This window comes from Vicia villosa, unplaced genomic scaffold (assembly GCF_029867415.1).
Source record: "Vicia villosa cultivar HV-30 ecotype Madison, WI unplaced genomic scaffold, Vvil1.0 ctg.002788F_1_1, whole genome shotgun sequence".
NCBI lineage: Eukaryota > Viridiplantae > Streptophyta > Magnoliopsida > Fabales > Fabaceae > Vicia > Vicia villosa.
The window spans coordinates 57,575-192,488 of NW_026706032.1; the positions used below are offsets into that span (position 1 = coordinate 57,575).

The 134,914-nt window shown below is 36.2% G+C and overlaps 1 non-coding gene and 3 pseudogenes across 1 annotated transcript; 3 read left to right on the top strand and 1 right to left on the bottom strand.

The window, feature by feature from the left end:
- Nucleotides 1–60,693: 60,693 nt before the first annotated feature.
- On the top strand, nucleotides 60,694–95,774 carry LOC131639809 (receptor-like protein 33; annotated as a pseudogene).
- Nucleotides 67,627–67,733, bottom strand: LOC131639811 (small nucleolar RNA R71). Its single transcript, XR_009295054.1, has one exon. It is a non-coding gene; the product is annotated as a small nucleolar RNA R71 (small nucleolar RNA).
- A 6,642-nt stretch (nucleotides 95,775–102,416) lies between the features above and the next one.
- LOC131639807 (receptor-like protein 7) lies at nucleotides 102,417–106,401 on the top strand (annotated as a pseudogene).
- Nucleotides 106,402–106,860: 459 nt separating this feature from the next.
- Nucleotides 106,861–109,789, top strand: LOC131639810 (receptor-like protein 7; annotated as a pseudogene).
- Nucleotides 109,790–134,914: the final 25,125 nt, after the last annotated feature.

A 134,914-nucleotide genomic window follows, 5' to 3' on the forward strand; every position in this document is an offset into this window, starting at 1 on the left:
ACTTAAACATACTTAAAAACAACGATAAATATATGTGTGAAAACCACTGATCAAGGAGCTATGATACTCACTACTATGGATGGAGAAGACTTTCCACACCCTGTGAATGCAGACATAGTCAAAAAATACTACGCATAAACAAGACCCGCTAGGTCAACGTACCTAGGCAAAAGTAAGGGAATCCCGCCGAACCAAAAGGGTTCGGGCAAAAGTTAGGGATATATATATATATATATATATATATATATATAAATGTACACCCGGCAAGTTGAAAACCCGAAAGGGCGACTTGGGCAAAAAAGGGTATCCTAGTAGGCTGAAAACCTGAAAAGGCGACCTAGGCAAAAGTTAAGGATTAAAGCGAACGACTATGTCTCATTCAGATCACTCAGTCTTATTGGCAATGTCAAGTTCAAAGGGCACAGACCGGTTCAATCATCTTTCTCCAACAAGCAAGGGATGAGATGCTCGAAGACATAATGGCAATAGCAGAGTTGAAACTCAATAGGATTGTTTCCACATAGCTATTTTTCTTTTGTTTTACTTGTATCTTTTCAAAAAACACACAAATGTTCTCCTATTATTTTGCCTATTCATGGCTCTTTCTTGATACAAGTCATTTTCCTTTTCTACTCTCCCGAGTTTTTCTTATTTTCGAATGCGCAAACGTCCAATGATAATCTTGAATGAACATATGCATATGAACATGATTAACATTTATCTTTTCCTTCGCAAAATATATGTATGTTTGTAAAAAACAGGAAAGGTAATTAGACAACGTCTAAGTAACCCAGAGGTTCTCCCTCTCAGAGTCAATAGTCAGAAGGGATCCCCACAGAGTAATCATTAAAAAGCTCCCTTCCCAACAGAGATTCAGTTCCCCAACGAAAGTTTTACATCTTCGACACTGCCGGTTCAACGATACTCCTTTTTCTCTCCAACCGGATTTATGCATATCTCTTATCCCCCAGTCAGGGTACATCAATATCAATCATTCAAATGGCTCTCATCCCCAAGAAGAAATCATAAATCCCCAGCTGAGCATCTCCAAGACAAGATCAAACATCAAAATCACAATAATATAGAGATTTATTTTCTCAAAACACTCCAAACGGCATCATTCATACATCATATACATCACATACATATTCATACATTGCATACATTACTTCATGATAAATATACGAGTTTCTCATTTATTTTGAGAGACTCGTCATATGATACATGCACCATGACATTGCATAAAAATTAACTTCAGTTTTTCAGGACACAGGTACAAGCAGATAAACAACATCTCTGATCTAATTCAGTTACTACGAACGGTGCTGACACGGTCGACCTTCAAAGATCTAATTCTATCATCACGAACGGTGTAGACACGATCAACTTTTTCAAATTCTAATTCAGTTACTACGAACGGTGCTGACACGACAAACCTTCAAAGATCTAATTCTACCATCACGAACAGTAGACGCGATCATCTTTCCAAGATCTAATTCAATTACTACGAACGGTACTGACACGATCGATCTTCAAAGATCTAATTCCACCATCACGAACGGTGTGGACACGATCAACCTTCCAAAGTCTAACTCAGTTACTACGAACGGTGCTGACACGACAAAAGATCTAATTCTATCATCACGAACGGTGTAGACACGACCATATTTTCGAGATCTAATTCAGTTACTACGAACGGTGCTGACACGATCAACCTTCAAAGATCTAATTCTATCATCACGAACGATGTAGACACGATCGTCTTTCCAAGATCTAATTCAGTTACTACAAGCGGTGCTGACACGATCGACTTTCAAAGATCTAATTCTATCATCACGAACGGTGTAGACACGATCAACTTTTCCAAAGTCTAATTCAGTTACTACGAACGGTGCTGACAAGACTAGCATTCAACAACTACTTCCCAACACTTCAAGTTCAGTTATAGTCTAACGTACGATTTATTCTGAATTTCAAGACAGGTGGCATCTTAAAGCCCACATCATATCCCCAACATCCGGATGGCATCTCTAAGCCCATCCCCCGATGGTACAAATTTCTGAGTATTCTAGTGTTCAATCCTCTTCCACCTTCAGATACCAACTGACATACAAACCACTCTACATCTTCAGGTTTAAGAAGATTGAACAGGGGCAGCTGTCATACCCCAAAATTTTCCCATCTCATTTCTCCTATTCAAGCTCATACTAGAGTTCAAGGCTCAAAGATACACCCTCCTAAACAATGGCTCAATGAACTAGGGTTTTGGCTTCTTTAAAGAAAGTCAATGAATCAAGGTTTCCAATGGATTTCATATGGCTTATGATGTTTCAAACTATCTTTATGGAAAAGTACAAGCTTCAATTCCAAAGATTGCCCAGTCAATTGCTCAGAAAATCAACAGTCGACTAGTTTGACCTAAAAGTCATCTGTGGTCAAAGTACAGTCAAAATTCATGATTTTTGGTCAACATATTTATTTTAAAGTGTCATTCATAATTTGATCAAAGATTGATCATGATTCATCAAGGAAAAGTTCAGAAATCAACAAAACCTAAAAGTTTCTAAATCAGGGATTCATAGGAGAAAGTCAACTGATCTTTGACTAGCCATAACTTTCACATAGAACATCATAAATTTCCCATCCAAAGCTCATTTTGAAGGAAATTGAATTCTCTACAACTTTGTCTCTCACATGCCAAGTCTAAAAATGCTTCATTTGAGAGATATGGATCAAAAGATTATAGGTCCTTTTTGAAAGTCAACAAAAAGCAGTTTTTGGCATAGCCTATATCATCAAGATAAATTCTTCAAATGAAAAAAAAAGCTTCCAAAGTGGCTTGTAGAGGACATCTTGAGGTATCCAAAAAGTCCTAGAACTCCTCCATATCTTAAAAATTGAGGGAGATATGCCTTGTCAAAGTTGGACAATTTTGAGAAAGAAAATGTGAAATAAAAGGCTTCAAATTGAGTTTTCTTGTAAAGGGACCCAATCTTTTTTGGCCCAATCTTATTCTACAAGTAATCCAAGATTCAAAATCCAATTGCCACGAAATTATGTGATTTATTATGAATTTTTATTCATTTTAAAGATGATTAAAAATTAAGTAAATCAAAGGAAAATCAAATATTTTGTTAGAGATGTTATAAGGATCTAATTCAATCATCTTTAAAGTGATATTATCAATATAATTTTGTGCAAGAGGGGATTGGGAGAAAAAAATTGAGATTTGGCCATATTTAGGAACTTTTAAAATCAATTTCCAATCAAATTTGCAAAGATTGATTCATCAAGATTTTCCTCACAATTGTTGACCTAAAACCTTCCACTATAAGTAGACAATTGAATCAAACCTAGAAGACACGTTGCTGCAGCCTTAAGAACCCTAATTGAGTTCTTAAAAATCCAAAGGAAAAATCAAATTCTGTCTTCACGTTGCAGTTTGCTTAAAGCCATTTGAAGTATTCCAACATATTCTCTAAAGGTTCCTGAAGCTCTACCAATCCTTACATCCAATCAACAAGCCAAGAATCACGTTGTAGAACTCACGGTTTGCATATTCAAACTCGTTCTTTTTTCCTTTGATTCATGATCCATAAACATGTATTGAATGCATACATGTGTTTGTTATAATGTTATGAATCTTTCTGGTTGATTAATTTAAGGTTTTCGTGTTCATGTTGCGATATGCCATAGTTGAATTTTAGGGTTACGAAATAGGGTTTTTCGATTCAGGAAGAATTGATGTTAATTACAGGTATGGTTAAATTCGTAATGATGAGACGAACTCGTCTATGGCTCCACCTTTTATTTTGGTTGCGCGTATAGTTTTTGTAGAATACAGGATCTATGGCGACGAAGGCTCAAACCGTTGGTAAAAGCCCAACTAATACGACGACCAGAGGTTAGGGATGATGTTGTGTCGTCCGGCCAGTGGTCAATTCAAACCTCGCGCGTTTTTCTTTTCCAGTTATTATTGTAATTTTATATAAAACTTATTTGAAGCATATGGTAAACAAAGGTGTTGCGTGGTTGGAGTGGTAAGAGCCTAGTTTGAGTTGGGGGGTGCAAGTTCGATCCCCCACTCCGTCATTTTTTTAATAAGAAGCAAAGCTTCTTGATCCAGTGCGTGGTGTCCATGGAACCTCACAATGCAACCTCAAGTCAGCACTGTAGGATATCATCCTTCCCAGATCCCACGCTCCGTGTCTCACAGGCCTACCATGAACCTTCATGGACGCGCAGCACAGGATCCAGCTAAGTTTCTTTTCCTTTTTTATTTTTTTAATTTAGTTTTAACTATTTATTTTTATTACTATGTGTATTTATTTTTTACCTAAATTCTTTTCTTTTTTCTTTTAAAAATCATTTTTACATAATAATAAAAATAGTTTTCCTACTTAATAAAAATTAAGTTTTTATTTTTATATTATTATACAATCAACCTAAATTAGAGTAATTAGGTGATTAACTTAATTATTTAATTAGGTTAATATTTTTATTAATTGATTAAATTAATTATTAGGGTTAGATAATTTAATCGAAAACATATTTTTGTCGATTTAATGAATTAGGTTGAAAACCAATAATTAATTAACTTAGGTTTTTTATTATATTAACCATGGTTAACTTATGCCCTAATCAGGGTTGCGAGGTTTGTCATTAGATCACCAATACACTAACGTTTCTCTTCTTTATGCCTAATTTTCAGGGTTAACCAAGATCCTTCAGCCACGCGCCATACCAGATGGAAAAGCTAAGTTTCTTTTTTTTATTTAATTTAACATCATTTTATTTTTTTTATTTTTTTATTTTGCCTTTTGAATTGAAATAGGATTTGCTTCAATCGCCAATGAATTTGTAATGCACTCACCCTTTTTATTTTTCCTTCATTAATTTTCAGGGTTGGCCAACCGATTAATGCTCAAACCTTCGGTAACCCTAAACTTATTCTCATTTAATTTCTAACTCAGATATTATTACTCGTGGTTAACCTATTGGTTTTCTAGTTTATCTTATAAATTGCTTTTTCCCCCTCCCCATGATGATATATTTTGTAACTGCTTCTAGTTTGTATTGTTTGGCCTTGAAGGCACTTAAACTGTGATGCTATTACATTATTATTGATTATTACTGCGTGGTTAGTAATTCTAGGGAGTGCAACTCTGAACAGAATTAGAATAACTAATTTACAAGATAATATATCTGAAGCAATCACGTGATTGTGCACTCACACACCTTTTATGGTAATCTCTCTTGTTGCCTGTTGCCTGTTGCCTTGTTGCTTTTTCATTACAGAATAGTCAAGTCCCTCGGATTCCGAGGATGCCTCAGCAAATGTTGCCCTCAGTTCATTCTCATCACAAAAGATCATAAGTCCCTTCGATGCTGCCTTCGGTTGTATGATCTTGTCCCTCGAAGTTGCCTACGATATGATGTGATAGTCCCTTTCGATTGCTGAGGCGTCCTCTTTGGTTGCCTAAAATGACTGTTCTATCCTTCCCTTAGACTACCCGGCCTCTTTATGGCAGGGACAGTCTTATGGCGAACGATAATTTCGACGACCCTTCAACCTCCAATAAAAGAACTTCTTACCCTCTTATGGTATGGATAGCCCTGAAAGGCTAAAAGAACTCTTTAACTTTAATGGTAATTACCTCCTAATTGCTTGCTCTGGTTTAAATCTTTTTCTTACCCTTTATCAAAAACCTTCAGAAAGGCTACGCTTATTTACAAGCTAAAGTCTTTATTTCAAATCTTTTTCTTTATTCATTGCAAACATTTTCAAACATTTCAAAGTGAGCTAAGCAATTAAGAGCCCATGGAAAACCATGGATGCAAAGGGTGCCTTAAACCTTCCCTTTGTATAAATTACCCCACGAACTCAAAATTTCTTTTAAAGTTTTTTTTCTATTCTTTTAGCCTTTCTTTAAATTGGATAAAATAAAAGTCGGTGGCGACTCTTGCTATCCGCAACATTTCTAAAAGTCAGTTCTCCCACCGTATTACAGTTAGCTTCACCTACTAAAATCTCTCAAGTATTTAATGGAAACTCTCAAGATCAATTCTTGAGGAGAGAAGTAGGTCTTTTTAATTTGACTGAACCTCTATAATTCTCGGTGTTTTTCTTCTTCCCTTAAATTCTTTAATTTCCGCACTTTACTTTAATATTTATTTTGTGCTTCTTAGATGTTGAATTTTTTTCAAACTCTGATTTTAATCATGAAAAGTTTTCAAAACCATGTTTTTCTAAGCCGCACAATTCACCCCCCTCTTGTGTGTGAAGTATTAAGTCCAACATAAACCACTGATGATTATAAACCCTAAGTCTTCATTTGAGAGTCATTGGTATGAAATGTTGATATTAAACAAATGTATAGCTTGGTTTGGGAGGATAGCTTGATCAATCATCTTGTGCTTATTTGATTGCTTGAGCTATCTTTAGTAGTTGCTTGACTGCAAGAGTTGTAATCATAAAAACCATGTCTTTAATTGAGACTAAGCATCAAACCAATGTCACCATCAACATTAAGCATCTAGTGATTGGCGTGTATCTTATTATCCATAAGCTTCACCATCTTCGATCACTTTTTTATTATACATGTAGGCACATAGATCCACATAAGTAAGGTCATAATTTCCTGGATGTGATAACGATCACCCCGGTGAGTCGTTCTACCTTCTAGTAAGGCATTTCACCCCCTTAAAGACACTACTAATGAAGTTGAATGACTTATTCCCCATGTCTTACTCTTGGACTAGAAACAAACTCACTACACTATTAGTGGCAGACTATTATAGATATAGGGGGGGTCCCGTTTTGGGCTAGTCAATAGGGGAGAATCTACCAGGAAATTCTTTAGATCTTAAACACTCTTTCAGATTCCTCTATCCATTGAAAACTTTCTAAATTCTTCAACATTTTGAAAAAATAAATAAATTTATAGCTCGAGCATGATAGGAGCCGATAGTGCATTAATCCTCCTAGTTAATTTTTGAACCTCTTTTATAGAAGTCGGGCTTTTCATATTGATAATCAATTGGTATTTATCGGGATTGGCCTCAATTACTATCATAGTTGGCACGATTCTTTGAAACTTCTCTGTATGTACTCCAAACGAGCATTTATTAGGGTTCAGGCGCATATTATGTCTTCTCATAGATGCTAGAGTTTCCCTTAGGTTCGTACCATTCTTACATTAATTTGAGGTATTGCCTATTATGTCATTAATATAGACTTCTAGATTCTGACTGATATGCTTAGAGAAAACACTATCCATTAGCCTATGGAGAATTATCCCTAATTGGTGCTAGCCTATCTTCTAGAGAATTATCCCTACAGTTCAAATCAACATAGTTAACCATATGAATGTTAGATGAAGGGTTCACCTCTGCCACCTCCTTATTTTTAGCCTTAGACTATATCGGTAACATCTTCTTGCCAATTCTTGATCTCCTTTAACCACACATATCTGTCTGTTTTCTAAGGGATACTTAATCGTTAAATAGAGGGTTAAGAGGATAACTCTTAAGGAATTGAAAGTTAGTCTATCAATGATGACATTATATAAGGAAGGGGCGTTCACCACTAGGTATCTCACCTTTATGACCTTGGCGTTCCCTCCCTTCCCAAATGTTTTAAACACCGTGACATATCCTCAAACATTCACCTTCTCCCCCAATGCATAACAACAATCCTTTAGAAGTCTGCAAAAGACTAAGATCTAACTTTAAATCCTCAAACGCATCCAAGTATAGGAGATCAGCCAAACTGCTGTGATCTACCAAAGCCCTTTTGACATTCCAGTTATGCATTTTCAAGCTAATAACCATGGAGTCGTTTTTGTCAGGCATGACCCCTTTATCATCTTTGTTGGAGAAGTTAATCTCTATCAAGACAGTTGCTCTTTCCATGGGGTGCTGCAAATATGTATTAATTGATGGGCATATCTCTTTATTGATGAACCCGACTCTGCATCTCGTGTGTAGCTCCCCATAATCATATTCAATATGTGATTTTATTGCACTACTACAAATGATACATTTTATGACAATGATTTCACCTCATGTATCAAAAAGTCGAGGTATAATTCATGGACGCACCATGTTTTTTTCTTTTAAAAATATACAATCTATTATGCCAGTTTTATTTGAAAACCGAGGGATAGACTAATTCAAGGTACATGCTTCGAATCCCAGCAACTTCATTTTATGTTTTTATTTCATTAAAAGTAGCGCATTCATGCATATTTTATTTTTAATAAAAAACTAAGCCACTTTTCACCTCGATTATGTTATCCACCCGAGGTGAAATATTTTACTCTGATATATATATATATATATATATATATATATATATATATATATAGAGAGAGAGAGAGAGAGAGAGAGAGAGAGTTTATCTTGTAGCTTTCAGTTTCACTTGCCTAAACTAAAACAACACATACAGAACACTGATGAAGAGCCTTAAACAACAAGATCCCTAAACATATATCATCCTAAATACGAATATGATATGTATTTAGGTATCTCTTTCAATACTTACCAGAATGAAAGACTCGAACAATTTCTTTCACTTTTTCTTCACAGATATGGTATGTCAAACATCACTACCTATATTATATTAATATTGTTTTTGTTTTTGTTGTTGGTTGTTGGTTGTTGTTATTGTTGTCGTTGTTGTTGTTGTTATTGAGACCCAAAACACTAGAGTTTTAATCTTGTTGTTGTTTAAAATGAGATTGATGTTATAGATTTATTGTTGATTTTGTTGTATTTTTGTTGAGAGATTTTTTTGATTTGTTGTTTAATGTAAGTTGTTGTTTTTGATTTGTTGATGTTATTGTTGTTATTTAGTTGTTTTACTTCCTAAAGTTACGTAAAGTTATATGTTGTAGTTTATTTATTATTATTGAGTTTGATTTTGAGATTGATAATGAGATTATGTTTTTGTGATTCTTTGTACAACTATCATCTTGTTTTGTCAAACATGTCAAAAGCACATTATAGTGACATAAAATACAGTCCAGTTAATTATATCTAATGTCGATTGTTTGTTTCACTAACCCCTATTTGAACATATAATCTATTAAATTAAATAATAATATTTAAAATTATGTTGTATTTGAAATATATCTTACATTAGTTAATGTTTTTCTAGCATTCTACAACTCATCATTCATCTCATGTTCTTTTATGGTAAAAATTTCTCAAATACTTCTAGTTTTCGTTCAACTTTCTTTCATACTTGTTCATTTTCAAAGCATCAAATTTTATGCTTTCAAGAATGAATTCAGTAGAAAAGGAAGTGTTGAATAAAGAACTTGAAACATTGAAGAGATTCTAACCATTAAAGAATGTGAGATATATGATGAGTTACAAGATGCTAGAAAAATCACTGATTAGTGTAAGTTGTTTTTCAAATATAACATAATTGTTCATATAATTATTTTCGTAACCAATTTAAGAAGTTATGTGTTTAGTTAGGGCTTAGTGAAATAAGCAATTCTTATTAGATATAATAAACTCAATTGTGTTTAACTCATCGGTTAAATGTCCAAATGGTGGGGAAAAGTGATTTCGCCATTTAAAAATTTCAAAAAGGGTCTCCATTGGGAATAAACCCATGACCTTTATACATTATCCATTGGTGGAACAAAAATCGAGAGGTAAAGTGTTTTAATTTTAATGACGCCCTTCATTATCTCTCATTTGAAACTAAGGTAACATCTCATATCCAATAGAGGTTAAATGTGTTTTTTATAGTAGTATTGGTTGGGATCATGCCTTTATTTAAGGCTTCGGCCCTTTCTGGGTTGGGGTGTTCTCTAATGGCTTGCTTGTGATAATCTCCTTTATGAATTATGAGAATCGCCCCACACATATCTCTATAGGCCCTCCTTAATTATCCTTTCAATCTCCCGCTTTAGGTGGTGAAAATCATTAGTATGATGGCCTCATATCTTGTAATTCTTGCACCACTTATTTGAATCACCCCCATTAACTTTCCTTTAGGGGAAAAGGTTTGAGAATGACCTTGGTGTAGTGTAAATCTTGGAGGATTTGTTCCTTCTTATGTTCAGCAGGGTGAAATGATCCAATTTCCTATTGGCGGGCTTGAACGCAACCTTCTCCCAAAATGGTATTATGTTTTGATTCCTTCTTTGGCCAGATGCTTCAAATTTTTCCGCCACCCCGCTCTCTTGCATCCCAAGTTCTCTTTTCTGGATTATTTTCTTTTTCTTTGATATAACATTCATTGAAGTGCTCGAACTTGAGGATGTTCTGAAAATCCCCGACAAATATTTTCTAGTTTGGGTTGGTTACCTTGATGGTATCTTCGTTAAAACTAGCCAAATACTCACGCAAGGACTCAAAATAGCCTTGGCAAACAATGAATAGGCTTGACATGGAAACCTTTTTGTGCTTGTTGGTCGAGAAATGATGGATCATAAATTGTCAAATATTGGTAACTTAGACATCGAGAACCTTGGAAGGCTCGTATACCACTAGAGGTCTGCTTCCTTCAAAGTCCCGACCATCAAGTTGCACTTCAGTGACTTAGCTACCCCAATAATAGTCATCCGAATGTTGATATTATATGATATCGGGCTTTCTCTTGTTGTCCCAAATTTTGGTAGTGAGTAATTAGGGATCTGCGAGCTCTTCTTTCTTAACCACATTCGCATATGCTTATTGCTGTTGCAAGTCATAAACATTGTCCTGTAGCATTTAGTTTTGGCGACACAATTCTTCCATAGCAGCCAGCATCTTCGTTATAGAAACTTAACCATTGTTGCTATAACTAGTGAGAACCCACACCATTATGAGATGAGATCAAACTATCGTTATAAGTTATTTGTGTTGCTTAAGTCAAATTATCGGGCTCTATAGTGGATTCTAGATGTACTTGTAAAAGTACACCAATGTAACTTTACTATCGAGGGTTAGTAAGGTCTCAGTCATTTATCTACTAATCCAGTATATCTCTTCCTTTGGCGACTGTTGGCTTATATAGTACTTTTATATTCTCCATACTTAAAGACTATTGAGGACCATTAAGGTTATCCATAATTAGTGTGAGCTTTTAATAGTGATTGAAATAGACTCTCTATCGGATCCTAAGTTATAATGTTTGGAAATTAGTCATAAATGCATTATCTTGTGCATTTAAGTCTCTTTATTCACCGACTTCATTTACGCTAGTCTTAGATCGAATGGGATGACTCGATCCTTTGGTATAAACTTACCTCATTTATCGTGGACGCCCTTGTTTACTCAGGCGAGCTCATCTGACTTTAATCTATAACCGGTCTTAGAGTGCACACTCATCATAGTTATATCTCCTAGGACCAAGAGGTCAGACATACGTAATATCCCAAGCATGAATGGTGTAGGGGATAAATGATTTTCGGAGACCCGCCAAGAGGCCAGACATTTACACAGTACCCCAACATGAGCGAGTCATGTAGGGACGAAATACTTTTTGAGATAGAACGTTGAACATTAACATAATAGTAATAAGAGTTAATTTAATAATAATTTTTTGTACATGTATAACACATGCTAACACAATTGTCTCACATGATGTCAAGAGAGATGTTACGACATCTGAAAATAGACCAGACACATCAGACTAAAATTGATACTTAATTAAAATTGCACAATGATAAATAACATATAGAAATTTTAACCCAGTTCAGTGCAACAACACCTAATTTGGGGGCTACCAAGCTAGGAAGGAAATCCATTATTAACAGTATAAGTTCAAAGCTAAACAACCCCAATTTACAACTTCTCGCCTAATCACTTCCCAGTGCAACTTCTACCAAGAAATTGACATTTAGACAATGGAAATCGCCATCCCACGTCGTAAATCACCTCAATGATATCTAACAGCCACAATCCCAGTGACTGTATCAAGAACAACTCAATTTAGAAGATTACACTTCAAATACAAATTACTTTGTATTGTTTAAAAGCTTCAACCAAGAACAATACTCAACTCAATGCTTAAAAACTTTAAGAGTGAGAACAAACAACTTGACAAATAGTCAAGCAACATACAGTCTGCCACTCAATATCAAAAGATACGTGGGTGACCTTATACACAAGAGACTCTCAAAACCTAAAACCAGGGCCGTCTTGAATAATTCGGAGGCCCTGTTCTAAAAAAATTATACATGTATTTAAAAAATATAAAAAACTATTTTAAAAGTTTTATTTATTTAAATTTTAAATAATACAACAATCTAACCATTATAATTTTTTTTAAATTTTTTTGAATAGAATATAACTTTATAAATAATTTTATAATTTTCTTTTATAAAATTAACTAAATTTTTAACTTAAATCATATAGTAAAAACATAGTATAATATAAAATTAGGGGAGTATTTCATAACTTATTATAATATATTTAAGGAAATATTATAAATTTATTAATTATATAATTGAATTTTTTATCGATGTATATTTAACTTATTGGTGTCAAAGAGAATCCTAATGTTATTTAAAATAAACATTTAAATTCAGCATATTCAAAAACAATAATCAATTGTAAAATAATATACAAAAGTAACTTTTTGTAAACAGTAGCAAAATAATAGTCGGTAATGTTACTTTTTAGTATCCCATTTCCTAGTTTTCATTTATGAAATTAATAAACAATACTTTCTCCGTCTCATAATAAGTGTCTCGTTTGCATTTTTTTCTTGTCTCAAATTAATTGTCCATTTACAATTTCAATGCATCAATCATTATTATTTTTCCACTATTATACCCCTATTTATTAACTTTCACCTTATTCAACTACTATTAATAGGGGTATTCTAGTAAATGATATTAATTTTTTTAGTAAAATCAACACATCCAATCATTTTCTTAAAAATCGCGCATTGCTCAAATAAGACATTTATTATGAGACGGAAGGAGTAGTAAAGTAGTAAAATATGAGCCCTTTTAATTAGGAGGCCCTGTGCAATTGCACTGTTTGCACAACTTATTCACCGGCCCTGCCTAAAACTTATAACCTCCCCTGATTTTACAATTGTGTGAAGTTGGTTACATTAGGTCTAGGGATATCTTTAAATAGTCTTTGACACTAAATAGTCTTTGACACTTTACTTGATCCATAAGTTGAGAGTTGCAATAAATTTGCAGAGAAATCTTTTTGAATATTGAAAACAAATAATGTCTCAATCATCTAATTTTAGAAACTTTAAATCTGGTGGAGATTTGATTCCTTTGTTCCAAATAAAATCTTCTTGACTTATTTTTAATGTAAACTTATACTCAGTTGTATCAAAAGATGAATATATTATGGCATCTTGCTTAACATCTTCCAAACACCATGTTTCAGCAAAATTTTGTCAATCCCAAAATCATGGAGCTAACAAATAACATTAACTAAAATTGGTGATGGAAGCTAGTAGAAACTAAAAGTTATCTTTTTATGAAAATTAAAAGAGAAATTTATAAATGTATGTAAGATTTCACTTGTGGAAGAGGTAAAAATGATTACAAATATATAAGGTTAATTTTGATATGTTTGGTTCACATATATTAAAATTAATTCCGTCTAATTAAATTTACTTGAAATTTAAAATATGTAGCTTTTAAGCTTCGACATAATTTTTATCGAAAAATTTAACATTCAACTCATCTTTTAAAAAAATGTATTTAAATATAAATTATTTTATTTTTACTTTATTTTTGATTTAAATTAATTTATTGAACACATACTAAAAGTTAAAATTATATTTGATCCTTTAAAAATGTATACAAGAAATAAAGTATTCTATAATCATTAATAAAAACGAAAAGAAAATGCAAAGAAGTTAGTACATCAATTCCAAACAACATTTTCATATTTATTTCATGAATAACATGTTGGCATTTGATAAGCAAAAGTTCCCTTACTTACACGAGAGGAACTTAGATTAAAAAGACAAGTAGATATCAAAAAGGTTTGGAAGATATAAGATCTAGCGTTTTTGGGATTAATTAGGAGTACAACCTTACTTAATTAGCACAAAGTGTGTGATTTTTGAAGCTGTTTCTGTCTCCATTGATTGGTCAGTATTGAAAAACGACTCATACGTTACTTCACTAGTTGCAATGCCTATTACAACACGCAATTGAAAAATGACTTAAAAAAAGTCCTACATTGGATAGAGGATTTGGAGTTGGACTCTCTCTTGATTTTTGTATCTCTTTATTGTCTTTCTATTTTTTTAAGTTGATTCTCCCCACTGACCCCACTTCTAAAAAGGTTATGTTTAGATTAAATAAAAAGTAAGAGGAAAGAAAGATAAAAGACTATTTAAAGATAACCTTTGTAGAAGTGGGGTCAGTGGAGAGAATCGACTTAAAAAAATAGAAAGACAATAAAGAGATACAAAAATTAAGAGAGAGTCAGTGGAGAGTAGTTTGGGTTTTTCACCAGAGGTGAACTAGAAGGTTGGGAGGTAGCCAAAGAAATTTTCAAAGAAAATCAATATAACTTTTAATTGTTTGATATTAATGAAAGAGAAAAGAAGGTGAGAGAGAAAAATATATATATAATTATGAAGTTGACCGATGGCCGGTGTTTGGAGACGAGAAAATCAAGGGATCAGATTGCATTCCTGATACGAAACTCGAGAGGGTAGGTAGAAGATTCAAACTCTAGAACATCGGCGTGCAGGCAACAGGACGACCGCATTCCGAAGGAAGGGCGCGACACGTAGTTTTAGAAACAACTTCTAAAGATGAGAAATAAATTGAAGCCAAACACCCCGATCGATTATGGGTAGAGAGAGATCGGGTCGGTGAAGATTTTTACGACATCTGGAGTGAATGAACAAGCCGAGATGCATCATCCCTAGTCTTCCAAATTAGTCGAGCACGTTCATGGAAGCAAAACCAAACACGTCCATCAGAGGTCGACCATCTTCCAAACTGAGGAAACAGTCCTCCAGATCAACCGGCAGTTAAACCACCCTGACAACACTTTTGAGAGAGAGCGGTCGGTATACACTTGCAGTCGACCGCAAGATTTAATTAATGTATTTGTAAATATATTTCCTAGATGCAAGTCTTGATATAAATGTGAAATGAAAACTATATACGTATATGTATTACTATTATATTCTCGTTAATCTGCTTTCTATCTTGTCCCCTCTTTAGGGCACTAAAGCGTTCTCAGGCGAAAGATGAAAATGGGAAGGTGGAAAGTGAAAATGGAAATCTGTTGATTATTTTTGTATGGAAAGTGATGGCGTAGAAAATAGTGAATACGAATGAATTAATTCCAAAACATGCATGACTATTTTATTAGAATTACTAATCCAAAGATACAAGTTTACACCAAATACAACTTAGCAACAACGAAATTACAATTTGAAATTGATAAAGTCTAAAGATCATAGGGACGAGCTTCGTTGTTGATACGCCAATATTGTGAGACACCTTTTTTGTTCTTGGACTTTGTCAAAGTAAAGGGCAAACTTTGTCTTTCTTTGTATAAGGCATACCAATTATGTCGACAAGGCAATTGATGTTGATATTATTGCTTTTTATATGGGGAACCACCCATCGTAGTGGCATCTAAGGTGTTGTGTAGGCCTATAGTTCTCATGGTGAAGGGCTGCCTCCTCTCTCCAATAGGACTTGTACTCCTTTGAATTCCTCTCTAGCTTTTTTGAGTTCGTCATTGAGTATCGGGAAATCAGCTAGCTGGATTAATGTTGGACAAAGGCAAAGGTAAAAATGCGTATGTAATGGAAATGTAATGCAACACGGGTGTAGGATAAAGATAAGCATAAATATTCCCTACATGAGTTGAAGGATGAATCTTAGTTTCAGGGATTATGACAAACCTAAGGAAACCTAAATGGGTTTTAGAAACTTCGTTGGACCTAATGAAATTCTTACAGGCTAAGGACAGGCAGACGGAAATTCCTACAGACTAGGAATTGCGATAGACAACTGAAAGTCCTGCAGGCTAGGAATTACGATAGACCAAGGGAAATCCAACAGGCTAGGGATACCCTTATGGGCTAAGGATTGATGAAACTAAGGAAACTTAAATGGAAAGTAGAACGCCCTATATTAACTTAGGGATTGTGACAGACACAATGGAAACTCCTTAAAGACTATGGATAATGAAAGACAAAAGGAGTCCCTACAGGCAAGGGATTGTAACAGACAAAAGGAAATACCTATGGGTTAAGGATTATGAAATACTTAAGGGAATCCCTATGGGTCTAAGTATTGTAATTTATATACCGAAACACCTATGGGTTTAGGGAATGAAACCCAAACAAATTCATGGATACTGATTATATGAAAGGAAGGTTTCCTATAAGGGGAATATTAACAAAGTAACCTATAGGAGGGTTCCTACATAAGGTTCTAAGTTCATTCTACCCGTCCCAAGGGTGGTTTATAATAGGTTATCATGGATGACGCAAAAGGGAAGAGGCACAAGGGCCTCCCTTAAGTTGAGCCTCTTTGTAGACCAAAAATTTCGTCTTGTAGTTCGTACAAGGTCTAACCATGAGATTTTGTTTTGGGTTTATTCAAATATTCATAGGTCAAATCCAAAGTCCTATCTCCGAAAGAGTCTAGCTCTTTCTAAAGATATTTATAGGGATTATACCGACTCTAGATGAAGTAGTCGCAACAATGTACGGGGATTGTTAACACCCTCGTGGCCAATTGACACTTCTTTCTAAGGTTCCTTTCATTTCTCCACACCAAAAGTCCCACTAATAAACATGATATATAAATGAAACAATAAATAAAAGAAATAAATAACAATAATAAAAAAATATAGCACGAATATGAAAATAATACCAAAATATAATAAAACCCAAAAACCTAGACCTAAAGGTAAGGTTGACTCTAATTTAGGGGTATTTCCTATTAGAACAAGATTTAATTCTGCAATACGTCTCTGAGTTTTGATGATAACAAATATGTATGAACAATTTTGTTATACTAACGTTTGTTATTGTTGAGTACTTAACAAATAGATTTGATTCTGATGAGAAGGAGTGGCCAAAACATCACAAGCCATCAGGTTATATTTCCGCGCTACAAGCTTCTGCTGAACAGTAGCAACAACTTCATAAGCATAAACATCTGAAGTAATCACTCTGATAGAAGTTCTGAAGAAACCTGATCTGAATACCAAGTGCTGAAAGACTCTAAAAACGTGGTTCTAAAGGCTATGAAGACTTGAGATCTGAAGACTCAAGTTTCTGAAGACAAAAGGATTATGAAGGCCAAGTGTTGAAGAATCTGAAGACGTGGTTATGAAGACTCTGAAGACTTGAAGTTCTGAAGAATTCAAAGATCATTCTTTTTCTTCCAACTCATGCTGAGAGCCTCTGAAGTAAGAAGAAAAGTTAACGTTATACGGTAGTATAGAGTACAAGGTACAGGCGAATGCTTCGCTCCATTCCAAGAAAAATGACGGACGTTGCGTACTATCCTGTCTCCCACTACAAGCAAGCCGTCAACATTCTGCAAGATTCAGAATGTTCCCTCCAACGATTATATTATTTTATTGGCTATAAAAAGGGCTTGATGACTCAAAGAAGAAGTTGAACCTCAAGAAACAAACTCACTATGTATAGATTGTTAATAGCTTCATTTTTTCTTTAGTCTTAGATTTGAAAAAGAAAGTTTACATTCTGCTTATGTAGAAGCATTTATACTGTAAACAAACAGTGATCAAAGGTTGTTTGATCGTTCCTTGAGAGACCAAGTGAAGGTCAGCTGTCTCAAGAAGTCTAGGACTAGAGAGTCTTAGAGGTTGTTAGTCACAAGTTGTTGCTTGTGCAGGTTCTTAGTCACATTGGTTGCCTGTGCAGGTTGTTAGTCATAGGGGTTGTCTGCGCAAACGTTAGTCACCGACTGTTGCGCGTGCGATGGTAATCGGTTCAGTTATAGTGAATTAAGTCCTCGATTGAGAGAGGAAAAATCACCTCAGAAGGGTGGACTAGACTAGCTTGAGGGTTTCTCAGGTGAACCAGTATAAAAGTAACTTATTCTTTTCTTTCCGCATCTTCAGTTATTATCAATAGCAAATAACTTGGTGTTTCAAGGAAAGGGGAAATGTTTTTATAAAAATCCTTGTGTTTTAAAAACCCTATTCAAACCCCCCCTTTCTAGTGTTTTTCACACCTTCATTTCACAACAGAGTTGCCAGCTGTAGCAACCGGTTTACAATTTCTTAAGATTTGCCACCACTAATTTTTATCCTTAGGGAAGTGAATTTAATGGATTACCCTAAGTTTAGAGATTCTAAGTTCGTAATTCATTTAGACGGAGGAAATGTGTTAGACACCCTTCACCTCCCTTGTATTCAATGGGGACCCCTTTAGATTTAACTTTTTTATGAGTTTAAATATTTGAAGATACAGTAAATATAAATTCACCTATATCTAGATTTTTGTAGAAAAATTAGTGATTTATTGATATTTTAATTTTCAGGATCCACCTTGGTTTTTAAGTCATGTGCCTACGTATCTCCTTACGAAGAATCATAATCCAATCATAGTTCATAATTGTTTGGTTAGTTCTTTTTTATGAATTGTGTAAATGCTTTAGAAATTTCCTTTGAATTTTTGTCTAAATGTAAAAGTAGCAGAGTAGTAGACGCAATTCATAGTTGACTTAAAAAATAGATCAACAATCATTTTTGAAATTAAATTGAATTTGCAATTAGGTTAGTAAATAAAAGTATTTAAATTGGTTAGCTATTTTAATGTATGATGTAATTATAAAAAAAATTGAATGATATTACTAAAAGCATTTAGAAAATAAAATTAGAAGTTTTAGAAATAAAAAAAATTATTGTAAATATAATATTTATTTAATTACTATAAATCTATTATTTACAACAATTATAAGTATATTATATACAAATATATCATTTATTCACAAAAATAGTTTTTATGTAAGATGGACAGAATGAGAGTAAGGATTAGTGAATATATAAAATAATTTAAATAAATAAATAACTTTATCCACTAAATTAAATAAATAAATTATTTATTTTAATTATATGGGCGGTATATTTTAATCAAGGATTAGTAAAGCTGGGGGTGTTAAAAGTAAGGATTCTGGCCCAAATATAAATTTGGGGTCCAATTGGACACAAGGGCGTACAGATTGAATTCAGATAGTAAAATAAAATTGGGCTAGGGGTGCTAATAGAAGTGGGCTTTAGAGGTTTTGATTTGTATAATCTACTATTTGTAAAATGTTGAATTAATTTAATTTGAAAAAAGTTTGATTATGGACAAGTTAACAAACCTAATAACCTAAAGAAAATTTAAAAACATATTTTTTTATAAATATTTTTAATAGTTAAATCACCTAAATTAGATTAAAGACTACTGAGTAGTTAATCTACGTAGAAATAACTAATAATAAATAATTCGAATTATATTATTTGCTTGAATTTTAATAAAATAATTTACTAATTTGTAACCAAAAGAAAGAAACCATGAGAATAAAAAAGAAAAACGAGCAGGTTAGTTACTGTGTCACCTTACCGGTTAACAGTAATGTAAAATAGATAAAATAAAGAACTAATATTGATATAATAGTGATAGCCCACCTAATATTAAATCAAATCTAGAGAACATTAACAAGATAATATCACAACCACACAAATTCATATTTAAAACAACAGTATAAAGAGAGAGTAAAACACACAGAAAAAATGGAAAAAAAAATGAACTTTGCCGGAAATTGATAGGATTTTTCTGTAAAAGACGTGACAAAGGGAGAGGGTGTATGTAAATTACTATTTTTATTTGGGAGAATGTGTATAAGAGAATTATTAGTTAATTATTGGTTGTTTTTTTTTTTTTGACAAAAGTTAATTATTGGTTGTTAAAGTATGAAACAAAATAAATATTAAACTAAAGAGTTTAAAGGTAGTGTACTGATTGTATAAATTAATTTTATACATATAATCAATCAAAATCATTATATTTGTTATATCATATCAGTTTTTTTAAATTAAAATTATATTTTAATTGGATACATGATTGTGATTGATTGACGGTGTAAAAAAAATATACAAATATACAAATATACAAAATAAATATTAAACTAAAGAGTTTAAAGGTAGTGTACCGATGGTATCTCTTTTTCTCTTAACTAAAAAACTAATAAGATTTAATCTAAAATTTAGTGATAATTTTAAAACTGAGTAACAAATAATAAACGTAAATATATAAATCTAAAGGTTAGGGAAATTTTAACAAAATCTCTCCTCTCTTTTTTGTTCATTTTCTAGTTTTTACTGTTTATTTATTTTTCTTTATAATAGCGAAAAAGGTAATTATTGATATTAATATTAATTAATCTTAATAAATTGTAATTTAATATCTAATACTAATTAATAAAATAACTATATCCTAATAAATAAAAAAACTAATTTCTAAACACCAACAATCTAATGTCTTAGAGTATTAAAACTCTAAATTACTAGTAAAAAGGTGACAACAAAAAAACATGTCATAAAAGAGGTGGTGAGATTCAAACTCAAGTCTTTTTACGTATTTAATTTCTTATATTCACTTCACTATCTAGTATCCGTTAGATCATTGCACTTATTTAAAATAAAATGGTGTTTGAAGATAAATGTAGGTCAAACAAATATTTGTTATTTTAAAATACAAATAATTTAAAGTGAATTATTATATATTTTTAAATAAGCAAAAATAAAATACCGTTAAAATGTTAATAAAGTTGAACAAAAAATCTTATAAAACCAAAGTTAGAATAATTTGAATGTCAGAAATAAGGTGGAAAAATTTGGGGTATGACAAGATGATGTTGAAACCTCAGATCTTCGAGAATCCAAAAAGAAAAAAAATTGTTGTTGAGTCCTCAAAACTTTGACGAGTCAAATAGAAATAGATTCAAGCCCCTAAGGCCAGTCCATCAAAGAAATCAAGAAGGAGACTTACTATCAATATTGATGAAGAAGAAAGTACCCAGCTAACCAGAAATAAATCAAGTTGTCAAAGACAGCCCACTTCTAATGAAAGTTCAGAGAGTGCAGATTCAAGCCTTGGCCATAAGACATCCAAGGTACTTTATGTTTCATTTATATATTCTTTTCGATCTATATCACACAATTTTATAATATCGTTCAACTTCTATCTTCTTATAGGAGATTCCTATTCTTGTCAGTTCCCCTCCAAGAACCAATGCCTCAGATATTTTTTAGGCTCTGCCATCTAACCAACAACCAACAGCTGACAATCTAGTCGGGGAAACATTTGTTGAGATATTGAAGGAGATATTCAAAGGTCAATATCCTGCACGAAAATCAACTAGTCCAGAATACCAAGATCTTGAACAACAATAAACTAATCTAGAAAACCAAGATCCTTAACAACAATAATTTGTCCAGAAACCTAGATCCTGAACAACAATCGACTAGCTCAAATAACAATGTTTAAACATCATAGAGCCAAGAGCATGTTAATCAAACACCAAAGAACCAAGATGTCGGTCGAACAAAAGAGGATCAAGATAGAAGGGAATGTCAACCTGCTATGATTGGAAAACAAAAACCACAAGTTGTTCCAACTTCACGGACTTCACCAGCAACCATTGAGCATCATTTTTTGATAAAAGCTACTACAATTCATTTTTGCAATGAGCCTTCTGGTATCTTTATTTCTTTGCTAGTTCAACAACTAAAAGCAAAGGTTTTCGATGCAGATCTATTCTAGACCATTGAAGAAAACCCTTTTGTCGTCTCTAATATCAAGACCTTGCTGGAACAACTTAATGGTCCTGACTTACCTGATTTTACTATCGGTTTTATCCCTGAGTTTGAATAGTTCCTTGATCAAACTGCTTAAAATATAAAAATGAAGAAAGAGTCTTCCAGTAAACTTAGACGAAAGAATGATGATATGTCCCAGCAATGGACCCTTGTTGCTCAATCTCAAGGTCGAATTAGTGAAATGGAGGCACATGCTAAAGAGAATAAGGATCCGGTAGTAGCTTACACTGAAGACATTTTAAGTTGGACGAAAAAGGTGGAGGAGCTACAACGAAAAATTAAGGAAGCGCAATAAAAAAACTGAAATCGAAAGCTCAAGACTAGTTTCTGTTGAAGAAAAGCTGATTAAGGAAGCCAACATTGATCTTCAATATGGAGATAATGCTTATGTGTTGGATGAGGAAGTTCAAACCTTGAAGTTTGAAGATTCCATGAATGACACAAAGATCAGACCCGCAAAGAAACATTTTGAAAAGATTAAAGCTGATTTTCCATTTTAAATTTTCTATTTCTTGGTTGTTGTTTGTGTAACTGTATTAATGACAATGTGTAATTTTGGCACTTTTTAAATTCTCAATGCCATTTTGACATCTTGTTTACGGTGATTTCCGGTAAACAACCGCTAGTCTTCCAAACTATAATATATATGATTTGGTTACTCGCAGGATCGACTAGATTGATCCTAGGACACATAGTCAAGAAGATTGTTATCAATGTTTATTCGAACCATATTCATGATTTGTCTTCTTCAATAAGCGTTGTTCGATTAAAGAACGAATAGTCTTGATAATCACTTTGTTATATATAAATGTGACTTCAACAAAAAGATAAGTAATACAACATATGAAATTAAAAGGGCTGTTAAAACGTAAAGAATCTTAAACTGCAGAAATGTTAAAGACTTTGAAAGTAAATAACATGAAAGTAATTCGAAAGTAAAAGGCATTAAAGTAAAGATACAGAAATGTAAATGGCAAGAAGTAAACGAAATGCAGTAATTCTGGAAGATAAAAGATAATACACATGTATTAAAGTGGTGGTGTCATACGTACATTTTCTCAGTGAACTCTTTCTCTTAACGCTTGATACTTGAGTAAATATGTGAGTGATTTGTACAAAATGAACACACAGAATCCTAATATTAAGACTCCTATTTATACTAGTTTCGACCTTAACGGTCCTACACTAATCTGCTGCAACGTTTCTCATAAGAACTTCTAGCGATGCCATCTGTTATTGGACAGTTACGAAACCGTCTTCGAATTTCAAATCTTCCCGCCTGAGTTCGTCTTCGACGCGTGGCAGTGTATTAAAAACACTACGAAAACACGCTAAGTAGTAAATACTTAAATATTTATAAATTTTGTCTAAGTCCCGAAGACACATATTTTCACTAGCTTTCAGTATTCACTATCTTCATCGAACTTAGAAGTCTTTATTCTCGAAGCATGACCATCAGTAGCCTTTCTTTCTTCCTTAAGGGATGGCCATCAGTAACCATCTTTCCTTCGATTTTCTTCTTCTTCGAAGGACAAACACTACAAAACGAAATCTTCAGCTAACAAATTGCCCCCAATAAATGCCTGTTTCGAGAGTCAACAGAAATAGGCGTTTCTTGTCATTATAAGATTTCGTTCTTTATTGATCTTTGAGAGTTCCAAGACTGCTGACTAACGTCATAATCATTGATGACACCATTTCCAAAACGTCTTGTCATTTTCAAAGATGTCTTCTCATAACTTACATTCCCACGTTTTAACCTTACTTCTTGATCATTACTCCTACATACTAGTAGTAAAGCTAACTTTATTCGACCGCCGTTGGATTAAATCACCAGCCGCCACGTGTTCTTTGGATTTTACCCAAAAGATTTAAAAAGGGTTTCCGTTAAACCTTTAAATACTTGGTCTTGCACTTCTACACAACCTTTCATTCCTATTTCTTCATCTTCTTCAACAAAAACCAAACATCTTCAATCTCTTCAAAATTTCGCTCCCTTAATCAAAAATTTCTCTATGGCTTCATCTTCAAATGTTCTTCAACCTGCTCTGAAGCTCCAATCAACAACGCGGTCTGGGGAACAAGAGCACGTTCAAAACCCTAACACTGAAGAAATACACGTTATTTACGCTTCCCAGGTAATCATTCCCTTTGAACTTTCTGGAAAATCTCTCGCTTTTATGGGTCCATTACCAGGTGAAAATATCCCATCTCTGAATAAATTCTTTCCTGCTTATTACAAGACTAGACCATTAGTTAGCAAAATTAGGATAGATGAAGATGGCTGTTCTCCCTTAGGCAAATCTGCTAACATTGAAGAAACTTCAACTGCAACTCCTTTATCTTTAACAAAAATTAAGTTAAACTATATGACCAACTCTGTAAAAGTGTTTAGGTCAATCCCTTTAGCCAAAGATCCTGACTTGTACTATGCCTGGTTAGAAAAAGTAGAAAAACAAAAAGAATCCTTCTGGAAATCGTTAGGAATATACGATTTGATTCAACTGTCAAAGACAGGTTTAGAATACAACCAACCCATGTTAGTAGCAGCGGTTCACTTTTGGGATGCTTCTCACAACACTTTCCATCTCCCATGTGGAATGGTTACCCCTACGCTTTTCGATGTGGCTGCTATTACAGGACTTCGACCAACTGGCGAAACCTTTGATCCCAATGAAATGGATAATGACACTATTGGTTTTAATGACTCGCAAGTCACTTATACTGCATTCATCCAGAAGCACCATATCACCACTGAAACGTCAGTATCTGATGAAGAGCATATTGCTTTCCTGGCATTGTGGCTTTCACGATGTGCCTTCTGCTCAAGATCTATCCAAGTTGCAAAGAGGTACCTTTGTATGGCTAATCAGTTGCATGCTGGGAAAAAACTCAACCTCAGCCAACTGCTTTTAGGGTCTCTTTATGAAAACCTCAGTGAAGCTGCAAACCTTACCAAGAATTTCAAATCTGGTAGTTTACTTTACGCTGGTCCTTTCTGGCTATTGCAACTGTGGCTTAATGCTACATTCGAAACTCATCTTCCCTTTCGAGGAGACGTCAATGAGGAGGATAGCAAAATCAAAAATCGAACTATAGAGGGGACCAGGTTAGCTTACCTAACTCCAAAAGAAGAAATGGGAAAGCTTCATGAACACTTTCTGGCGTTTTTAATGATGTTTGCCCGACGTAGCCAGTTCGATCCTTCTATGGCCCCATTTGTACACAGAACAATAGGTCCTGAATGGTTTACTCGAAAATTTCCACCAACATCTCAGGATCAACAAACTGAATCTATGGAAATTTGGGAAGCCTTTCTGACTCCAAGGTTATTCTCCCATCGTCTCCGACCATCAAAAGGCCAATGTATTCTCATGTGCTATCAACCGAATTTGGTCTCGAGACAGTTTGGGTTAGCTCAAATAAAACCCAAGTGTTTATATGAGAAAAGAAACCATATGTGTTTCCATACCTTGTACTTGACTGAAGAAGAATGTAAAACAAAAATCAACAAATACGTTGGCATCACCAATCTTTCTCCTGTCCCTTTCGAACCTGCTTTTTACTCTACACCAGATTTTCATCAATGGTGGACGGAGTATTATAGCTCTCAAATCTTTGATGCTGATAGCCTTGCTCAGGAACTAACTGCAGCTTTTACTGATGTGCAGGAGAATTTTCAAAAAGGTACTTCAACTCATATTAAAGAAATCCAAGCTTTTCAAAAATTCTTTGAAACTATCTATAGGCCTGATGATCTTAGTCGGACCGTTCGTAAGGCTGCAGTCACTTTACGCGAAAAGTTTTCCGCCAAACTGGATAAGTTGAAATTGCCCTCGTATGTTCGACCAGAACTACGCTATGAAGTGGCTTTCAAACTTAATCCTCCAAAATTCCCTCCACTACCAAGTGCTGATTTTGGTGTGGCTCTAAGTCCCCCTTTCCCAGAATGGTTCGTGTGTGGGAATGCTCTCAAAATTCTTCGAGAGAGTACCAAAAAACGCGCTGAACGAGTGGTTCCGACTAAGCATACCTTGGATACCTTCAAAGGACATCTTCATATAGATCTTAAACATGTTCGTGTCCTGACTCCAATACCTGAAGGTTTGGATTAAGACAATCTTTTCGACTGACTTTTCTTTTCTTTGTTGATATACTGATTTCAGTTTCAACTACAGCTGTTGCACGAAGGAGGAAGATCAAGGAAGCTTCTGCCCAAAAAGATTCTGGGACATCTAAGAGCAACAAGCCAAGTGAAAGTGATTCCATCGTCACTGGCAAGAAGCCCACGGTACATACTCATCTCATATTCTTGATTTTGTACAATCTGTGAGTAGTATTCATCTTTCTTATCTTCTATTTGCCAGAGCTCGAAACCCCCAACAGGTTCGAAGCGTAAAGCTTCTTCGACAGTTGCCTCAGATGGCGAAGATAAATCCCCTCCTCAAACTAGACAAGGACACAAGAAGAAACACAAAGCTGTTACCCCTTCAAGAAAAGGGAAAAGGGCAAGTCCCTCTAAAGCTGCTTCTCCTGGTGATAAGGCGTCCTCTGAAGAGTCTCCTTTGAAAACTGCTAGTAATGCTTTCGTTGTGGAAAGTCATAATTCAAGTCCAGACAATATCCCAACCAAGGTATTTGGGTTTCTCCTACGTATTATCTTGTGATTTTAACTAAATAATTGCACTGACATTTTACCTTGTTTTTGCAGGATGACGCTGGCACTGCCACTTCAGGTTTTAAAGATCATGGCCTTACCATTAATATTGACAAACTTCACGGTAATTGTCAAACTTTAACTTTCGTCAATTAAACCCCTCAAAGGCTTATCTTTACGACTAAATTTGCTCCGTTTAACATAGGTATCTCTCATAATCAAACTCACGTTCTCTCGCCAGTCTTCGAAGATGTTAGGCCAATTGCTACCATATTGCCTAATGAACCAATCGAAGAAAGCCAATCTACTGACGAATCTCCACCTACTCATCAAGACAAAAATTTGGAAGAAGATCATCCATTCTCAGGCAGCGACAATGTGAACCCACAATCACATGACAATGAAGATACTGCGTCAGAGAAAGATGCCATGGAAGAGACTTCTCGACCAGAAAAACAAGATCCTCAAGGAACTTCGACTCTTGATGCAAAAACCGTTCCTGAGACAACTTCGACGCTTGCCCCTGCAAAGCCTACTCCTTCGGAGCTGGAACAACTTAAGCAAACTGATCCTCTTGGTTTCTTAAAGGCTATCATGAATGTGAATACTTCTTCGCCGTCGGAACTTAATGTCTCTCCAGCTGTAACTGTAGAATCTAGTGACAAGGAAGATATTCCTAGCCTCCTTCGACAAATAAAAGAGAGATTCTTTGGGGTCAATCTTGTAGACGTTCTCAACCGGGAACCTATTAAGAGTCACAACTTAAATCAACTTCTAAAGAAAGTAGATTTGCTTCAAGTTTCCACAGAAGTTTCAGAGGTAATTGTTCTGCTAGGCTCTCTTCTTGAGCAACTCCAGGCCAACATTCTTCGAAAACAAAATGTCGAAAAAGAGCTATCTGAGACAATGGCCTCTCATGACTCTTCATGGAATTCTGCTGTGGACGCCACGAAACAAGGTGAGGCCCTCAAGCTTAAACATTCAGAAAATCAGAAGGTCTTTGATGATTATGAGAAGAACATCAACTCCTGGAGACAAGAGATAAAGGCGCTCGAGGATAAGATAAAGGAAGCTGAACGTTGTCAAGCAGCCATACAAAAATCCAACCAACAAGATTTGCTCGAAGTGGTGCAGTCGGGAATTAAACATTTCGAGACTGCACAGAAATTAGTGCCAGAGATCGAAAGATTGAAGAAACAACGGGCACTAATTGAGCTTCGTATGTCTTCGTGGGAAACTCAATACTTGAAGATCAAAATGGATCTCCCTAAGGATTTTAACTAGATGTTTTCAATCTTGTTACTTGTTGCACCTTTGTTTTGTAATCGAAACTATTGTAGACATATAATATTTGTATGCTTGACTCCCATTTATATTTATAATGTTTGCCAGCATTACTTTTAGCGAATCTAAATCATTTCTGCCAAAAAATATATCTTTAGATTTTCTACAGTGCTTTTATTAAATGCAACATGTAGAACCTGAACATCTTTCGCAGCATCCTTGCCTCTAGACTTGACGTTTCCACTTCTCTTAGCCATAATCATTATTAAAAAGTGACGTCACTTTCTCCAAAACATCAAATTAAGACGTGTGTGCATCAGTTTCATGATTACTTCTCAACTTCCAAGGGCGGGAAACGGCGGAAGCCATAACTTCTCACTTTGGAAAACCAACCGCAGTCCAATCACTCATTAACAATTTAAAACCACCCTTCAGTATTCCGAGTCTATATAAAGGGTCTAACATTACCTTCATTTCTTCATTCATGCGCTTTCTCTCCAACCCAAACACAGAAAAAGAAAACACACACCTTTTCTCAAAACACCACTTTTTCTTGCAATGGCTGGAACTCTCTCCTTTAATGACATCAAAGCCCTCATCAAGAGTGAGTTCAGACTCTCTGAGGATGAACTTGTTCGTAACTTCATTAATATTGAAACCCTCTTTGCTAAACAAGAACTGAACTTCTACTTTGAAGAAGTCCTGGAGGGTGCTATCTACCCCAACATGGTGGCAGAGTTCTGGATGAATGCGTCTTTACGCATAGATCCTGAAGGTAGGGCCACCATTGATTCATCAATTCGACATGCTCACCTTAGCATTACTCCCACTACTATTGCCAATCTAATAAGATGCAATAACTCTGGGGCAACTTTTGATGATAACAGTTTCAGCATGACTACTCATCTCATGTTGAGAACTCTTATGGACAATGATCGCTTCAGTGCCAAAACCATCAGGATCTGGCACCAGATGCTCGTAGGAAACTTCCAACCTCGGCGGATCGATGAGAACAACATCATGGTTGAAGACTTGGAGTTTATCCTCTGTGGTCTTCGAGGGAGGAAGATTAACATTCCTTTGATGATCTTCAAAGGACTTGTTAAAGCTGTCTCTATCGGTGTTGACCGTCGAGAGAGTGTGACCTGTCTTCCATACGGGAGACTCCTCAGTTACATTTTTCTTAAGAAAGGTGTAGTGAGGAGGATGCGTGATTCTGGAGCCAGGGATATGTTCGAGGCTGAACCCTCGCCTGTGCTGTCCTTGGAAGGCTTGGACCAAAGGATCAACTAGCTAGTTTTTCCTTAGGTTTTTTTTTTATTATGCCTTTTTTCTCTTTTTTTTTTTTCTTTTGTAATCTTGGATCCTATTCTTTGGATCCTTTGTAATGCATGCAGTTCTCTGCTTTTAAATGAAAAATATTTTTGGTGTCTCCTTAGACTCTTTTCCTTTCATTTAAAATTTATTCTGATCGCAAAGCCATTTTGATCAACGTAGCGTATATATTTTGACACATGCCTGACCATTTTGGCTTTTCGTAGTACCCTGAGTATCTACGTTTTTGCAATCTTTACTTCGTACATACTTGGTTTATATCTCTTCAAATATTTCCCGTTTACTCTTAAGATCCTCCGATCTTCTGCTAGTTCTTCAATTTCATAAGCATTGTTCGAGAATACTTTCAAGATTCGAAAGGGTCCTTCCCAATGTGGGGACCATTTACCAAGTGCCTGATTCTTTCGATCTACAGGTAAAATAACTTTCCAAACTAAATCATTATTAACAAAAGTTTTACCTTTCACCTTTTTATTATATGCTCTGGACACTCTTTCCTTTTGCCTTTTTATCATTTCCAGTGCTCGAAGTCTGTCTTCGTCCAAATCTACTAACTCATTCATCATTAACTCCCAGTATATGTTAGGAGGAATGTCTGCTTGTCTTTGTATTCTCACCGATTGCAAACATATCTCAATTGGGAGTACTGCATCATGCCCAAATGTTAACTGGAAAGGGGTTGTATTTGTAGCTTCTTTTGGAGATGTTCGACAAGCCCAGAGTGCTTGATCTAAAGTCTTATGCCAATTCTTGGGTTTCTTTCCCACATGTTTCTTAATAAGGCCAATTATTACTTTGTTTGCTGCTTCAACCTGTCCATTTGCTTGAGCATAATAAGGTGTAGAAGTAAATAACTTGAAACCTATTTCTCTGGCAAAGTCTTGCATTTTCCGTCCAGTAAAGACTGATCCCTGATCAGTTGTTATACTTTCTGGGATTCCAAACCTATATATAATGTGTTTTTGAATAAACTCGATCACAGCCTCTTGATCCACATTTGCCAGTGGTATTGCTTCGACCCATTTCGTGAAATAGTCTATTCCTACCAAAATGTACCTTTGACCTTTAGATGACTTGGGGTGAATTTCCCCAATCAAATCTAATGCCCATCCCCTGAAAGGCCATGGTTTTACTATCGTACTTAGTTCGTTTGCTGGAGCGTGTTGGATACCTGCATGTTCCTGACACTCTTGGCACCCTTTCGCAAATTCTATGCAATCTTTTAACATCGAAGGCCAATACATCCCATAACGAAACAAGAGCCATTTCATTTTGTGCCCTGCTTGATGTGCACCACATGCCCCACTATGTACGTTCGACAGAGCCAAATATGCTTCTGCTTCACCCAAGCATTTCAACAATACCCCTTCAGGAGTTTTCTTGAACAATTCATTTCCCATCAGAAAATATGACAAGGCTCTATACTTGATTTTCCTGTCTGTATCCGTCGAAGGATTTTTCAGATAGTTAATAATTGGACTCCTCCAATCTGTGTCTGCCAACGAGTCTATATTTAGTACTTCGAATTGTTCTTTGTTGGCATAACCCAATCGTGAGTTCTCTAGATCACTTGGCGAAAGTTTAGTAAACATTGCTCTTCCTCTTACTTCAATCAACTCCTCCAACTTTTCTTTTGATACTTTGTATCCCGAAGCTAATTGTGCCAAGTCGTTTGCTTCCTGGTTATTCACCCTTGATACGTGTTTTAATTCCACGTATTCGAATTTCTTGAGCAGCCTATTTGCAATGACAAAATACATGATCAAATTCTCTTTGATACACTTGTACTTCTTTGTCAATTGTTTGATGACCAATTCGGAGTCTCCTTTAATTTCGACTCTGGTTGCCCCCAATTCTAACAAAGCTTCAAGTCCAGCAATTAGTGCTTCATATTCAGCTTCATTGCTGGAACATAATGGACCTTCGATTTTATACTTGAGCTTTGTTGGAATTCCATCAGGAGAAATTATCAACATTCCAACTCCAGTACCCTCTCTATGCGTTGAACCATCGAAGTATAACTTCCAAGGTTTTAAGTCCACATAGTGCTGATGATTCTCAACCACCGCATGGTCGACAATGAAGTCTGACACAATTTGTCCTTTCATTGCCTTGAGAGGCTGAAATATTAATGAATACTCAGTAAGGGCCAAAGCTCACTTGCCAATTCGACTATGTAATATTGGCTTAGATAACATATGTTTAATAACATCACAATGAGATGAAACGTAAACATCAACTGGCTTTATATAATACTTAAGTTTGATACAAGAGAAATACAAACAAAGGCAGAGCTTTTCTATATCAGTATATCTAGTCTCTGCATCATTGAGTACTCTACTTAAGTAATAAATGGCTCTTTCGATGCCATTCTCATCCTCTTGGGCCAGCATGCTGCCTATTGTTTTATCTGATGCTGAAATATATAGGCGCATGTGCTTCTTCCCATTTGGGGGAGACAGAATTGGTGGACAAGTCAAGTATTGCTTTATCTGATCGAAAGCTTCTTGATGTTCAGCACGCCATTCGAATTTTCCTTGCTTAAGCCGAAGTAGAGGTGAGAAAGCTTGCGTGCGTCCACTCAAGTTAGAGATAAATCTCCTTAAGAAATTTATCTTACCCAATAATGATTGTAGTTCTTTCTTCGTGGATGGGGACTTAGTTTCCCTAATGGCTTTTGTCTTGTTCTGGTTAATTTCTATCCCTTTTTTGTGGACTACGAACCCCAAGAAATCACCTGCCTGCACAAAGAAAGCACATTTAAGGGGGTTCATCTTCAAGCCATATTTCCTCATTCTTTCGAATGATTGGCTCAGATGATCGAGATGACTCATACCCGAGGTAGATTTTACCACAATGTCATCTATATATACTTGCATGAATGTTTCTATAAAGTCATGAAATATAGAATTCATTGCTCTTTGATAAGTTGCCCCAGCGTTTTTCAAATCAAAAGGCATCACAACCCATTCGTAAGTGCCTATTGCCCCTGGGCAACGAAATGCTGTCTTGGATACATCATCTTCTGCTATAAAAATTTGATTGTATCCCGAATATCCATCCAACATGCTCAAATACTCAAAACCTGCGGCTGAGTCTACTAGCATTTCTGCTATAGGCATGGGATACTCGTCTTTAAGAGTAGCTGCATTAAGGTCACGAAAGTCTATGCATACTCTTAATGAGCCATTCTTTTTAATTACAGGTACTATATTAGCAATCCACTCAACATACCTTGTAGTTTGGATAAATTTGCAACGTAAGAGTCTTTCGACCTCTGCTTTAATCTTCGAGTGAATCTCTGGCGCGAATCTTCTGGGAGTTTGCTTTATGGGCTTCTTTCCTTCTTTTATTGGTAACTTTAGTTCCACTAAATCCCTTCCCAGACCAGGCATCTCATCATAGTCCCAAGCAAAACAATCTCTGTTTTCTTTCAGCATTTTGATGACCGTTGCTTTCAATTCTCGTTCTAGTTTCGCGCTGATATATGTTATTCTTTTTTGATCATTGTCTCCAAGATTTACTTCTTCAAGTGGATCTTGGGCCAACATCTTTATGTTCGACGCCATTGGGTCTTTTTCGAATCCCAAAGGTTCCTCGTCGTATATTGCATCCAACCTTTGACTTGGTTCTCCTCTTATGATCTCTTCGTCTAGAGCCGTGTCTTCAGGGAGTTCGAAACTCGTACGTATCTCCAATTCTGTTATTCCTTCTTTGATTAGAACTGCATCTATCTTTGTATTTGATAGTTCGGCTTCGAGAGCCGCCTTCCTTTTGTTCTCGGCCACATAGGCCGAAATCTTTTCGAAGAACGAAGACTCAGACATGATTAATGTCATCGTCCCAGCCTGTTGGCCGTACTGTCGGATAATTCTCCAATGGTGCTGTATCTGGTGGACCATCCATGATCTCTCTATCCCATTGGAACCCATTTGGGTGTAACGTTAAATAGTACAATGCATTTTTATTTGGGGTATACATCTCTTCTGCAGCATGACAAGGGCCTATGTTTGCCAGGTTCCTATCGAAGTTGGTTTTGTTCACCTGGTTGACTTTAGCCATGTAGTAACTCTGATCACCTTCGATATTCTCCACTATACCATCTTCTCTCCAAATTGTCACCCTCTGATGCATTGTTGAGGGAACAGCTGCTACCCCATGAATCCATTCCCTACCAAGCAAAAGGTTGTAATTTGCCTTTGCTGGTATAACCATGAACATAGTTGGCCTGGTAACTGAGCCTACTGTATTGACTTGAACAACTCCCAGTGTTTGTCCTATCTTGCCTTCATAGTTAGATAAGACCATGTTATGTGGCCTTATATCCGTATCGAACATACCAATTCTTTTTAGCATGTATTGAGGCATTAGGTTCACTGCGGCTCCCCCATCAACTAGGACTTTATTAATGCCAATGTTCTCAATCTTGGCCCTGATATAGAGGGGCTTCAAGTGATTTCGCATACCCTCATCAGGCCTTTCGAAGAAAGCATTCTGTTCTTCTACTGCACCATTATTCAGCACATAGTAACACACAGGTTTGTGTTTTGTCATTTCTTCGATATCAGCCTCTTCACAATCTTCCACTTCAGTTTCCTGATTAAACTCGTGAGGGAGTACGGAAACAACATTGCAATTCAAGTTTATAGATGACACTCCATCAGAATCAAAATCATTTGTCATTCTATCCTCTTCTTTCCAAGAATTTGAACGCATCTTTTCTTCTTCATCCAAGAGTTTTTCAGCTTCGAATAATCTGCGTTCCACCGGAGGTTTGTTTGACTTTGCCCCCTGGTATGGGACTTGGTTGCTACTAGATTCTCCAGCTTCTCTTGGCCTGTATTCCTCCTGAGCCTTTTTTATTCTCTGATGCCTTCTCCACTGGGACCGAGACATTGGATTTTTTCCTTTATAATTCTCCAATCGATACGCCTCTCGATTTGATCTTTGAAATTGCTTCCTATATGCCATTGCAGTTCTACCACCTTGGTCCCAACTTCGCCATTTGTTGGTTCTTGCATCAGCTTGCACCCACTTATCCCTGGGTGCATCTGCAGGGATTTTGAAAGTTACCCTTCGAGCTCTGGGATGTGGGCTATCAGGCCTCTTTGTTGGAGTCCATATGTCGAAACCGTACAGGTTAGGACGCAACCCCCGAGTTTCTCGATTCATGTAGCAGTACACATGTTCGAATGATCGTGCTAGCATTTCATCATAGACTGCCCCACATCTTGGGCAGAGAGCAACTTCAGTGTTTCCTTTGTGGCATCTGACCAAAAATCCTACCAAGCTTTCCTCCATCTTTGGGTACAGTTGTAGTAGGGGATTTGGCTCTCTTCCTGGGTGTTCCCACCTTTCGCGTCGAACCCTTTCGAAGTTGGCTTCGACCCTTCGATTCAGCATGATCGAACACCTTGGACACATCCATTGCTTACCACCATTTCTCTCGTGGCAATTCCAGAGTTATTCTTTGAGGCTTTCGGTTCTTGGAGGAACTTCGATGCCCCCATTTTGCCTCGTCAGCCAAGTCTCTAGTTCGCCAAATTCAGACACTGGTCGTCGGGCGCTGACCATGTTAACCGCTGCTGGAGGAACTTCAGAGATCTGGATTTTCTGGAGTTTCATCCTGAGGTCTTCAGTGGCCTCACTGTTTTCTTCCTTCGATGCTTCAGTTATTTCTGTCTTGGAAGATTCTTCAACGACAGTGTTGAAGACTATTTCACCTTTTAGGCTTTCAGTAGCCTGCTTTCCATTGAACATTGCTTTAGTCTCCACAACTTCAACTTCAGATGCCTCCACCATGTTGATATCTTCTACCTCGCAGAGGCTAGCGTCAGCAATGTTCAGGGGATTGGTATCGACCCTCATATGACTCTTGGTCTTGTCAGCAAACTTCAACCTTCCATCATTGAGAGCATTTTGAATTAGATCCCTGAAAAGAAAACATTGAGAAGTTTTATGGCCTAAAAACCCATGATATTTACAAAAACCTCTTTTCTTCCGTTGTTCCAACGGAGGAATTTTTGAATTTGGAGGTAGTATCATTTGGCCATCCTTTACCAATAAATCAAATATTTCATCACATTTGGTAATGTCGAATGTATAAGTTTTCTTAGGGAACCTATCATTCTTATCGTTTTCTACTGGGTTTTTTCCATTTGCAGGATTTAGCAATTTGCAGGCGTAAGGTGGCGCTTCTTTCAATTCAGCCAAGTCTATTTCGACTTCTTCATGGCTATATGAGTCATTGAAAGACTCATCATCAGCGTCCTCGGCTTCGACGTACGCTACTCTTTCTTTCTTATAACTTTTATTCGCCCTAACTTTTTCTGCCTTCAGGCGTTCGACTTGTCGAACCCTGTCTGCTAATTGGGCCATGTCCCTAAGGTATTGGGTATCTAGTTTCTTTCTTATTGAATAATCTAGACCACCTGCAGCCATTTCGACAAGTTCATGCTCTGGGACTGTTGTAAAACACCTTGATTTCAACAAACGGAACCTATTTAAATAATCATCAATTGTTTCTGTGAATTTTCTTTTAACACTGGCCAATTCTTTCAAACTTATCTTGGTTTGACCCATGTAGAATTGCTCATGGAAAAGCCTTTCCAAGTATGCCCATGCATCTATCGAATTTGGTGGCAAAGTAGTAAACCAAATGAAAGCATTTTTCGTCAGCGAACTAGGGAAATATTTGATCCTTAAATCCTCGTTTCCCGCTAAGTCTCCTGCCTCTGTCAAATATCTGGCAATATGTTCCACTGTTGACTCATTAGTTTCGCCTGAAAATTTTGTAAATTTGGGTACCTTAGTGCCCCTAGGCAATTCTGTCTGTATGATATAATCTGATATAGGGGATGTATAGTTTGGACGTCTAAGTCCAGTACTAAGGCCATTATTGGCCATAACCCTTTCTATCATGGCAGTTAAGTTATTTTCTGTAGCCAGATTTTCTCTTCTGACTCTTTGAACAACCTCATCTGGGTGTTCGTTCCTACCCACAATCCTTAATCTGGGTCGCTCCTCCTCCGTTTCTTGTCGAACGGGGACTGCTCTTTGATTTGAAGCTTCTAAGTTAATTACTGGAGTTCCTTCGAACATCTCTGTTCTTCGTGAGGGGCCTACATCCCTAGTAGCTGTCCTAGGTGGCGGGAGTATATCTTGTACACGTTCCAAAATGGGCCTCTCTTCTTGATTCGAAGGCTGTTTGTCTTTCCTTTTAGGTGGTGTTATTCCCATGAATTCCGCCATTCGATTCATTTGAGATGATATCTTTTGGAAAGTCTCCATGATTTCTCTATTTGTAGTAGTAACATTTGCCATTAGTGGGCTTAAAACAGAAGTCAATTCTCTGGCCAAAACTCCTACCACATCATGGTTGCTTGCATCCATTTCTTGTCGAAATGCTGCTTGGTTATTTGTGGTAAAGTGGGGCACCTGGGTAGAAAAACCAGTGTTATGTGCACTTCGACCCACTGAACTAACATTCGGTGAAAATGTCGCATTGTTAGTTGGGGCATATATAGATCCTGCCCCTCGTACGCCTGTTCCATATGGGTATGGCATTCCATATGAACTATTTGGTCTCCATTCGAAGGCAGAATTCGTGCCTTGACCAGACAAATTATTTGCAGCATTTGTCGAGGCAAACAATACGTCCTCTGCGCTTGTGGATGAGGGTGCGGTTGTCGACACTGAAACTGGAATAGTCCCTGAAGGCCCTGTATTATTTTCAGGCAAAGCCTGGGAATTATCTGCAGGTCTCGATCCATTTGGACCCGTTGCATCTCGTGTTCCTTGAGTAGAAGTCGAATTTGCCGCTCCTGATCCTGAACCTTGTGGGGGATCTTGATCACCCCCTGCACTGGTCGTAACGACCATTTTCTTGTTGTACCTTCGTTTGGGAATCGGTTGTGCACTGTTCTTGAATTTACCGTTCCTAAGGTTCATACAAGATCTTGATATTGTCTAGACAAAAATAAAGCAATTGATTAAAACAATCTGCTTGACACTGTCCCACTGGGCGTGCCAATTTTGTTTACGGTGATTTCCGGTAAACAACCGCTAGTCTTCCAAACTATAATAAATATGATTTGGTTACTCGCAGGATCGACTAGATTGATCCTAGGACACATAGTCAAGAAGATTGTTATCAATGTTTATTCGAACCATATTCATGATTTGTCTTCTTCAATAAGCGTTGTTCGATTAAAGAACGAATAGTCTTGATAATCACTTTGTTATATATAAATGTGACTTCAACGAAAAGATAAGTAATACAACATATGAAATTAAAAGGGCTGTTAAAACGTAAAGAATCTTAAACTGCAGAAATGTTAAAGACTTTGAAAGTAAATAACATGAAAGTAATTCGAAAGTAAAAGGCATTAAAGTAAAGATACAGAAATGTAAATGGCAAGAAGTAAACGAAATGCAGTAATTCTGGAAGATAAAAGATAATACACATGTATTAAAGTGGTGGTGTCATACATACATTTTCTCAGCGAACTCTTTCTCTTAACGCTTGATACTTGAGTAAATATGTGAGTGATTTGTACAAAATGAACACACAGAATCCTAATATTAAGACTCCTATTTATACTAGTTTCGACCTTAACGGTCCTACACTAATCTGCTGCCACGTTTCTCATAAGAACTTCTAGCGATGCCATCTGTTATTGGACAGTTACGAAACCGTCTTCGAATTTCAAATCTTCCCGCCTGAGTTCGTCTTCGACGCGTGGCAGTGTATTAAAAACACTACGAAAACACGCTAAGTAGTAAATACTTAAATATTTATAAATTTTGTCTAAGTCCCGAAGACACATATTTTCACTAGCTTTCAGTATTCACTATCTTCATCGAACTTAGAAGTCTTTATTCTCGAAGCATGACCATCAGTAGCCATTCTTTCTTCCTTAAGGGATGGCCATCAGTAACCATCTTTCCTTCGATTTTCTTCTTCTTCGAAGGACAAACACTACAAAACGAAATCTTCAGCTAACACCGGCACCGCCCTAAAAGATTCTTCCTCCTTGAAAAAAGATTCAAAATGATTCCTCGCTTCCTCCTTTACCTCCTCTACGCCTTCCACCCTCCCATTCTTTCCTTCCAAGCTCGTGATGTTATTCTTGCGATAACGCTTTTTCATAACATTATGGAAAAACCGAGTATTTTTATCCCCTCCTTTCAACCATAATTGTCTCGACTTTAGGCGAAGCATGCACTCCTTCATATTTAACATCTTTCGGAGATCGCTAGTGGCATTCTTTCTTACCTCTATTATATCATCGTTGTTGCCCCCGAAATAATCCACCAACATGTCATCCACTTCGTTAATTGTTTCCACTTCCTTTTCCACTTTTAAGTCTAGCCATCCAAAAACCTCCCGGTTCCACACTTTTAAGCTCTCCTTTAGTCTTTTAAGCTTCTCAAAGAGCACAAAACCCCCCCGCCCTATTACTTTCATCTTCGTCCATTCTTCCTTTATGAATGATATGAAACCCTCGTGTTTGAACCACGCGTTGTTGAACTTGAAAGGCTTTGGACCCCAATCTATAAAACCGAAATTCAACTAAATAGGAGCATGGTCAGAAATTTCCCTCTTTCCTATCCTTAGTTCCACCTCTCCCCAAGTGTTAATTAACTCTTTCGAAACCAAAAATCTATCGATCCTGCTCATCGCTTTCCCATTATCTTTGAACCAAGTGAATTTGCCTCCTACGCACGGTATGTCCTCAACCCCCAATCTCCCAATGAACTCTCGAAACTCCTCCATGCCTCTCCTCTTCGAAGTAGAACCTCCACCCAATCTCTCTTCCGATGCCGTGATCTCGTTAAAATCTCCCCCTAAACACCATGCCACATTAGTACAATTTGAACTCACTAAGAGAAGCTCCTTCCATAATTCCCTCCTTGCCGAAACACTGCCAGGAGCATAAATATTAACTAGATTTATGTTTTTACCTTTCCACCTAACTCGAATACCGACGAAACCTCTACCTCGAAAGCTAAATATGGTTTCCAGTGCTCCTTTTTTCCATAATATAACCTGACCACCCGCCGCCCCTATGGAATTAGACGCTGTCCACTCTAACTCGTAACCTCCCCAAAAAGAATTTGCCAGAACATCATTGAAGTCAGCCAGTTTTGTTTCCTGTAAAAAACAAATGTCCACCTTACTAGAATTCAACAAATGACTAATTCTCCTTCTTTTTGAAGCAATGCCTCCCCCTCTAATATTATAGGATAGAATAATCATTTATCCACTACATCTTTCACCCTCAACGCCTTCTCTTCCTCGTTGTCTCTTCCCTCCAACAAATTCAATTTCTTTATGCCTTCTATATCATCTCTCCTTCCCGAAACCCCTAAACTGATAATAGTGTTCCACAAATTTCTGCCCACCTCCGAATCCGGTGGTTTAGACAACCTCTTGTTACATCTAACAACTTCCGAATCTGTATGGGAGAGACAGGGGTAAAACGTACCATTTGAAATATCTTCATCTTCCTCCTCTTGAATTTTCGGCGGAGAGTTAGCGCTAAGCTTAGCCATGGTTCTCCTTGGTGCTATACATGAGAAATAGGAATTATTTGCTTCAACTAGTTTTCCCAAATCCTGCACCGATTTCGTTTTCTTTACCTTCGTTGAATGACCCTTTTTTCTGGATTTGGCCGTCTGGGCCTTCCTGCATTCCTGGTCAAAAGAAATTGGGCCAGCAGAGGAGCCCACAGCACCATCCAGCCCATTTACTGAACCGTCCCTCTTAAAGGAGGAAGTGGTCCCCGCAACATAGCTACTTTCTGGAGAATGCAACAAAGGGACAATAACGTCTTTACTACTAGCTTCTGCACTCCTATTCAACGTATCATAATTAGCATTAAATGCTATAGGCTTGCTGTTCACGTTTTCATCCAAAAGCACTTTTTCGAAAAAAACAGATTTTGCCTTTTTCGTGATAGTATCTTCCTACTTTCTCGTGCCCAGACCTTTTTCAATAACCTCTGTTCCTCTGCTCTCTCCTTCCCCCTCACGCATCGTTGTCAACGCCTCCTTGGTCAACTGGATAACCGGGTCCGTACAGTGTTCAATATTCTCCTCACCGAAAGGGCTGTCCTCCGCCGGCGAAAACGATTTGACTGAACCGCCTTCCTCTTCCCTAAAAACTGGAGCAGCTTCGAACTCCGGCAGCGGCACATGGAACTCCTTAACGTAAACTCGGAAAGAAATTCCGTCGATCAAAACATGGATTTCTTCATTGATCAAAAGCTGCTTCTTTGTCTTCAAGAGGATCCTAGCTTCATTCATCCAAACTTTATTATTGGTTTGAACATCGCCCTTCACAAACGAACCAAAAGAATCCGCCACAAGTTTGAAAATCTTGGTTCCCCATGCATGGCACGGTATACCCGATATTTTAATCCAGACCCATCTTTCATCATCCACGTCCTTCGCCTCCCACGGCTTAATACTGATGAACCATCGTTCCCACCATTTTCTTTTTTCAGCTAAGAACACCTCCACCTCTCCGAAAACGAGGTCGTCTAGCAAGCAAAGATTTGGTCCCAACGTTGTAACTCTGATAGTGAAGATTCCTTCCTCCAAGAAAGTGCGTTTAATCTCAAGCGCATCTCTCGAGTCCTTTAGAACTCCCGTGAAAGCTCTCCCGTATCTGATTTGTTCCTCCTCTTCTGTAAACATCTTTAACGTTCTGGCCTGCTGTGCTTCATCTTTCAGATCTTCCTTGAACCTTCTGTTTGCTAGCACTTCCGAAAATGACCTCTTATCGACCCATCCTCCGTTGGAAACACCCTGGGATCCAATTCTGATATGCACCTTATCTTTCGCACCTGAATGAAAACCCTGAAACAAGGCCTTGCCTCCATACTTATCGGATCTATGGAACCTAGGTAAGTTGGCAAAGATCTTCTTCCCATCCAAAAAGACATTGTCGAGCTTTGTGGCCAAAGACTTCTCATCTACCACATTGTAGAAACGAGCAAAACAATATCTCCTTCCTCTCTTGTCCCTCTTCGGAGGAATAACTACCTCAGCAATGTCGCCAAATTCTTTCAGTTCAAAAAGCAAATCTCTAGCCTTCCACCCTTCTCCAAACTCAGTGATGAAGAAGGAAGAGACCCCCACATGAGACGCTCTTCTTTCTCCTTCCACCGCAACATCCCAAACTCCCTTCTCTCCATATTCCTTCTTCTTCGATACCTTTCTCCATCCGCCTCCTTGATCATAAGAACGTTGCATGATCCGAAAGAGGAAACTACTTCTGCATCTAAAGAAGAGAGAGTTTGGAGCTTCTCTCTCTAGCTTTCTCTCTCTAACTAATCACAATTTTTTGTTCGATTATAAAGTATTGTAATTTAATTTCTCCCCAATTCCAAACTTATTAGTTTTCTGAAATGCCGTCTCGCACTTCTTTCCACCCAAATTGAAAAACCCTAATCAGAACACACAGATCTCAAAACACACCGAAAGGCAACTAGAACAACGAAACTCTCCAAAACAATTCAAGAGGTTAGTCTTCTAAAACTCTAATTTTCTTCTTTATCTTATAGTTTTGTTGAAATTTACATAAATCCTCCATCTAGTTTAAACCCTAAAAAATAAATAAGAAATATTAAACGTAAATTACATGACTATCCAATACAAGCTAAAACATTTTATTTTATGAATATTTTATTTTTACCATCAGGAAGACGGAAGGTTGCGGAATAGAAGACTATGCCATTGTGTCGGTCGTTGTTAACGATACGAATAAACAGACGGACGTTGAACAATTCAGATTCAACTTTCTTTTCCCCTTCAATATCTAATATCATTCAACTTTCTATTTTAAAAAATGACCCTACTGAGCGTGGCCACTTTTTACCAAAAAGTTGTTTTGATAATGAACAAGCTCAGCAATGCAGGTATTCTCGCACTTTTGTAGGTTCTTTCCTAACTTTGAAGGTTTTTATGTTGTTGTCTTAGGCTATGTTTGGGAGTTTGGAGGGGAGGGGAGGGGAAGGCTTCCAAAAATAAAATTTTGAAAAAATATAGGAAAATATTTGACATTTTTTGAAAAAATGATTTTGTTTAGAATGATAAAAGAGTCATTATCATTAATAAATTTTTAATTTTCATAATACTATAACAACCTAAAACATATTTGGAAAATTTATGTAAGCCCTTCAAAACCCTCCAAAACCCTCCTACAATACAATTTTTGAGTTACTCCATTTTATGGGGTTTTCGATGTTATGAATAAAGTCAAACCCTCCAAAACCCTCCTACCCAAAATCTTTTTACCCTTTTCACCCAATTCTTCATATTTTTTAAAGCTCTCCCCTCCCTTCCCCTCCAAACTCCCAAACATAGCCTTAAAGACTCTCGGATTAGAGATAAGTTAAATGATACATTTTTTCCACCCCAAATTCTTAGCATTATCCTGTTTGCTATGGGTTCACTAATACTGTTAATGCATTTTTCCTTACGTACATGTGTTTTTTTCAATATTCTTATACAAATTTATACTTGAAGGACCAATCGAGAGGTATATAGTTAATATTTAATACGAGTAGCCATTTTTATTTCTATGTTAGAAAGATAGACAATCAGCACCTTGCAAAATGCTTCTATTTAAGGTGACAAGTAAATTAAAAGAAAGAAAATGATACCATTTGATGTAGAGTTTTTGACATGTAACCAAAAGCAAAATTCTTTGATTGTTGTTGATAAAATATATCTTTTATCCTACATATTTAAGTACTTTCTTTTTAAATATTTGTTTATTGTATCAACATCTGTTTATATTTATAACATGCTACAAGAATACTAAAAAAATGGTATTAAGATGGTATAATAATCACTATTTTTTATTTAATAATTTATATATTCAAATTATTAGAGAAGTCTGTTTTTTCTCATTAAGAAAAGAAAAACACTTGTTTAATAAAAAAAAATAAAAGAACCAAAAAAATTAGCTTTAATTTGTTATCATTGTTAAAAAAAAAAAAAAAGCAATGTTTTATAAAAAACAAAAGAAGAAAAAAAAGAGAGTTTTTTTACCTCCACGGGATTCGAAAAATAACCCTAACAATAATAGTGTATATTTATCTGTTAAGTTAAGTTGACAATTGAGTATTTGTTTTGGTATACTCAATAAATACTAATATTTGTTTACTCATAGTGTCATACCCCAAATTTTGACCCTAAAATCATACATCATTTGCATCTCTATCATTAATCAAGAGCTCCATCTTAAAGCTCTGTTTTCGGTATTGTGTTTATTTTATCTATGAGGGGAACCATCAAGCACCTATAGCTGTTTAATTTGTTTTATACTAACCAAAATCCAATAATATGCATTTTGTTTCTTTTGTTTGTATTTTACACGTAAGAGATCGAGCAAGAATCAAAACAATTCAAGAAAAAGATTTTTTGAAAATTTTGCTGAGGAAATCTTCCTTTTGAAAATTTTGCTGAGGAAATTTTGCTGATTAATATATGGTTTGATTCAATTGGATATATTTGGTTTGGGATTGTTAGGTTTTAGAATGCCATAGTTTAGGGTAATTGATAAAATTGCATGAACTATTGATTGAAAACCCGTTTTTGTTGATGTTTGATGATGTGTGATGATGTATTTGATGATTTTATGCCTTTAATTGATGTTTAGAAGGTGTAACACCCCATTTCTACTCGACAATTATAATGCGGAAAATATTAGAGTATTTAAAAATTTCTCGACAAACAAATGAGGCGTCACATATTCACTTAAAATAAATCACTTCATCGCAAATAACAGATACATAGCACTTTCTTTGATCAATCAAACAAATACTCAGCATATAATACTTTTCAAATCAAAGTGACTTCTTTTATTAGAACATGGCGGAATCGTAGTTCTTAATCTTTAAATCAACAACATCATGTTCAACTAAGATGAAACAATAAACAACAACATCATAAACATCATAAATCACCCCCCCCCGAGTGCTACGTATCAGAGCGACAACCGACTCGATTAACAGCAACTAAATCTTCATACTTGAATACCTGCACGTTACCAATACAAAGGCAACGACGAACAAGAGAAAAGGGTGAGATATCAAATCATATAAGTGAGTGCATGATAAATTGTATATTAGGATCCAGGCATATATAGTTATCACATCACAAGTATTAATATCACCATACACTTTATACTTTCACCAACTCACAAATCTCACGTACTTTTCATCACACCACAAGTCACGACACTTCATATTCACATCAAGTATATATCTCATTCATTTACTTTGTAAGCCAAGTCATGATACATCACAAGTATAAATCACAAGTATAAATCAAAATTCAAATCCCAAAACGTCATAGCATATAAGTCATACATCTAGTCATAAAACATTACATAAACATCTAAACTCAAACATCACATATACATCTAAACACAAAACATCACATATAAGTCACACCAGACATATTCAGTTAATCGCATTCACAAATGTTAATATCATCATACTAATCATAAAATCATCAATTTACATCTTAACATACTTCCATCATTTAATAAGTCTTGGAATACAATCACGATATAGTCACAAAACGTCATAATTATGAATCACATAAGACACATGGGACATGACTCATGTATATGCATGTGGTACCAATCGGAGCTTCAGCCCCCGTCACCAATTGCCATTTGGCCCGTCATGTTTGCCATAGTTTTCAGGCCGTCATGTTTGCCATAGTTTTCAGGCCGTCACAGAGTATGCATATGGAATGTGACTCGACAAACAAGACAACACAACATACTCATCAAAATCACATATCGTCACGAGGCATAAGCCTATATCACAATCACATTACCATTTATTCGAGGTAATTCACGTCACTATAGTATTTCACCTTCATTTAGTCACAAAATCATCATCACAAATATATATAACATCACGTATTACAATTCATCACAAACATCGTCATGTTTCGACACATAGGCTCAATTACTCCGTTTCACGAATTAACGAAGTCATCACAACAAATCGACACATTAAGCCAATTCAAGGATAGTCTTATAACCCTATATAAATTAGTTTTTGGTTTAGTCACTAAATTATTACAACTAACCGAGATTATTCACATAGTATCAATTAATTAATCGGATAAATTTCGCGTCGCTACCGGTTATCTAATCTTCGATTAAATCATTAATATTCACAAATTTACCAAACCTCGAGTCATATTACCAAGTCCCTAAAACATAACTTAAATCGGTTAATTCGGACACAATTCTATTCTTTACCGGTTATCCAATTCATTCGGTTAAATACTCGAGATATTGTAATTTACCGATAAACCGAATAGTTAATCAAAGTTCAAGTTTATTCCAATTAAATAGGCTCATTGAAAATCAATTCAACCATTAATTTAATCGACCGATTAATATCACAATTTCGACAAAATAACACCACCACGTTAATGTACTAATTAAACTTAGCTACCACGCCAAATTTCATCAAATTCCGAACAACTAATTATACCGCTTAATTCGGCTATTTCGATCAAAAGGAAGTATTTATTAATTATATAATTAATATTGTTAAATAGACATTGTTCTACTCATACTACTTAATTCACAATCCCTTAATTCTACTTTCTACTGTTTCCAATTTATTGTACCATTATATAGTTGTGTCTTAAGTAACCGTGGCAAGCAATATGAAAAATATAATATGGAGCAGTGAGGAACAATATACAACACACATAGAAAATTAAGGAAACAATATACAACACATGGCCTATTAATCTAATCATAATTTTTAATGGTTTTATTTAGAGACTAGATAAAGCGATAAAGAATGTGGTTGTTGTGAATGTATGCCATTAGAAGAAAGACTACCATTTTCACATACAATTCATATATCCCAGACATAACTCGTAAGTTGGATCTCACGAACCTATATCTTGTGATTTAGATCATAAAAATAAGCTATAAAAGTCACGCATATGATTAAGAGAATTAAGACAATTTGGCTTGCCGTCCGTTAATGGGTTTACTGGGTTCGTATCAACAACAATTTCAACAACAATAGCTATTTACTGAAAACAACATTTGATAGATTTCCAATTTCCATCAATAATTTAACACATCAAATGCAATAAATCTACACACCCAATTTCCCACATACAATTTTTCATGAGCCCCATTATAGGAAGAGAATCCCACCCTTACCTTATTCAATTGAAGCAACTCAATGGGTCTCCGATTCACACTTCCGATTGGGCACCATAGATGGGAATCTTCAAGCTTGTTCCTCTTGCCTTGCCTCCTTCTCTTCAAACTTCTTGTTTTCTCCAAAAATGACAACTACTCATTCTCATCTCTAAAACCCTAATTTTATCATTCTAATTGGGCTTAATCTTTCACTTCTTTTTCACAAACTAATTTAGGCCGAGTAAGAATAATAACTCAAAATAACAATATATCACTTTAAATAATATTCCCCCGATATAATAATTCCGACATATAAATAATATTATTCTTAATATTATTTTCCGACTTCAATTTAATAATTCCAAATGTTCCCTTAAATAATACCGACAATCCAAATTCAACTAAATCGAATATTTCCAGTCTAATCTTAATTACTCAGAAAATTCCCAAAACTTCAAATATTATTCCAATAATATTTCTAATACTGAAAATATCAAAACTCTTGATTAAATATCAATCCGCTATCCCGAATTAATACCGACTAAATCGTCTCAAAATACGAAAACTTCACTAAACACTCTGAACGTCTAGATTAAGCGAATAATTGAATTTTCAGGCGTTACAACTTTCCCCCACTTAGAATATTTTCGTCCTCGAAAATCTACTTAACAACACCATCGCAACCAAATCTCGTATCCAATTCTCAAATATCCAAATCGCGTTTGGTAACACTTCAATTACTACTTCTTCGGCACAACAACGATTCCACAAGAACACAAACACATTACTATTCTTACCAGATACACAATAATCTACGACCCAATGCAGCATCCTGACTCATCTCACTTATTCCTACAGTCTATCAATCCAAACATCAAGATAACTCAACTTCACAGTCTTCTGACATATCGTCCTTCACTTCTTACAAGTCGTATAACAACAGTGCAACGCAATGCTTCCGCTGCGCAACTCTGATAATTCTTCTTTAAGTCACTGCCTTGTTTAAACTCCGTCAACTGTATGGTTCACAAATTTTTAATCCAACGCAGACTTTCCTTAATACTCATTTCTGCATCGCCGTTTCATTGTTACTTCCAAATCTTTCCCTTGCGACATTCGCTTGTACAATACTCACTACTCCGAATTGTTCATTTCGTCGAACTCTTACTCAACCACCTCTTATCAAGTTACACAAACTGGTGAGCGACTACCTTCGCGATGTAACATTAATACTCTTTCTCTACTATTAAGATAGCAAGACACAGCTATAGCATCCAACATGATTTTCGTCTACCATTAACAATGGATTGAGGGTGATCAGTTTCCCAATTTGTCAATTAGTATTCGACAACCATAGTGGAGTATAAACCGTCGTTACTTCATAATAGTGTCATTTCTGAATTTTTCACTCAAATCTAATAACACGTCATAATCCAATAGTTCACCTTGGGTTTTTGCAATCCCCACAACTTCCTATTCATTATATCTCGTTGATGGGACACCAACACTCAATATCTTAGAGAATCTGCTTCATAGTCACTTAGCATCACACAATCGTCACACGTCTTTCCATCTTCAAAATTACTTCTATACCCGTACTTCACAATTCAGCTCATCTCAACCAAATTCCTCCTCACGTCAAATTGGTGATAAAAATTCTCTACAATCCTTCTTATGATAAAATTCATCTCGTTATCTTTGCGACGCTTCAAACGGAGCTCAAATCGGATGTCCGGAACTCAAGTTATGAATTTTTTAAAGTTTCACAATGATTCTGAATTTTCTGCGACTTGCTTATGGGGATCCCACTCCAAAACTCACTTTTCTTCGACTTAAGCATGTTCCAAACATCCCATAGCATAACTCCTCATCTTTAAACTCTTTATAACTCGAGAGGTGAATTCTTTCATCAAAATTCCTGTCTTGATATCACCGAGATAACCATTCTTTTCACAGTTACACGCATCTTCGAGTTTCCAACTCGGGCTCGCGATTCACAACACTTCACACATTCCAACATAAAGTCCACTGCAACTTCATTACTCCATCACTTTCCAAACATCGGCATCTCACACAAAGGTTACTCGCACTGACAACTTCAGAGTCCTCAACCGTGTTGAACATTGCAGCTCACTAAATGCTGCTTCCCAAAATCATTCTTCACGTCACCTTCGAATCCGGGTAATATCCAAAAGTCTTCAAGACACTTGCATCGTCGCTTATCGACAGCATACCATACTTTCTCTTACAACAGAAACCTCTTCGAGAAGCAAGACTTCTCTCCCACTTATCGTCAAACTACTTCCTGCAACAAAACAAATAAGTACCAACAGTGTTTCACACACATGTCATGTACCACAGGATAAAACACTCACAACATTCAACTGTCATACAAACTCAACAGACTCGACAACTTGGCCGAACAGACCGACCTGCTCTGATACCACTAATGTAACACCCCATTTCTACCCGACAATTTTAATGCGGAAAATATCAAAGTATTTAAAAATTTCTCGACAAACAAATGAGGCGTCACATATTCACTTAAAATAAATCACTTCATCGCAAATAACAGATACATAGCACTTTCTTTGATCAATCAAACAAATACTCAGCATATAATACTTTTCAAATCAAAGTGACTTCTTTTATTAGAACATGGCGGAATCGTAGTTTTTAATCTTTAAATCAACAACATCATGTTCAACTAAGATGAAACAATAAACAACATCATAAACATCATAAATCACACCCCCCCGAGTGCTACGTATCAGAGCGACAACCGACTCGATTAACAGCAACTAAATCTTCATACTTAAATACCTGCACGTTACCAATACAAAGGCAACGACGAACAAGAGAAAAGGGTGAGATATCAAATCATATAAGTGAGTGCATGATAAATTGTATATTAGGATCCAGGCATATATAGTTATCACATCACAAGTATTAATATCACCATACACTTTATACTTTCACCAACTCACAAATCTCACGTACTTTTCATCACACCACAAGTCACGACACTTCATATTCACATCAAGTATATATCTCATTCATTTACTTTGTAAGCCAAGTCATGATACATCACAAGTATAAATCACAAGTATAAATCAAAATTCTAATCCCAAAACGTCATAGCATATAAGTCATACATCTAGTCATAAAACATTACATAAACATCTAAACTCAAACATCACATATACATCTAAACACAAAACATCACATATAAGTCACACCAGACATATTCAGTTAATCGCATTCACAAATGTTAATATCATCATACTAATCATAAAATCATCAATTTACATCTTAACATACTTCCATCATTTAATAAGTCTTGGAATACAATCACGATATAGTCACAAAACGTCATAATTATGAATCACATAAGACACATGGGACATGACTCATGTATATGCATGTGGTACCAATCGGAGCTTCAGCCCCCGTCACCAATTGCCATTTGGCCCGTCATGTTTGCCATAGTTTTCAGGCCGTCATGTTTGCCATAGTTTTCAGGCCGTCATAGAGTATGCATATGGAATGTGACTCGACAAACAAGACAACACAACATACTCATCAAAATCACATATCGTCACGAGGCATAAGCCTATATCACAATCACATTACCATTTATTCGAGGTAATTCACGTCACTATAGTATTTCACCTTCATTTAGTCACAAAATCATCATCACAAATATATATAACATCACGTAATACAATTCATCACAAACATCGTCATGTTTCGACACATAGGCTCAATTACTCCGTTTCACGAATTAACGAAGTCATCACAACAAATCGACACATTAAGCCAATTCAAGGATAGTCTTATAACCCTATATAAATTAGTTTTTGGTTTAGTCACTAATCTATTACAACTAACCGAGATTATTCACATAGTATCAATTAATTAATCGGATAAATTTCGCGTCGCTACCGGTTATCTAATCTTCGATTAGATCATTAATATTCACAAATTTACCAAACCTCGAGTCATATTACCAAGTCCCTAAAACATAACTTAAATCGGTTAATTCGGACACAATTCTATTCTTTACCGGTTATCCAATTCATTCGGTTAAATACTCGAGATATTGTAATTTACCGATAAACCGAATAGTTAATCAAAGTTCAAGTTTATTCCAATTAAATAGGCTCATTGAAAATCAATTCAACCATTAATTTAATCGACCGATTAATATCACAATTTCGACAAAATAACACCACCACGTTAATGTACTAATTAAACTTAGCTACCACGCCAAATTTCATCAAATTCCGGACAACTAATTATACCGCTTAATTCGGCTATTTCGATCAAAAGGAAGTATTTATTAATTATATAATTAATACTGTTAAATAGACATTGTTCTACTCATACTACTTAATTCACAATCCCTTAATTCTACTTTCTACTGTTTCCAATTTATTGTACCATTATATAGTTGTGTCTTAAGTAACCGTGGCAAGCAATATGAAAAATAGAATATGGAGCAGTGAGGAACAATATACAACACACATAGAAAATTAAGGAAACAATATACAACACATGGGCTATTAATCTAATCATAATTTTTAATGGTTTTATTTAGAGACTAGATAAAGCGATAAAGAATGTGGTTGTTGTGAATGTATGCCATTAGAAGAAAGACTACCATTTTCACATGCTATTCATATATCCCAGACATAACTCGTAAGTTGGATCTCACGAACCTATATCTTGTGATTTAGATCATAAAAATAAGCTATAAAAGTCACGCATATGATTAAGAGAATTAAGACAATTTGGCTTGCCGTCCGTTAATGGGTTTACTGGGTTCGTATCAACAACAATTTCAACAACAATAGCTATTTACTGAAAACAACATTTGATAGATTTCCAATTTCCATCAATAATTTAACACATCAAATGCAATAAATCTACACACCCAATTTCCCACATACAATTTTTCATGAGCCCCATTATAGGAAGAGAATCCCACCCTTACCTTATTCAATTGAAGCAACTCAATGGGTCTCCGATTCACACTTCCGATTGGGCACCATAGATGGGAATCTTCAAGCTTGTTCCTCTTGCCTTGCCTCCTTCTCTTCAAACTTCTTGTTTTCTCCAAAAATGACAACTACTCATTCTCATCTCTAAAACCCTAATTTTATCATTCTAATTGGACTTAATCTTTCACTTCTTTTTCACAAACTAATTTAGGCCGAGTAAGAATAATAACTCAAAATAACAATATATCACTTTAAATAATATTCCCCCGATATAATAATTCCGACATATAAATAATATTATTCTTAATATTATTTTCCGACTTCAATTTAATAATTCCAAATGTTCCCTTAAATAATACCGACAATCCAAATTCAACTAAATCGAATATTTCCAGTCTAATCTTAATTACTCAGAAAATTCCCAAAACTTCAAATATTATTCCAATAATATTTATAATACTGAAAATATCAAAAGTCTTGATTAAATATCAATCCGCTATCCCGAATTAATACCGACTAAATCGTCTCAAAATACGAAAACTTCACTAAACACTCTGAACGTCTAGATTAAGCGAATAATTGAATTTTCGGGCGTTACAACTTTCCCCCACTTAAAATATTTTCGTCCTCGAAAATCTACTTAACAACACCATCGCAACCAAATCTCGTATCCAATTCTCAAATATCCAAATCGCGTTTGGTAACACTTCAATTACTACTTCTTCGGCACAACAACGATTCCACAAGAACACAAACACATTACTATTCTTACCAGATTCACAATAATCTACGACCCAATGCAGCATCCTGACTCATCTCACTTATTCCTACAGTCTATCAATCCAAACATCAAGATAACTCCACTTCACAGTCTTCTGACATATCGTCCTTCACTTCTTACAAGTCGTATAACAACAGTGCAACGCAATGCTTCCGCTGCGCAACTCTGATAATTCTTCTTTAAGTCACTGCCTTGTTTAAACTCCGTCAACTGTATGGTTCACAAATTTTTAATCTAACGCAGACTTTCCTTAATACTCATTTCTGCATCGCTGTTTCATTGTTACTTCCAAATCTTTCCCTTGCGACATTCGCTTGTACACTACTCACTACTCCGAATTGTTCATTTCGTCGAACTCTTACTCAACCACCTCTTATCAAGTTACACAAACTGGTGAGCGACTACCTTCGCGATGTAACAGTAATACTCTTTCTCTACTATTAAGATAGCAAGACACAGCTATAGCATCCAACACGATTTTCGTCTACCATTAACAATGGATTAAGGGTGATCAGTTTCCCAATTTGTCAATTAGTATTCGACAACCATAGTGGAGTATAAACCGTCGTTACTTCATAATAGTGTCATTTCTGAATTTTTCACTCAAATCTAATAACACGTCATAATCCAATAATTCACCTTGGGTTTTTACAATCCCCACAACTTCCTATTCATTATATCTCGTTGATGGGACACCTACACTCAATATCTTACAGAATCTGCTTCATAGTCACTTAGCATCACACAATCGTCACACGTCTTTCCATCTTCAAAATTACTTCTATACCCGTACTTCACAATTCAGCTCATCTCAACCAAATTCCTCCTCACGTCAAATTGGTGATAAAAATTCTCTACAATCCTTCTTATGATAAAATTCATCTCGTTATCTTTCCGACGCTTCAAACGGAGCTCAAATCGGATGTCCGGAACTCAAGTTATGAATTTTTTAAAGTTTCACAATGATTCTAAATTTTCTGCGACTTGCTTATGGGGATCCCACTCCAAAACTCACTTTTCTTCGACTTAAGCATGTTCCAAACATCCCATAGCATAAATCCTCATCTTTAAACTCTTTATAACTCGAGAGGTGAATTCTTTCATCAAAATTCCTGCCTTGATATCACCGAGATAACCATTCTTTTCACAGTTACACGCATCTTCGAGTTTCCAACTCGGGCTCGCGATTCACAACACTTCACACATTCCAACATAAAGTCCACTGCAACTTCATTACTCTATCACTTTCCAAACATCGGCATCTCACACAAAGGTTACTCGCACTGACAACTTCACAGTCCTCAACCGTGTTGAACATTGCAGCTCACTAAATGCTGCTTTCCAAAATCATTCTTAACTTCACGTCACCTTCGAATCCGGGTAATATCCAAAACTCTTCAAGACACTTGCATCGTCGCTTATCGACAGCATACCATACTTTCTCTTACAACAGAAACCTCTTCGAGAAGCAAGACTTCTCTCCCACTTATCGTCAAACTACTTCCTGCAACAAAACAAATAAGTACCAACAGTGTTTCACACACATGTCATGTACCACAGGATAAAACACTCACAACATTCAACTGTCATACAAACTCAACAGACTCGACAACTTGGCCGAACAGACCGACCTGCTCTGATACCACTAATGTAACACCCCATTTCTACCCGACAATTTTAATGCGGAAAATATCAGAGTATTTAAAAATTTCTCGACAAACAAATGAGGCGTCACATATTCACTTAAAATAAATCACTTCATCGCAAATAACAGATACATAGCACTTTCTTTGATCAATCAAACAAATACTCAGCATATAATACTTTTCAAATCAAAGTGACTTCTTTTATTAGAACATGGCGGAATCGTAGTTCTTAATCTTTAAATCAACAACATCATGTTCAACTAAGATGAAACAATAAACAACAACATCATAAACATCATAAATCACCCCCCCGAGTGCTACGTATCAGAGCAACAACCAACTCGATTAACAACAACTAAATCTTCATACTTGAATACCTGCACGTTACCAATACAAAGGCAACGACGATCAAGAGAAAAGGGTGAGATATCAAATCATATAAGTGAGTGCATGATAAATTGTATATTAGGATCCAGGCATATATAGTTATCACATCACAAGTATTAATATCACCATACACTTTATACTTTCACCAACTCACAAATCTCACGTACTTTTCATCACACCACAACTCACGACACTTCATATTCACATCAAGTATATATCTCATTCATTTACTTTGTAAGCCAAGTCATGATACATCACAAGTATAAATCACAAGTATAAATCACAATTCTAATCCCAAAACGTCATAGCATATAAGTCATACATCTAGTCATAAAACATTACATAAACATCTAAACTCAAACATCACATACACATCTAAACATAAAACATCACATATAAGTCAAAACAAACATATTCAGTTAATCGCATTCACAAATATTAATATCATCATACTAATCATAAAATCATCAATTTACATCTTCACATACTTCCATCATTTAACAAGTCTTGGAATACAATCACGATATAGTCACAAAACGTTATAATTATGAATCACATAAGACACATGGGACATGACTCATGTATATGCATGTGGTACCAATAGGAGCTTCAGCCCCCGTCACCAATTGCCATTTGGCCCGTCATGTTTGCCATAGTTTTCAGGCCGTCACAGAGTATGCATATGGAATGTGACTCGACAAACAAGACAACACAACATACTCATCAAAATCACATATCGTCACGAGGCATAAGCCTATATCACAATCACATTACCATTTATTCGAGGTAATTCACGTCACTATAGTATTTCACCTTCATTTAGTCACAAAATCATCATCACAAATATATATAACATCACGTATTACAATTCATCACAAACATCGTCATGTTTCGACACATAGGCTCAATTACTCCGTTTCACGAATTAACGAAGTCATCACAACAAATCGACACATTAAGCCAATTCAAGGATAGTCTTATAACCCTATATAAATTAGTTTTTGGTTTAGTCACTAATCTATTTCAACTAACCGAGATTATTCACATAGTATCAATTAATTAATCGGATAAATTTCGCGTCGCTACCGGTTATCTAATCTTCGATTAAATCATTAATATTCACAAATTTACCAAACCTCGAGTCATATTACCGAGTCCCTAAAACATAACTTAAATCGGTTAATTCGGACACAATTCTATTCTTTACCGGTTATCCAATTCATTCGGTTAAATACTCGAGATATTGTAATTTACCGATAAACCGAATAGTTAATCAAAGTTCAAGTTTATTCCAATTATATAGGCTCATTGAAAATCAATTCAACCATTAATTTAATCGATCGATTAATATCACAATTTCGACAAAATAACACCACCACGTTAATGTACTAATTAAACTTAGCTACCACGCCAAATTTCATCAAATTCCGGACAACTAATTATACCGCTTAATTCGGCTATTTCGATCAAAAGGAAGTATTTATTAATTATATAATTAATACTGTTAAATAGACATTGTTCTACTTATACTACTTAATTCACAATCCCTTAATTCTACTTTCTACTGTTTCCAATTTATTGTACCATTATATAGTTGTGTCTTAAGTAACCGTGGCAAGCAATATGAAAAAATAGAATATGGAGCAGTGAGGAACAATATACAACACACATAAAAATTAAGGAAACAATATACAACACATGGGCTATCAATCTAATCATAATTTTTAATGGTTTTATTTAGACACTAGATAAAGCGATAAAGAATGTGGTTGTTGTGAATGTATGCCATTAGAAGAAAGACTACCATTTTCACATACTATTCATATATCCCAGACATAACTCGTAAGTTGGATCTCACGAACCTATATCTTGTGATTTAGATCATAAAAATAAGCTATAAAAGTCACGCATATGATTAAGAGAATTAAGATAATTTGGCTTGCCGTCCGTTAATGGGTTTACTGGGTTCGTATCAACAGCAATTTCAACAACAATAGCTATTTACTGAAAACAACATTTGATAGATTTCCAATTTCCATCAATAATTTAACACATCAAATGCAATAAATCTACACACCCAATTCCCCACATACAATTTTTCATGAGCCCCATTATAGGAAGAGAATCCCACCCTTACCTTATTCAATTGAAGCAACTCAATGGGTCTCCGATTCACACTTCCGATTGGGCACCATAGATGGGAATCTTCAAGCTTGTTCCTCTTGCCTTGCCTCCTTCTCTTCAAACTTCTTGTTTTCTCCAAAAATGACAACTACTCATTCTCATCTCTAAAACCCTAATTTTATCATTCTAATTGAGCTTAATCTTTCACTTCTTTTTCACAAACTAATTTAGGCCCAGTAAGAATAATAACTCAAAATAACAATATATCACTTTAAATAATATTCCCCCGATATAATAATTCCGACATATAAATAATATTATTCTTAATATTATTTTCCGACTTCAATTTAATAATTCCAAATGTTCCCTTAAATAATACAGACAATCCAAATTCAACTAAATCGAATATTTCCAGTCTAATCTTAATTACTCAGAAAATTCCCAAAACTTCAAATATTATTCCAATAATATTTCTAATACTGAAAATATCAAAACTCTTGATTAAATATCAATCCGCTATCCCGAATTAATACCGACTAAATCGTCTCAAAATACGAAAACTTCACTAAACACTCTGAACGTCTAGATTAAGCGAATAATTGAATTTTCGAGCGTTACAACTTTCCCCCACTTAGAATATTTTCGTCCTCGAAAATCTACTTAACAACACCATCGCAACCAAATCTCGTATCCAATTCTCAAATATCCAAATCGCGTTTGGTAACACTTCAATTACTACTTCTTCGGCACAACAACGATTCCACAAGAACACAAACACATTACTATTCTTACCAGATTCATTATAATCTACGACCCAATGCAGCATCCTGACTCATCTCACTTATTCCTACAGTCTATCAATCCAAACATCAAGATAACTCCACTTCACAGTCTTCTGACATATCGTCCTTCACTTCTTACAAGTCGTATAACAACAGTGCAACGCAATGCTTCCGCTGCGCAACTCTGATAATTCTTCTTTAAGTCACTGCCTAGTTTAAACTCCGTCAACTGTATGGTTCACAAATTTTTAATCCAACGCAGACTTTCCTTAATACTCATTTCCACATCGTTGTTTCATTGTTACTTCCAAATATTTCCCTTGCGACATTCGCTTGTACAATAGTCACTACTCCGAATTGTTCATTTCGTCAAACTCTTACTCAACCACCTCTTATCAAGTTACACAAACTAGTGAGCGACTACCTTCGCGATGTAACATTAATACTCTTTCTCTACTATTAAGATAGCAAGACACAGCTATAGCATCCAACATGATTTTCGTCTACCATTAACAATGGATTGAGGGTGATCAGTTTCCCAATTTGTCAATTAGTATTCGTTTTGTATTCCAAGAGCTATGCACCTCAACAACTACTAATTTATTTATTGGTTATGGCTTTGATGTAGCTTATGTATTCCAACATTTATAGTTGTATTTTAGCTTATGTATTCCGACATTTATAGTTGTATTTTTTTTTCTTTTGATTTGCATTGTTCATCCCAAGTTGTAAGTGTTGTGTGTAACTTTCAGCTTGCAGGAGGGTATTAGAAATAGAGACTAGTTACATATTATTCCTAGTTAGATAATAGTATATATAGATCTAACCATGTCATTAGAATGTAACTTTTTCATTCACTTTGTAATATTCTGTTATCATCAATACAAAGTGTTGAAGCTTTTCTCTCCCTATTTCCATAGATGTCAAGTTTACTAACACATTGTATAGAGTTTGGAACTATAGAAATACTAAGTGTTTTGGTAAAAGCGTATATGATATTAACATAGGTTCCAAATAATATACCGGGGGTGGTATAGTAACAAGCTTAGAGCTCACATTACAAAATTGATGGTGTAATTCTTGTTTCTTTCTATTCTCTTTTGTTATTGTGTGGGCTGAATCTTTTGATCCCCATGCTTGTAATTAGTGTATATATATATATATATATATATATATATATATATATATATATATATATATATATATATATATATATATATATATATATATATATATATATATATATTGTTTTGTTTAAAATACAATATTTAATTATTATAATATTGAATAATATTAAATATAATAGAGAACTCCTATTTTGATTGTTATATATGGATATTAAAAAATATTTAATATATGAAAATTTGTAATATTAAAATACGTTATCAATACAATTTTATTGTTAATATTTTGAGAGAAAATATTTTGAATTATTTAAAATGAGTTATAGAATGAATTATATATTTTTTCTGTATCATATAACCTATTATAGGTAAATTGAAGATATAGGAGAAACATGTGATATTATCTATTTTATTTTATTGAAAATTTATGTTAAAAAGTTATGAATAAATGATTAGAGATAAATTGTACAAATAATATAATTTAGTTAGTGATATTGAATAACATGCAATATATTTATTTAAAATTCCTATTTAGATTGTTATGTGAATATTAAATAAGAATTTTTTTTTATAAGAAAGAGGGATAAAGCCCAAAACAACAAGCATACTAACCACACACACCAGTCTAATTCTAACTAAACCCTTGTAATCATTATCTAACAATGGTATAGTAAGATAATATTAATCTCTAAGTAACATCAAACATTAACTAGCGCATCAGCAAACTTGTTTGCTTTCTCATTGGAGAAAACCAATTTAACCTCTTTATGAAGCTCAATTAATCGACGAATTTGTTTAAAAATAGCATGACATGCGTTACTTCTTGATACTCCTTTCACTAACATCTTCATAACCACCATAGAATCCACATTATTCCCAACCCTATTCAAAAGTATTACACCAACCAATGAATTTAGCACATCCATCAATCCAATTTTCTCTACTATCTTTGATAACTCCACCACAGGCGGCTTATTATTATCCTAACACGCACTATTTGTATTTGTGTTTAGCTTAACCATACTATTCTGAGGCGGTTTCCAACCAATCAAATTAAGTGATCTGATTCCTTCAACCACATTAAAAATTTGAAATTTAGCCTTCTTGTAATCCTTTACTATATTTGAAGTGTAGTTCGATTCAGTTTGGATGACCTTATATAATTGTTCAGTTCAATTCCATTTTCTAACCGAACTGTACTATGAACAACCTTCCCTAAAATATCATCTTCCACCCTAAATGAAACTGTTGTCAAATTGAATTACAAACAGTAATAATAATAAATAGAAAGAAAGCAATTTTGAGAACAAAACATTGAATCATTTAACTATAGCTTGACTTTGCAGCTGCATAATTTTCAATCTCACAAAGTGACCCTACAATGTGTTAGTTAGGAATACTCATGCAATGTTCCATTAGAATTATTACTTAGACTTCCAAGTCTTCCTTGACAGTTCTGTACTATCTTTGCTATAATCATTAACCAGAAAATATTTTGTTATAATCATTACATTTGAAATCAATATTACTTGTCTAATTATTAACTCTTTAGACTCTTCAATTTTTATGGCCCTTTGCACAACACAATTTTTATCATTACTTGTCTTTATGAGTTGTATCATAAAATCAAATACTAGAGAAGTAAAACGTATTGTATAATGCTCTTCAATGATTTTTTGAACTTGGTATTATCATCTGTCCTGTCATGTTTTCGAAGAAATGGATGGTACATTATTGGAAACTTGTGGATAAAATTCTCTGCATGATTTTTCCATGGATGCAACAACTAAGCAATATTGTTTTGAACTAAGTGATGTTATCTTGCATTCCTTATTTTCTTTTCAAAACAATATTGCTTTAGTATTTAACTGTTTGTGAAAATAACAACTACTAATAAAAGAGAAAAATAGAAACATATGAGGTTTTTTTCACTTTATAATAATTAAGAATTAGAGCGGTTGTAAAATTATTTTTGTAATTTTATTATATTTATAATTAATATTTTAAAAAGTACGAAATGTCAAGGAAGTTAAAATTAATAATAAGAATGTCACTAAAGTTAGAAAGCATACTTTAAAAAAATAGTATTTGTACATTTATAATAGATGCTACATCATATCTTAAAAAAAATTGTATTTAACTTATTTAGTAGAACTATAGATAGGGCATTTGATTTCAATGTAAATAATAAATTAGGAATTTAAGAAATAATTCAAGTAATGCGTGGACCATGGCGTGATTTTTAGGGCCCTTTGCACAACACAATTTTTATCCTTATTTATCTTTAAGACTCTTCAATTTTTAGGGCCCTTTGCACAACATAATTTTTATCATTACTTGTCTTTAAGACTCTTCAATTTTTAGGGCCCTTTGCACAACACAATTTTTATCATTACTTGTCTTTAAGAGTTGTATCATAAATCAAATACTAGAAAACTAAAACGTGTTACATAATGCTCTTTTTCCAGGAAATTTCCCTTCATGCTTTTGCAGCATTCAACAACATTTATAAGACCTTCATTTCTCAGATAACTAAGAGCAAGTAAAAATAACAATGAGAACTATTTTACTTTCATTCTTTCTATTCTACTGCTTCATATATCATACTCTTGCTTCTTCCAAATGTCTCCCAGATCAATAATCATTGTTCTTCAATTAAAAAACAATCTCACAGTTTATCCTCAATTTTCCACCAAACTAATATTGTGGAATGAAAAGACTGCTTGCTGTAATTGGAGTGGTGTAACATGTGACAATGTGGGACGTGTTGTTGGCCTTGATCTAAGCTTAGAAGGAATCTATGGTGGATTTGATGATCCGAGTAGTCTTTTTAGTCTTCGATATCTCCATAACATGAATTTGGCTTCTAACTCTTTTGATTCTCCCATTCCGTCAGGATTCAGCAAGTTGGTGATGTTGAATTATCTGAATTTGTCAAATTCTTACCTTGTGAGGAATATTCCTATGGAAATTTCAAAGCTTACAAAGTTAGTCATTGTTGATCTCTCTTCTCTTATTAGTAGCTTTTTAAATGAACAAGCGACCGTGATTTACAACCTAAATCTACACACATTTCTCTAAAATCTAACCAGTCTTAGGCAACTGTTTCTAAATTATATAGATATATCACCTGGGGGTAGGAATGCGGAAATGCATTATTGTCGTTGCGGGATCTACAAGAGTTGAGTATGTCTCGATGTGGTTTATCAGGTCCCCTAGATTCTTCCATGACAAAACTAATGAACCTATCTGTCATTCTTCTTAGTGGGAACGATTTTTCATCCCCTGTTCCAAAAACATTTGCTAATTTTAAAAAACTGACAACCCTCAGTCTTTCAAATTGTGGATTGATCGGTACATTTCCACAAAAGATATTTCAAATTGAAACACTTTCTCATATTAATTTATCATTCAACAACAAACTCCATGGTTTATTTCTCAACTCATTATCAAACCTCAAACACCTTACCTTCCTAGACCTTTCTTATAATAATTTAAGTGGTCAAATTCCTCCATCCCGTTTTACACTCCCATCATTAGAGTCGATTGATCCTTCCTTTAACAGGATGAATGGGTCACTGCAGCTAGATAAGTTATTGAAGCTTAGAAATTTAACTACACTAGTCCTTTCTTACAACAACATATCAATCGATGTGAATGTTGCAAATGTTGATTTGTCTTTAATTCCCAAATTTAAATATTTAAGTTTTACAACAACATATCACTGCAGCTAGATAATTACTACCAATATCTTGTGAGACAACTGAAAAATTATTGTTTGAGTAGTCTAAATCATAGGCTACCAATAGTTGCAGTGACCCATTCAACTTGTTAAAGGAAAGATCAATCAACTCTAATGATGGGTGTGTAAAAAGGGGTGGATGAATTTGACCACTTAAATTATTATAAGAAAGGTCTAGGAAAGTAAGGTGTGTGAGGTTTGACAATGAGTTGAGAAATAAACCATGGAGTTTGTTGTTGAATGATAAGTTAATATGAGAAAGTGTTTCAATTTGAAAGATCTTTTGTGGAAATGTACCGGAAAAATACACAATTTGAAAGACTGAGGGTTGTCAGTTTTTTAAAATTAGCAAATGTTTATGGAACAGGGGATGAAAAATCGTTCCCACTAAAGAGAATGAAAGATAGGTTCACTAGTTTTGTCATGAAAGAATCTAGGGGACCTGATAGACCTCATCGAGATATACTCAACTCTTGTAGATCCCGCAACAACAACAATGCATTTCCCCATTCCTTTCCCCAGGTGATATATCTATATGATTTAGACGCAGTTCCCTAAGACTGGTTAGTTTTTGGAGAAATGTCTGTAGATTTAGGTTGTAAATCACCGGCGCTTGTTCATTTGAAAAGCTACTAATAAGAGAAGAGAGATCAAGAGTGACTAACCTTGTAAGCTTTGAAATTTCCATAGGAATATTCCTCACAAGGTAAGAATATGACAAATTCAGATAATTCAACATCACCAACTTGCTGAATCCTGACGGAATGGGAGAATCAAAAGGGTTATAAGCCAAATTCAATTTTTGGAGATATCTGAGACTAAAAAGACTATTCGAATAATCAAATCCACCAGAGATTCCTTCATTTCTTAGATCAAGGCCAACAACACGTCCCATATTTTCATATGTTGCACCACTCCAATTACAGCAAGCAGTGTTTTCATTCCACAATATTAGTTTGGTGGAAAATTGAAGATTAAATGTGAGATTGTTTTTTAATTGAAGAAAAAATGATTGTTGATCTGGGAGACATTTGGAAGAAGCAAGAGTATGATATATGAAGTCGGAGAATAGAAGGAATGAAAGTAAAATAGTTTTCATTGTTATTTTTCCTTGCTCTTAGTTACGTGGGAAATGATAGTGTCCATTAAACCTCTTACATGGGCCAATTCCCAAGTCTCTCTCCCATTGCTCATCATTAAAGATATTGGACATTGGATCAAATGAAATTGTTGATCATTTTCCATGCTTTTTAAATAACATTTCAACACTACTTGTCTTGGTTTTGCGAAACAACAAATTTTATGGTTCAATTGAATGTTCATGCTCAGTAGAAAATAAGCATTGGAAATGATTCAGATTATGGATACTTCTTTCAACAATTTCAATGGAAAAATATCTGAAAAGATTTTCATAACTTGGGAAAGAATGATGCTTGATGAAGATGGTGATATATCAGACTTCAACCACCACTCGCCGAGGGAGCTCAACTCATATTATAAAGATAGTGTTACAATTACATCCAAAGGCCAACCACGGGAGTGGGTTAGAATTCTGAAAATTCTCAAAGCCATTGATTTCTCATCAAATTTTTTGATGGACCAATACGCGAGTCGTTAACAGAATTGAAAGTACTCTATATTTTGAATTTTTCAAATAATGGTCTCACAGGTAAAATTCCATCTTCAATAGGAAACTTGAAAGAGTTAGAGTCCTTGGACCTTGCAAATAATAATTTGGTTGGTGAAATTCCAGTGTCTCTGGAAAATCTATCATTTCTTTCTTATTTGAACCTCCCCTTCAATCATATGGCGGGGAAGATCCCAACAGGTACTCAACTTCACTCATTCCAAGCTTCTTTCTTTGAAGGAAATGATGAACTATATAGCCCTCCATTGATTAAAAAAAAAGATGGTGAGAGGAAGGACTTGCATCCACAGCCAATATGTGAAAGAGAAATTAAAGTCATGGAATAGGGATGTTTTAAGATGGATCGATTTGAAAGTAAACGAGGAAGTAGAAATGTTAAATGAGATTGATAATGACCTTGTGGATAACTATGGTGGAGACATCTTGCATTTGGTGGAGAAAAGGAAACATGCCTCTAATGAAGTTTGGAATTGTTTGATCCTAAAAGAGAGTATGCTTCGACTCAAATCTCGTCAATTATGGTTGAAGGAAGGGGATAGGAATACTAGACTTTTTCACAATTCTATAAAAGATAGGAGACGGAGGTGCGCTTTATCGGTCTTGGAAGGTGTTAATGGTAGGGTGGAAGGTGTGGATGAGGTGAAAAGGGAAGTCAAGAATCACTTCGAAACTTTTTTTAAAGAAGAAAATTTCGAGAGAGCCACTCCGGACTGTTTGTCGTTACCGGTGTTAGAAGAGGTGGATAGTTTGTGGTTGGAAAGACCGTTCAACATAGAGGAAGTAAAGGAGGCGGTTTGGGATTGTAATGGCAATAAAAGTACGGGCCCGGACGGTTTCTCTTTGGAGTTCTTTCAACAATTTTGGGAAACGATTAAAGAAGATGTGATGAGGTTTGTGGAAGTTTTTTATCATAGGGCTACGACTCCTAAAGGTGTATCCTCGTCCTTTTTAGCTCTTATTCCCAAAGTTAAGAAACCTCAAGATTTGTCCGAATATAGACCTATATGCCTTGTGAGTAGTCTTTACAAGATTCTTTCCAAGCTTTTGGCGAGGAGGTTGAAAGGTGTTTTAAGGAAATTGGTTTCGTTGAATCAAACCGCTTTCGTTCCGGGAAGAAACATTGCGGATGGAGTATTGGTGGTGAGTGAAGTTTTGGATCTAGCAAAGAGGATGAGAAGGAGTTGTTTTGTAATGAAAGTTGATTTCAAAAAGGCCTACGATCGAGTGAGTTGGAATTTTTTGAGATTGGTTCTTCGGAAGATGGGTTTTGGAGATAAATGGTTGGCGTGGATGGAGGGTAGTGTCTTTAATAGCTATTTGTCGGTTTTGGTTAATGGGAGCGTTACTAAGGATTTTAAGGAAGAAAAAGGGCTTCGTCAAGGAGATCCTCTATCTCCTTTCTTGTTTGTCCTTGTAACGGAGGTGTTAACGGCGCTAATTAAGAAAGCCACGGTCATAGGAGATTTTAGAGGATTTAAATTCAATGAAACGGATTGTGTGGATATGCTTCAATTCGCGGACGATACTATCATTTTGGCCGAGGCTACTTTTGAGAACATTTGGAGCATTAATGCAATTTTGAGGGGTTTTGAGGTTATGGCGAGTTTGAGGGTCAATTTTAATAAGAGTAACATATATGGTGTCAATGTGGGGGACTCGTTTCTTAGTGCGGCATCCGTGTTTCTAGGGTGTTGATAACACGATTTTATATCGTATATTTAGCTTGAAATTCATAGATATTTATAGCATTTTCCATTTATTATATTGATTTATTATGATATTACGCGAGTTTTTGCTTTGTTTCAGGTTTTACACTCTTATTATGACTAATTGCGAAAAAGAGAAGAAATGGAGCTAAAACGACCCATATCTATGCCTAAAAGACGAAAAATAGGTGCTGAAGTAAAGAGGGAGTGCAAATAAGGCCCAAGTGTGCTGAAAGAAACCCAAAGACCCTATGAAGCAGTCCAGCCCACGAAGGAAAGCAGCCCAATGCACACAAGTAAGAGGAGACGCACGTCTCCAACGTCCCTATGCCACATCAGCAAAAGGGAGACGCATGTCTCCATTACCCTGAAGATTCTCCACTTGAGACGCACGTCTCAAGTCACGCACCCAGTCTCCCTGAAGAATCGGAGACGCACGTCTCCAAGCCAGTCTGCAGAATCTCCTCTTTTCACGCAAAGCAACTGCAAAGCATCCCCTATAAATAGAAGCAGTCACTTCAGTCCAAAGTGTCCGATTTCCTGCTAACGAAGTGCTGCCGAAATTGTACCGCGAATCATAATTTTCATTCTGCTTTCATTCAAACACTTATTTTCTCACAACGATTTCTACACCGGAAATTGTTGTGAACTTTTTATAAATCTGGCCTTACGTTAGATTTATCGTTTTTATTTCCTTGTTTTATTTTCTGCCCGTTTAACTTCCGAAGAACGATCCAGCCAACTTGTGGTGGAGGTTCGATACTTGAAGATTTACTTGCCATTTATTTAATTCAGGTTTAATATTTACCGCCTTATTTATATTTTATTTGCATGATATATTGTATGCCTATTAACATGCCTATTATTATAAACCGAATCTATTTACGCATGCTTAACCATATTAATATGTCTGGCTAAATTACTAAGGTGTCGGTATGTAGAGTAAGTTAACCGAGGAATCCGAAATAAATTGGCTTAATTATGTTTTATTAAATATCACTTGTTTTTGGTTTATATGTCTAATTTAATTAGTAAGTCTTAAAACCAATAGAGCGAAAGTTTGAGGGGTTAAGACGGTCAAAGGTTAAAATCAATAGAGCGAAAGTTTGAGATCTTTAACCAGATAGTAGACATAGGACATAAGTTTTAAGGATGGCGAAAGCGTATTAAAACTAATTGGGACTTATTTATTTTCAAAGATTGTTTTTACACCCGAGCGGGATGGCGAAAGCGTACGTTAGGGATATTAGCTTGTTCCGAGTCAATAGAGCGAAAGTTTGAGATTAGGAGATTTAAATAGATAACAACTTCATAAAATAGGCATTTTATTAATTACGTTGTTTCCAAAAAGCTCTTCTAAAATCTAATGGGATGGCGAAAGCGTACATTAGGATTAGGATAGTAATCTGAATCAACAGAGCGAAAGTTTGAGACGAGGATTTTTAATCAATTGAATTAGTAAAGATTTTTAATTAAATTATGCAAAAGCCAGTGGACCTTCGGATTTCCTTAAGTTGAACGAAATACATACTGATACCTGCCTTTTATTATATTCTTTATTTTCTCACTGTCACTATCCCTTAGGAACAATCAAAATTTTAGTAGCCCTAGCTTTACATAGTAACCTTAGATAACGGTAGATCGATTCATAGTCCCTGTGGATTCGATATCTTTTAAAACTACACGACACGACTGTGCACTTGCAGTCATCAGATTTATAGACACGTAAAGTCGCGATCAAGTTTTTGGCGCCATTGTCGGGGACTATTTAAGTCGATATCGTAACTCAGTGTTACACCGTAGAGACTAGGACAATTCTTCCCTTTCTTTCTGAACGATTGTATGCCAAATACTCGTTCACAAGGAGGAGATTTAATACAACGAATTAACGAGATCGAACGTTTCATTAACGTCAAACGTCGAGCTCTCAATCTTCCCGAAGTAGCACCAATTCCTATTAATCAGGAATTGACTTTTACTGATCAGATCAATCAAATTATCCCAAAGTTAAAGATGGCTGCTATTCGTCCTCTTAGAGACTATGTCGCTCCTTCGCGCGCTGAACCGCATTCAAGTATCGCACCACCTGCGATTGAGGAAAACAATTTCGAACTGAAACCTTCGCTGGTCCAAGCTGTTCAACAGAATCAATTCTCTGGAAGCCCTGTAGACGACCCTAACCTCCATTTATCTGTGTTGTTCGTACAATACGCCGACACTGTTAAAGCTAACAACGTTAGTCCCGAAGCTATTCGATTACGTCTCTGTCCTTTCTCCTTGAGAGATAGAGCTAGAGCGTGGCTTCAATCCCTGCCTTCTAATTCCATAACTACATGGGACGAATTGAAGAGAGTATTCTTAGCGAGATACTTTCCGCCTAGCAAAACTGCTATGCTTAGAGGTCAAATCAACGGATTTACCCAGAAAGATAACGAATCACTCTTCGAAGCTTGGGAACGTTACAAGGACATGCTTAGAATATGCCCTCATCATGGACTCGAACCATGGCTGATCATCCATACTTTCTATGGTGGTCTCTTATATAACACTAAAATGACTATAGATGCCGCTGCTGGCGGAGCATTAATGGACAAACCCCATGATGAAGCATACAAACTCATAGAGAACATGGCACAAAACCATTACCAATGGGGTGGAGAACGAGCTGCTCTAGAGAAAACCCAAACCAAAGGAGGAATGTACGAAGTAAGTGGTATAGACCGCGTTAACGCTAAAGTTGACGCTTTAACTCAAAAGATCGAGAACTTAACCATCACTCCTTCAGTCACCGCTGCTGCTGTAGCACCTAACTGCGAGATTTGTGGATTGACTGGACATGTAGTTGCCGAATGTCAACTCTTGACTGGAGTCCCGTCTGATCAAGTAAATTATGCTCAAGGAAACCCTTATTCCAACACGTACAACCCTGGATGGAAAAACCACCCGAACTTTTCTTATAAGAACAACAATGCGTTGTAGGCGCCTGGACAAGCACCTGCTGTACCACCTGGCTACCAAAAAGCGCCTGTAGCTGCTCAAAATACCCCTAGGAAGTCGAATCTAGAAATCATGATGGAGAACTTTATAGCTTCCCAACAACAAACCAATAAAGACTTCCTGAACCAAAACATCCACAACAGCGAGCAACTAAAACAACTATCGAACAAAGTAGATGCTTTAGCTACTCATAACAAAATGCTAGAAACTCAAATCTCACAAGTAGCCCAACAACAAGCACTTACTGCTGCCCCTGCTGGCACGTTTCCTACTCAACCACAACCTAATCCTAAAGGACATGCGAACGCAATAACACTACGAAGTGGAACGAATTACGATGGACCCATTGATCCTAGAACTCAAAACGTACCCATGTCACAACAAGAGCCAAAGGAAACCCAAAAGACATCAACTGATGACCAAACTGCGAAGACTAAAGAGAACAATAACAAAGTGGAACCTGAAAAAGAGAAACCTTATGTTCCACCACCACCTTATAAGCCACCAATTCCTTATCCTCAGAGATTAGCTAAATCAAAAACCGAAGCGCAATTTAAAATATTTGTAGAACTTCTGAAACAATTAAACATAACCATACCATTCATAGAAGCCATAACTGAAATGCCTTCGTACGCTAAATTCCTAAAAGAAATCTTATCAAACAAAAAGAAACTCGAGGATAACGAAACCGTAATGCTTACCGCTGAATGTAGCGCTATCATCCAAAATAACATGCCTCCAAAACTAAAAGACCCTGGTAGTTTCTCTATACCCTGCGTAATAGGTAAAACCATTATAGAGAAGGCCTTGTGCGATTTAGGAGCTAGTGTTAGTTTGATGCCTCTTTCAACCTGTAAGAAACTAAATCTAGGTGAGCTTAAAGCAACAAGAATGTCTCTTCAACTAGCTGACCGTTCAGTTAAATACCCCGTAGGAATGTTAGAAAATATCCCTGTTCGTGTAGGTCAATTCTACATCCCAACTGACTTCATCATAATGGATATCCAAGAAGATTCTAACATCCCGATCATATTAGGAAGACCATTCTTAGCAACCGCTGGTGCAATTATAGACGTAAAGCGAGGAAAGCTTACTTTCGAAGTAGGAGAAGAGAAAATAGAATTTATCCTTTCCCAATTCCTAAAAGCACCTTCTATAATTGACACATGCTGTTCTGCTGATATAATCGACGAGTGTGTCAAAGAAATAAAATCCGAACCAAATAAGGAAACTGAGATCCTAAGAATTCCTATGCCGCCAATTCTTGAAGATGACAACTGGCGTGAGGAATATCAAGATGACCACCTGAGTGAATGCTTAGCTTTAACTCCCGATCCTATACCTGGACCTAAGAAACCTGCTATAGAGCTGAAAACACTTCCTACCGATCTTAGATACGAATTTCTAGACGAAGAACTAAACCGACCAGTTATAGTGAACGCCAACTTAGGACGAACCGAGACTGAAAAATTACTTAATGTCCTAAGAAAATACCCAACCGCTTTAGGATATAACATATCGGATCTGAAAGGTATAAGCCCTTCTCTGTGTATGCACCGCATTATGCTCGAAGACGATAGTAAAACCTCAAGGGAACATCAAAGGCGGATAAATCCTATTATGAGCGATGTGGTTAAAAAGGAAATCCAAAAACTGCTAGAAGCCGGAATAATATATCCTATATCCGATAGTAAATGGGTTAGCCCTGTTCACGTCGTACCAAAAAAAGGAGGAGTTACTGTAATCACAAACGCTAAAGGCGAATCTGTAGCACAACGTACCCAAACTGGATGGAGAATGTGCATTGACTATAGGAAGCTAAACAAAGCCACCCGAAAAGACCATTTCCCTTTACCTTTCATAGATCAAATGCTCGAACGCCTAGCTAAACACTCGCATTTCTGTTATCTGGATGGATACTCCGGATTTTTCCAAATTCCTATCCACCCTGACGACCAAGAGAAGACCACGTTTACCTGTCCTTATGGTACATTCGCTTATAGACGAATGCCTTTTGGACTATGCAATGCACCCGCGACCTTCCAAAGATGCATGATGGCAATATTTGCCGACTTCCTAGATGGAATAATGGAGGTCTTTATGGACGACTTCTCTGTCTGTGGAGGAAGTTTCGAAACATGTTTAGAGAACCTTGAACTGGTACTTAAACGATGTGTAAGCGTTAACCTAGTCCTTAATTGGGAAAAATGCCATTTCATGATTCGACAAGGAATTGTACTTGGACACATTGTATCCGATAGAGGGATCGAAGTAGATAAAGCTAAAATCGAAATTATCGAAAACCTTCAACCTCCCAAAACCGTTAGAGAAATAAGAAGTTTTCTGGGACACGCTGGTTTTTACCGACGTTTCATTAAGGATTTCTCTAAAATTACAAAACCCTTGACTGAACTACTAATGAAAGACGCCGAATTCATTTTTACTGATAAATGCACTGAAGCATTCCATACGCTTAAACGAGCATTAATCTCTGCGCCAATTATGCAACCTCCCGACTGGAATGAACCTTTCAAAATAATGTGTGACGCAAGTGATTACGCTGTAGGAGCCGTTCCAGGGCAAAGAAAAGATAAGAAACTACATGTCATATACTATGCGAGTAGAACCCTAGACGAAGCTCAAATGAATTATGCCACGACAGAAAAAGAATTATTAGCTGTCGTATTCGCATTAGACAAGTTCCGTTCTTACCTGGTAGGAGCCAAAATAATCATATACACTGACCATGCCGCCATTAGGTACCTCCTAACCAAAAAGGACGCCAAACCAAGACTTTTGAGATGGATCTTGTTACTACAAGAGTTCGACCTGGAAATTAAAGATAAAAAAGGTACTGAAAATGTCGTAGCAGATCACCTCTCTCGATTGGAAAATCTAAAACCCGAACAAGTACCAATTGACGATGATTTCCCTTATGAAAGACTCATCGCTCAATTAGAAGCAAATGAATTCGAACCATACCATCCGAACGCTGAGACCAACAACTTAGCTGAAATAGCTTTAGCCCGCTCTGCAACACCTTGGTATGCAGACTTCGTAAACTACCTAGCTGCTGGTGTGCTTCCTCCTGATCTAAGTTACCAACAGAAGAAGAAATTCTTCCATGACCTAAAACATTACTATTGGGACGACCCACTCCTGTTCAAAAGAGGCCCTGATGGAATCTTTAGACGTTGTGTACCCGAGGAAGAAATAAGAAGCATAATAACACACTGCCATTCTGCACCGTGTGGAGGACACCATAGCACATCTAGAACCTACGCCAAAATTCTTCATTCTGGACTTTTCTGGCCCAACCTGTGGAAAGACGTTTATTTTGCTGTACTAAACTGTGATAGATGCCAACGAACCGGAAACATTTCGAGACGCGATGAAATGCCTCAAAAGGGCATTCTTGAAGTAGAAATATTTGACGTCTGGGGAATAGACTTTATGGGTCCGTTTCCGTCGTCGTTTGGAAATCAATATATACTCGTAGCTGTCGATTACGTTTCAAAATGGATAGAGGCTATCGCTTCTCCTACAAACGATACACGAATAGTTATCAAACTCTTCAAAAACGTCATCTTCCCTAGGTTCGGTGTGCCAAGATTGGTAATTAGCGATGGTGGTTCCCATTTCATTTCAAGAATACTTGAGAAACTCCTTCGAAAATATGGAGTAAATCATCGAATAGCTACACCATACCATCCACAAACAAACGGACAAGTAGAAGTATCTAACCGCGAAATAAAACAAATATTGGAGAAAACTGTTGCTATATCCAGGAAAGATTGGTCAACCAAGCTAAATGAAGCTTTATGGGCTTATAGAACAGCTTTCAAGACTCCAATAGGAACTACCCCATTCAAACTCGTTTATGGAAAATCATGCCACCTACCGGTAGAGTTAGAACATAAAGCCTATTGGGCCATTAAGAACTTAAACCTAAACTACACTGCCGCTGGTGAGAGACGACTTCTAGACATAAACGAATTGGAAGAACTTAGACAAGACGCTTACGAAAACGCCAAAATCTATAAAGAGAGAACGAAAAAATGGCACGACAAGCGTATATCTAGGAAATATTTAAGAATAGGCGATAAAGTACTTTTATTTAATTCTAGACTAAAATTATTTCCTGGTAAGTTACGATCTAGATGGTCTGGCCCTTTCGAAATAACTAACATATTTCCGAGTGGAGCGATAGAAATCAAAGGAGAAACCGTAAAACCTTTTGTCGTAAATGGGCAACGTCTAAAGTATTACCATCATCTCGAACACGATGAAAACATCGAAGTTTTTAAACTTGACGAGCTGCCCGCTCTTTCGAAAAAATAGTTTTCTATTTTTAAAATCGTCGAGCTTACGACATAAAACAAAGCGCTTGGTGGGAGACAACCCACATTTATTTATTCTTTTATTTTACTTTACTTTATTTTTATTTTTAACCTTTTAATTTTCATTTGAATAATCTATTCTATTTTTAATTATTTTTATTTTAATCATTTTTACTTTTTTCATACATCTTATAATAATTATCATAATTATAACTGCTATCTTAATTCGAGAAAATATTTCCTATTATAATTATATTTATTATTATAACTTGTTACTTAATTTTATTTCATTTTTATTTTTAAAAATCGACACTAGCCTAGTTCTAACTTAATCTTAATATTTTCAACTTCTAGGTTTTTCTTAACTACTAACTAAGATGCAAGAAGTCGATAATATGGAAGTTGTGTTCCGTGGTAGAGGACAAGAAGCAAGATTTAATAAGCTGGCTGAAAGACAAATGGATTTGACTTGCTACCCTCACCAACCGACTATGGTACGACTTGGTATCGAAGAAAGCGTTTTGCACCTGCTAAACCAAATTGGTTGGACTGGTTCTCACCTGTTCCGCAAGTTTAGTACCTACCGAAAGCTCACTCTGGAATTCTTGAGCTCCCTGACCTATCTTCCTAACCGTGGACAAGGACTGAGAAAAGGAGTCATTCTCTTTAGACTCTTTGGTATGGAATTTAATTTTTGCATCCGAGATTTTGCTGAAATGCTAGAGCTACCTCATGGATCAGATGCATACACCACAGTAGCTGAAGACAGTCTTGCCTACTGGGAGTTGGAAAAATACTGGGGCAAGATCACTGGAAACGACAACCCTGAAGAGAACGAATTCCAATCTGAGAACATCCATAACCCCGCTTTCAGATACTTCCATAAGATCATCGCTCACTACATTTTTGGAAAACCTGATAACATCACTGAAGTTTCTAGAGAAGAGTTATTCATCATGTTCTGCTCCTCTCAGAATCGCCCGGTCAACGCCATCGCATTCATGCTAACAAACTTCGAGCGCATCACGCAAGACGATGTTTCACCTATTAGGATCGGCGGATTTGTCACTATGATTGCTAATGCTATAGGAATGAGAGTACCTTTGCTTAGATTGACACCTCTTGGTTCCCACAATTCTATGGGCATTCAATTCTGCTTTAACCGAGGTATCATTAGTAACCTTGGACCTGAACAGTTTGATTTGTTCATTGATAACAAAGTATTGGATCAGTTCACTTTACCGAGTCCAAGGACGAGTGTGCACAACCCTGCTAACTGGCTTTACTATGGTCAGATTCCTGAGAGAGAACCCTCACCTGAAACCCCTCAAGCTTATGAACATTTTGATGAGGAAATGCACGTATCGGAATCTGAGCCTGACACTCCTCCTGGATACTATGACCCTAATCCTGAAGATGAACCCATTCCTGATTATGAACCTCTTTCTTTAGATGAACCTATATCTGAGTATGAGCCTGAAACTCGTTCTGAAGATTCTGTTGATGATTACACTGTTGATATGACTGATGTCGAGCTCGAGCAACAACAACCCGCTACATCCACCGCATCAGTAAATCAAAGAATGCCTAATCTGAACACGCACGAGCAAGCCATCACTGCACTACAACAAGATGTACAACATGTGCGCAACGAGCTTCACACTTTGCAAATGCACTTCTTCGATTTCATTGACACCGTCAATGCTCAGTTCGACGAAGTCTTCAAGCACATTTATTCTAATGTGCATAACAATAGACGTGGCTAGATGTTACCGTTTAGATTATTAGATTTTATTTCTAGTTTTAGTAATTTCAATTCCTAGTTTAGAATTTAATTTTCTGCACTTTTACATTCTGTTCCTGTTAACACTCAGTACCAGTTTAATTTTAAATGCAATATTCCATTTATTACTGCTACTGTGTTTTACTGCATTACTATTAACTGCCATATATTCCTGGTTACCATTATTTTTGCTATTTATAGTATGAAAAAAATGACACTGTTCTGAACTTTTATTCCATAGTTAATGTCATCTGTCAGAACCTGCCTTGACCATGGCATGCGTGGAAACCACTTACCTGAGCTAGGAGACGCACGTCTCCATTCATGTGGGACCAGACCTCAGCATGCAAAGGACAGGAGACGCACGTCTCCATGCCCTGTCCCCCAGCAGACTGACTGCCTGAGACGCGCGTCTCCCAAGGCCAGCAGTCTGCACCATTTGACCACACATAAAGACCATATTGATTCCCTCTTGAATTTTGAATTTGAATTTCAAAATACATTCTTCCTCATTCTTCCCCTATTTATTCCATTTAAACACCATAAACATCATTCATCCTCCATCATTCACCTCTTAATTCTTCATTATTTCCCAATCTTCTATTCCATTCAAACTTCAAACACCACCATTAATCCATTTTAATTCTCCATTAACCACACCATTCTCAAAACCTCACTATAAAACCACACCACCACCACTCTTACTTTTCACAACCTTCATACCATTTTCTACCATTCTACTCTCATTTCTATTTTCCATTTTCAAACTCACCATGCCTCCACGTTCAATCATCCGTAGTGTGCGTCCTGAGGGACCACCACCCGACCTTTCAAATATTATTTTCCGAGAAGACGACAATGATGCTCAACGAACAAAATACCTCGCTTTCTATGAACGTTCGGTCGTTCCCACAAAATTTGTGAACACCGAATGTCTAGAAACTCTAGGCCTCATTGATGGTGTCACCCGTTTACTCACCAAATCTAGCCTACACCATCTTTGTACCGAACCCGTACCCACTTATGAGCCGCTCGTCTTAGAGTTCTTGAGTTCTTTCAACTACGACACTCCTTCTAATCAACCGCTCTCAACCGGTAGCATCCAATTTCGGATGTTCAACCGTGAATATACTTTGGATCAAGAAGTAGTGGCTACATACTTGCACTTTAATACGTCACCAAATGCTCTCCGCACTATCTTTCAAGAACTCAATGGTCGTTCATGGGAACAACATGCTTTCGACCTGTGGTTTAATCTCACTGGCGAAGTTCCTACTGGTTGGAGGGCTCTACATGCTTCTCACATTCAAAACCCCGCTATACGTTATTATCAACGTGTTTTGGGGCACACTATTTTTGCAAGATCCAACAACCATAAGGTAAATCAACATGAACTATTTTTCCTTTACTGTGCGCTAAACAACATCCGTTTCAATGCCGCACCTTTTATGCTTCAACATATCCAAGGCTGTGTCAAAGCCCCCGCTACAAACCCCTTTTTGTTTGGCGGACTTATTACCACCTTGGCATGTGCTCTAGGTCTGGGTGATGATCTCCTCTCACTCTCTCATCTCATGCTACCTGCTCAATCACTCGACCTCACTTATTGTCGTGACTCCCACTTAGTTTCACCCCGCCATGATGGCCGATACACTTTGGTCGTCAACAAAGTTCTGATTCCTTATGGCATCCTTCCGTGCCCCGAAAGAATCAACATCCGTTATGTTCAGCGTTGGAGGCTTATTGAAGACAAACCTCAGGATAACCAACCTGAACATCCTAATGAACATGTGGATGCAAATGAAGAAGAACTCAACCAAGGGCAAGCTGATGTCAACCAACCTCCTCAAAACAACCCTCCGCCTATCACTCTTGAAGCCATGTATGCTGCAATTCAACGACAAGACCACCTATTTCATGCTATGCAGACAAATCAAAATGAAACACTGAGGCTTATTCGAGAGATGCAACAGGAGCACCGTGACTATGCTATTAGGAACGAAGGCCAATACACTGAAATTGCTACGCAATTGCATGATCTTAACATTCGTGTGAATGGCTCTCCTACTGATAGACGTCGCCATGTTCGTACAAGAGGCGCAAGCAGTTCACGCAACCGCAACACTGAGAAGTAGTTCTCATGCACTGAGGACATTGCATCATCTAAGTCTGGGGGAGTCGTATTACTTGTTTTAGTTTATTTCCTTTCCTTTTAGTTTATTTCCCTTCCTTGTAATGTTTTTTTCTAATTCAATAAAGAATATTTATGGAATTTCAAGTCTCATCTTTATAATTCCGTAGTTATTTCAATTTCTTCCATTTTCTTGAGCCATAACAAAAATTTTGCTCTTAAACGATAAACGCAAACCCCACACATTTGAGAAATACGAAGCTACTCAAACACCCAACGCATAGAAATTGATTCAAGTCAATACCCTTATTGTCCCAACACTCTAAAACCCCCAAGTATGCGTAACCGATTTGAATACCCGTTATACTGAAACCATCGACTTTAATTTTTGAAGTAACCCTTAGTAGTTTATTCTAGCAGTCGGCACCGTCTTAGATACAAACTACGCAGAGAGTCGATGAATATAAGTGTATGATCCTCATAATAATAATTATGTGCTTAACCATAATAAGAAATGTGCCTACTAAGTAAGGTGATCCTCACAAGATCATTTAACCTAACGGTCGCAAATCTCAAATACAAAGAATTTAAAAACTCATTGTTGATTGGTTCAGAAGTCATCTGGTACTGAACTTGGTAGGAAGGACTATTGTCCGATTCCCCACAATCTACAAGTGAATGCTAAGGAGTATACCACTGTCGCTACCGCGAAAAATGGAATCAGAGTCGCCACTAATATATTCATCCCATAAGGGAAAGGAATATCAGAAAACCTAACTCAGAACAAGGACAAGGTCTTTCGACCAGAGAACAGGGCACGGGAGTCGGTTACGCAAGGGGAAGGTGCTAGCACCCCTCACGTCCATCGTACTCGATGGTATCCACCTATGTTTGTTTCTATCTAAAGGGTGTATCTATGTCTAAACCTAAATGCGAATGCATGCAAAAGAAATACGGGGAAAAGAAGGAATTATTTACAAGTGTGTTCGCTTAGGCCTCGCGACCCAATGCCTACGTATCCTTTTCAGGAATCAGAACGACCGTAGTTCGGCTCCATAGTTTCCATTTGTTTTGTGTTTTTTAGTTGAACAGAGGTTAAGGTCACAATCCACGATGCTCGACCTTTGGAGACTTATACGCCTAGTTTTGGAAAGGACTTAACTTGTTCTTAAGCGCCTAACAAGGCAAAAGAGTGAACTTGGGTTTGTGTTTTTTATGTAACTACATGATGAACAAAACCCAATACAAGGTTTCGCACCACTTCATTACTTTGTTTTAATTCGAGCCTTTATTAAGTGTTTTAAATGTTTTTGGTTGGGTATTTTTTAAGGGGATTTACTTTGCGATTAGAATCACATAAAAATGTATAATGATCGAGAAGCAGATTAGGGAATGAATCCCACTCACTTCTATCCCATTATATAATGTTCAAGAAACAGATTAGGGAATGAATCCCACTCATTTCTATTCCATTAATTAATGTTTGAGAAACAGATTAGGGAATGAATCCCACTCATTTCTCTCCCATTAAGTAGTGACCGAGAAACAGATTAGGGAATGAATCCCACTCATTTCTATGCCACTAAGTGATTGAGAAACAGATTAGGGAATGAATCCCACTCATTTCTCTATCACTTTCTTAATGTGATTCGCCTCTTTTATTTATTAGTGTTTTAATGTTGAAAAGAAAAAGAAGAAAGGGAACTAACCTATTTCCTAATCTAATTGTTATTCTAAGTCTCATTCTAAAGTTAACACGGTGGTTAAATTCTAAAAGGAGCATTAAAATGGTATTAACAAAGTAGGCCAAAAATATGGCCAATACAAGTAACAAAATCGCACAACAATTATACAAAAGATAACATGGAAATGGTATAAAAGAATGAAAGAAGCAATTCGAGTACTAACACAAAATTAACCTAAAAAAAAACTACTATTTTTATGAGTTTTTTAGAAGGAGAAATCAATTAAAAGTCAAAATTAAACTAGCCTAAAATCTAATTAAGAAGCTAATATCTTCATGTCATTTTTATTTCCTAAAAATCAAACAAAAATTATGATTGTAACTATTCTTATTACCTAAAAATCTAATGAGAAGATAATGGTTTTTATAGGTTTTCTATCATCTAAAAATGTGGTAAAAAAAACTAAGTAAGAAGACCTAAAATCTATCATGAAAGGATGGGCTCAGGGGGTATTATCTGAAATTATGGTGCAGTCTAGAAATTTGGACGCAGGGCCCAATAGGGAATAGCCCAGCAGTATTGTTTTTGCATAGATTTTTCTCAGGTGCTAAAAATGATGGAACGGGCCACAGGGGGTGTGCATTAGCAAATCAGGCCCATAGCTTGTTTTTGTTCAGATTTTGTTAGTGAAAAAGCATGGGCCAGGGGAATGTGAATGAATTCGGCCCGGATACATTGTTCAAATTGTTTTTGTGATCCAATTATTATATCAGGTTTTCATAAAAATAAAATAAAAACAAATTAATAAAATAATAGAAAAAGTAATTTGGGAATTAGGGTAAACGAAATGCGACCTTTGAGCTCTCACACGAATCTTCTTCTTCTTTCACGGAGGATACGCAGCGGCGGCCGGTGAAGTGATCTTCTCCTCTGAGACGATGCTTCTGTGCGTTGCCGCCAAACAAACACGCTCTTCTACCTCCGTTCACACTCTCTCGATCTCTTCCTGGTGTCTCTCTCTATCGATCTCAATTCGATACAATCGCAAGCTGATAGCTGAATCGTGCGATAGAGATGATGATGAGCGTTGTTGTTGTACGAAGGCGAGGCCGTTGTGGTGAAGATGTTTTGACGATCACGAGTTGAACGAAGCATCAAGAGAGGGACGCAGACTTTCGCGCGGAGAAGAAGAGTTAGCGAATCTGAAGGTGAAGCTTGGAGGAACTCAATCAGAGGTCACTTCTTCTTCTGGTTCGACTATGAATCTTCCGGTGATTTGAAGGCTGAAGAACAATGGATGTTGATGATGATTTATGAAGAGAATCGATGGGGATTCGGAGAGCGAGAGGTTGAAGCTTCGTGTTGAAGATGAATGAGAGAATGAAGGTTGATGAAAGCTGATGGTTCGACGATGATGATGAAATTGGAGAGGCTATCTGATTCGGTTACCTTCCAGGTATGATCAATGTCTGAAATTTCCTCCTCGATTCATCTTTTCATTTTCTGTTTTGCAGTTTCTGAACTTTCCCTTTTTTCATTGCCGATTTTTGTTGTTGCGGAGAGGAGAAGGTGATAAAGATGAACGAAGGTGATGAAGATGAATGAAGGTGATGCTGAGGTGAGTTGTGGAGGATGAAGTGATGAAGAATTGGAGAGGTGGTGGAGAAAGAGAAGAGAGTGGTGAATGCTTGAAGATGAGTGGAAGGGATGAAGTGGATGGTAGAACTGGCGTGAAGAAGTGTGAGAATGGACCTGAAGTGATTGAATGGAGGAGGAGCAGAATATATAGGTTTCAGGTTTGATTCTCTCCCCTTTCTCTCTTCTGAAATTCTGTTTAGAGTTTGTTAGAGTTAGTTTGGGTGTTTAGGAGTTAGTTAGAACGGTTAGGCTGAGCTGGCAATTTGTAACTGAAAATTGGGTTAGTTATAACTCTGTTGGAACTGTTATATTCAGTTAGGTTAGTTATGAGGTCTAGAAGGTAGTTATGAGATGGTTGGGTTAGTTATAAACTGGTCCCAATTCTGTTGCAGGTTAGTTGCAAAATAGTTAGTAGTTAGGTTAATAGGTTGGGGGAGAGTTAATTGGTTAATTCTGTTTGTTACAATGGTTAGAAGACTGGATTTGTTGGCAAATAGAAAGGAGGGAATTAGTTTGTAGTGTGTTAAAACAGTTATGAAAAAAACAGTTTGGAATTGTTTCAGTTGAATGGACTGATGCAGGGGCTATTTGGATTGTTTTCTTTTGTTTTGAATTGGAACTTGAGGTAGAATGGTAAATGAATGGGGCTATAGAATATATGTATGGACTGTGTGCAGGTAGTGTATGTGTGTGTAGATTGTGTATTGGTGTATGGTATGAAGCTTTTTCTTTGTTTGATAAATGTGTAGGTATGAATTTTTATGCAACTGTTTGGTTATGCTGTTTGAATGAAAATGTGTTAATGGTTGTCGACTAATGATCACCCGGTTTTTACTTACTGATGCAGGCCTGATGCATTTGGTCTGTTATTGGCATGAACACGTCGCTCCACTTACATTTTGATTTCTTTTGGCAGGCTGTATATGGTGATTTTGGACAAGAGCATCAGCATGGCAACATTCTTGCAAGCATGAAGAAAGCAAGAAAACTCTAGAAGCAAACTTCTCTTTTTTTCTTATGCAATACAGTAGCTAGTGTAGTATGAACGGGACTGGATTTTGTAATGTATAATAAGGTTGTACATGTGATGAAATGGTTCTCTTTCTTTTTTTCTTAAGTCTGAATTAGTTTCCTTTTTTGCTCTTGAATGAATGATGTTGAACACTTGGACTTGTAATATTACTTTAGGATGAATGAAATTGACTTTTGGAATTTGAATTTTGAGCTCTTAGAGAGATCTTTGATGTTTGAATGAAGATCAAGCTCACGAACATAACCTTGAATTCCATTTAGATAACTTTCAATTATGCCTTAGCATTGTGACTTGAATTTCTAAGAACTAACCATGAATGATTCTTGCACATGAAAATCCTCACTTTGTGTTCAAATCCAAACCATCTTTCTCTTAAAACAATGGTAAAGGCAATCTTAATCCTTCACATAGAACATCCCAAAGCAAGCTTTTAACCAAATTATCACCATAAGAACGATACGTTTAACTCTCATGAGAAGCCTAGAGCAAGTAACGAGGAATCCTTAAACGACCTTGATTAGGAAAATAAATCCTAATCCCTAGCCACGGTGAATTTGGATGAAGCACAACCCTTGTAACTGGAGGAGAAAGAATCCATAACGCCCATACTTCAAACCCGACTTCCACAGTCCCACACTCGAAGAATAACTAGACGAATCGAGCTTGAATGAAGTAGAAGCCCCAATCCTTGATCCAAAACCCAGCTTATTGATTAGTGAATGCATGAGTTATGTTAGATGGCCTAAATGAGAGATGCACATGAATGTGGAGTGAAAACCAGTTAGAAATAAATAAGTGGGCAAATTTTGGGGTGCAACAGCTGCCCCTATTTAATCATCTTAAACCTGAAGGTGAGATTGGCGTTAGCCTTTCGAACATTCGAGGTAGAAGAAGATTAAATACCAAAGTACCAGAAAATTTGCGCTCCAGGTGACAAATGGTTGTATTATTTCTTTTTCTTTTTGGATGCCTCTGCTTAACAAGCTTCAGCAAGTAACTGTGTGATATTCCCGTAGGATTTCCTCGAAGGAAAGAAGAAGCCTTGTAATGCCTATTTGCAACAGGCAAGTGCAAGAGATTGTTTTGCCATGACGCTTTTTATCCACAACTCGAAGGTTAGGACAACCACGACTCGAAGTCGGACACTTAGAACCCACAACTCAAAGATTGAAAGACTCACGACTCGAGGTCGGAAACCCAAAACTCACAACTCAACGGTTGGAATCTCAGAACTCTCAAATCAACGGTTGGACAAAAAAGGACTCACAACTCGACGGTTGGAATCTTCACGACAAAAGGTCGGAAACTCACGACTCGAGGTCGGAAAACAAAGGACTCACAACTCAACGGTTGGAATCTTCACGACAAAAGGTCGGAAACTCACGACTCGAGGTCGGAAAACAAAGGACTCACAACTCAACGGTAGGAATCTTCACGACAAAAGGTCGGAAACTCACGACTCGAGGTCGGAAAACAAAGGACTCACAACTCAACGGTTGGAATCTTCACGACAAAAGGTCGGAAACTCTCGACTCGAGGTCGGAAAACAAAGGACTCACAACTCAACGGTTGGAATCTTCACGACAAAAGGTCGGAAACTCACGACTCGAGGTCGGAAAACAAGGGACTCACAACTCGATGGTTGGAATCTCATTAGATCTGAAGGGGTATGCCGATAACCACCGGACTTGAACGGGGAGGACTAAACAATATTAGACCTGACCGAAGGATGCCCATAACCACGGGACTTGAAAGGGATGCCAATAATCATTGGACTTGACTGCAAGAAGACTAGTAATGACCAGACTCTTATTGGAGATGTTATCAAACACTGTATTTGCAAGGAAACATTGACGCTTGCGAAGCATAAGAATTACATGGATCCCTCAGGCCAAAAGCGGGTGTAATTCTACAAAAGTGACAATCACTTGAATTGCCACACACAAAGTGTGAGTTATCCAAATGATTGATCTCTGCAAATGGGAAATAACCAATGAAACAATGATCTTGATGAAGAAAGACTTTGTATTCAATCCACACTGGAGAGAGAAAATGAGACTTCTTCTGGGGATATATTATATTGTGCCCTTGGAGCGTACACAAACTGGCTTATGCATTGATGCATGTTTGAATTTTTCTTTAGCGTAATGCTCCATTTTCATGGAAATGCTACGCATTTTTGTAGATGCAATGTGAATGCAATGATTACTATATACAAGGCGCCAGATAAAGGCAATAGTGTGATAGAGAAGCAAAATCATTCGGGTCCCTTCGGGGAGTATTCCATTGAATTTCATCTTTGACCTCGGGAGAGGTAAACACCAGGGAGAATCCCCTTAGTGTTAAGAATTCTGTGGGGGTGCCAATAAACATTGGACTTTGACTTGCGGGATACACTTCTGATTGTTGACTTGAAGAAAATTTTGACTTCTCACCATGTGCCATAGCTCGAAGAATTTTTAGCTTGAGGAGATTCCCTCAATTCACCATGTTGGGGATGAGAAATATTGATGAGGAACCCTTGTTGGGAGGATTGGGACAACTCGAGGAGAAATAAACTCCTATGCTTGAAAAATGGAACAAAATCTCAGGAAAAATAAACTCCTATGCTTGGGGAGGAATAAAGTCTCAGGAGAAATAAACTCCTATGCTTGGGGGAGAGTAACTTGCTGGGGAATCATTATGATACTTCTTCATTATGTGATGGTCACATTACAAGTGAATGATGATTCCCAAAAGATTGTGCCCCAGGTTGACTGGATTTTGAGAGAGATTCCTCGATTGGATTGCCCCAGATTAAGTGGATTGGAGAGATCACACTTCGACTTGATTGCCCCTGATTGGTTGAATTTGAGAGGTTAAACCTCGAATTAATTGCCCCAGATAGGCTGAACTCACGAGAGAGATTCCTCGTCGTGATTGCCCCTGATTATATTCATCTTATCAGACTCCTTAAGTTTACTTCCCTTAAGATCCCACAAATCATGGAAGTAACTTTACCATACTCAGAAGAGTATTCAAAACTTTTAGGGTAATCAAACAAATATAGTATCCACTGCTCCTGCTCAACGGAGTGTTCAAACAACTTGCTTTGATCTCTGAAGTGATAGCTGTTTACTTTACGGAATTCTCAAGTCTCTCTTACTTTGACATGATCAAACTCTTTATGGATTCTCATCATGAAAACTTCCTTGATGTTTAAGCAAATGTTTTGTATGCAAAAGAATGTTAATTCTAAGAATAACAATTCTAATACAAAGCCTATGATAGTCTTGAAGTTTAAAACTTTTTATGAAATGAGGTTACAACCTCTTGTGAATGGAATGCAAAGCGGGCATACAATACCAACATACATGTGTTACGCTTCATTGAGAGTCAGTAACACTATCTCATTGGAGTGCGTTTTCGAAATAAACCCTACTTCAATTAGGACTTTTAAGGGTTGTAACTTGGCCGGGTTCATGGTTTTTTGAAAAAAAGGATTTTTAGGCTCAAAATTATTTAGTGCCCACCCCCTTCGTGATGTTCTCCACTCCTAAGTTCAGTTAACTCAACATGAGTGCTCGTCCCTCACCAGGAATTTTTTGAAATGGTTGAGGAATCAATGAGATATTTCGGACATGGCAGTCGCTCACCTTTTATTCTTTAGATTTATCGTCACACGATTTTGTTCTCGCTTTATTTCATCATCATTTTTTCTTTTTATTGCTATATTCTTTTCTTTCATCATTTTTCTTTTCATTCATTTTTTTTTGAACAAGTCGTGTGACCTCACATTGTCTTTGATTCATTGGAAGTGATTTCGACTGCCTCGTTCCATGGTTGATGAAGGATTACCATTGTGGTATCGTCATCTTTTGTCATCTTGATAGATGAAGGATAACCATCACGATTTTTGATTTTCCTCAACCTTTGGAAGGATAACCATTGTTGTATCCTTGAATGTATATCATTTGGTGAGTTTTGAACACTCGATCAAGTTAAATGAACACTACCCTGCCCCAGGGTTAAAAAAAGGGTTTTTTCTGATCAGAAAAGAAACTCCTACTTCAAGGCTCAAAGGGGTTGACGAGGGTCTATCTCCCTTATATCTCCGGTGTTTGGGGATTGAAACAATGCCTGTACATCATCAGCAGGATTTTATTCAAAAACACACAATTAGGGATTTTGCATTTTTTTTTATTGTCATCATTCTCCCTCCGCTCTTTGCCTAAGCAAGTGATTAGTAAAGTTGGTATCGTAATGCCAAAAACTTTTTTTTTTGAGTGAAAACGAATGGATTACTTCAAGACAAACATAAACAATGCATTATGATTTTCATTCAGAAATTAACAAATTTTTACATGCTAGAAATGCTTAAACAAACAATGAAACGTTACAAATGAGAATGCAATAAAGAACTAAATGAATGCCCTTGTTGAGGAGACTTGACTCCGTCTGGACTTATTGCTCTTGAATACTTTTTTTAGTTTTGATACCCCATTGAGACTTCAACTTGTGGATAGGACCTCTTGGAGTGGATTGTGGTTATTCCGAAATCAACGAGGACTTGAATTCTGCCTTTGAATGTCCTACCACCTTCAGTTGAATGGCTAGGTGCCCCAGCATGGTAGCCACTTAACATTATCATATGTTTCTTCCACACACTTCAGATTACTTCCCAGAAGTATATTCCAACAAAGGCGTACAAGAGTGGTGCATTTTTGCCTTACTTTAAGGATTCGAGCAATGCAAATGATGCAATACTCAAGATAGACAAGGTCTTGCTTATCCCTCGGTCGGGAGCCCCAAATATAGATGCTAGAATAGTAATCACCATCATGACTGAAGAAACTAGTATAATCATCAAACTCAAGAGAGCTATATGTGGTAAGGAAGACCCATAACGCAAATCTTAACCAACTGAAATTCTAACTAGCAGGGAAGTAATTGGGCACAAGGCACTTGCATTACAACGTTCTGTTTCCCATATTATTTCTGTCTCTGTTGACAAGCAAAGGCTTCTGAGAAGGAAATTCCGTGAGGAGGCAGCCCATGATATAAAGAAGAACCTTGAGAAGGAGGAATGTCTTCGTAGAACACTCTTGATTACCACACGACAAAGGGTTCCGACGAAGTTGCACAAGAACTTGTAGTGCTTTAGGGATTCGAGCAGTGCAAATGATGCAATACTCAAGATAGACAAGGTCTTGCTTATCCCTCGGTCGGGAGCCCCAAGCAATTTCCGCATGTGTACAAGTGATGATTACCACTTTGGCTTGCATGTCCAAACTATCCAGAGAGAGAATAAATGACCTTTGCAGCTCTTGACATCAAGCACTAGGCACAATCCAACAATGTCTAAATCAACGGAGTCACAATCTTTTATGGCTTTCAACCTTTCCTCCAAGAGGTGGAACCTTTTTTATTTTCAGTACTCGGAAGCTTGAAGACTTCAATGATGTGAACTCTCCTTACCAAGAATAAGAATCTCAACATTAAACAATTTTTATTCATAAGACCTTCTCATGGGGTGAGATTAACATTCGCATTTGGCCTCTAAGGAACCTGTCTCAATTCTTCTTGTCAAAGAGAAAAGGCTTGAATAACCTCCATACACTGATTCAGGTTAATCCCCATTTCTGTCCTCATCTGAGTTAAGTCCTCACGGAGTTGTTCCATCATTAATCTTCAAGCACGTAGCGGTGAGAAGTCAATTTGTTGCTGATGTCAAAATCTTGATACAAAGGGCCCCCATAAGCTTCTGATAGAACCATGAAATGCATGATAGTGTGAATGCATGTTTCATTTCTAAGGGATCCTAAAGTCTTTTCATCAACTTTTGTTTCTCTTTTATTCTCTTTTTTTTTTTTTTTGCCTATAGTATCTTTTCTTTTTTCTTTTCCATCTTTTATTTTTTTCTACCTTTTTTTCATCTTTTTCATCTTTTTTTTTTTTGGAAATAGACTTTAGAATCCCCCACAAATGAAGTGGATAAAGTAATGATGTTATGCAATGCAAAAGCATGGGATCAAGGTCCATATAATCCGAGTAACCACTATACAATCCTCTGAATAACTGATGTAGGTCAGATGTCATGAGATCAAAGGTCCGACACCCTTTTGAATACCAGGAGAACCAATAGTCACCAACAGAATAGAATAGTCACCAACGGTACCTGTCATGTATATCCCTCCCCACTCACAGGTAAATCTAGGTCAAGGTAGGTCAAAAGGTCTCCAGCGTTAACAACTCTCCTGAAACACCATCATTGTTGCAAATACATGCCAACAACGGTATCCCATTCGAGTCTCAGCTGGTCGTGGGTCTCATGATCGCAATCAACAGAACCTGACATTCTGTTGGCGTCATGACTATCCACTCTATCCTAGGTATCCTATGTGTTAACTCTGGCCTGGGTATTGGGCCTTTTACCTCATAGAACAACCCACCCAACCTGCAAAACAGAACAGAAGACCCCAAGGAACACAGAATATAATCCATATGCATGATATGCAAGCAGAAAAGTAAACATGTAAACATATATACAAGGTATAGACATAAAAACAAAGAAACACCCAGTAAATAAACAAACAAACGCAGGCTAGGATCGACTCACTAAGGATGGACCAGCAACAGGTCTATCAACATCCCCAGCAGAGTCGCCAACTGTCGCTACCGCGAAAAATGGAATCAGAGTCGCCACTAATATATTCATCCCATAAGGGAAAGGAATATCAGAAAACCTAACTCAGAACAAGGACAAGGTCTTTCGACCAGAGAACAGGGCACGGGAGTCGGTTACGCAAGGGGAAGGTGCTAGCACCCCTCACGTCCATCGTACTCGATGGTATCCACCTATGTTTGTTTCTATCTAAAGGGTGTATCTATGTCTAAACCTAAATGCGAATGCATGCAAAAGAAATACGGGGAAAAGAAGGAATTATTTACAAGTGTGTTCGCTTAGGCCTCGCGACCCAATGCCTACGTATCCTTTTCAGGAATCAGAACGACCGTAGTTCGGCTCCATAGTTTCCATTTGTTTTGTGTTTTTTAGTTGAACAGAGGTTAAGGTCACAATCCACGATGCTCGACCTTTGGAGACTTATACGCCTAGTTTTGGAAAGGACTTAACTTGTTCTTAAGCGCCTAACAAGGCAAAAGAGTGAACTTGGGTTTGTGTTTTTTATGTAACTACATGATGAACAAAACCCAATACAAGGTTTCGCACCACTTCATTACTTTGTTTTAATTCGAGCCTTTATTAAGTGTTTTAAATGTTTTTGGTTGGGTATTTTTTAAGGGGATTTACTTTGCGATTAGAATCACATAAAAATGTATAATGATCGAGAAGCAGATTAGGGAATGAATCCCACTCACTTCTATCCCATTATATAATGTTCAAGAAACAGATTAGGGAATGAATCCCACTCATTTCTATTCCATTAATTAATGTTTGAGAAACAGATTAGGGAATGAATCCCACTCATTTCTCTCCCATTAAGTAGTGACCGAGAAACAGATTAGGGAATGAATCCCACTCATTTCTATGCCACTAAGTGATTGAGAAACAGATTAGGGAATGAATCCCACTCATTTCTCTATCACTTTCTTAATGTGATTCGCCTCTTTTATTTATTAGTGTTTTAATGTTGAAAAGAAAAAGAAGAAAGGGAACTAACCTATTTCCTAATCTAATTGTTATTCTAAGTCTCATTCTAAAGTTAACACGGTGGTTAAATTCTAAAAGGAGCATTAAAATGGTATTAACAAAGTAGGCCAAAAATATGGCCAATACAAGTAACAAAATCGCACAACAATTATACAAAAGATAACATGGAAATGGTATAAAAGAATGAAAGAAGCAATTCGAGTACTAACACAAAATTAACCTAAAAAAAAACTACTATTTTTATGAGTTTTTTAGAAGGAGAAATCAATTAAAAGTCAAAATTAAACTAGCCTAAAATCTAATTAAGAAGCTAATATCTTCATGTCATTTTTATTTCCTAAAAATCAAACAAAAATTATGATTGTAACTATTCTTATTACCTAAAAATCTAATGAGAAGATAATGGTTTTTATAGGTTTTCTATCATCTAAAAATGTGGTAAAAAAAACTAAGTAAGAAGACCTAAAATCTATCATGAAAGGATGGGCTCAGGGGGTATTATCTGAAATTATGGTGCAGTCTAGAAATTTGGACGCAGGGCCCAATAGGGAATAGCCCAGCAGTATTGTTTTTGCATAGATTTTTCTCAGGTGCTAAAAATGATGGAACGGGCCACAGGGGGTGTGCATTAGCAAATCAGGCCCATAGCTTGTTTTTGTTCAGATTTTGTTAGTGAAAAAGCATGGGCCAGGGGAATGTGAATGAATTCGGCCCGGATACATTGTTCAAATTGTTTTTGTGATCCAATTATTATATCAGGTTTTCATAAAAATAAAATAAAAACAAATTAATAAAATAATAGAAAAAGTAATTTGGGAATTAGGGTAAACGAAATGCGACCTTTGAGCTCTCACACGAATCTTCTTCTTCTTTCACGGAGGATACGCAGCGGCGGCCGGTGAAGTGATCTTCTCCTCTGAGACGATGCTTCTGTGCGTTGCCGCCAAACAAACACGCTCTTCTACCTCCGTTCACACTCTCTCGATCTCTTCCTGGTGTCTCTCTCTATCGATCTCAATTCGATACAATCGCAAGCTGATAGCTGAATCGTGCGATAGAGATGATGATGAGCGTTGTTGTTGTACGAAGGCGAGGCCGTTGTGGTGAAGATGTTTTGACGATCACGAGTTGAACGAAGCATCAAGAGAGGGACGCAGACTTTCGCGCGGAGAAGAAGAGTTAGCGAATCTGAAGGTGAAGCTTGGAGGAACTCAATCAGAGGTCACTTCTTCTTCTGGTTCGACTATGAATCTTCCGGTGATTTGAAGGCTGAAGAACAATGGATGTTGATGATGATTTATGAAGAGAATCGATGGGGATTCGGAGAGCGAGAGGTTGAAGCTTCGTGTTGAAGATGAATGAGAGAATGAAGGTTGATGAAAGCTGATGGTTCGACGATGATGATGAAATTGGAGAGGCTATCTGATTCGGTTACCTTCCAGGTATGATCAATGTCTGAAATTTCCTCCTCGATTCATCTTTTCATTTTCTGTTTTGCAGTTTCTGAACTTTCCCTTTTTTCATTGCCGATTTTTGTTGTTGCGGAGAGGAGAAGGTGATAAAGATGAACGAAGGTGATGAAGATGAATGAAGGTGATGCTGAGGTGAGTTGTGGAGGATGAAGTGATGAAGAATTGGAGAGGTGGTGGAGAAAGAGAAGAGAGTGGTGAATGCTTGAAGATGAGTGGAAGGGATGAAGTGGATGGTAGAACTGGCGTGAAGAAGTGTGAGAATGGACCTGAAGTGATTGAATGGAGGAGGAGCAGAATATATAGGTTTCAGGTTTGATTCTCTCCCCTTTCTCTCTTCTGAAATTCTGTTTAGAGTTTGTTAGAGTTAGTTTGGGTGTTTAGGAGTTAGTTAGAACGGTTAGGCTGAGCTGGCAATTTGTAACTGAAAATTGGGTTAGTTATAACTCTGTTGGAACTGTTATATTCAGTTAGGTTAGTTATGAGGTCTAGAAGGTAGTTATGAGATGGTTGGGTTAGTTATAAACTGGTCCCAATTCTGTTGCAGGTTAGTTGCAAAACAGTTAGTAGTTAGGTTAATAGGTTGGGGGAGAGTTAATTGGTTAATTCTGTTTGTTACAATGGTTAGAAGACTGGATTTGTTGGCAAATAGAAAGGAGGGAATTAGTTTGTAGTGTGTTAAAACAGTTATGAAAAAAACAGTTTGGAATTGTTTCAGTTGAATGGACTGATGCAGGGGCTATTTGGATTGTTTTCTTTTGTTTTGAATTGGAACTTGAGGTAGAATGGTAAATGAATGGGGCTATAGAATATATGTATGGACTGTGTGCAGGTAGTGTATGTGTGTGTAGATTGTGTATTGGTGTATGGTATGAAGCTTTTTCTTTGTTTGATAAATGTGTAGGTATGAATTTTTATGCAACTGTTTGGTTATGCTGTTTGAATGAAAATGTGTTAATGGTTGTCGACTAATGATCACCCGGTTTTTACTTACTGATGCAGGCCTGATGCATTTGGTCTGTTATTGGCATGAACACGTCGCTCCACTTACATTTTGATTTCTTTTGGCAGGCTGTATATGGTGATTTTGGACAAGAGCATCAGCATGGCAACATTCTTGCAAGCATGAAGAAAGCAAGAAAACTCTAGAAGCAAACTTCTCTTTTTTTCTTATGCAATACAGTAGCTAGTGTAGTATGAACGGGACTGGATTTTGTAATGTATAATAAGGTTGTACATGTGATGAAATGGTTCTCTTTCTTTTTTTCTTAAGTCTGAATTAGTTTCCTTTTTTGCTCTTGAATGAATGATGTTGAACACTTGGACTTGTAATATTACTTTAGGATGAATGAAATTGACTTTTGGAATTTGAATTTTGAGCTCTTAGAGAGATCTTTGATGTTTGAATGAAGATCAAGCTCACGAACATAACCTTGAATTCCATTTAGATAACTTTCAATTATGCCTTAGCATTGTGACTTGAATTTCTAAGAACTAACCATGAATGATTCTTGCACATGAAAATCCTCACTTTGTGTTCAAATCCAAACCATCTTTCTCTTAAAACAATGGTAAAGGCAATCTTAATCCTTCACATAGAACATCCCAAAGCAAGCTTTTAACCAAATTATCACCATAAGAACGATACGTTTAACTCTCATGAGAAGCCTAGAGCAAGTAACGAGGAATCCTTAAACGACCTTGATTAGGAAAATAAATCCTAATCCCTAGCCACGGTGAATTTGGATGAAGCACAACCCTTGTAACTGGAGGAGAAAGAATCCATAACGCCCATACTTCAAACCCGACTTCCACAGTCCCACACTCGAAGAATAACTAGACGAATCGAGCTTGAATGAAGTAGAAGCCCCAATCCTTGATCCAAAACCCAGCTTATTGATTAGTGAATGCATGAGTTATGTTAGATGGCCTAAATGAGAGATGCACATGAATGTGGAGTGAAAACCAGTTAGAAATAAATAAGTGGGCAAATTTTGGGGTGCAACAACCACATATTGTGCCAGAACTCCATGAGAAGGATCATAGTCACTAACCGACTACTCTGCTATGTGCGTGTCAAGATAATGGGCTTAATGTGATTGCGCGCGAATGAAAAGGGTAAAACATGATGACGAGTCAAAAAGGTCGAGCTATAATGGCATGATTCGGATTGGTATGCATACTGGGAGTTGTCTAGTGTCGCTACTATAAGTTTATTATTTGAATCTGCAACATTATTTTCAAACAAGAACACAATGTAGCTGAGTATGACCGAACGATGTGGTGGAAGCGTGTTTCATTTCGCTGTCCTCCCATTTCTATCTTGTTATTTTGCTTGAGGACAAGCAAAGGTTCAAGTCTGGGGGAATTTGATAACACGATTTTATATCGTATATTTAGCTTGAAATTCATAGATATTTATAGCATTTTCCATTTATTATATTGATTTATTATGATATTACGCGAGTTTTTGCTTTGTTTCAGGTTTTACACTCTTATTATGACTAATTGCGAAAAAGAGAAGAAATGGAGCTAAAACGACCCATATCTATGCCTAAAAGACGAAAAATAGGTGCTGAAGTAAAGAGGGAGTGCAAATAAGGCCCAAGTGTGCTGAAAGAAACCCAAAGACCCTATGAAGCAGTCCAGCCCACGAAGGAAAGCAGCCCAATGCACACAAGTAAGAGGAGACGCACGTCTCAAACGTCCCTATGCCACATCAGCAAAAGGGAGACGCACGTCTCCATTACCCTGAAGATTCTCCACTTGAGACGCACGTCTCAAGTCACGCACCCAGTCTCCCTGAAGAATCGGAGACGCACGTCTCCAAGCCAGTCTGCAGAATCTCCTCATTTCACGCAAAGCAACTGCAAAGCATCCCCTATAAATAGAAGCAGTCACTTCAGTCCAAAGTGTCCGATTTCCTGCTAACGAAGTGCTGCCGAAATTGTACCGCGAATCATAATTTTCATTCTACTTTCATTCAAACACTTATTTTCTCACAACGATTTCTACACCGGAAATTGTTGTGAACTTTTTATAAATCTAGCCTTACGTTAGATTTATCGTTTTTATTTCCTTGTTTTATTTTCTGCCCGTTTAACTTCCGAAGAACGATCCAGCCAACTTGTGGTGGAGGTTCGATACTTGAAGATTTACTTGCCATTAATTTAATTCAGGTTTAATATTTACCGCCTTATTTATATTTTATTTGCATGATATATTGTATGCTTATTAACATACCTATTATTATAAACCGAATCTATTTACGCATGCTTAACCATATTAATATGTCTGGCTAAATTACTAAGGTGTCGGTATGTAGAGTAAGTTAACCGAGGGATCCAAAATAAATTGGCTTAATTATGTTTTATTAAATATCACTTATTTTTGGTTTATATGTCTAATTTAATTAGTAAGTCTTAAAACCAACAGAGCGAAAGTTTGAGGGGTTAAGACGGTCAAAGGTTAAAATCAATAGAGCGAAAGTTTGAGATCTTTAACCAGATAGTAGACATAGGACATTAGTTTTAAGGATGGCGAAAGCGTATTAAAACTAATTGGGACTTATTTATTTTCAAAAATTGTTTTTACACCCGAGCGGGATGGCGAAAGCGTACGTTAGGGATATTAGCTTGTTCCGAGTCAATAGAGCGAAAGTTTGAGATTAGGAGATTTAAATAGATAACAACTTCATAAAATAGGCATTTTATTAATTACGTTGTTTCCAAAAAGCTCTTTTAAAATCTAATGGGATGGCGAAAGCGTACATTAGGATTAGGATAGTAATCTGAATCAACAGAGCGAAAGTTTGAGACGAGGATTTTTGATCAATTGAATTAGTAAAGATTTTTAATTAAATTATGCAAAAGCCAGTGGACCTTCGGATTTCCTTAAGTTGAACGAAATACATACTGATACCTGCCTTTTATTATATTCTTTATTTTCTCACTGTCACTATCCCTTAGGAACAATCAAAATTTTAGTAGCCCTAGCTTTACATAGTAACCTTAGATAACGGTAGATCGATTCATAGTCCCTGTGGATTCGATATCTTTTAAAACTACACGACACGACTGTGCACTTGCAGTCATCAGATTTATAGACACGTAAAATCGCGATCAGGTGTAGGATTGATTCCCTTCCTTTTAAATATCTCGGAGTTAAGGTGGGGGATAATCCTAGGACGTTTTCAATGTGGAGAGATTTATTAACTCAATTAAAGAAGAAGCTTGCGGTGTGGAAAGGCATAACGCTCAATATGGCGGGAAGGGTTTGTTTGATCAATTCGGTGTTGAATGTTATTCCGTTATATACTTTGTCGTTTTACAAAGCGCCTAAAAAAGTCCTTAAGGACATTAGAGCCATACAAAGTGCCTTTCTTTGGAATGCTACTGAAGGGAAGAGACCGATTCATTGGGTGTCGTGGGAAACTATTTGCAAAAGTAAAGAAGAAGGTGGTTTAGGAGTGAAAAATGTGGAGATTTTGAATGTCGCTTTACTTAGCAAGTGGAAGTGGAGAATCCTTGTAGAGGAGGAGGCGGTTTGGCACGGTTTATTGAGATCTAGATACAGGGAGGTGAAGAAAAAAGTTTTAGTAGGTGATGTTTCGATGATAGAAAAGAATGACTCAATATGGTGGAGGGATTTACTTACTTCGGATAATTATATTCTGTTGTTCAAAGATAATTTTTCAGTTGCTATTAAGTGTCAAGTTGGTGATGGGGCGGATATTCCGTTTTGGCATGGCTGTTGGTTAGCAGATCAGTCCCTAATTGAAGCCTATCCGGAGATATACGTGTGTGCTGTTAATGATGCCATGTCCGTGCAAGAAGCTGGCAGCAACGTCGCGGACTCTTGGAGCTGGAATTTCCAGAAAATAGCGCCCATTAATGATGCTGCCACGGTCCTGCTGTTGCAAGAAATGCGAGAGTTTCTGAACCAGGTCCAGCCGGCAGCTTCGGTGAGGGACAGCTTCTCGTGGAAATTGAATGCTGAAGGTGTGTTCACGGTTAAATCCGTTTATGATAGGTTTTTCAGCAAACTTTCTGGCCCGGATTTACACTCGGTTGTAGCAAAGGCAGCAGCCAATATTTGGAGTTTTAAAGTCCCAGCAAAATTGCAATTTTTTGGTTGGCGAGTCATTCACAATCGGATAGCAACGAAGGATCAATTGTGCAAACGGGGCATTTTGGATTCTAATGATTTATTATGTGTCTTTTGCAATATGAAGGAGGAGTCTTTACATCATCTTTTAGGAGATTGTGAGATTGTAGGTGGTATTTGGAAGAAGGTTCTTGCGTGGATTAATTACGGGCCGGAGTTGTCGTTGAAGGATTTAGAAGGTTTTCCTTTTATTTTGAATAAGGTGAATTGTTTGGCTAAGAGATCTGTGATGGAGGTAATCTGGTTGGCTTCAATTTGGTGTATATGGTTGAGACGTAACGCCATAATCTTCAAGGAAGACAACTTTAGTTTCACCGAAGTCTATTCGGATATTGTCGCTTTGTCTTGGTGTTGGATTAGATCTTACTTTAAAATAGCGGCTTGTTGTAATTTCTATTCTTGGAATACTTCTCCTCTTCTTTGTGTGGAGAAGTAATTTTCTGTTTTGTATTGGGTAGAGCATCCCTTTTGCTCTTTTAATACCATTGCTTATTTAAAAAAAGTTTGTTCAATTGACTGGAACTTTTTAAGTGTAGAATTGAGATTTGTTTTTGGATTTGGAATGATTATCGGTCCGATCATGTTTTGGAAGAAATAGAGGGTAGGTTATTGGAAACTTGTAGACAAAATTCTGTGCAAAATATGAAACCCACAGAGGACAAACTTACACAGCTTTAAGGTGGTAGTGGCATTAGGATCTAATGTGTGTGGTAATTGGTATAACAATATTTCATATTTCAGCATTTGTTGCTCTTTACGTATACATACTTCTATGTTATAAGATGATATGTATTAGATTTGAATAAAATAAATTTAATTAACGATTTGATTGTGGCATGTTAAATAAACTAGACATTAGAGACAGTTAAATATGTGATTGTACTTTTTCGCTGCTACTGCATGCATATGAGTGTAACATGTAACAATGAAGGACAAGTTATGGGCCTTGACCTGCGTAAAGAACCAATCTTTTGAGTTTCCAGAAGCTGACCAAGATTAGGATACTATATCTAGATGGTATAAGTATAACTACTCAAGGACATGAATGGAGCAATATTTTGTTATCGCTCCATGACCTGCAAGAATTCAAAGAAATCCATGTTCTCAACTTTTCAAACAATGGCCTCTCGGCTGAAATCTCGTCTTCTATAGGGAACCTTAAACAGTTGGAGTCATTGAAAAACCAGTCAGTAAAAAGCCAGCATGTAAGTAACAAATTAGTTAAGTTAGTTATGTGAGCTCAATTCATGAAGTGCAAGTAATCAAAATGTAATCATGAGTGATAATAGGAATAACCAATTCAAATCATTTTTTCTCTCTTCCTTTCATTGTGTGTTTAACTAACAACTAATTTAATGTAGAATCTCTTTGAAAAAATTGAAATAAAAATCAAATGGAAATGAGTGAACATTCCATTTGTTTTGAGCATCAGCAATGCTATCCTTACACCATTTCCTATACCCAATACTTACACCGTATACACTGTTCACCGTATTTAAACGGTGAACAGTATTTTTTAAATAAAATAATATTAAATGGTGAACAGTATCCATGACCAGTGCTGATGAATATTATTTATGAATAGTATATGAACAGTGACTTTTAATAGAAAAACAAAGTTGGTTAATAAAGTAAAAAAAATTGGTTAATGAAATGATGAAGTTGGTTAATAAATATCCTAATGTTAAAAATAATTTTTAGTAAAACAAAGTTGGTTAATATGGTGTAAAAAGTTGGTTAATGAAGTTATGAAGTTGGTTAATATATTTAATTTTATTTTCAATTTAAATGAAAATATGTTTTTAATTTATTGTATTTTCATTTATTAAGAGCTAATTTTAAAATAGAATAGAACCATTTGATACGAGATATATATATATATATATATATATATATATATATATATATATATATATATATATATATATATATATATATATATATATATATATATGTATATATATATATATATAACTGATATAGAAATATTCTATAAAAATTTGACATATCGAAGTTTAGTTTTTTTTTAAAATTTTCTACTCTTACAATCCTATAGGATTTATAGGAAAGTTCATATCATTTAATGAAAAGAAATGTTTCTTTGAATCATTTCTATAAAATTAATAACGAGGTGAGTTATTTAAAAAACAACAAAAAAAAATGTGAAATTGCAAATTTTCAAAGTCTCATAACTACTATGTCATATTTATTAAAGTGTTGATTCACGATGGTAGAAAAATAGAATTATTTTCAAATTTACATTTTAAAAATTTCCATACATTTATAAAATCCTTGAAATTTCAAGACATTGTATTATGGGTTCGATTGTAGTTGAAAGAGATACTTGTTAGAATAATAATGCAAGTGTGAGTAAGTGGAGAAATAGTCTCACATTGGGTAGGAATGTGGTGAGTTGAACATTTATAAGTGGGAGAATCCACTCACCTATCATCTTAAAGTTTTTGGTGAATAAGTGGTGTGTCTCTCACAAAGATGCATAGTCCTGTAACAATTCCAATGCTCCTTAGTGAAAAACTCTCAAACAAATGGTATCAGAGCCTGATTCGAGAAAGGGACCAACTTACTTATATTGAAAAGCCCATGAAGTGAGGTCCTGTTGCAAGGTATCAACGGCAGTACAAGTGTGAGGAAGAGCATTATGGACTCACACTTTAAGAGGAGTGTTAGAATAATAATGCAAGTGTGCGTAAGTGGGGAAATAGTCTAACATTGAATAGGAATATGGTGAATTAAGCATTTATAAGTGGGAGAACCCACTCACCTATCACCTTAACGTTTTGGGTGAATAAGTGGTGTGTCTATCACAAAGATACCTAGTCTACACTATATATCAATGCTCCCTAGTGAAAAACTCCCCCAACAAATGGCATCATGAGCGTCTGGTTCGAGAAAGGAACCGACTCACTTGTATCGAAAACCCAGGAAGTGATGTCTTGTTGCAAGGTATTAACAGAGGTACAAGTGAATGAGGTAGAGCATTATGGACTCACACTTGAGGGAGAGTGTTAGAATAATAATGCAAATGTGAGTAAGTGGGGAAATAGTTCTACATTGAATAGGACTGTGGTGAGTTGAGCATTTATAAGTGGGGGAACCCATTCACTTATCATCTTAAGATTTTGGGTGAATAGTGGTGTGTCTCCCACAAAGATGTCTAGTCCTACACTATATATCAATGGTCCCTAGTGAAAAACTCTCCCAACAAATGGTATTAAAGTCTTTGGTTCGAGAATTTTTTTATCTAATAAGGTTTTATAACGAGGAATATCCAAAACAAACATCCAAGGGGGAGTGTTATTATGAATAAATGGATGATTGTCTCACAATAACATTATTCCTTATTTATAATAATTTTCATTTATTATATTGAGCTTAGAAGTGCATCAATGGAGGAAAATCGCACTGATGCGTTTCTGATGCACATCTGGGAATTTTCTGCCAAAGACTGCCCATACGCATAATGGACAAGGCATTACGCGTTAGGCAGGGGCATTAGGCGTAAGGCAGGGGCATTACGCGTAAGGGATTTATGGGAAGAATTTTAAGGGAAATCCTACTATGGCAATACGCGTAAGGCAGGGACGTTACATGTAAGGCAGGGACGTTACGCGTAAGACAGTGCATTACGCGTATGGCCAGGCTTCGGTAGAAATTTTCCCGTTTTCGTGATTTCTTTCCCGACTTCGTATGCAACGTGAATTTCAACGATCCTAGAGAGTAATGAGGACTTAAATAATTAGAAAATAAATTAGTTCGGTGGCAATGAGTGAAATTTGAGGATTTTACAGGGAAATTAAATAGACGAGAGGCTTGCGTGTTTATGTTGTGAATTTCTTACCATTGTATGTTCTACTGGGTATGATGTAATTTAGTGGAGGAATTACGGTAAGTATATGGCTCACGTTTGATCAATGTGGATCGTGATATGTACAATATTATATATTGAATTGTGCATAATTGTATGTCATGCATTATCATGTGGTGTTATGTGGATATGAGCCTAGGTGGGAATCCATGTTGGGTGCCTAGTATCGTCCGGACTCTCGAGGTAGAGTCGTGTGAAGATAAGTCGTAGTTCGAGGGAACAATTAAGACTTATCTGGATTCCGACGGGAATCTGGTTTATATAATTGAACCATATTGGTTGTGTTGGTACCGCATGCATAGAGTCATGATTTGTGAATCATTGAAATATGGATTGTTCATAAGTAAATGTGTGGGATGTTGATGTGTGATTTGTTATTACATATGGTTGTTGTATTGTCATTTTGAATACTACTCCTTAGCATGTGATATTCACTGATTATTATTTGAATGTAATTCTCACCCCTTTTTTGTTGTTGTGTTTGTGCTTCTTCGGAAGTACAGATAATCCATGTACTTGAGTATAGAATGGAGCTTGTGTTTCCCGATCGAGTCTTAGGAGTCGCTCTGATACGTAACATGGGATTTTGAGACTTTTGATCGAGTTTTTGTTTGTTACGTATTTTAAAACTTTGATGTGTTAAACCACTAGTTGGTGTTGTTATTTTGTTAAGGCCCTTAGAGCCATCAAAGTGAATTGTTTCGAACTTCTTATGTTATTCATGAGTTTTTTTTTACGGGATGTTTTTTTTAATAAGCAATGATATTAATATAGGGAGCATAAGGGATACTCCACCCACTACAAACGGAAAGCTCCTAACACTCGAAACAAATGAGTGGGAGGATATTCCAAGTGTGATAACTACAAAGAACACCTAACTTATAGAAAGATAAAAGCCAATTCCAAGAGGAGAGAATAATCTCCGACATACACTCGGAAAAGCTAAACGACTCTTTTCTAAAAATACAAGCATTACGCTTCAACCATAAACACCAAGCCGTTGCCAACCATATCACCGCCACAATAGTCCTCTTATTTAAACTCTTCACTTTACCACAAGAAGCAAAGAATCCAACAAAATCACCAAAAGATAACTCCAATCCATGACCAATCCAATGGTACACCCTTCTCCATATCCGGGAAGTTATCTCACAACCTCCAAAGAGGTGCAATAATGTCTCCTCCTTTTTCATGCACAAAACACACATCAAGTCATTAACATCCACCAACACACCTCTTTTGAAAAGATGATCTTTAGTTGCTATTCTATTATGAATTAAACGCCAACCAAAAAACATAATTTTTGCGGGAGCTTTGACATTCCACAAATAAGACGCTTCTTTAACCAAACCTACATTGAGAGGAGGACCCGAGAGATAAGTTTTGAAGCGGTCATAACAAGACTTTACTTGTGTGAACTGTGATTATTTTGCGAAAAACTATTTTTGTTCATTATAATTAATTAACGGGGAAGTATTGTATTTCCCACATTTACCTTAGTGGTCAAAGCATATGACGGGTCTTAAAGGTTTTTGGTTCGATTCATTTAGGAACAAATTTTAGCTTTTTTTATGTTTTTAAATATGAGTTGTTTAAAATTAAATTGAAATTAAAAATCAATTTAGTGTTTAAAAAATGAACAATAAAATAAAATTCAACGTAACAGTCCAATCACGATTTAAAAGTAGGAAAAATCAATTTTAAAGAAATATGTACGAAAAGACTAATATGACCCTGTTAAATTTTATAAGAGATTAAATCAAGTCCTTTTTTTTGTCAGGGAGTAATTTCAGTTCTAAAATTACTGTGAGGAACTAAAATGAGTCTTCACTCTAATTATTATTTTAAATTTGTGATTTAATTTTATGTTTTAAATTTTTTTTATATTTTAAATATTCTGAATAAGTTACTTATGGAATTAAGAGAAATAGAGAATAGGAAGTAAAATGAATTCTAGCTAATGACAACTCATATTTTTAGATCATTTAGCGGAAATTAAATTAGGTGACATTCAAAAATGTTTTAAAATATTGTAAATATATATTCTCCTATTTGTTATAATTATATTTAATATTAATAATCTTACGTTAATTGTTTACTAAGTAATTTTTACTGCAATGATTAAATTGTTAATAAAATATTGGAAGTCTGTTTGATTTTGGAAGTAAGTCTAGAAAATTTTGTTTATAAGAATTTATTTTGAAAAAATATATAACTATATAAAATGGGTGATGCAACGTTAAAATATATTTTTTAAATCAAATTAATTTTTTAAGAGATAATTTTTTTTTTAAAAAAAACTTATGAAATCATTTTTTGAATCAAATATATTTTTTAAATAATTTTATTTTTTAATATTATTTTTCTGGATTTTTTTTATTCTTCAAAAATATTTATAGTTTAGATATTTTTATTTTAATTGAAAATTTTAGATAAATTTAAATTACATTTTTTACTCATATCCTAACTAAATTTGAAGTATTTTTATAATAAATATTTTATATTCATATCCTAATGAAATATTAAGTATGTTTATAATAAATATTTTTATAATATTTAAATAATGGTGTAATTACTGTAATAAAATTATTTTGAGTAAAAATTTCTTTTTATGGAATGTTTAAATATTTAGTTCAATTGAAAAAAAATTCAATAAGGTGCTCTTAATATGGAATCTGTAAATCTTAAACGTTAATTAGATCTAACGGTTGATTTTAATAGTTCTCATTTCTCATAAACCTATTAGTTCTCACCGGATACGCTCCCATATATATATATATATATATATATATATATATATATATATATATATATATATATATATATATATATATATATATATATATATATATATATATATATATATATATATATATATATATATATATATATATATATATATATATATATATATATATATATATATATATATATACAAAACATAAAATTTTCATTTTTTTCAAGTGACTAAAATTCATCCTTTAAAGATGAATAAGTGGGATGTCCTTACATAGCTATAAATCTAGTTGGCTTAAAATTTCAAATCTTTAACTTAAAAAAATATGGTCAAAAGATTAATAGGAAGAAAAAACAATTTGAGAATAAAGCATTAAAGCAATGTGACCCTACCATCATTAAAATTATAACGTAGACTTCCAAGTCTTCCTTGAGAGTTCTGTGTATCTTCCTACCATCATTAACGAGAAAACATTTTGTTATAATAATTACATTTGAAATTAACATGTCGTCTATCTTTTTGAAAAGTTATAATACTTTAGACTATTTAATTTTTAGGGCACTTTTTAAACAAAAAACGTGTTACGTACTGCTTTATACTTCAAACAACATCTATAAGACTCTATAAGACTATTATTTGTCACATAACTAAGAGCAAGTAAAAATAACAATGAAAACTACATTGCTTTCATTCCTTCTATTCTACTACTTCATATATCATACTGCTGCTGTCTCTGCCAAATGTTTCCAAGATCAACAATCAACTAAAAAACAATCTCACATTTGATCTTCAAACTTCCACAAAACTAAAAATGTGGAATGAAGATACTGCTTGTTGTATTTGGAGTGGTGTAACGTGTGACAACGAGGGACATGTTATTGGCCTTGATCTGAGTTATGAATCAATCTCTGGTGGATTTGATAATGTGAGTAGTCTTTTTAGTCTCCAATATCTCCAAAAATTGATTTTGGCTTATAACGATTTCAATTCTCCCATTCCTATGGAGATTTCAAAGCTTACAAGGTTAGTTACTCTTGATCTCTCTCATTTCCATAGCTATTCAAAAGAACAAGTGCCGACAATTTACAACCGAAAACAACTAACATTTCTCCAAAACCTAACCAGTCTTAAACAACTGTATCTAGATGGTATAAGTATATCAGCTAAGGGACACGAATGGGGAAATGCTTTGTTGCCTTTGCGTGACCTACAAGAGTTGAGTATGGCTGGCTGTGATCTATCAGGACCCCTTGATTCTTCCCTCACAAAACTAGTGAACCTATCTGTCATTGTTCTTGATTGGAACAATTTCTCATCCTCTGTTTCAGAAACATTTGCTAATTTTAAAAAACCGACAACCCTCAGTCTTCGTGAATGTGGATTGATTGGTACATTTCCACAAAAGATATTTCAAATTGAAACACTTTCATTTATTGATTTATCAAGAAACTACAATCTTCATGGGTCGTTTCCAGACTACTCAATAAGTGAATCTCTTTATAGCATTTATTTGCAAAACACACAATTCTCTGGAACAATTCCCCACACTATTAGCAACATGAGATTCTTATCTCATTTGGATCTTTCTTATTGTCAATTTAATGGAACACTTCCCAACTCAATTTCAAACCTCTCACACCTTACCTACCTAGACCTTTCTCATAATAGTTTAAGTGGTGGTATTCCTTCGTCCCTTTTTACACTCCCATCGTTGGAGCAGGTACATCTTTCCTTTAACAGCTTGAAAGGGTCACTGAACCTAAATGAGGTTTTGAAGCTTGGAAATTTAACTACACTAGACCTTTCTTACAACAACATATCAATCGATGTGAATGTTGCAAATGTTGATTTGTCTTTAATTCCCAAATTTCAATATCTAAGTTTGGCATCCTGCAACTTGAAATCATTCCCTAGTTTTTTGATAAATCGATCAACATTGTTCTCTCTAGACCTTTCAAATAACCAAATAAAAGGAAAAAATACCAAACTGGATCTGGAAATTGGAATATCTTGACTTCCTTAATATTTCCCACAATTTTCTCACTAATTTGGAAGGACCTTTTCAAAGTCTAACTTCCAAATTGGAAGTTCTTGACCTTCATAACAACAAACTGCAGGGGTCAATACCTCCTTTTCCTAAATATGCCTATTTCTTGGACTACTCAAACAATAATTTTACAGTTGCCCCACATGATATTGGCAGTAACCTATCAACCATGAAATTCCTATCTTTTTCTAACAATAATTTACATGGACTCATTCCTAATTACTTATGCAATGCTTCACAACTTCTATTTTTTGATATTTCCCACAACAACTTTTTTGGAACTACTCCTCCATGTTTAATCACAATGACCAGTACCCTTGAGGCATTAAACTTGAGAGAGAACAATCTCACCGGCCATATACCAGATATGTTTCCAAATTCTTGTGTTGTAAGAAGCTTGAACTTCCATGATAACCTCTTACATGGGCCAATTCCCACGTCTCTCTCCCATTGCTCATTATTAGAGATATTGGATATTGGATCAAATGAAATTGTTGATCATTTTCCATGCTTTTTAAATAACATTTCAACACTACTTGTCTTGGTTTTGCGAAACAACAAATTTTATGGGTCTGTTGAATGTTCATACTCAGTAGAAAATAAGCATTGGAAAATGATCCAGATTATGGATATTGCTTTCAACAATTTCAATGGAAAACTATCTGAAAAGTATTTCATAACTTGGGAAAGAATGATGCTTCATGAAGATGGTGACGTATCAGACTTCGACCTCCGGTCGCAGGCTGTCATCAACTCATACTATAAAGATAGAGTTACAGTTACATGCAAAGGCCAACCACGGGAGTGGGTTAGAATTCTGAAAATTCTCAAAGCCATTGATTTCTCATCGAATTTTTTTGATGGACCAATACCTGAGTCGTTGACAGAATTGAAAGTACTCTATATTTTGAATTTTTCAAATAATGGTCTCACAGGTAAAATTCCATCTTCAATAGGAAACTTGAAAGAGTTAGAGTCCTTGGACCTCGCTAATAACAATTTGGTTGGTGAAATTCCAGTGTCACTAGCAAGTCTGTCATTCCTTTCTTATCTGAACCTCTCCTTCAATCATTTGGCGGGGAAGATCCCAACGGGTACTCAACTTCAAACATTCCAAGCTTCTTCCTTTGAAGGGAATCATGGACTATATGGCCCTCCATTAATTGAAAAACCAGATGGTCGAAGGAATGACTTGCATCCACAACCAACATGTGGGAGACTAGTTTGTTCAATTGACTGGAACTTTTTAAGTGTAGAATTGGGATTTGTTTTTGGACTCGGAATGATTATTGGTCCGATCATGTTTTGGAAGAAATGGAGGGTAGGCTATTGGAAACTTGCAGACAAAATTCTGTGCAAAATATTTCCTTGGATGCACTTGGAATATGAAACCCACAGAGGACAAACTTACACAGTTTTAAGGTGGTAGTGACATATTTGTTGTTCAATAGTATTTTATATTAGTATTAATGTGTGTGCTAATTAGTATAATAGTATTTTATGTGTGTGCTAATTAACTTTAATGTGTGTGCTAATTAGTATAATAGTATTTTATATTTCCATATTTGTAGGCAACCTGTGCTCTGCTGAGGTTTGATTCTAAGCTTTTTCATGCCTCTCATTTAATGATTCCATAAAATATTTACATGTAGATTGATTATGGTTTTAATTCTCAGAATGTGCTTAACTATCAATATGTGTGATTTTCAATATTGAACCACTGTTATTTACCGTGGTTATCACTTAATTTGGATTAAATTCAAATAAACAAGTCATGATATTAATATTTACTAGTAAAAGATATAGGAGAAAAGAAATTAAGAAACCACTAAATATGATATTCTTAATACATGTTTTATGGAATATTTAATAATGGATAACTAACTAACTGTCTAAATGCGAATGGGAAATAAAATGAGTTTAGTAAGAGAATCGGAAGACTTGGAAACTATCATTAATTAAAGTAACCTAATGGAACTTCAAATGTGTTTTTCCATAACACACTAGATGGTAATTATTTTGACATTTACTTTGAAATGATACACTGTTTAGATGCCTTGGAACATTATGGTCTTGTTCGAAGAAACTTCTCTTCTGTTTGCAACTTCATAAGACCATCATTGGTCACCTCTGTCTTGCCGTTTTGTATTGTGTTGTGTGGTTGACATTAAGAGTAATTAACATTAGTTGCATATCACTGTTGCGTTTGCCAAATTTCTTGAAAATCAACAATCCTTGTTGCTCCAATTAAAAGACAGTCTCATATTTCAGATAGGAAGTAACGGCAAATTATTATTTAGACAACTCAATTTTTTTATTTTAATATTGTTCTTGATGATATTTATTGAGTTAAAAGGTAGTGCACTGACAATGTAAAATAATTTTACACTGTCATCCAATAGAAAGTTATTAATTAGCCCTGTCATTAAATTATTTTTTAATTAAAATAGTGGTTTAATTTGATACATGGTAGTGATTGGTTGACAGTTTAAAAATATTTTACACTATCAGTGTATCACCCATTTTCTCTTTTCTTTATTTGTGGAAAAGTTTTTTCTTATTTTTACACGGTCCATAATGTTTGAGTGTTTCGTCAACAGTCTTTTCCTTGACATTTTGCAAAATATGAAGATGACTACAAACATTACTTGGAAGAAACCTTGAGAACAAAGAATTGAATCATTCAAATTAAACTAAACCACAATTTTGTATCACACAAAGTCAAAAAATGACCCTACAATGTATTAGAGAATATAAAATACATTTTTAAATCTTAATTTGAAATGTTATTTAATTATTAGAATTTAAAAAGTGATGAATTTTTTAATTATGTAATTTACAAAATATAAGAAAATATTTAAAAGATATAAGATAAAATGCTATAGAGCCATATATTTAGTGAATGTAAGACTTGTTTTTAGCAGTTGTGTCATAATCAAATACTAGAAAACAAAAAGGTTACTCTTCTTCAACGAAACTTCTATTGATATACTTTTTGCAGCCTTAAACTACATCTATAACACTATCATTTGTCACATAACTAAGAGCAAGTAGAAATAACAATGAAAACTACATTGCTTTCATTCTTTCTCTGCTACTACTTCTTTCATCTCACTATTGTTGTCTCTGCCAAATGTCTCCAAGATCAACAATCATTGTTGCTCCAATTCAAAAACAATTTCACAATTGATCCTCAATTTTCCACCAAACTAAAATCGTGGAACGAAAACACTGCATGTTGTAATTGGAGTGGTGTAACATGTGACAACGAGGGACATGTATTGGCCTTGATCTAAGTGAAGAAGAAATCTATGGGGGATTTGATAATTCAAGTAGTCTTTTTGGTCTCCAACATCTCCAAACCTTGAATTTGGCTCATAACAATTTTGGTTCTCCCATTCCGTCAGAATTCAGTAAGTTGGTGATGCTGAATCATTTGAATTTGTCAAAATCTTACGTTGTGGGGAATATTCCTAAGAAGATTTCAAAGCTTACAAGATTAGTTACTCTTGATCTCTCTTCTATTTATAGCTTTTCAAAAGAACAAGGGCGGAAAATAAACGACCGAAATCTACATTCATTTCTCCAAAATCTAACCAGTCTTAAACAACTGTATCTAGATGGTATAATTATATCAACTATGGGACATGAATGGGGAAATGCTTTGTTGCAGTTGCGTGACCTACAAGATTTGAGTATGTCTGGCTGTGATCTATCAGGACCCCTTGATTCTTCCCTCACTAAACTAGTGAACCTATCTGTCATTGTTCTTGATGGGAACAATTTTGCATCCCCAATTCCAGAAATATTTGCGAATTTGAAAAATCTAACCACCCTGAATCTTCATGATTGTGGATTGATTGGTACATTTCCACAAAAAGTCTTTCAAATTAAAACACTTTCAATTATTGATTTATCAGGAAACTATAATCTTCATGGGTCATTTCCAGACTATTCAATGAGTGAATCTCTTTATAGCATTAATTTGGAAAGCACACAATTCTCTGGAACACTTCCACACACTTTTAGCAACATGAGATTCTTATCTCACTTGGATCTTTCTTATTGTCAATTTAATGGAACACTTCCCAACTCAATGTCAAACCTTTCACACCTTACCTACGTCGACCTTTCTCATAATAGTTTAAGTGGTGGTATTCCTTCGTCCCTTTTTACGCTCCCATCATTGGAGGAGGTACATCTTTCCTTTAACAGCTTGAATGGGTCACTACAGCTAGATGAGGTTTTGAAGCTTAGAAATTTAACTACACTAGACCTTTCTTACAACAACATATCAATCGATGTGAATGTTACAAATGTTGATTTGTCTTCTGTTCCGAAATTTAGATATCTAAGTTTGGTATCCTGCAACTTGAAGTTATTCCCTAGTTTCTTGATAAATCAATCAACATTGTTCTCTCTAGACCTTTCAAATAACCAAATCCAAGGAAAAATACCTAACTGGATGTGGAAATTAAGAGATCTTGAAATCTCTAATGTTTCTCACAATTTCCTCACTAATTTAGAAGGACCTTTTCAAAGTCTTACTTCCAAATTGGGAAGTCTTGACCTTCATAACAACAAACTGCAAGGGTCAATACCTTCTTTTCCTAAACATCCTTATTTTTTGGACTACTCAAAAAATGATTTTTCAGTTGTCCCACAATATATTGGAAGTAACATATCATCCATGGAATTCCTATCTTTTTCTCACAATAACTTACATGGAAGCGTCCCTTATTACTTGTGCAATGCTTCACAACTTCAAATCCTAGATATTTCCTTCAACAACTTTTCTGGAACAATTCCTCCATGTTTATTGACAATGACAGGTAACCTTGAACTTGAAGTGTTAGATTTGAGAAATAATAGTCTCACTGGCTCTATACCAGATATGTTTCCAAAATTTTATTTTGTAACCAGATTGAACTTCCATGGAAATCAATTAGAAGGGCCAATTCCAAGGTCTCTGTCCCATTGCTCATTTTTAGAGGTTTTTGACATTGGATCAAATCAAATTGTTGATCATTTTCCATGCTTCTTAAATGACATACCAATACTTAGTGTCTTGGTTTTGAGGAATAACAAATTTCATGGAAGTTTTGTGGACATTGCTTTCAACAATTTCAACGGAACACTACCTAAAAGGTATTTTACAACCTGGGAAAGAATGATATATAATTAAAATGTTGCACGTGACATCAACTACAACATGTCACTCGACTACCCTTATTATCACGATAGTGTTACGGTTACATGTAAAGGTCAACAACAAGATTTGGTTAAAATTCTAACAATTTTCAAAGCCATTGATTTCTCATTCAATTCTTTTGAAGGACCAATACCTCAGTCGTTGATGGACTTGAAAGCACTTTATATTTTGAACTTTTCAACCAATGGTCTTTCAGGTGAAATTCCATCTTCGATAGGGAATTTGAAACAGTTAGAGTCATTGGACTTCTCAAATAACTCCTTGGATGGTGAAATTCCTGTGCAGCTAGCAAGTTTGTCCTTCCTTTCTTATTTGAACCTTTCCTTCAATCATTTGATGGGAAAGATCCCAACAGGTACTCAACTTCAATCGTTTCCTGCTTCTTCCTTTGAAGGAAATGATGGACTATATGGCCCTCCATTAATTGAAATACAAGATGTTGAGAGGAAGGACTTGCATCCGCAACCAACATGTGAAAGCATAGTTTGTTTAATAGACTGGAACTTTTTAAGTGTATAATTGGGATTTGTTTTTGGACTCGGAATGATTATCGGTCCGATCATGTTTTGGAAGAAATGGAGGGTAGGATATTTGAAACTTGCAGACAAATTTCTCTGCAAAATATTTCCTTGGATGCATCTTGAATATGAAACTCACAGAGGAAAAACTTACACAGTTTTAAGGTGGTAGTTGCAATAGGATCTAGTGTGTATGCTATAATTAGTATAATAGCATTTTATATTTCTGCATTTGTTGTTCTTTATGTATAATTCTATGTGATAAGCCCGTAATATTCCCGTAAAGTTTGGAAGACGAATTTTCGACTTACTTCCTGTGTTGGTGGTATTCTAGAGGTGGTATGTGATAAATTATGGTGTTGCAGTATTCTGCAGAAGAAAACTGGATTTAGTCACTTTTTGCACTATACTTCCACTGGTGGAAGATATGCTTTAAAACTGCACTGGACACTTTTCTCACTGTACTTCCACTGGTGGAAGATATGCTTTAAAACTCTTATTTTATGGAATTCACCACCAACTGCTATATCTTTCTTAGCATTACAAAGCCTTTATATAGGCTTGAATCAAAACTGACATAGAATACAATAAGATGATAATTAAGATGAGGACTCTTGGTTCTCTCAATCTTAATGTTACAACTCTAACATAACTCTAAATAAAGACAATAAATAGAATTTGATGGTTGCAATTCTCTCATAATTCTTACTAAAGCCAGTGGTGGTTACAACACATTAATTTTAACACTCCCCATTAATGTGTTGCTCTTTAACTCCCATTGCTTCTCTAAGTTGTTGAAATCTTCCTCTTAGTAGTGCTTTAGTAAAAATGTCTGCAAGCTGCTCTTGTGAACTGCAGAACACTAACTGCACATTGCCATCTTCGATCACACTTCAAATGAAGTGGTTCTTTATATTAATATGTCTTGTTCGACTGTGGAAAACAGGATTCTTCGCCATGGCTATTGCTGATTTATTGTCACAGTGAAGCAACAAACTTTCTTCTTGCTTTTCTCCGATATCTTCAAGTATTCTTCTCAACCACAATGATTGTTGTGTAGCCAAACCAGCTGCCAAATATTCTGCTTCAGCTGAAGATTGCGCTATAGTGTCTTGTTTCTTCGAACACCAAGAAATTACTCCTGAACCTAGGCTGAACACATAACCAGAAGTGCTTTTCATGTCATCAACACTTCCAGCCCAATCACTATCACAATAGCCTTTAATTTTGAGTTTAGAATTTTTTTCAAACCTGATTCCATGCTCCATGGTTCCCATGACATACCTTAGAACTCATTTTGCTGCTCCAAGATGTAAATGACTTTGTTTACTCATGTACCTCTTCTTTTAATTCTCCATTCAGGAAAGGTGACTTCACATCAAGTTGGTACAGGTTCCACCCTTTCTGAGCTGCTAATGCAATAACTGTTCGTACAGTATCCAATCTTGCAACTGGGGAAAAAGTTTCACTATAGTCAATTCCAGGCTGTTGTGCATAGCCTTTTACTACCAATCTAGCCTTGGCTCTTTGAATTGACCCATCTGGATTATGCTTTAATTTGTACACCCACTTTACTCCAATAGCTTTTTTGTCATTTGGCTTTTCAACTAGCTGCCATGTTTTGTTTTTCTCAATGGTATTTATCTCTTCTTGCATCGCATTCCTCCAAACATCTTCTTTGATTGCTTCATCAAAATTTTCTGGTTCCACGACACAATAGTTGCATCTTGCATAAATATCACTCAAATCCTTCAATTTTATTGGAGTTGAGCTGGGAGATGATGAACTTGAACTTGGTGAACTTGGAGAGGATGAGGAACTTGGTGTACATGGAGCTGGTTGATCATTCTCAGCTGCTGAATTTTGTTGTTGTAATATGATTGCAGGGACTATTTTCTCCTTCATTTTGTCTTCTTCCCAATTCCAAGAAGCATTCTCATCAAATACAACATCCCGACTAATGATCACCTTGTTTGTCTTCAAGTTGTAAAGTCTATAGCCCTTTGACATGGAACTATAGCCAATAAAGACACATCTTTCACTTGTTTCTTCCAGCTTTGTCCTCTTTTGTTTTGGAATTTGAGCATAGCAAACACATCCAAAAATTTAAAGATGGTTCACCGACGGTGTTCTTCCATTCCAGGCTTCAAATGGAGTCTTTTTCCACACGGCCTTTGTTGGACACCTGTTCATCAAATACACAGCAGTGTTAACGGCCTCGGGCCAAAAGGTTTTAGGTAAACCTTTCTAAAGTAGCATAGATTGCGCCATCTCCATCACAGTTTGGTTCTTTCTTTCAGATACACCATTTTGCTGAGGTGTATAGCCAATAGAGAGCTGTCTTTCAACACCTTCATCTTCACAAAATTTGTGAAATTCATTTGAGGTGTACTCCTTCCCTCGATCACTTCTCAGCATCTTTATAAATCTGCCACTTTGTTTTTCAACTAATGCTTTAAACTTCTTAAAGATTACAAACGCTTCAGATTTTTGTCTCATGAAATATACCCAAGTCATGCGGGTAAAGTTGTTAATAAACAAGATAAAGTACCCGTTTTTTCCATGAGACAAAGTATTCATAGGGCCACACACATCTGTGTGTACAAATTCCAACACTTGTTTGGCTCTCCATGCACCTTCCTTTGGAAATGGTTGCCGTTGGTGTTTGCCAAGGACACATCCTTCACACACACCAGATTTTTCTTCGATTCTTGGCAGCCCATACACCATCTTCTTTTGATAGAGTAACTTGAGACTTTCGTAATTCAAATGCCCAAGTCTCCTGTGCCATAAACACGAGTCATTCTCTTCTCTGGCCATCATGCTTACATTTTTCTCATAGTTGAAAGATAGTGGAAAACTCCTGTTGCTAGTCATCTTCACAACGGCAACACTTCTTCTTTCTGAGTCAAAAATTCTGCACTCTCTATTCTCAAAGTTTAGAGAATAGCCGTGCTCCAGAAGTTGTCCAATTCTAAGCAAATTTTCGTCTAATTCTGGCACATAAAGCGTGTCATGTATGACTTTGCTTCCTTCCTTCATGGTTACTCCCATGCTTCCTTTCCCTTTCACTTCAACATGTTCTCTATTGCCCAATTTAACTTTTGAGCCAAATGAAGAATCAATGTTTATAAATGCTTCCTTCTGTCCAGTCATATGGTTGCTACAGTCGCTGTCCAAATACCAAACATTTTTACCTTCTTCATGCAATGCTTTTTGACAAGCAAAAAACAAATTTCCTTCATTAGATTCTCCTTCTGCGTACGAAGCATGTTGCTGATTTTCAAGACGACAATCCTTTTGAAGGTGCCCGAATCTCTTGCAATTGTGACATTGCGGTTTTCCTTTGTTCCAACAGTCCTTCTCGTCATGAGTGTCGTTGTTACAAATTTTGCACCATTTGTTTGATGCTTCATTCCATCTTCCGCCATTTGCGCCTCTTCCAGATCTGCCACGTGAGTTTCGACCTCTGCCTCTGCCTCTTCCAAATCTGCCACCTCTAGAAGACTCACCTCTAGTTTGTATTTGGGGCTTATTTTCACCATTGTTGGGCTGAATGTTGAGTTTAGATTGAAAGGCACTCTCAATTGATTTTTCAGAATGTCGTAACATACTTTGCTCGTAGGATCTCAAAGACCGCATCAACCCTTGAACAGTCAAGGTTGATAGATCCTTGGTTTCTTCTATCACACCCACCATTGGGTCAAATCTTGCTGTCAAACTAATCAGAATTTTGTCAACAATTCAGCGATCTTCTATCGTATCACCATGCGACTTCATCTGATTCACCAACTCGGAGAGTCTGTTGAAGTACTCATTCAGGCTCTCGTTCTCCTTCATCCTTTCATTTTCATAATCTCTCTTAAGCGATTGAAGCTTCACCATTCGCACCTTTGAGTCTCCTTCGAACTCTTGTTGTAGGATACTCCAGGCTTCTTTTGATGTTTTAGCTCTCATAATCCTTGGGAAGATGGATAGAGAGACTCCTCTTTGAATCATCCCGAGAACTCCACCATCTGTGATCTTCTTCATCTTCAACTCTTCAAGCCGTTGGCTTGATTCTTCATCTTTTTCTTTTGATTTTTCAGCCTCCGTTGGTGCCGGTTCTTCATATCCGGTTTTGACATACTCTAGAACATCCAAATATGTGAATAGAGTCTCCATTTTAACAGCCAAAAAATCATAGTTCTCTCCTTCAAATAGAGGAACTTTGACAGTGCTGTAAGTTGCAGAAGGGTTGTTTGTAAAAGCCATAACTTTTGTTGTTTTTGATGCAGCTGCAAGGATCTGCAGCTCTGATACCACTCTGTTGGTGGTATTCTAGAGGTGGTATGTGATAAATTATGGTGTTGCAGTATTCTGCAGAGGAAAACTGGATTTAGTCACTTTTTGTACTATACTTCCATTGGTGGAAGATATGCTTTAAAACTGCACTAGAGACTTTTCTCACTATACTTCCACTGGTGGAAGATATGCTTTAAAACTGCTATATCTTTCTTAGCATTACAAAGCCTTTATATAGGCTTGAATCAAAACTGACATAGAATACAATAAGATGATATTTAAGATGAGGACTCTTGGTTCTCTTAATCTTAATGTTACAACTCTAACATAACTCTAAATTAGGGGTGTTCATGGTTCAAAAACTGCACTCAACTGAACCATATTAATGGTTCAATTCAGTTTTTGGAAACCACTTTAATAAAAAACCAATTAACTGTTAAAGCAGTTCTAATTCAATTTTAAATTGGTTTTGAACCAAATTGTATTGATAAACTGGTTTACAATCAATTTCTAGTTATAAACTGGTTTAAATCCAGTTTATAATTAAAAGTCAAATTTATTTTATAAATTATTTCCGAAATTGTTTTTTTTTTTAATTTATCATATATATATATATATATATATGTTTTAAATTTGATTTCTATTTGTAACTAAATCCATTGTCAGATAACGAAATTAGAAATGATGCTCTTAGAAATGATGCTCTTATATTTATCTGCATATCAAACAAAGAAAAAAATTTAAATAACCATGTTTAATAAAAAAAAATACCAAAAAAACCATGTTTTCAAGGTATTTACCAAACTGTCTAGGTTTGGAATACCAGATAAGTGGATGCGCCGTTTGGTTTGGCGCATAAGTATTGAATTTGGGTGCATACGTCAAACCATTTGGCCAACACTAAAATTAGAAGTGTTTGCGCCAAATGGAATGGCACATTAGGCTTAGGGTTTTTCCCTAATAGCCAAACCATTTGGCGCATTATGGTTAGCTTTTTTTTTATTTTTTTTTCAATTTTTTTTATTAGTTAAAGTGGTTACATATATTATTTTTCAAATTATTTTTTTATTTTTTATAATTTAATGCACAAAACGTAAATTGGCATTTGATAATCGAAAACGAAACATCGGTTACAATTGACTAAAGAAAACACAACAAAATGCTTAATGGCGTCATCACCAAGATAGCCATCTGTTCCGCACGACGGTCTTGTTATCACACGTTTACCGCGATCGTTGATGCCGCCGCGAAGCCTAGCACCACCCCTACCCCTTCGTGCTTCTTGCTGGGTCTGTGTCACTGGGCCTGGAAGTGGGTTGTTTCGTGGGTCGTTGTCTATGAATTCGTCCACGCCACCATAATTTTCCAGAAAACGGCTGTTGTAAAGTCGGTTACCCATCCCCTCATAAGTGTTAAGTCGTGGTGGTGGAGTGGACAGGGGAACGACTTCAGGTTCGTAGTACCCAGCAGCACTAGAACTACCTTGATTAAAGCCAAATTGGTTCGACGGTGTTGCATAGCCAGAAGGGGTGCCACGGTGAGAGGATTCTTCATGAGGACCATCGTCGGGACTTAGATGTAGGCTTGACGAACCGGGCGTAAGGTTTTGGCCGAACAACCTTGCGGACCCTGCAAATGCTGAAAACCCAAATGGTTGTAATTGGATCCTATACTGGCTAGTGGAATGGTGTTGGTCTCCAGCTTCTTGAAAAGGTTGAGACTGTGATTGGAACAGATTTGGTTGCCGGTAGTTGCGGGCAGAACGGGACGGAGTGGAGAACAAATTTTGTTGTTGATCGGTGTACTGATTTTATTCTGGTTCTCGTAGTAGTTGTTGCTGCTGCAGTTGTCGTTGTTGTAGTTGTTGTCGTTGTTGTTGTCGTTGGTGTTGTCGTTGTTGTAGTTGTTGTTGTTGTTGTTGTTCCTCTTCAGGTTGTTGTTGGGGTAGGATGTAGTTGTGAGCACGGGGGTCTATTAAGTAGAACGGATCTGCAATAAACAAGTTAGGGGTTGTAACCGTACGATACTAACTCATGTACTCGGCGGACGGTTTCATCTCATGATCACTGACGGGGAAGTTGAGGACATATTGGCGACGGTTCTTCCACATCTGGCGGTGCTCGGGTGCGAAATCCTTATAGTTTTGGTGAGTCCGTTGATGGTTGACTCGTCTGAGGTGCCACACTCCCAAGTCAACTGGAGGGTCAGGTATACCTTGACGCATTCCGAACTGTAGCATGACCCGGTCACTATGATGCATTTCGATGATTTTGTACCGGTTCAGGCAACATCTTGTAGTCCAAATTTCTTTATCTGCAGCTCTAGGCTCATGGTCACAATTGAGATACGGTCTCCATATAAACTGCATGCATAAGAGTTATACATTATTTCGGGCAAGTATTTATAAAAAATACATATATAAAAGAGCAAAAGATTAGAGATAATACTTGATGGGGTCCTAGGTGATCAATCTGCTGGCGGTACATTGTGATATTTGACCGCGGATTTTTTGTGAAGTCCATTTTTTTCACGCAAAATCTAAAACGCACATTAAATGATTTAGTTAGAGTAGAGTAGATAATTATCCACTAATTGTGCATGAAAAATATGGTATATTAACAACTTACCTCAGTGCATACGGAAAGGTCCAACTGCCATTGTTAATCGGGGCCATTATGGGCATCCTCCACCACCCCCACACCTGCACCAACAGAGCGCATCCATAGAATGTGCAAGAATCATATTTTGAGTTCTTGCACAGGGATTGGTACACCGTAGCCAGCACTGCAGACCCCCAGCTATATAGACCAACTCTAGTAAAATCCATTAATAAACGAAGATACATAAAATTAACAGTGTTACCAGTACAATCTAGAAACAAAACGTTTCCAATTAGCAAGAATAGGTAGCACCTGGTTTTCTGAAGTATGGCCTTTTGGGGATACGCATCATCCAATGGAAAATTATCATAATAAACCCTTAACCTCTTAAGGTTAACACCCTGTCTCCTAGCTCCAACTTGTCCCTCTATCAAGTTTATGTCCAATGCCTGAAAGCATAGGGAATCTGCCTGCATTACACAGCCATTAATTGTCTTCCCGTCAACTGGAAGACCTAGTAACATATGAACATCCTCCAGGGTGATGGTGCACTCCCCTGTTGGAAGATGGAAAGTGTGTGTCTCCGGCCTCCAACGTTCTAGCAACGCCAGAACAAATTTGTGATCAATAGAAGACTCAGCGATGGTGCTAATCGGTCTGAAACCAGCAACGTCCAAGTAGGGTCTTATGCGATCGTCCGGAGCGATGATCGAGTGACTACGAGTCCGGAAATGGTTAGCGTCCTGAAAATAATTATGTATGCATAAGTATTCAGTTATTTCATCATAGACAGATGCATGTTATTAACGTAATAGTAAAATACTTACATAGGCTGCGATGTTCTCGGGGGTTCCTCGGTGCGTATCACCCATTGTTAAGAGAGACATGGTTGAGCACTGGAAATCTGGAATTTGAAAGCAAAACGATTAATGTGAGAGTAGATGAGTGAATGTGGTGAGAAATCTGCAGAGGCCATGGTAGTATATATATTGATGAGGCTTAAACGGTAACAAGCTGCATGCTGGACATGTCAACACATTCAAAGTTGCTAGGTGTTGCTTGTGCAGACGTGGTTGGCGTGCATGCAATTAACTTTCGATGACATGCATGCAGAGCAGAACTAGGTGCCAGATAGGGTTGCATGCATGCAGCATTAGGAGGAATCGTTTCAGGAATCGTTTCAGACGCATGCTAGGTTGCAGGAATCGTTTCGGACGCATGCGAAAGACTGAAATTATTAAGACGTTAAAAGATGGGGACCATGTGGGGACCAGGTGGGGACCACATACCATACATATGCGCTAAATGAAATGGCATAATTTTTCAAAATTTCTTCTAATGCGCCATTCCATTTGGCGCATTCCAGTTAGGAAGATGTACATATGCGCCATTCCATTTGGCGCATTAGCACAAACCCTTTTTTTTTGAAAATTAGGGTTTACGTTTTTTCTTGTGGAGGAAACCTTAATTGTGCTATAGACCTTAAGCAAGGCGTCTGTCCCTCTATAAATTAGGGTTTCTTGTGTGCATAAGACTACACACACGGAAAAAATGAGATCTCGAATAAGGCCAGATAGCACGCACCGGACCTCTGAGCCTCCACCACCTGTGAGGCGGTTCGACTATCAACCGGACTATCGTCGAAGGAACGGGCACGTCATTTTCTCCCCCGTCAAACCTCCCATGCAGGTTATGTTTTGGAATATCCATTCCATGGACCAACTTAAGAGAACCATCCTGAGGTTTTTGGACGGGGAGTACAGTCCCGGCGAAGAAATCAGATCTATCAAGAGGCTTAGAACAAGGGGTGGTGTTTTTCTTGAAAGACAGCGTTGGTGGGAGACTATGGAAGACGACATTCAATGCACTCGGATGATGGAGGACAGAGAAGACATTGTTTTAACCGTAGTAATATCCTAGATGCCGCAGTTTCTTTATCATTTCTGTAACTTCTGTACCATTCAATCAAATGCTCTTAGCATATTTCAATGAAATGATATTTTATCGTTACAAAGTTGCCAATGATTATTTAAGTTATTAATAATTAACAAAAATCTTTCCCGCCATATTTACCTGCTAAAAAAAAGTTGCCACAAGTGGTCTGCTCTTCTATAAATAGAGGTGTGTGTGTGGAGTTGAAGTATTAACTCTTTTTTCTTCTTACTGCAAACACTTAAAAATGAATTCAGTTTGGGCTGTAGTCTTTTTTGAGGAAGGTAGCCACATGCGGGTTTGCCTGAACCCTCATTCGGATTTCAAGAGAATTGTTAGAGCCATCAACACCGGGTTTTGTCAACTGAATGGTCCAACCAGGAAAGTTAAACAGATAGATTATCGTTGTCCATACATTACGTTGACGGATAATAACCCAGAAGGCACGTACATGTATTATTGGGATTGTTTGAAAGACGATGTGGACGTGGATCTAATGTTTTGGACACACAGTGGAGAAGTTAACCGAGACGTTGAAAATCCACTTGTTCTTGCAGTGATACTTAAGTAGTTTAGATTAAGTGTTGTTTTATTTTTCTTTTTGCAATGTAATATCGTGTTCTACCGGTTGTTTTCTTTTTTGCAATGTAATATCGTGTTCTACCGGTTGTTTTGTGTTGCAAACTCCGGATCATTTAATTAAAATTAATGTGGTTGTTGTGTTAGTTGTGGTTGTCTGAACATAATTTTAACATATAAGATTATATATATATAATTATATATATATATATATATATTTAAGAATATATAATTTTCTCACTTAGAAAGAAAGAGAAAAAAACAGAACATCGTTGATAGGAAAATCATTTATGAACAAGAATAAAAAAACTCACCATTGTGTGTCGTATTGAAGGGTTTCTCCAATAAGAACGATGAGAAAATCGAAAACACGGTTTATATGGGGCTCTGAGCCCGCAATTTTTTTTATAATTTTATTCTTTATAATTTTTCCCCAAATCATGTTGGAATCCTGTGATCATGTCGCGTCATGTTGGACTCTTGGGAGACATAGATCAGCGTGCGTCTGTCTAGTCGCGTCATGTTGGAATCTTGGGACAGACCTAGATCAGCGTGCGTCTGTCTAGTCTCGTCAATTTGGAATCCTGTGACAGACATAGATCAGCGTGCGTCTGTTTAGTCTCGTCATGTTAGAATTTTGGGACAGACATAGATCAGCGTGCGTCTGTCTAGTCTCGTCATGTTGGCATCTTGTGACAGACCTAGATCAGCGCGCGTCTGTCTTTTATGTTCAATTTGGAATCTTGGGATAGACATATATCAGCGTTTGTGTGTCTTGAGACAATGCAAAGCTGTAAGAATTACCTTATATAAGACAACCAATATTTTCTAAACATTACAACACACACAATCAATATTGCCTACTCTGACTTGAAATTACAACACCCAAACACTAACCCAAAAAAATGGCTTCATCTACCCAATACCTTGTACATGCCCATCTAAACGGTGAGACTTACTCACATGAAATAGCTGGTTTTGTGATGAGAAACACTCAGGTTGTGCCATTTTTGTTAAGCAAAAGAGCCACCTTTACATCCTTCATTCAGCGACTACACGCTAAGATTGCAATGGGTCCTATTGCAAACATTTTTTACCAATGTTTGTCTTTCAATGACAACAACACCGTCAAGTTTTATGAGATGGAGATTGCAAATGACAAAGACCTGCAAGATATGTTTACTACCCATGAATACTCTGGCTTGGATTCCATCGAGTTGTACGTTACTCTACAGGTTGGGACACAAGAAATTCATGTTGTCCAGTCGCAAGTTATAGACCCACCAGTCAACGAGCAAGAAGAGGTTGATGTCATAGACGAGGAAGAAGAAGATATAGAAACTGAATTTGACGACATGGTCAACGAGGAATCCGACGACGAGCAACACATTCCGGTGCCTCCAGCCCATGTGTACGCACCTCCAGCACATATGAGTAACTTGAACCTTCAAGATAACGAACCATCATCTGACATCTTCTTCACACCGTACATCCAAAATGACGATGAGTTAAAAGAAGGAGACAAGTTTCCTTCTAAGGAGGCATGTCTTAGAACAATAAAAAAATGGCACATGGCGCACAACGTTGATTTTGAAGTAGATCGTTCAAACCTGGAACGATATGTAATCACTTGTAAGAATCCAGAGTGTGGCTTCAGACTGTTGGCTTCTTATAGGAAGAGAAGTAATGCATGGAAAATAGGGTCGATTACGCAACAACACACATGTGTCAACCCTAACACTTCCCAGGATCATACGAAACTCAGTGGCGATCTCATCTGTCGGGAGATCTTGCCTCTCATAAGCTTTGATCCGTCTTTGAAGGTCAAAAATATTATCTCGCATATCGTTACAACCTTCAACTACACTCCATCTTACATAAAGGCGTGAGTTGCAAAAACAAAGGCAATTGAGATAGTCTACGGCAACTGGGAGGAGTCATATAAAATTCTTCCCCACTACTTTTTTGCGCTTCAAAGTTACGCACCTGGCACTGTTACTATTCTAGAGACACTGCCCGCGCATGCCCCGGATGGAAACCCTGTCCAAGGAAACGGAATATTCCATCGGCTATTTTGGGCATTCAAACCTTGCGTTCGAGGGTTTGCACATTGTAAACCCATACTTCAAATTGATGGAACATGGTTATACGGCAAATACAAAGGAACCATGCTTATGGCGGTTGCACAGGACGGGAACAGCAACATTTTTCCAGTGGCGTTCGCAATTGTTGAAGGTGAAACTGCCGCGGCTTGGAGTTTCTTTCTAAGGAACCTCCGAGAACATGTTGCTCTTCAGCCAGACATCTGTTTAATCTCTGATAGGCACGCTTCCATTATGAGTGCTTATAATAATCCAGCAAACGGATGGCATGACCCGCCATCAAAACACGTATATTGTATTCGCCACATCGCCCAGAATTTCATGCGGGAGATCAAGGACAGACATCTCAGGAAGGCCCTGGTCAATGCTGGTTATGCATTAACCCAACCCACATTCCAGCATTATCGGAGTGAGATTGCACTGACAAATCCAGATGCAGGAAGTTGGATAGATAACATTTCTAGGGAGAAATGGACTAGGGCTTATGACCAAGGCGTGCGATGGGGCCATATGACGACAAATCTGGTGGAATCAATGAATGGAGTATTCAAAGGCATTCGTAACCTTCCTATCACAGCACTAGTGGAGGCAACCTACTTTAGGATGGCTTCGCTATTCTCAACGAGAGGCAGGAAATGGGGTGATGTTAGACAATCTGGTCAACTGTTAAGTGATAGTTGCATGAAATTTATGCAACAGCAATCGGCAAAAGCAAACACTCATCAAGTAACTTCTTTCGACCGGTTCAACCGCACGTTCAATGTGCGCGAAACAATTGACCACAATGAGGGTTTGCCAAGACAACAATATAGGGTTCTGCTGGACGAAGATTGGTGCGACTGTGTAAGGTTTCAAACTTTTCGTATGCCTTGCTCACATGTCATAGCTGCATGTGCGTTTGCGCACCGCGACGCAAAATCACTACTGTCTCCAATTTACAAGACTCAGACATTGCTCCGAGTTTAAAGTGTTGCGTTTCCAGTGGTATCCAAGGAGGATTACTGGCCTGAGTATGATGGGGAGGTAGTTTGGCATAACGACGCAATGCGGCGAAAGAAAAAGGGTCGTCCCAATAGCACGCGGATTAGAACCGAAATGGACGTCCACGACAAAATGGAAAGAAAATGCAGCATGTGTCGTCAGGTGAGGCACAATAGAAAAAGATGCCCAAATCGTGGCTCGACCTCGTCGCAAGTTTAATCTACTCTGTATTATTTTTTACGACAATGTATCAATTTCGCATGCAACTCTTGTAACCTTTCCTCAGTCTTTCATCAATAAATTGTGCTTTAGTAAAAAACCGAAATCGACGACGCAAATATTATTTAGGGTTAATAAGAATTTTACGAACTCGATTTATCAGACGTTTTTACGAAAATAAAAGACCGGAAATAAAAACTTTGGGCGAAAATACACGAAACGGGTTAATTTTGAAAAAAAAAGGCATAACACATAGGAGCCAAATGAAATGGCGCCTATGTGTTAAATGATGAGTGCATGTGCCATTTGGTATGGCCAACATGCATGTGCCCTAAAATCTTCATCATTTGCGCCATTTGAAATGGCATGTAGGGTACATATGCGCCATTTGGTATGACGCATTCACTTATTTCTCATCTCAAACCTAGACAGTTTGGTAAATACCCCGAAAACATGGTTTTTTTGGTATTTTTTTTATTAAACATGGTTATTTAAATTGTTTTTCTCAAACAAACGGTCAACATAAATAAAAATATATAAATTGAAAAATTAATTAATTAAAAACAGTTGTATACAATGCATCACTATTATTATCACTCTCTAGCCGATAGAGTAGTAGAGTAAGAGCCAAGAGGGCAGGGATATATATGTATGTGTTCTTTCTCAATGAAGCTGTGTCGACTAATTATACTTTGTTACTACCTCAACCTCATCATAAACCATAGTTAATTACTGTGATTTTAATAATTTAATTAATTAATATTGACTAAACTCTTTTATTTTAATTAATATATTAAACATATTATATTCCGTGTGAAGAAACGCGACAATAACGTCTTTTCTCTTTTATTTTAAATATAAATATAAACTATATTTAAGTAAAAATAATTTATTGAATCATAAAAATATTACATATAGTGAATATATTTTTCCGAAGAGTGAAGACCCATTTTGGTCCCTCACAAATATTACACGAGTCAAATTAGTCCCTCACAAAAAAATTGACCCAACTTAATCCCTTACAAAATTTAACTGGATCATATTAGTCCTTCTGCTAATATTTTTCTCAAATCGGTTTTTTCCTACTTCTAAACCGGTTCTTTTCATACTTTTAAACCGTGACTAGACTGACACGTTAGATTTTTTTATTTTTTAAATGCTAAATTAATTTTTATTTTTAATTTCATTTTTAAACAGTTATCAATGAATAATATCAAAAAAGCCAAAATTATTTCTTTATAAAGTAATTTTTAAATAAGTAATTTTCATGACTTTTACTAATATTAACAAATTTTATACATAAATTTTTATCTATGAGGTCTCAAATCCAAGTCCCTCCAAGTTAAATGATTTCCACTTTACAACTAGACAAATCAATTTCTATCGTTAATAAAGTGACTATCATTTACAACTAGAAAAATCAATTTATATTGTTAGTAAAGTGATTATTATTTACAACAAGACAAATCAATTTCTATTGTTAGTAAAATGACTATCATTTACAACTAGATAAATTAATTTCTATTGTTAATAAAGTGATTATCATTTACAACTAGACAAATCAACTTCTACGGTTAGTAAAGTGACTATCAATAACAACTAGACAAATCAATTTCTATTGTTAGTAAAGTGACTATCATTTAAAAATAGACAAACCAATTTCCATTTTATTAAATTGACTGTCATTTAATCTAAAGAGACTTAGGTTCGAGACCATATTGATACAAATTTTGTATTTTTTATTTTAAATTTAGAATTGTTTAAGATTAACCACATGAGCTTGAGTTCACTACGCCGTACAAGGGCTTTCACAGCGCTTTTTTTGGCCTTTAACAGCGCTTTAAAGCGCTGCCAAAGCCAGCGCTGGCGTAGGCTACGAAAGCGCTTTTAAAAGCGCTCTGGTAGACCCCCCCTTTAAGAGCGCTTTCCTGGAAAAAGCGCTCTGGTAGGACCCCCTATAAGAGCGCTTTCCTGGAAAAAGCGCTCTGGTAGACCCCCCTTTAAGAGCGCTTCTTAGTAAAAGCGCTGGCAAAGACCAGTAAAAAAGCAAAAAAAATTAAAAAATTACGCAGCATACAAAAGCGCTTTTGGAAAAGCGCTCTGGTAGGCCCCCCTATGAGAGCGCTTTTTCCAGACAAAGCGCTCTCATAGGGGGGCCTACCAGAGCGCTTTTCCAAAAGCGCTTTTGTATGCTGCGTAATTTTTTAATTTTTTTTGCTTTTTTACTGGTCTTTGCCAGCGCTTTTACTAAGAAGCGCTCTAGTATGTGGACCTTTAAGAGCGCTTTTTAGAAGCGCTGTAGTTGCTAAATGAGGTATTTTTATGTGCAGCCTATAATTTAATCCTCCCAGTCGACCTGTAATGTTTTCGACCTGTAATATTTTCGACCTGTAATATATTTTCGACCTGTAATATATTTTCGACTATATTATTTCAGCCATCAGTAAGACAATATATATACTAATATATACCATTATAATATCCAAAATTATATATATACATCATTACAAAATTATATATATACATCATTACAAAATCAACAATATTATAGTTCAAATCTGCATGAAAAATTGCTTAATATAAAATTGACACAATTCCTCTTTGATTTCTTCTAACTTTAGCTTCGAGTACCCAGCAGCACGGAATTCGTCAAGGTACTATAAAACAAAAACATAATATGAATAATATATTTAGGTAAATGTAATAAATTATATGAAATTATCTTAAGTTATAACTTTATACCGTGGGAGGAATCTCTAATTGATTCGCCTGAATGATTTCTTTGATAAACCTCAATACAAAGTATCCGCAGTCTGAACTGTTACGCTGTAGCGGACACTACATAGAAAAACAAATAAGATTCTATATAAGTTGTCTTGTTTTACCAAGTAGCATAAATATTATAAGCAAATTTGTGAAAAGTAATGTACCTGCACTTCGATCCAGGTGATGTTGTTTGATTTAGTCCGGGATACCTGTGCGTCCCGTTGACTACGGAATACTTGTATTGATCTAATTAACAAATATATAAAAGCATATGTTTAGATCAATCCCACAAATAAGTAAATATATAAATATACACGAATATATATTTAGAACGATCCCACTTACAAATCAACGATTTCCTTCATGGCCGGATAATTGGTCCATTCACCCTTTACCGAATTCAGATAATACACGACTTCCCTTATCGGGTTGATAGCAAGCAGCAACCAGTGTGCTCTATAAATTAAAACAATAGGTTATATGAAAATATTGCTATACACTAAAGAAACAGAGATTAGATGAATAAAGAATGAGAAACTAACCCTACTGGTCGGGTATTATACGCCCAAAGATGCAGACATTCTGTATTGCCGGTGGACATGAATCTATCGACTAAGCGCTGTCTAACAGATTCCGGATCCGAAACAATTTCCATACAACGGTTTCTCTGCATCGCTTACCAACCTCTCAAACATTTTGGGACAATCCGCTAGATCTTCTTCCAGCGCTTCTGCAATCTCTTCGACACGATCACAATCGTATGTGTCTGTGCAATCGTCGTTTGAAGCATACTTCCTATTACACCTCGACCCAGCATTCCCGGTACTTTTCTCACCATGCATTGTCCAACATGTATAACTTCTATCAATTCCAAACCGTAGTAAATGAGATCCCAACTGATTCCCGTTAACCTTACCCCCGGCATAACAGCAACCCAAGCAAGGACACGGCATTCGAAGCGGGTCTTTGGAGTTCGCAACCGCAAACTCAACAAATTCCCATACCCCTTTCTCGTACTCTTTCGACAATCGGTTTGAATTCATCCATGTCTTATCCATGTCTTAATTAAGCTAAACAACAACGGTCAAACTTCCACTCTTCACAAGTAACCCCTATGGCGAATTCAATTCACAAAGTTAGTAAGTACCTCCTATATTAACTCTCTAAACACATAAAACTAATGTGTTTCTGTCAAAACGCAAAGTATAAACGGAATGAATCCGAAGCAATAAAACGTAACATATATAATCACACAATTTCAGACAAATTCATCATAATACCAGTAATTTGAGAAAGAAATTTACCTCGGATGTTACCGAACTCAAGAAAACGCCAAACGTCGAACTAGGCTGGGAAACGATCAAACTTTCACTATACACAAGTTACCCCTATAGCAAATTCACAAAGTTAGTAACCACCAAGACAAAATCGATTGAACAAAGGAAATCAACAATAGTTTGATGTGTGTACATACTCCTAAATATGTAGTACCAGAGTCAATGATACGAGCTCCAAAGAGATCCAAAGTTATCAATCCAGTCAGACCTATACAAGAAATTCAATTCAATGTATGATTATAATAAGAATGGGTGAATAGCTCATGATGCAGTTAAATAAAAGTATATAATATATATTTTATCAAATTCCAAAATCTATATAGCTATGTATGTACTAGCTAGGGTTATTGTTGTTGTTATTATATATAAATAAAAGTATATAATATATAATATATATTATATATTATATAGTTTATATATATGCATAATACTGTTTGGTGCAGTATTGTCCATCTCAAACTTCCAGATATGTATTCATCAAATAGTTCGTAGTAACAGTTAGAAACTGCGCTATTTCTTAGAAACTTCGTAGTAACTACCTTTTCACTAAATTAAGAAATATTGTAGGATAACTTCATGTGAATTCTAATGAATGAAAAACTGTCTGTAATGTGAGTTTTATGGCATATGGAGGGAATGGTATGATTTTAGTGCTGGTCTCTGTTTCATGAGATGTTTCATTTTTAATTATGTTCATACTGATACTATTATATATTCATTTTTATATCATTTAATTTATATTCAGTTTTATGCCCAAATATATGATGGGCATCGGTTATGCCACTAGCTAGTTATATAACTTTACACGTATGTATATACCGACATGCCTCAAAATCCACTACATATATCATCATTGGTAGAGAAATATTGCACCTCCTCCACTATCTTATACAACAGTCAAGAAACTTTACTCACAATTTCAATTCTACTAAGATAACAAGAGACTCACAATTTCAATTGTACTAAGATAAGAAGAGGCTAAGGACATAAATGGAGACCACAAATTAAGAATAAGAGCCTCTCTATGGAACAGAACTCAAAAGATAAGAAGAGGTTAAATTTATATTTTGTGAAAACCATACAAGCAGACCCCAAACAATCCAACAGCCACCATTTCACAGTTCAACAGAACTCAAAACCCTATCACTTAGAAGTTTCTGGAACAAACCCTATCACCTAAAATCACACGTTTCTGGAACTAGGCAATTGCTAACAGAAATATTATGTATATATATATATATATATATATATATATATATATATATATATATCAAAGGCCTTAAGAAAAGAGCATTCCATCAAATTCAGAATCACAAGGATACATTGATACATCTAGGGTTTTGTTAAAAGCTATGAGAAGTGTGATACCTGGGTGGCGCAAAGCAAGTTGCTACCAGAGGAGAAGAGACGGAGACGAAACGATGGTGGTGGACGGAGGAGAAGAAGTTCGCGCGATGGTGGTGGACGGAGGACCGATAAGGTTGACGGAGGACCGATAAGGTTGACGGAGGACCGACGACGGTGAGGGGTGGGGTTTCTGGTTCGCGTGCAGAGAGAAAAAGAAAGAGAGAAAGTGAGAAACAGTAGAAGCGTGTTTTTGGTTTTAATTTTAGTAATAAGGCTACTAAAGCGCTTCTGGAAAGCGCTCTCATAGCCTGGGCTATACCAGCGCTTTTGACAAAAAGCGCTCTCATTAAACACCCCTACCAGAGCGCTTTTGAAAAGCGCTTTCGTTCCCCCCACGTTCCCCCCACCTACCAGAGCGCTTTTGTAAAGCGCTTTCGTACCCCCCCTACCAGAGCGCTTTTGAAAAGCGCTCTCATAACCCCCCCCCTACCAGAGCGCTTCTTAAAAGCGCTTTCATACCCCCCCACTATTAGAGCGCTTTTTTAGCGTGTTTTTTAATTTTGTCTTTAGCGAAGCCTATGCCAGCGCTTTTCCTAAAAGCGCTTTCGTAGGGGTGCTGCTAAAAGCCAAATTTGGCGTAGTGGTTCAACCCCTTATAAGAAACAATTTTAGTTTTTTATATTATTAATTTATAATTGTTTAAAAATGAAATTAAAAATAAAAATTTAAAAAATGAAAATAAAATAAAATCCAATGTGGCAATTCAGTCACGGTTTAAAACTAGGAAAAAACCGGTTATAAAAAATATTAACAGAAGGACTAATATGATCCGGTTAAATTTTGTAAGGGATTAAATTGGGTCAGTTTTTTTGTGAGGGACTAATTTGACTCGTATAATATTTGTGAGGGACCAAAATGGGTCTTCACTCTTTTCCGATTTTTTTTTTTTAACTATTCAGGGAAAAAAATAATTTTAGATTTTTTTAATTTTCAGGAAAATATATATTTTTTTAAAAATATTTTTTTCTACTAAATTATTATTTTTGGTTTTAGGAAAAAATTAATATTTTCTAACCAGTTTATGAAACGAAACTGGTTCTAAACCGGTTTTAAACTGAAGTTGAATTGTTTAAATTAAATGGTTTAGTTTATTAACCTTTTAAATGGTTCAATTTTTTAATAGTGCAATGCAATTTAAAGAGCAGGAAAATATTAGATTTTTTGATAATCAATTTATGCTTCATTCTCTTCCTCCTGTCAAAAAATGAAACATAAATTGATTATAAAAAAATATAACATTTATAGAAACTTAGACACATCATAACACACAAAACTCTTATGAGAGTTGCTATACCCCATAAATCGGGATGTGACAGGAGGAAGAGAATGAAACATAAATTGTTTATCAAAAAATTAATTTTAGATTTTTTTAATTTTCAGGAAAATATAAATTTTTTTAAAAATTTTTTTTTTTGCTAAATAACTATTTTTGGTTTTAAGAAAAAATTAATATTTTCTAACCAGTTTATGAAACGAAACTGGTTCTAAACCGGTTTTTAACTGAAGTTGAATTGTTTAAATTAAATGGTTCAGTTCATTAACCATTTAAATGGTTCAGTTTTTTAATAGTGCAATGCAATTTAAAGAACAGGAAAAAATTAATTTTAGATTTTTTTAATTTTCAGGAAAATATATATTTTTTTAAAAATATTTTTTTTATTTTTGGTTTTAGGAAAAAATTAATATTTTCTAACCAGTTTATGAAACGAAACTGGTTCTAAACCGGTTTTAAACTGAAGTTGAATTGTTTAAATTAAATGGTTCAGTTCATTAACCATTTAAATGGTTCGGTTTTTTAATAGTGCAATGCAAATAATTCCACATTTCTTGAGCAGTAGAAAAAGAGCGCAAATTATTGATCATCTGAGGATCAATACTGTTGAGAATCCAAGTGATAATTTGAGCATCTTTAGTTTCCCACACATCTAAAGCAGTTTTCTCCGTCGGTGCCTTAGAAACATCATCTAAGTGACTCCATAATCCCTTTCATCTAACATACATCTTAAATTGAAATTCCCATGCCGAATAATTTTTGCCAGTAAAACGGATACAAAAATTATCTCTTTCTTTTTCGAAAGCCATCTAATTTAATAGGCAACAAGATTCAACCTCACTAATTGATAAATTATTATAGTAATAATTGTTATAATTATTATTATGATTATAATAATAACAATCCAGCAACAGTAAATAAACCAAATACTCCATGAACAGTATAGTGTTCACAAACAGTACAATCCACAAACAGTGCAACAAGAAGATAACCAAGATAATCACGAACCGAACAATCCACAATCCACAAACAAAGCAAATGCGATTTTGAAGAAGCGGCAGAATCAAAAGATAATCACGATCAAGAATCTCAAACCAAGAACATCCAAGAACCAAAAAAATCAAAATTGCAACCGAAAAAAAAACCAAACACACCGAGAATCACGATTTGGGAAAAGGATCGCAAAACAAACCGAAGCCCTAACCCGAGAATCACGATGAAATCTCCACGAAACAAATTCCAGGTTGATCTATCAAAGACATGAACAACAAAACTCGATCAGAATCAGAAAATCACAGGTTTGATCGTGAGGCTGATACCATGTCAGGAAAATAGGTTTGATACCTCTCTTGGGAATTGAGGAGGTTTTAAATGGAGTGGATTTTTTGGATTTTGGAGCCATTCAAGACAAAGTGAAAAACGCTAATCATAGGTTGAAGATAAACATTGTTTGGATTGCTATTACTTGGTGCATTTGGCTCATGAGGAATGCTATAATTTTCAAGGGGGAAGCTTTTAGTTTTGATGTGGTTTGTTCCAACATCGTTTTTCTATCTTGGAGATGGTTGTCTGTTGGGTACGCTAAGTTTAGAGCCATTTATTATGAATGGTTCAAACTTCCTTTATCTTGTTCTATCGCAATTTAGCGTCTTTTTGTAAGGGTTGCACCCCTAGTGCGAGCTTTATAATCAATTGCCTATTAAAAAAAAATTATTATTTCTGGTATATATATAGGTTATACAAGTAATTACACTACTTAATTACATTTAATGAGAACAAATCAATTTCTGATTTATTTTCCTTATTCTAGAAACAAACCCTTAATCTATGAATAAACTAATTCTTATTCACATTGATCATCTAGGAAACTTCATTGATCTGTCTATGAAGTTGCTGCAAAATCAAAGCAAACATTACATCTTTCAAAGTAAACCTTATCATAAATTTTGGAAGACATACTTTTTAAAAACACATTAATATTGAACAGAACATAATAGGATTTATATAGGTATAAAAAAATCAACTCATCAATTTTTGAGTTTATTTCAAAGAATTATAAATAATTAGTTGTTATTTTTATATGTTTTGGCAGCCATAAGCACAATATAGAAATAGTCCAAGCGCTAAGCCCAACGCAGAAGAAATCCATTAAATAATGAATTGCTAAGCGCACTTTATTATGAGGTGGAAAATATTAGAGTATTATAGGTGTATGGGCTTCTTATACTTGTGCGTCTAGTTCAGGCCCATTAGTTAGTACGGTTAGCCCATACCTTGGCCCTGCATTACTTTGTATATAGTCTGGATCTGTTGTATCATATGTAACTTTTGGATAACAAACTCTATACCAAAAGCTTATTCAAGATCATCTTCAATACTGAATCAGAGATTCAAAGATGACTCAAATTACTCATCTCTATCATGGTATCATTCGCGTGTAACGATCAACCTCGCTTCCGCAATCCATCATCGTTCTTTCATACCTTATCTCTTCGCAAGCTCAGCTAAGCTCTTCGTTCTGGTAGTTTCGGCAAGATTCATCAATGGCGTCCTCCGATAAAGATGAATCCACGATCAAAGATCAAGAAGTTCCCAATGTGTTTGCGTCAAACAAATCAAGCAACACGTTTGGACCGAAACTTTCCATCAAGCTGCAAGAGAACAATTATCTGCTCTGGAATCAACAAGTAGAGGGAGTGATTCTCACCCAAAAGATGCACAAACTTGTTGTGAATCCACAAATTCCGCAGAAGTACAAGACAGATCAAGATCGCATTACTGGTACATTTTCTGACGAATATGAAGCTTGGATAGTTCAAGATCAAGCCGTGTTCATTTGGCTCCTATCCACCATATCTGAGGCTGTTCTTCCTAGGGTTCTTGCTTGTAAGCATGCCTTTGAAGTATGGGACAAGATTCATCAATACTTCAATGCGCAGATGAAAGCAAGAGTTCGCCAACTGAGGGTTGAATTGAAATCCACCAAGAAAGGTAACAAGTCAGTTACAGAGTTTGTGTTACGTATCAAGGCCATAGCAAACTCTCTACTTGCTGTGGGGGATTTCATCACTGAACAAGATCAAGTTGACTCCATTCTCAATGGACTTCCAGAGGAATATAGTCCTTTTGTGATGCAGATGTATGGCTGTCCCGTTCCTCCCTCACTCTGTGATGTTGAGGCTTTGCTCTACGTGCAAGAAGCACAACTTGACAAGTTTCGTCAAGAACTAGCAGCTAACACTGTGTCAGCGAACATTGCGCACACTAATCACGGGGAAGAAAGCTTTAGAGGATCCTACTCAGGTAACCGTGGAAGAGGGCACAAATTCACTCGTGGTCGTGGTCGAGGGCGCGGCAGAACCACCAATGGTGGAAATGGCAACCGTCCAACATGTCAGCTCTGTGGAAAATATGGGCATGCTGTCTATACATGCTGGCATCGATTTGACGAAAATTTTGTGCCGGAAAACTCAGATAACTCAAGACCAACAAATCAGGCCTCCAACAACTCAGGGGGAACTCAGGATGTTGCCCAAGGCACCAAAGCCGTTGCTATGATGGCTACCACTCACCATCCAGCTGCTTACACCCAGGAATACTCTCTTCCCACAGACCTAGAATCTCAGGCATGGTTTGTGGACTCAGGTGCTTCTCATCACCTTACTCCTTATGACTTATATTTACAATACAAAAAGCCATATACTGGGTCAAATCGTGTATATGTTGGTAATGGTCAAACTTTAACCATTAAGTCAATAGGATCCTCACAGTTTTACTCAACTCTTAACCCAAAACACAAATTAAAACTGTCTAGCATCCTACATGTTCCTTCTATTACTAGAAATTTGTTGTCAGTCTCCAAATTCTCTGCTGATAATCATGTTATATTTGAATTCCTTGCTGATAAGTGTCATATCAAATGTCAGGATTCTAAGCAAATTCTTGTTGAAGGAGTGCTAGATACCAGTGGTCTCTACTGCTTCCCTCAATTACATTTGGAATCTTCCTCTACTCACAATCATAGTAATGGTCTTGGAACTGGCACTGCTGTACAGTCCTTTGTAGTTTCTAATTCTGATGTTCATAGATCAAACACTTGTAATAGCAATACTCTATGGCACCATAGATTGGGTCATGCAAATTTTAATTCAGTTTCTTCTATACTAAAATTGTGTAATGTTCCTTTTTCAAATAAACAAAAATCTGAGTTTTGTCAGTCTTGTCATATTGGTAAAGCTCATAGATTACATGCTCCCTTGACTAACACAATTTATGAAAAACCTTTTGACATTATTTACACAGACTTGTGGGGTCCTTCTCCAAATCCCTCAAGTTCTGGTTATAGATATTATATTGCCTTTGTTGATGGGCACACCAGGTATACCTGGCTGTATTTCCTTAAGCAAAAATCTGAGGCCTTACATGCCTTCAAGTTGTTTCATCAGTTTGTTCAAACTCAATTCAATACTAAGATTAGGTCAGTTCAGTCAGACTTTGGTGGTGAGTTTAGACCCTTTACAAAACATTTATCTGAACTAGGGATAATGCATAGACTGACTTGCCCTCATACTTCCCATCAGAATGGCTCAGTTGAAAGAAAACATCGCCACATAGTGGAAATGGGACTCACTTTATTAAACCACTCTTCCATGTCTCTAACCTACTGGGATCACAGTTTCTCAACTGCTGTTCATATAATCAATAGAATTCCCACTTCTGCTCTAACCTGGGCAAATTCTCCCTTTCATGCCTTATATAATAAGCAACCTGACTATCACACTCTAAAAGTCTTTGGTTGCTCCTGTTATCCTCTACTTAGGCCCTTTAACAAACACAAGTTTGAGATGAGAAGTCAGGAGTGTGTTTATCTAGGGTTGTCCTCTCAACATAAAGGTTTTAAATGCCTTAGTAAAGATGGTAAAATCTACATTTCAAAAGATGTCACTTTTAATGAAGAACAATTTCCCTTTTCAAAATTATTTCCTACTGCTGACTCTGCTGAACATCCTACATCAGCACCATGTCCTCTTAATGCCTCATCCATGCCTTTACTCTCTGGTTCTATTTCAGCCAATCCAAAAGTTCCCTCATTATCCACTTCTCAGCAAGATGACTTAGTGGTCCCTAACACACCCACTCAGCAAAGTCTTAATAATCTGAGTCCTCTCATAAATAGTACTGGTCAAGATAATGCTTATAATAGTTCTGTGGTTGACATCACTCAGTCAATTGTCCAACTTGTTGCACACACATCTAGTACTGATGGTAACAACACTTCACCTAGGGATGTCAATTCTGTCACCACTGACAACTCTAATGATAGTCCTAGCTATGACTGTACTCTATTGTCTGCTTCTCCCACAAATCATACTCAGAGTTGCTCTAATCTCAGGCTTGACAACTCTCCTTCCCATGACAGTACACATAGTGTACCTGCAGCATTGTATTATCCAGAGGATATCAATGTTATTACTCCTCAACATAGCATACAAAATAATCTGGTCACAGATCCTGAGGATCTCATTACCCAACATAAGTCTGGTCCTTTCTTACAAACTGAGGTCAATTCCTCACCTTTACCTCACAGTCCTATTGTACATCCTAAAAGTCCTAATCTCTCTGATTCTTCATTATCTCCCTCTATTGTCTCTAGTAAGCCTTTGGTACCTCTGGTTGAAAATAGTCACCCTATGCTCACACGAGCCAAAACAGGCCATTCTAAGCCAAAAACTCTATTGGCCTATACAGCATCTGAACCTACCTCCATAAAACAAGCACTTTCTAGTCCTGAATGGACTAAGGCTATGCAGGAAGAGTTCAATGCCCTTCAAGCAAACCACACATGGACCCTTACCTCTTTGCCTCCAAATAGAACTGCTGTAGGTTGCAAATGGGTGTTTAAACTG